The sequence below is a fragment of the Schistocerca gregaria genome, chromosome 5 (genome assembly GCF_023897955.1).
Source record: "Schistocerca gregaria isolate iqSchGreg1 chromosome 5, iqSchGreg1.2, whole genome shotgun sequence".
In the NCBI taxonomy this organism is placed as follows: Eukaryota; Metazoa; Arthropoda; class Insecta; order Orthoptera; family Acrididae; genus Schistocerca; species Schistocerca gregaria.
The window spans coordinates 262,004,863-262,149,041 of record NC_064924.1 but is presented as its reverse complement, the minus strand read 5'-3'; positions in this window follow the sequence as shown (position 1 = coordinate 262,149,041).

Here is a 144,179-nt window from a genome sequence, read left to right as displayed (position 1 = left end):
CCCCATCGTTCCCTAACCCGAGCTTGCGCTCCGTCTCTAATGACCTCGTTGTCGACGGTATGTTAAACACTAATCTCCTCCTCCTCCTCCATTCACTAATTCTTAGACCTATTTTAAATCTTCCTAGTCCACTGGGCCAAATAATTTGTCCACGATACTGAAGTTCGCTAATTCTTTCCACACTGGCGTGAAAAAGTCACAACACCAAAGAAATAATTAGTGTACAGTAATGAAATTTCTCGACAATTTCCCTAGGTATCATATTTAAGTGATCATAGGTTAATGTATGCACGAGATATGCCATTGCAAATGTAAAATTAATAGCCGGTGTTCAGAGGCCGAGCGGTTCTAGGCGCTTCAGTCTGGAGCAGCGCGACCGCTACAGTCACAGGTTCGAACCCTGCCTCGGGCATGGATGTGTTTGATGTCCTTAGGTTAGTTAGGTTTAAGTAGTTCTACGTTCTAGGGGACTGATGACCTCAGATATTAAGTCCCATAGTGCTCAGAGCCATTTGGGTGTACCTGTCAGAATGTTGAATGCAAGCATGCAAACGTGCTTGTGTAGTACAGGTGCCAGATATCAGTTTGTGGGATAGAGCTTCTGTTGTCTGTTGCGCTTGGTCAGACAATACAGGGACGGTTAATACTGTCGGTGGACAGTGCTGGCATTGCCGTCCAGCGATGGCCCATATGTATTCGACTGGTAACAGTTCCGGTGATTCAGCAGGCCACTCTGTAGAGCATGTTAGATTATAACATCTACATATACATTTATACTGCTCAAGCCACCCAACGGTGTGTGGCAGTGGGCTCTTTACGAGCCACTGTCATTAACTCCCTTTCCTGTTCCAGTCGCGCATGGTTCGCGGGAAGAAAGACTGCCGAAAAGCCTCCGTGCGCGCTCGAATCTCTCTAATTTTACATTCGTGATCTCCACGGGAGGTATAAGTAGGAAGAAGAAATATATTCGATACCTCATCCAGAATCGCACCCTCTAGAAACCTGGACAGCAAGCTACACCGCGATGCAGAGCGCCTCTATTGCAGAGTCTGCTACTTTGCTAAACATCTCCGTAACCCTATCACGCTTACGAAATAACCCTGTGACGAATCTCGGCGCTCTTCTTTTGATCTTCTCTATCTCCTCCGTCAACCCGACCTGGTACGGATCCCACACTGATGAGCAACACTCAAGTATAGGTCGAACGAGTGTTTTGTAAGCCACCTCCTTTGTTGATGGACTACATTTCCTAAGAAATCTCCCAATGAATCTCAACCTGGTACCCACCTTACCAACAATTAATTTTGTATGATCATTCCACTTCAAATCGTTCCGCACGCACATTCCCAGATATTTTACAGAAGTAACTGTTACCAATGTTTGTTCCGCTGTCATATAATCATACAATAAAGGATCATTCTTTCTATGTAGCATAACTGCGGAATGTGGGCGGACGTTATCCTATCGGGAATCACCCACTGGAAAGCTTTTTCGTCGATGGCAGCGCAGTAGGTCGAATTATAAGACTGACGTACAAGTTTGCAGTCAGTGTGCGTGGGTCAACCACCAGAGTGCTCCGGCTGTCATACAAAATCGCACCCCAGACCAGAACTCCGCGTGTGTTTCCAACGTGTCCAGCACGCGTACTCGTTGGGTCCAGGTCCCCAAGTGGCCTCCTTCTAACCAACATATCACAGGCACCGAGGCAGGACCAGGTTCCATCAGAAAATGTATCAGATCGCCACCCTGCCATCCAATGAGCTCCCGCTCGACACAACGCTGACGGTTTGAGTGTAGTGCGTTGTACGCTACAGGCCATCTGGCTCGGAGCTGGTTTTGAAGTAACACACCTGCAACAGTTCTTTGTGTCACTGTGGTGGCGACTGTTGCTCAGTTTTCTGCTGGAGATGTAGTGCAATGCGATCGTCTTTCCTCTCGGTAGCGTCGCGTGGTCGTCGAGAACCCGATCTTCTTGGGTTCAAATGGTTCAAATGGCTCTGAGCACTACAGGACTTAACATCTGAAGTCATCAGTCGCCTAGAACTTAGAACTACTTAAACCGAACTAACCTAAGGACATAACACACATCCATACCCGAGGCAGGATTCGAACCTGCGACAGTAGCGGTCGCGCGGATCCAGACTCAAGCGCCTAGAACCGCTCGGCCACAACGGCCGGCCGGTCTTCTTGGGACCTACATTCTCATGACTACCGCTGCCAGCAATCATGTGCAGTGACTACATTCCTTTCTGTGATATCCTAGAAGGAACATCCAGCTTTTCGTAACCGTGGTACACGACCTCGGAAGGTGTTGATATGGCGTCTTTGTCGCCTAAATGGCATTCTTGGCTAACTGCAACTCTCCGTGTCCAATCTCAAAGGCGACTAACACTCATGAGCGCAACATCGTGTATTTAAAGCAAATCTGATTTGCATCTCATAATGGCGCCACTAGAGCCGCTCTTACGCAACTGGCGCGTAATCTTAATAGACATCTTCTCTCTGATGTAGAAACATGCCTACAAAATTTCGTTTATGTTGCACAGCTTCTCCTTGGTTTGTAATTTTTTCAATCAGTGTATTTCATTTTTTAGTTTTTATATATTTTAGTACGTTTTTGATCTTTGACATGACATTGGTTTTCAGCCCAAATTATGCGACTAGTTGTATTTGGTTTTCTTTACTGAAGAATTATTTCAGTAATTGTTCCTGTCAGATTCTCCGAAAGTTTTACAAAGTCGCCTGCTGAAACTAGGCACTTAAATTACATTGTAAAATAATTGGATGAAATTATGAACTTTTGCTACAGATTCCAAATATTTAGTTTAAATAACAACATAGTTGAACAATAAAGATGATAAGTCATTCTTTCTTCTGATTTGTTGTTATTAACACCTCGACCACGGTCGACCGCTACGGTCGCAGGTTCGAATCCTGCCTCGGGCATGGATGTGTGTGATGTCCTTAGGTTCAAAAATGTTCAAATGTGTGTGAAATCTTATGGGACTTAACAGCTGAGGTCATCAGTCCCTTAGCTTACACACTACTTAATCTAAATTATCCTAAGGACAAACACACACACCCATGCCCGAGGGAGCACTCGAACCTCCGCCGGAATCTGCCGCACAGTCCCTGACTGCAGCGCCTGAGACCGCTCGGCTAATCCCGCACGGCGATGTCCTTAGGTTAGTTAGGTTTAAGTAGTTCTAAGTTGTAGGGGACTGATGAGCACTGCAGTGCTCAGAGCCATTTGAAGCACGCTGGACGAGCTCAGCTCGGTATCCTTATCGGCACTAGGCGTGTGCTCGAGCAGGGGTTCGAGTCGCCCTGTGGCCTGGCTGCGCTGGCTCGTCGAATCCGGTCTGCTTGGCCGCGTTGCGGCGTCTGCACGACGGAAAACGCTCGGGCGCGAAGTCAGGCACATTAATCGTGATCTGTTAAAGGTGTTTCGACGACTGTTTCAGCCGCAAGGGTGCTCTACCTAGTTTAAAAGTCTTCAACACATGTCGCTGATGTTATATTGTTTGAAACAACTATTTCGTTAGGCAAATGTGTACGTGTCAACGTGTGTTTCTCCTTCGACTTTTTGCGATGACGACACAGAGAGATTATTAAAGAAAAGTCATAACGAATGCTACAGCAACAATGTTTCGGGTAGTGATGGAATAGCGATGATGGCATCTAGTGATGAAGGAGACGCCAAGAGAGAGGTCATAATTGCTGGCAGTAATTCTGGTTCTACAAGATCGTGATACGCTAAGTGTAGTATAGATAGCAGTCCGCTTCCTTCCACTGGAGCTCCAGTGTAAATATTTCTTTTCGGGATCCTCTAAATCCACTTAATAATTACACCTTTCTTTGAAGACAGCTTGCAAAAAGGTTAATCAGTGAGACGAACAAATATGCTGAACACTTCATAAATGTTAATGCTGGCAAGTTCAACGCTTTTCCACAGATGGGTAGAGGCAATCCATTCTTTATTTGCCATGTTATTCTGCCAAGGGAGTATTCTGAAACCGGAGTTTTAAATGTATTATTCGTGGAAAGAAATTGCTGAAACTCCAATTTTCCGGAAAGTCGGAAAGCAGATTCAGTCTTCTCTTGAAGTTAATTTAATGATAACAGTATTTGTTCAAAAGACTGATATTTTCACTAAATTGTATAAATTAAGACCTGTCATTGATCATCTACAGAAATTTGAAGATACTTGTAGTTCTGAATGTGAATTAGTCCTTATTGAATCGCTGTTACTGTGGAAGGTGCGAATCTCTATTAAGCAATATACACCATGAAACTTGTTCGCCCAGAAACCAATTCATTTTGCTTGAGTGAACAAGCAGCGATTTATAATTTACGCTGTGAAAGACATTGTATTTCAGTCACAATATACGAGTAGTGTCATATGAAGTGGTTTTGTTTTTGCTTCACGCGTGTTTTAACGAGGGATATAACGTGTTTACCGACTGGTTTTATACTAGTTCCCACATGTTCCATTTTCTGGTTTATAACATCATTGACTGCATTCCAACTGTTATGATTAACACGAAAAAATGCTAACTGCTCTGAATGTCACGAAAGCCAATGCTAGGACTTTTTGTAAAGGTAAATTGATGGCAACGCGTGGGCGAGATGAGATAGACGTGTGCATCCTTCCCAGCTTCTACAGTCACGAGCTGCAGCAAACTGAGGAAAAAGAAAGGAAAGAAAAAACAGTGGAAACGAAACCTGACGTAATACTGAAATACAGTGACAGAACGGGTGGCAACTATATGACCAGTTATTCGCCCACAAGAAAACGCCTTTGATAATATTATATGAAACAACTCCGCCGTTTCATGGCTGTAGAAGCTCAGAATTCGTATCCTGAATTCGTATCTGCTGTACATGGAACTTTGTGGAAAATTCGGTAGACTTGACTCACAAATTAATCGCACTGGAAGTTTACTAGAAAAGATACCGTATAGATGTCAGTTCATTCTCTCAGCATAGAAAAGCTGGACGGCCTTACCAGGTACTAGCCGAAACACGGTTAATGCAACGACATTTCCCGAAACATATTGCATTTTCTGCGAATAAGCAGGCGCCGACACGAAAATACCATGTGTGCTGCTGGAAAAAGGAACAAACTGAAAAAAATTAATAAGAGAAACAGGCATGTATTTTGAAGAGTAGGACTTTGTTCAATACCATGCTTTGAATCGTACCATACAAAAACTAATTTGTAAGAAATTTGCTCAAGAAAACTGTATTTGCATTGGCTCCACCAATAAAATCCTTCACAAGGATATCAAAACAAATAAAAAATAATTTTATTTTTATAAAAACATTGTTACTGTAAAAAGCTTCGAAATATTATCTAATCACAGTCGGAACAATCACATTGTCTGAAAACCTCGCCCTACAGCACCAAGAGCAGCTAGTTCGCAGGAAAACTGTAAGCTAGGTAAGGCAGCAGTATGGGTAATATAAAACATAAAACTCGGGGCGTCAGCAGCACAGCAGCCGCCGACACTAGCGCACGACCGTCACTTGTCGGTCCAATGAACAGCACAGTTAAGGGGTTAACCTTCCTATTATTATTAATTTATGCACTCTAAAAATTGCAGCGTTAATGGTATCAAGAATCTAAGGATGAGTAGTTACCAGGTAAAACAAAATCATAAATGAAAAATAAATAAAACGTGGATTCAAGAAGTTAGGAAAGGTTTGGAAAGAAACAACATAAGTGAATAAGATGCAACAGAAAGAGAGATTTTCAAGAGGAAAGTCATAAAAATGGAAGGATTCCAATGCAGGAGAGAAAAGAAAACGGTGAAAATGGTCCGAGGAGAGAAAAAGGATACATAGTGAAAAGATGAAAGAATACTGGAGGAAAAAGAAAGAATAACAAAAAAGGAAGTATTTAAATTGGTGCGTGGTCTTTAGATCTCCCAAACGAAGAAAGAAAGAAGAAAACGTGCTTTTAAAAATCTTAGTATTTATCTGTGTCAACGGATTTATTTCCAATACGGGATAAAAACACAGCTTATTAACTTACGTATAGCAATGGCTTGAAACTATTCATAAATAACAAGCCAGTTTTAAAATAGATAGTGAAATCTGATGATTATTTCTTAAGTATGAACTTTAAATTAAAAATTATTGGTAAGGGAAACATATAAGACAAACATATTTTAATTTGTTGTTATATTTAAGTGTAATTAATTTGTGAAACGTATAAGACAAATTCACTTACATCGCTTGTTATATTTTTGTGTTTTTGGGGATCCGAACCTCAACCGCTAAGAATGGAGCCCTTATAGGATCAGTTTGTTGTTCTTCGTTCTGTCTGCCTGTCTGTCAACGGTTCAACACCATTTTTCTCAGGAAAGGTTGGACGTATCGAATTGGAACTTATGTGACATATTAGTATCTGTGGTCCCTTGGCGGTGTAAAAGAGTGAAGCTTCTAAATGAATGCAGTCAAACGTTGCAGCCATTTATCTCACATTTCTTGACATTCGAAAACTCACTCATCAAAACCTAAAGGGTTTCACTGTAAATATAAGGGACAAAATTGGTATATTATTAAATTTTAATTATACCACATGAAAAACAATTTTTTTTGTTCATTTGTTATCCGACTCTGTCCGTCTTTCTGGCAAGACACCTTTTTCTCAGGAACGAGCAGATGCATCAAGTTAAAATTTATACCACATACTATTATTGTCTATAGTCCCTTGGCGGAATAGCAGATTTTAGGTCCTAAGTCAATGCAATCAAAAGATATTGCCATTTATGTCACATATTTCGATATTGGCAATCTCACTCACCAAAACCGAAAGGGTACTTTCCTTTAACGTTTACTCATGAGATCTGATTGGAAGAAAGGTTGCGCAAAACCTATAACACTTTATTTTTTATTATATGACACGAAAAAAATATTTATTTTGCCATTTGTTATCAGACTTCAAACTTGAAATTAAAACGTTCTTGAAAGTCTTGGAATCCCTGGGACCGATATCTTGCCAGTATCAGTGTCGACAGCATATAAAAATCGTTGATATCCTTCATTACTGGAATGGATGAACTGGCAGTAAGTAATATTTCTACGGAACCTTCAGTGGACGAGTCCTACATGCACCTGATCAATTTTTAACATTAATTTTACAAATAGCGGAGATTACAGCAAGTCGTGTTGGAGGATGTCGGATTCTCCTGTCACTAGCACAAGGAGCTGTGATCGGTGATAATTATCTGACAATGGCAGCTGCCTGAACATGGAGATCACAGTAAAGTGTTAATGTGTGTTGTGTACCGACGAGACTTCCTCCAACATAAAATGGGTTTATGTGTATAAAATATTCATGTGTGAATCCTCTTGCAATGCATGTGAAACACTGTAAAAGGGGTTTGCAGTATATGTGTGAGACATGTCTATCTTAGTAGGCTATATCTTCTAGGAAACACACGTGTCAGAAAAACGTTTTCAGAATTCTTGCATTATTACCTGCTGGAAGTTAGAAAAACGGTATTGATTTAACCGGATGCAGCCGCTAGTCAGATTCATATTAGTGTATGAGATATATCAAAAATGTAGTTCGTAGTTCGGCAAATGTTACATCGAAATGTTGTCGTTTAATTCACGTTTAGCGTGAATAATAAGTTGCCAAAAGGCATAAAAGAACAAAAATGTTTTAACCAACCGGGAAAGGTATTAATCTGCAAACTTTCATTCGCTCAGAAACACACATTGTGTGTACATATATACGTTGCAACGATGGTGTGGTAAAGGAAATGCAGCATCTAAAACAAAAATTTACATCCAATGTTATAGTTATGGAAGACATTTAAGAGCTTAACACGCTCGTTAGTACGATAACTGCCAATTAAATTTCGAAGAACTCACAAAATGTTTTTAAAATCGCTGCAATTAATGCAATTAACAGACACCTGTCACCTCAACTCGCCAGTTGGGAGGCAGCTTCCTTCTCTGCAGCAAAACACCAAACAACAATGTTTAATTCGTGAGTTTCATCGAGCTTCTGACAAGAAGCAGCTTATTTTCATTTATTGTGTGTATTTTTGCTTAAATTCTTGAATTTCTGATGTTTGTATCATACGCACAGTGCCATGTTTTAATTATTGTTAGTGTATAGTTCTGATGTTTTTAGTATGGATAGGACTCTAATTGCTGGATTCAGATGTGAGCTGCTGCATTCAGCTGTAAGCTGAGTTGGTGACCCTTTGCTCACAGCTCCAGGTGGTGCTGCCTTCTGTCACGCAGCTTGAGGCCATTGCCAAAGGGCATCACTGTGGAGGGTCGAACGTGACAAACCAATAGATTTCCAACACGTCCCACGTATTCCCTGATCCCAGTCCATACTACGGCTGCCCCACTTACTGCCCTCACCATGGCTAGGTGGAAGGTCGCTTCAAGACGTGGAAGGCAGCAAAAGACATTCTGGGTATCCAATCGGCCTCCGCATTTCATCTGACAAATAGGTTAGAGGCACTATCTGAGCCTAACAAAGGTCCTAAGCCAGACGTATTCACTTGCCCTGTTTCGAGTAGGCACCCAATTTACATACCGGGAGGAGTCATTCCAGGTGTGGAATGAGAGCTTCTGGATGCCACAGAGAGCACAGCTGCAGGTGATGGCTCATGTTGGTGCTAATGTGTGTCGCTTCGGATTGGAAGGGAGTCTTACTGGTTTTGGTCTGCTTTATGAGTTACTAAAGACTGCCAGTCTTGCTAGTGACATGAAAGCAGAACTCATCATTAATAGAATCGTCGACAGGACACATTGTGGACTATTGGTACACAGCCAAGTGGAGGGTCTGAATCAGAGACAGATGATTCTGCGGTCGTGTAAACTGCACATTCCCCGACAAATAGATCGTCAAGGGTCCGCTACATACAACCGCGGGGCAGGGGGGGAGGGGGGGGGGGTTGTACACATGTAGTGGGAGCTGTATGAAATGAACATGGCTGTTTTTTACGCTGCAGGGCCTCGAGAACGTACTGAGAGGACTCCAGTCTCAGAGGGCACAGGACGAACATAGGAAGAGGGTAGTCATAGGATCAATCAGCATTGTAGTAGCAAACTGCCTTTGCTATATTGGGAACAATCAGCTTTCCAATCCATAATACAAATCATTGAAACTTAAATCGTTGTAGGTACGGAAAGCTGACTAAATCTGGTGATAAGGTCAGCCGAAATTTTCGCAAATGAAGTAACGGTGTTCAAAATCGATACCTTAAACGCAATTGGTAGCAGCGTTTTTTTTTTTTTTTTTTTTTTGCTGTTAGAAGTAATTTGTCCTGTAGGGCAACTGAAGTAGATACTTTCTGTGACTTAGTATAGGTAGAAATTATATTTTACACAATGAATGAGTAACTGGATCCTTTTACTTACCCCCGATTCAGATGTTTGCCGAACAGTTCAAGAAAACGGTAGTGCCATACCAAATAGGTTTTCTACAATTATAATTGTCGGTGATAAGTTGGCGAAAGTACGTGTTCAATGCCTATGGTGGGTATGAAACATCGTCCACAGATTGTACTAAATACTTTCTTTGGAAATTATTTCGAGCTGTTAATTCAGGAGCCCGCTCGAAGTAGAATTAGATACAGAAACATACATTTATAAGTAACCTTTTGTCTCATAAACAAGTCAGAAAACTGTTGAAAAATCAACGTAAAACGCTTGCCAAATTTAAAAGGACATAAAATCTCCGGGATTGGCGATGATTTTCTGAAGCGTGAAATTAAGCACGGACTTGAACGCGAGATGCTTTTAATAGTTTCCACAACGAACTCTTTCTTGAAATCTGGCAGGAAATCCAAAGAGATTCTTTGCGTATCTGAAACACAACCAGAACCTTCATTGCACGATATCAAACGTAATTGTACCGATGATAGTGCCACTAAAGCGAAGGTACTAAATACGGTATCCAAAATTCTTTCACCAAAGAAGACGAAGTGAATATTCCAGAACTCGAATCAGGAACGGCTTCAAACATGAGTGGCTTAGAAGGACAGATCCTTGGTGTAGCTAATCAGCTTAAAATAATTAATAAAGGCAAGTCTTCCAGTTCAATTAAACAATTAGCTGATGCAATACTTAGTAATCATGTACACTGAGATGACATGTCACTCGATACCTCCTACTATGGTATCGTACCTCTTTTTGTCCGTCTTAGTGCAGAAACTCGACGTGGCATGGACTTAACTAGTCGTTGGAAGTCCCCTGCAAAATATTGTCACGCTGCCTCTACATCTGTCCTTAATTGCGAAAGTGATGCCAGTGCAGGATGTTGTGTACGAACTGACCTGTCGATTATGTCCGAAAAATGATCGATGGGATTCATGACGGGCGACCTGGATAGCAATGTCGTTCGCTCGAATTGTGGAGAATGTTCTTCGAACTAATCGCGAACGATTGTGTCCGGTGACATGACATTATTGATTGGCAACATAAAGCCCATGAATGGATGCAGACGTCTCCAAGTAGCCGAACATAACCATTTCCAGTCAATGGTCGATTCAGTTGAACCAGAGGACACAGTCCATCCATGTAAACACAGCCGTCACCATTACGGAGCCACCACCAGCTTGCACAATGCCTTTCTGACAACTTGGGTCAATGGCTTCATGGTCTCTGTACCACACTCGAAGCCTACCACCAGATCATACCAACTGAAATCGGAACTCATGTGATCATACGACGGTTTCCCATTTGTCTAGGATCCAATAGATATGGTCACGAGACCAGGAGAGGCGCTGCAGGCGATGTCGTCCTGTTAGCAAAAGGCACTCGCGTAGGTAGTCTGCTGCCGTAGCTCATTAACGTCAAATTCCGCTACATTCTCCTAACGGATACGTTCGTCAGACGTCCCGCATTAATTTCTGCTGCTGTTTGTCTGTTAGGACTGATAACTCTACAGAAACGCCACTGCTCTTGGTTGTTAAATGAAAGCCGTCGGCCACTGCTTTCCCGTGGTGAAAGACAGTGCCTGAAATGTGGTATTTTCGGCACACTGTTGAGATTGTGAATCTCTGTATATTCAGTTCCCTATCGATTTACAATATAGAATATCCTATGCTCCAACTACCACCCTACGTTCAAAGTCTGTTAATTCGTGACGGAGTTGGCCGAAGTGGCCGATAGGCTCTAGGCGCTTCAGTCCGGAACCGTGCTGCTGCTACGGTCGCAGGTTCGAATCCTGCCTCGAGCATAGTTGTGTGTGCTGTCCTTAGGTTACTTAGGTTTAAGTAGTCCTAAGTTCCACGCGACTGATGACCTCAGACGTAAAGTCTCTTAGTGCTCAGAGCCATTTGAACCATTTCTGAATTCCTGAAGTGCGGCCATAATCACCCCCGAATTCTTTTCTCTTGAATCACCAGAGTACAAATGACAGCTTCGTCAATGCACTGTCCTTTAAACCTTGTGTACGCAATACTACTGTCGTCTGAGTATGTGGATTTGGTTATCCCTTGACTTTTGTCATTTCAGTGTACAACTGCTAGCTCAACGAACGATCCGTACCAAAAGACTGGAAATTTCCACAGCTCACACCGACACGCAAGAAATGAAATGGATGTAATCCAATATCACAGTCCCATATCACTGCCGTTGATTTGCAAGGCGATTTTGGAACGTATACTATGTTCCAACATTATGAAATACGCAGAGGAAAAAAATCTATTGACATGAGCACAGATTCAGAAAAAAACGTTCTTGTGAAACACGACTAACTCTTTATTCGCAGGAAGTAATTCGCAGGAAGTCGATAGGGGATGTCAAATTGATTCCATATTTCTACATTTCCAGAAGGCCTTTAACAGCGTTCCCCCTGATTTGTAATAAAATTGGCTGCGTATGGATTATCGCTTCATGGTCTTCTACGAGGCAGGTCAGACTATGCAGTAATCGACGGAAAATCATCGAGTGAAATATATGTGGTAAATGGAGATTCCCAAGGAAGTGTTACAGGGCACCTGCTATTCCTGTTCTATAAAAACGGTTCAGGAGACAATCTGCCCAGAAAACTGCAAAACGTTTGCAGATAATGCTGTCATTCGCTGTCTAATAATGATATCAGAAGATCGAAACCAATTGCAAAATGACTCAGACAAGATATCTGTATGGTGCGAAAAGCGTCAGTTTTCTTCGAAGAAGGAAAAGTGTAAGGTGATCCATATTAGCACCAAAAGAAATCAGTAAATTTCGACTACACGATAAATCACACGAATATAAAGGCTACCAATTTAATTAAATACCTAGGAGTTGCACTTGCTAACAGTTTAATCTGGAACGGTCATATAGACGTTCTGGGTAAAACAAACCACAGACCGCGATTTATTGGAAGAAAAGTTAGAAAATGCAACAGATCAATTGAAGAAACTGCCACACTGCTCTTGTCCACATCCTCTTCTGAAGTACTGCTCTGCAGTATGGGATCCTTAGAAGATAGGATTGACGGAACACATCGAAAAAGACCAAAGAAGGGCAGCTACTTTTGTATTATCGCGAAATAGGGGAGAGAGTCACGGCTATGATAAGCGAGTGAAGGTAGGAATCATTAAAACAAAGGCGTTTTTTCGATGTGTCGAGACATTTCCACGAAATGCTTCCTGATAAATGGGAGTAACATTCTGTAATCTTCGTGGTGATTTGTGTCCTTGTCTACATCTACATCTACATTTCGCAAGCCACCCAATGGTATGTGGCGGAGGGCAATTTACGTGCCACTTGCATTACCTCCCTTTCCTGTTCCAGTCACGTATGGTTCGCGGGAAGAAAGACTGCCGGAAAGCCTCCGTGCGCGCTCGAATCTCTCTAATTTTACATTCGTGATCTCCTCGGGAGGTATAAGTAGGGGGAAGCAATATATTCGATAGCTCATCCAGAAACGCACCCTCTCGAAACCTGGACAGCAAGCTACACCACGATGCAAAGCGCCTCTCTTGCAGAGTCTGCAACTTGAGTTTGCTAAACATCTCCGTAACGCTATCACGCTTACCAAATAACCTTGTGACGAAACGCGCCGCTCTTCTTTTGATCTTCTCTATCTCCTCTGTCAACCCGATCTGGTACGGATCCTACACTGATGAGCAGTACTCAAGTATAGATCGAACGAGTGTTTGGTAAGCCACCTCCTTTGTTGATGGACTACATTTTCTAAGTCTACCTGATCTCCTAATTATTTTCTCGTTTGTACCCGACTCTCAGAGTTGTTTTAATGAATCAGCTCTCGGTCGTAAATACAGCCGGAACAATTGTACCAAGGCACAGGTTGCGTTAAAAAAACAGTGCTCTTGGGGTTAGATATAGATTCCTTGATTGTAATTGCATTAGTTATAATTTGAACAACCTGTTGTACTAAGCTGTGCGTTGCTATCTTTGAAAGAGCGAGTCATTATTGGTGTATTTTTAACCGGATCTTGTGGTTTCACCGACTGGCTTCTCTTGTAATAAGTGTTCATACGTAACGTTTTAAAACATTCCTTCAGAGCGGCATTCATAACTGACAATCAGTTTAACTTTTGAAATATTAACAGCCAACTGTCACCAGGCCTTTAGTAAGAATAAGATTGTCGAAAAGGACGGGTTGGGATCCAGTCGCACCTTGTTTGTTAATTGAAATTAAGAGGTTGCTGTCTTTGAGGGGAGCCTTCTCATTGTCATAATTGTTTTCTAATCTGTTTAACCTTTAGGCACAAGTACGCATCTTAACCACGAACCTTTCGACTTACAGTTTCCAAATTACAAATTACGTCATGTGTTTGACTAATTGAAACACTCTTGTCATCAATATTGCTTATATAGTTTTCATGTGTTGCATAAGGGCATTATCAAGAGAAACTGTGTTCAGCTCGGTAGTAAGCACAGCTGTTTCACCCGATAACGGGCGGGCTGCAGATCCGGCCGCTTCTAATTATTGTCATGTTGTTCTTGTTTAGAGTTCCCTTCCAAAAGGTTATTCATTTTTCAAATTTGTTAATTTTGTAAAGAAAAAAACAAGTTTATGATTTCCTTAATTCCAGTAAATACCACATCTCACTATCACTGTTGTGACATTAGAAGACTTGAAAGCTGGGTATCACGCCAGAAATGGGTGTGATAGTTATAGAAGGCGAGATATTTTGACACACAAACAAACTAAAAACACACAGCAGACAAAAAAAAAGACACCTTCAGGGATAAAGTCATTTTATTCACAGATGAGGTTTCAGGTAGTTCACCATTGTAGGAGTATATTATAACAAATTCAGACTAAATGGAAACACATGTCACATCAGAGGATGCCTAAACATCAATTTACGTCCTCTTGGGGTAACGAGGCATGTACTCCTCCATGCAGGGGATCACAAAGATGCCGAATGGCATCCTGTGAGAAATTGTCCCATGCATCTTATGCCATTTGTTGCAATTTGGCAAAGGTTACCGCAGGCCCTGGACAATCAGTATGTTTTCTTTTCATGATGTCCCATACACGTTCAATTATGGAGAGACTTGGTGATCTTGCTGTCCAGGACTGTTGTTGAAAACCGCGAAGGACACGTTGTGTCAGAGCAGACGTATGTGGACGGGCACTGTTCTGCTGTAGCAACACATCGCCGTCGTGTTAGAGAAACGACCGCAGCTCGGGGATACGAGCCGGTGCAATGTGGCGGGGACCAGCTACTTTACCCTGCAGAAATAATAAATGTGATTGCGAGTTATGGCTGATGGCTCACCTACACTATGAAGCCTCGGGATGGGATCTGTGTGTCGTGGGCGAATGCACTCTGGAATAGGCAACTCACCACGTATACACCATTGACGTATACATCTACAACTACATGGATACTCTCGTAATCACAATTAAGTGTCTGTCAGATGGTTCATCGAAACACTTTCACAGTAATTCTGTACTAACCCATTCTCGAAATCGCGTGGAAAATACGAAAACCTATGTCTGTCTGTGGGAACTCTGATTTCACATATTTTATTATGATGATCGTTTCTTCGCTATGTAGGTCGGTGTCAACAAAATATTTTCGCATTCGGAGGAGAGAGTTAGTGATTGAAATTTCGTGAGAAGATTCTGCCGCAACGAAAACGCCTTTGTCTTAATGGCGTCTATCCTAAACTTCACTATAATACAAAACTTGCTCCTCTTCTTTGAACCTTCTCAATGTACTCCGTTAATCCTATCTGGTAAGAATCCCAGAGCGTGCAGGAGTACTCCAAAAGAGCACTGACAGGCTTAGTGCAGGGAGTCTCTTTAGTATATCTATTACATTTTCTAAGTGTTCTGCCAATAAAATGCAGTCCTTGGTTAGTCTCCCCACAACATATTTTTTGTGTTCTTTCTAATTTAAATTGTAATTCTAATTCCTAGGTATAATACTGATAATATTGATTTAGCATGTAATCGAAGTTTCACGGATTCCTTTCAGAACTCATGCGGATGACCTCGCATTTTCATTATATAGGGACAATTTCCAATTCTCGCACCATTCATATATCTTCTATAAATCGTTTTGCATCTGTTTTTATCTTGTGATGGCTTTACTAGACGATAAACGACAGCGTCATACAAAACAACCTAAGGACTGCTGAGATTGTCTCCTAAACTGTTTACATGGATAATGAACAGCTGAGGGCCTGTAACACTACCTTGCGGAACGCCAGAGATCAGTTTTGGTTTGCTCGTTGATATTCCGTCAATTACTACGAACTGTGACCTCTCTGGCTGGAAAGCATAAAACCAGTCACATAATTGAGAGGATATTCCATAAGCATGCAATGTCACTACATGCCGCTTGTGTGGTATAGTGTTAAAATCACGTTGGAAATGTAGAAATACAAGATCAGCCTGAAATCCCTTGTCAGTAGCACTCAACACTTTGTGTGTGAAGAGCTAGTTGCGTTTCACAAGAACAATGTTTTCCAAATCCATGTTGACTGTATGCCAATAGACCGTTCTCTTCGAGATAATTCAAAATGTTCGAACACAATGTATGTTCCAGAATCCTGTTTTGCATATCGACGTTAACGATATGAGCCTGTAATTTAGTGGATTACTCCTACTAACTTTCCTGAATATTGGTATGATCTGTGCAACTTTCCAGTCTTTGAGTACTGAACTCTCGTTGAGCGTGCAGTTGTATATAATTGTTAGGTATGGTGCTATTGCAACAGCATACTCTGAAAGGAACCTAATTGATACACAGTCTGGACCAGAAGACTTGCTCTTATTAAGTCATTTAAGTTGCTTCACTACTCCGAGGACAACTGCTAAGTTACTCATATTGGCAACCGTTCTTGATTCTAATTCTGGAGTATTTACTTCGTCTTCCTTGGTGAAGGATCTTCGAAAGATTGTATTTAGTAAATCTGCTTTCGTAGCATTGTCGTCGATAGTATTTCGATTGCTATCGCTCTAGCATACTTTAGATACGACCAAAATCTCATTGTATTTTCTGCCAGGCTTCAAGATAAAGTTTCGTAGTGGAAGCTATTCTAACCATTCAACATTAATGTCCGCACTAAATTTCGAGCTTTTGTAAAAGATCACCAATCTTGGAGATTTTGCGTCCGTTTGAATTTGACATGCCTTTCCGTTTTTCCCTTGTTCCTACAGCAGTGTTCCGACCCATTTCCTATACCAAGGGGGAAAAGCTCCGTCATTTGTTAATTTATTTCTTATAAATCTCTCAATGCAGTCGATAATATTTCTTTTAATTCAAGCCACATCTGATCTACACTTACGTTGATAATTTGGGAGGAGTGGAGATTATCTCTAAGGAACGCTTCAAGCGAATTTTTATCTGCTTTTCTTGAATAGGTGTATCTTTCGTTTATTTTGGGAGAAATTGGAGGGTTATATTCAATATTGCTATTACAACACTGTGTTCACTAATCCCTGTATCCGTTTTGATGTTCGTTATTAGCTCAGGCTTATTTGTTGCTAAGAGGTCAAGTGTGTTTTCACAACCGTTTACTATTCGCGTGGTCTCATAAACAAAATACCCGAAATAATTTTGAGAGATTCGTTTAGTAAAATTTCGGATGGTGTTTTATGTGTGTCTCCGGATATATCGAGGGTAAATTGAAGTTACCACCAAGTATAATGATATGAATCGGACACGTATTTGAAATTAAATTCAAGTGTTATGTTTACCTTTCTGCAATTGTCGTATCATATGAGTTGTGAGGTCGGTACAGGATCCAGTTACTATTTCATTCCGGATGCCAAGAATGACATCTGCCCATTCTAACTATCTTCATCAATTTCGCTACAAGAAAAACTACATCTAACAGCAACAAACCCGCCACCGCCAACTGTGTTAGCGTGTCCTTTCGGAACACGGTTAGGTTCTTCGCAAAAATGTTGGCTGAACCTATCCCCGGCTTTAGACAGCTTTCAGTGTCTTTAACGATTTCAACATCAGTGCTTTCAATTAGCGCTCGGATCTTTGGTATTTTTCCAACACAACTACGACAGTTTACAACTCTTATACCGATAGTTCCTGTATCTATGTTCTTCCTACATTCGAAATGCACCCTTTGAGACTGATGCCCTTCTTGTATTTCTCCGAGACCGTCTACCTAAAAGACCGCCAGTCCACGCCACACATCCTCTGCTACCCGTGTAGTCGCCTCCTGCGCATAGTGGACTCGGACTCGTGACCCATTCAGCAGAACCCGAAACACCACCATCCTATGGCGCAAGTCGAGGAATCTGCAGTCTCAACTGTCGCAGAACCGTCTCAACCTCTGAATCAGACCCTCCACTCGGCTCTTTCTTGTCACCGACGTAGCTGTGCTTGACAGTGTCGTGGAGTTGGTGGTAGCCTGGCCAGAACACATGTGATCCCAGTTCTGCTGCAAGCAGACGATCCCTATTTGTCCCTGATGACACAGAAACAGCAACAAATACCCTGAATTCGCCCTGTATGGTTCGTTTGATCAACTATGGTTCAAATGGCTCTGAGCACTATGGGACTCAACTGCTGTGGTCATTAGTCCCCTAGGACTTAGAACTACTTAAACCTAACTAACCTAAGGACATCACACACATCCATGCCCGAGGCAGGATTCGAACCTCCGACCGTAGCAGTCGCACGGTTCCGGACTGCGCGCCTAGAACCGCGAGACCACCGCGGCCGGCCGTTTGATCAACTCTCCCCACATAATGCGCTAATCATGTCCCAATTGGTCCTGTCGACTGTTCTGCAAATGGTGAGCTCTGCTTTCATGTCGCAAGCAAGACTGCCAGCCTTTGCCACTTCTGGTAGCCGCTTGAAACCAGAGAATATCTCTTCTGATCCAAAGTGACACACATTATTGGTACCGACGTGAGCCTCCAAGTACAGTTTCCTGTGCCCAGAAGGACCCATTCCACGTCTGGAAAGACTCCACCCGATATGCGCACGGAGTGCACATTGGTTTTCTTACCCTGATTGGCAGTCATGTCTCTCAGTGGCCCCATAATACGCCTAACATTGGAGCTGCCAACTGTCAATAATCCCATCCTCTGTGATGGCTCGGATCTTGCAGGCTGAGAGGTTTCCTTTCAAACAGGACAAGCGACTGCATCTGGCTGAGGGACAGTGTCAGCCACAGACAGCATCTGGAACCAGTTCGTCGGACTAACCGGGAAGGGCTTACGTGCGGCTCCCTAGGAAGTCTGTCGCAGCCCAGTTACGCCCCAAGGAGATCTCCCACTCGACCACGGATGAGCGGTCAACTTCAGTGCAAGCAGTAATTGGGGTGGTCAGCGGTGCGAGCCGATCGGAGGACTCAGACGTGTTGGACGTCCGTTGGAGCCACACGGCCTGCTCACAACAGTGTTACCTGTCCACTGCAGATTCAAAATGTGTAACCGAAGCCGTCACACGCTCGAGCTGAAATCAAAGTGTCCACCTCGGCTCGCATCCGCACAGAGTCATCACAGTCCCTATCCATACTAAAGTGCGCGGAAAACTACACCAGACAGACATAGGACAGTCGACACATGCTACCAAACTCTACTGTAGACACGGAGGAAAACGCAAGGACACGCATAGATTAAAAAACTGAACTACCAAAGTACTCAGGTGAGACTAAATAATTCTCTCCTGATTATGAATCTGTAATATGTTACAAAATCGATTTGCTTTCCGATGCAAAAGAAAACGCGAGAAGTATGTCTATTAAATATTGAATTAACACGCAGAAACTCAAGAAACTAAACTACTAAAGCACGCAAATGAAACTATAAAATTCGCTCCAGGTTAGAAACTCGTAAAATGTCACAAAATCGGTCACTACCCTGTGGCTGCCTGTGCCTCGGCCGACTGCTGTTGACTGATTTATATGCGTCCACTATTCGCTTGCGGACAGAACCTATTCTCATCACTAAATACAGAGGAGGCCATACCTTTCTCCAGTCAGCTCTCTCATGTCACCGGAACAACCGTGCTTGGCAGTGACGTGGAGTTGCTGGCCAGACCAGACCTGTTCCCAATCCTGCTGCAAACAGGCGATTCCTATTTGTCCCCAAAGACACAGCATGTGTAACATATGTCCTTGATTTCGCCTGCGTGATGTTCGTCAGACCAACGCTCCGCACATATTGCGCCAATCCCGTGCTGCGTCTGTAGTACTCAGACTCCCGTAACCTGGTCTGCAGGTGCCGGAAAGCTCCACAGACCACTGATAAAACGGCGACACACGATCACTATTAGTGCCTACCATGTGCAGCAGTCCGTTTATACGTCCATAAAGCTTCCCGCAGGGCAACAACGCGACCCATTCAAGTGGCTGAGGCTGTTCAACAGTGGGGCTGAGTTGAATCCTAGAACGAATTTTGCAAACATTGTTCACATCTAATCGCAGCACTGTTACTGCCTACAGAGTCATAACGAAGGGCGTGCAGATAGGTCTGCTTATCACCGATGACTATGACGAATTTCTAACTCTACATTCAGTATTCGCATATAAACCCTGGTGCCATTTAACCTTGTTCTTAAGTGTATTCCTTTCTTTACCGGCACTGTGTAAGGATCGAAAAATGCACAGCAACCGACCCCCGTTCTTCCGCAGCGAGGCCTAGTATTAAAAAATTGGATCATTGGTCCATCTCTGGCCACTGTATAAGCAATTATCGGGATTGGCACTGATTGATAGATTTGTTGGATGTCCTCCGTATTCTGTTCTATTGACCCGTTAGATCATCAAAATCCCGACTTGGTTGGAGGGCTCTGCCCATAATGTTCCAGAAGCGCTCAATTGGGGAGACATCCGGTCATCGAGGATCAGCTCTGGGTAGGAGACAGTTCTGCTCCAGTCAGTGAGATGCCAGGCCGTAGACGTGTCTACAGACGACCTGGGACAGCTTTGGGATGTCAAGCTGACTGCCGCCCGCCATACGGCTGAACAACCAGGAGTGATGGGCGGGGGTGCCTCTTCTTTTCTTAGTACGACCCCTTTGGTTGTCATCCGGGACACCCTTACAACGCAGCGGGACATCGATGATACTCTACGCCTCGTTTCGTTGCCCATGGGAAGCCATCCTGGGCTTACATTTCAGCAAGATAATGCCCGGCAGCACATGGCGTGAGTCCCGACTGTTTGTGCTCGTGCTCTCCCCCCCTATGTTTCCTATAAACTTCGCCGGATGTCTCCCCAATTAAAACGTTTAGAGAATTAAGGGTAGGGCCCTGTAAGCAATTCGGAATTTTGACGATCTGACTCGCCAATTGGACAAAATTTCGCGCTGTGTACCTCAGGAAGACATCAACAACTCTATTAGTCAATTCCAAGCCGAACAGTTGCTAGCACAAGAGCAAGAGATATTGTTTGTGAAACTATTTCTCTCGAACAATTCATCAAACTTTTTCTGAAATTCTACTTATTTTTTTGTCTGCACATGTACATGACATTTACCGATTTTCATCCCATTCGGATAATTCCTTCGAGGTCCGTCTTTTGTGTGTGTTAGCGTTTATTCCCTTAGAGAGCACCAGGGGCCAATAATACAAGGGGTTATGAGATGAAATAATCTCATAGATTGAGTTCTAGATAAAATGAATAACAGATTAAAATTCGTTGATAGGACAGTTGGGAAACGTAGTTTCTTGCTAAAGCGGTTTCTTATAAGCCAGTGTAATGACGATGTCTAATAATGGTCACGTGTTCATGATCGACACCAGAGGGCAATCGACATACACAAAGGACAGTGCCAATGGTCACAGTTTTACGAGAGGGCGTGACAGAAATGCTGAAAGTCTTACTGGAAGAAAGAGGTCTAATATTACCCGAAAAATTATTTAGAAAAATCCTAGTCCGGAATTCAGGACGAACATACCTTGAGCCTAGTACGTACCGTTCCCGTAGAAATTATGAGGATTAAGGTAACGAAAAATAACCCACCCTTCACGTGAGAACGGAATGAGAGCAACTCTTAACGCGCTTTAGAATAAAGCGCTCTTTTCGGCGTAATCTTTCATAGAGTGCAAACGTAGGATCCTTAAAAATGGCTTTAGGGAAACAAGGTAAGAAATATTTAGTGGGCAGTAGCAAATCAACCGTATACGAGCAAAGAAGGATCAAGACCATTCTAGACATGCCGAGCGCAACATTACCGACACAGCTATATGAAAAACTGATACCTCTGTACTATACTGATACCACTTTCTGATACCACTATACTATACTATAGTATACTGATACCACTTTAGCGCTTTAGAAAGCGCTATAATACGTTCATCCAGAAGCAGACTACCATCAAATGCGGTAGATATACTTGCGACTCTCGCTTGTGAGGTCAGAACGATATTTTATTCAATTACAGTGGTCTAACTTGCATTCAGCATTATGAGACGCATGGGCGATGAAGACCGGCCAACAGCCGTCAGCAGATGGGCAGCGAAGCCGCCGTTCCCACGAACCGCAGCAGCTGCGAGGCACCGTCGTCGCATATATCCCAAGCTGCTAAGGTCAAATTTGCATCGCGCGCTTGCGTAAATTATCAGTGTTTCTCTAAACTGCTCAGAGACAATCAGAGCCGATTAATGTTCGCAGATGCATGTACAAACAATCTTAGTTATGCTTACAGTTGTATGAAACTGTGGGACTATTTGTCCCGAAATTGCTCTCGTTTTCAGAGTTACAAAGGGTGCTATCATAGTCAAAGCTACGCAGCCATTTCATTGTCAGTTCCCCCATAATTACTACTGCCGCAACAATTTTATAAAATGAATATTATTTTTTGTGTAGACTGTTGCATTTTACAAGGGACTTGCTCAAGTCAGAAGCTTCCAGGTTTTCAGAGATTTACGAACTAGATCTATCGTCATACGTCCTAATACCTTTTATTTAGGAGCAACAGATGAATCTGGATACATACAATCCCTACTACTCTTTGTTTGCCTGCCGGCGTCGCCGAGCGGTTCTAAGCGCTTCAGTCTTGAACCGCGCGACCGCTACGGCCACAGGTTCGTATCCTGCCTCGGGCATGGATGTGTGTGATGTCCTTAGCTTAGTAAGGTTTAAGTAGTTCTAAGTTCTAGGCGACAGAAGTTAAGTCGCATAGTGCTCAGAGCCATTTGAACCACTGCAGCAGCATCTTGTAAACAAAATCGCAACTGTCATTTGCCTAAGTATCTGCCAAGACTCCCACCATAACAACCACCCACATAAGTGCTACTGTCCAACAAGCCCTCTCTTGAACATTGGCTGCTGCGTTTATTCTAGTTGCTACTGACGTCATTCCCGTGTTGTCAGACAACGCCTACATCAGAATTACGGTGTATGTAATAACACAGATTAATCATTAGGTAAATTTAAGTTACGTTAATAACACATTTCAAAGCTTTTAAATGTCATTTGAATCCATCACAGACTGCCACCTCTGCCTGCATGCTAACTGTGTTTTAATGTATGCTCTGAATCAGGTTGAAAGTGGTTAAAGGGTTAAAACATAGAAAAAAACAGCACTGGTAAAAAATGGTTCAAACGGCTCTGAGCATTATGGGACTCAACTGTTGAGGTCATAAGTCCCCTAGAACTTAGAAGTACTTAAATCTATCTAACCTAAGGACATCACACACATCCATGCCCGAGGCAGGATTCGAACCTGTGACCGTAGCAGTCGCGCAGTTCCTGACTGTAGCTCCTAGAACCGCTCGGCCACTCAGGGCGGTAGCACTAGTAGTATGACAAAAAATCTAACAGGAAGTTATAATGATGTAGAGTCATGCTCAGAAGTATCCGAACGACTTGGATTGCATTTTGCCTGATTCCCATGCAACCTACATAACGCATCTGTCTAGCAGGTCCTCTAATCGCTCCTTGGTACAATCGTTTGACTATTGAAAATGGTTCCAACAAGTCACCACTAGAAAACACTGATCTGCATCGCAATAGCTCAAGATGTAAAGTAATACCACGATACTACAAATATCAGGGAACACCTCATCACAGATAAGGCTGTCCTTAAGGCTTGCAAGCTCACATTTATGGCAATAAATGGCATAACTGAAATGTTAGCACTCTCACTCTTACGTCAGATAGGTAATGCACATAGTAAGTTCATCGTATTCATTATTTCCTCTTCAAAGTAACATACAATACTTGTTATTTAACACAAATCGTCATTAAAAATTTACGTTCTTCCCGAGCAGCTAGTTGAGAATATGTATGAACTTCAAATGACACGACGAACCGCCTCGTCTGCATATGGATTCAAACCTAGCTCATGCAAACTCAAGATTTGGTGACTGATGGAAATTAACGGTCATTCCTGACTAGGTATAAATAGAGTGATATACCTCGATTTTAGGCAGTATCACTTAACAAATATCAACTTTACATTACATAACGTAAACATTCCTACCCAGCATCTATTGTCCCTGATAACGAACTACGAGAGTTGTTAAATATTCTTTCTTCACAAGTAACTTACTTGAAATGCAGTGTGATAAAGCTTTGTGTTGGACAGGGATTCGAACCCAGAACCTAATCGCATTGTTATCGAAGCACAATCAACTTTGAAATATCGGGTTTTCTCGGCAGTAGCTAGATGTATTAAATAATATGACGAGACGAAACATTAATTCTTCCTTCCCATGACTCCAACCCAGCATGTACCACTGTTATATTATAGAGAAAGGGAACGTTAAGTATGGGTTTGTTACACCAGCAGCGACATGTGAGCATGTTTGAATTAGAAATAATATGATGAAGAGTTCCGTGCTGACTAGGAATCGAACCCCAAACATATCGTTATTGACCTCACACAAACAGACGTCAGCTCCCGAATTTTTCTCCACCAGCAACTCGGAATAACATCCTTGAACTTAGTGATCTCGCAAAAATAGTTCTGTGTCTCACTGGGAGTCAAAAACGTCAGATATCGTTAGTGTTGACAACAAATGAAAATGCATTAAAAATAAAACTTTTTATCCACCAGCAGATAGGTGTTCTCATGCTAGAGCTCGATAATACACAGTGAAAACCTTAGTGCTGGGCCAGGATTCCAACCCATTCATGCGCAATATGTGGAGATGTTGAGAAATCTGCAGTTTTGAACAAACAACAAGTTGTAGTCGAGCTGTATTGTCACGAATGGATCAAATTCACCGTTAAGCGCGGTCTGAGTTGCATTCCCAGTTCAGAACCAATTTTATCGACATACAGAAGCTCAAATAAAAGATGGAATAAGTGTCCTGTGGCCAAGCACAGGTTTTGTTTCGTCACTAGAAATAAATAACTAGTATAAGAAAGGTTACTGGTGATAGAGTATCTACATGTCGCCACTTCTTACTTTATTGTGGTTCCACCTAACGTCTACTTGGTGGAGAAGCAATGTCATGTTTAACGTGATTTTCAGACCACAATGTTATTATACCTTCTTCAGTTGGCGTAGCCAGAAGAGAATAGAGTCTGCCTCTCCCTATCAAAAAACATCGCCGGAAGTTGGAATCGAACCCAGACCATCATCATATAAAACTATCATCAGTCCAACAGACCACCAAGCCCTCTTCTCTACGACTCAATTCTCTATCATAACACCGTTGCGGCACACAAGGTGATAACTCTGACTCACATGCTCCCTGTAGTGGTTTGCAGGATGTTCAGTACATTCATTTACTTGGTTGACCGAATCGCCACGAACAAGCTGCCTTGGCTACCCAGTGCTTACATTCGACTCTATTTTGTAATCACCGAAATAAAATAACGTAACTGCCACCTACACAGAACTGCCAACAGTGTAGGATGCATAAATTTAAATAGGAAGTGTTCCTTTCCATTTGAGCTACTCTATTGTGCTGTTTGTTTGTTGAAACAGTAGTGCAGTGCAAAAGAAATGCTGTAACTCTCTGTCTCTCAGAAGTCTAGATCCGGCGATATGCATTATCTCACAGCACTGTGGAATGCGGAAGTTCTGGAGGAACTGTTGTTCACTTCGAGAGGTGCTGTAGCTACGTCACAGCTAGTAGTGTAACGGTAAGCGTCACGCACTGTTAAGACGTCGCGTGTTGTATTACATTATCTGTTACATTTTTTAAAACGCAGTTCTGTTGTCTGCTGAAGTTATCAATTTAATGGAACTTTGAACATAATTCTCTTCACTTCTCAACCCAAAATACCGCATGTGGAAAAAAGGCTGACTTCTGCGTCATTTTGTTCTTTTCAGGTTTAATAGATGGCCAGGCAGCAGATGCGTCTCGAAGCTTTTGTATTATGTATGGGGAGAGCGCATCGTGCCAAAATAGTCAGAAAAGTATTTTCTGCATTAGCTGTCGTCTGGTTGTGGCATTTTACTCTTCTTCAAACCTTGTTTGACAGTTTTAATTCAGAACACGTTTTCTACATGCATGTAATCAATAGACTGCATGTGCATTGTCAGACTGTAATAGATAACATCAGAGAATTCGCATACATCATTGATGATTAATTTTTCTCTCATGTTTAGTATTGTTTTAACAACACTAAAAGAAACCTTACCAAAACTGTGCTCTGTATTGTAAGAAATGAAATAAAACTACCCGCGATAACCCTACGATGACAGACTGTTTTAACAAAACTGAGATCTGTACACAAGCGTGCCTCTATCTGCATGAATTAGTAAAATACTACTCACTTAAGATTTCGATTGGGTCTGTGTTTAAATAGAATGCTGTGTCATATTCAACAGGTATGCAAATGTGGCATTTCATAAGTAAAGTTACGTATTCCTAGAAACCCAAATTTTGCTTGTCAGCAGCGGAAAGAGGCGTTACCTGTTGTGCATCATTGTAAGTTTTTCACCATTGCACTTTGAGCTGAAAGTATTTTCTTGCGATTTGCTAATCAATTTATTTCCTTCATATTTATCACCCTGGCATTTGAGTCGTACGTGAAGAACATTATTGAATTTCGTATCGTCGATGGTCGATTCTAAGTTCTTCAGAGATGCTGGTATTGTATAGCAGCTTGTCACTCAGAAAGCCGAGATCTACGGCCATTAACACAATTTACTGAGTCGAGCTGCCAAGAGGATTTGATGTGTAAAGGTTTTCTTCTGATTTTGTTACAGAATTATTTCTGGGAATTCGCAGCTCCATGAAATAATACGACTAAACAAGAGGGAAACATTACGAAAGCAATGAATACGCTGGTTAGTATACATTATTTGTATATATCTGAAGATGAAAAAGCGCAGATCTGCACAGTATCCGCATCTGCACGTGCATGTATTTCGACCTCGTGCTTTGATTGAAATTCATCAAACGCTTCAAAAGATTTTTCTAAAAGTATCGAAATTAAGACGAGCAGCGCCCTCGTATGATTTGTTGACGGAAGCCATCCCTCACGAAACCTTAACGTCACGATGAATAAGAGGTGGTAAATGGTAGGAAAGCGGGAGATAATTTAAAAAAAAAAAAAAGAAACCAACTGGTAAAGTGAATATAAGAAAAAGAATCAGTTTAACATTAGCTGGGTACTTTCAAGCAATTTGTACAGTGGTCGAAAGTGTCCGTTATTACTTAGAATTAAGTTTACGTTGAACAAGGGAGTTTTCAAATGAAGATATATGGTTCCTGAGACCTTTCCAAGTTTCAAACATCTATGATGTATGTTTACAGACGGAGCGACGAATGAAAATTTGTACCAATTACACGATTCGAACCCGGGTCTCCTTTTCACTAGTCGGACCTGCTGACCACTATAGCACCCTGGCACAGTGGTCAGCGCCTCTGCCTAGCGAACAGGAGACCTGTGTGCGGGTCCCCTCCTTGGTACAAATTTTCATTCGCCGCTTCAGTCTGCATACATACACCAAAGGTCCATTTGGACTAGAGAGGTTGTTCGCAATCGACCGCAGGTTTGTGAAAAGCACGGCGAGTTGAGTAGAATTATATCACTTGAGTAGAATTATATCACAATTCTGAAGACCACCACAGCCACAAAAATCGTACATCATTTCCCATTCATTTTAAATTTCGTATAGGTACCTTCTTCTACTCCATAGAAACATTTTTAATAAGAGTCTAGTAGCCTAGCTAGAAGGCAACTACAGGTTAAGTATCTTTAACTAGTCAGTGGGTCGTGGCAAAGACTAATATCTTCAGTTTTGTAAAGCCAGTGGCGCATTTCGTAATCTGTACTTGCCAAGTTTATAGCCATACAAACAAACTAACTCTAAACGTTAACCTGCAAACTGTCTCTTTTCACACAATTTCAGTATACATTCTACAGCTGGTCTATGGAAAATGGAATAAATAGGTGTCCGTGTACTTGCACATTTAAGAATTCATTTCATCTAATTCATTCCCATTTACTATCTACGATATACAATTGGATCAGAAACTTCTTTATCTGACGTTACAATTATTCTCTCTGCTGTTTCTTTCAGAGTCAGTTTCTTATTCATGTATGCTGTATCATACATCTCACTACTCAATCTGTTTCTCTGGTTTTTCTGCAAGGACGCTTTCCTCATCTCTTCTTTCTAGCACTTGTAGAACATAATAACAAACATGTAGACAGGAGCGTAAAGAAAATGTGATACTGAGGACACTGAAATGTAACTGTTAAATAATAAAATAGCTGTGGAAAGTATTCCTGCAATAATGTTAAGTGCTCTCTTATCATCTGCTATTTTAGAAGTCGTTGTTAAAATTATTGTAACCAATCAAATTACTGTTGTAGCTTACTCTAAGTGGAAAGTGAATAACACATTCCTGAAATTAATTAATTGTTTTAAATGTAGCTTTCGTACATACAACTGTTTAATGATTTTACATTATCTGTTGCACGTTTGGAATTTTGATAAATGTGTCACACTATTTCCACTATTTCACATATAATTAATATCTATTGCACACTGTATACATTTGTACCAAATTTAAAAAGCGGAGCATCAGCAATACGAATTCCACAGTTTTTTACTGTGTGATAACATAATGATTCGTGTGAAAATTTGACTACAGGATGAAATGTAATGGTCAGCTTACCTAGAACCGAGACATCTGTATCATTACGGCTTATCTTGAAACAGCAAAATTCTGGTTGCGGAAAAAGTCCTCTAACATTAAAGAAAATTTCATGTGTGTGTTAGAAGTCAACACTAACCATATGATTTATCATGTTCTACGATATTTTCTTTGTCCTGCTCCTGCTGTTTCTCTATTTTTTATTTTTCTTGATTTTATAAACGTCCTTGTCTGCAATTCATTTTGCGGTATAGTCCTGTGAAGATAAATACATTGTTTGTATTTTGAATGTAGGTCCCACGGAGAGTCTTATACATACTGTTGTTCGTTTTATCGTGACTCTCCTTCCCTTCAGCAACTTTGCAAAAGAGCTCTGCCTCGATCGAATGATGTTTCTCTACATCTGACAGCTGTCAAGTACGTTTCTTGCCACTTCACTTGTTACATGAGCGAGCTCACCCGTGTGCCCGCGCTGTAGACGGGTAGCTACATGAGCAGTAATATTCCTTGTCATTTTTCCACGAACTGTTATATATCAATGGACTAGAGAAATGACTCAATTGATGTTAACTATCTTATCTGTTAAATGCTACCAACAGAAAGTTACAAAATGTTCAAGGTACGGATTTATGCGAATGAAATAAAATGCTGCCGCAGAACTATCTTATTATTCAACAATTTACCAGTGTACGTAAGGAGATCGCTATTGTTTTATTGCTGTGGGAGTTATCGCCTTAGCAACTTGAGGAGAGGTGAACTTTGCGAGAGTTTCTCGGATCCGCAGCGCTCCTGGGTAACGACGTTATCCCTTAGAAGTTGGTCGTCGTCCGCCTGGAAATAAGCGACGGTCGTCCGGCGAATTTTACACACTGATCAACAAAGCTCCAATTTCAAATTTGCTGTCCGCATTCCACTTTAAGTGCAAGTATTCAGTTTCACTCAAGAGGGTAGAGTATAGTGCACAAAATTGTGCCCACGGTTTGCGTAATGATGGCACAGTGACGTATCTTCCAATTACAGTCTTCCAAACATAAAACTTGATATTGCATCACATCAAGTTATCTTCAATGTTAGGTATAATTTTTCCAGCACTCTAGATCTAATCAGGAGATACTGGGCATTTTACGTTCTTAGTTGAGTTATAATAGTGTTCAATGAGAGAATGGACAACCGTCAGCTGTGCATTGGAATGAGTGTATTGAAAATTTGTGCCGTACCGGGGCTCGAACCCGGATTTCCCACTTATCGCCAGCGGTCGCCTTACCTTATTGTTCTTCTTTTTTTTAATCTCATTTTGTTCGTTATTGGACGTTGTATTTGTTCTTGGCAGACATTCCCTGACACTTGTTCACGTTCATCGTTCATCCATTCATCAGATATTTTGTTACTGAGGGCAGCTATCCCTCTGGCCGAACATGCTGAGCTACATTGCCGGCAAACCATTCAGCTGTGCGTGCACGACTCAGTGTCAGACTCGAACTTCATATGTCGTCAACCATGTGTCTACATCCTGTACGCACCCATCGATTATGTATAATCCCGTACAGCGCAGACATTTTATTTGAAAGTCGCTTGCCTGGTATCGGCGGATACATACGTTGTTGCACTGCCTGGACTATTCCGAATTATGATGTCACGTTCCTTAGGACATGCACATATGTCCGAAGGAACATTGCATCATAATTCGGAATAAATTGTGACACTGCAATATCATATTGTTTTTAGTAGTTTTGTACACGAGTAGATCAAATTGCATTTCATATTTCTCCTGAAATTCTTGTGAATCTTACGGAATATTATGAACTGTGTAGAAACGCAGAGAATAAAGCAGGGATAGCCAAGAATTCGGCACATGGGCAAGGTTCCGGCTCGCGTGCCAACTCTTTCGCATGGCTGCACACTTCCACAAAGATATCTGAGTGTGAGGATGTGAAAAACGGGGAAACCGAGAACACTGCGCATTATTCTATTCACATTACATGTAACGGCAGGGAGATTCGAGCGCGCGGAGGCTTTCAGAAAGTCGTTCTTCCCGCGAAACATACGCGACTGGAACAGAAAAGGGAGGTAATGACAGTGGCACGTAAAGTGCCCTCCACCACACACCGTTAGGTGGCTTGTGGAGTATAAATGTAGATGTAGATGTAGATGTAAATGGCAATGCAATCGCACTGCACACGACCTGGCTTCATATTTATCGACAATAGATCAGAAACAAAAGAAGTTTTCATTACTATGTAATTATGTTTAGATTGTCGAAGACGTAATGTAATTTCCATCTGGTACACACAGCCGGCATTGTACAGATACAGATAATTTCACAGATTTTCCGCACCCATGTTGCCACGTAATTGTGAGTTATTTAGTTTCGTGATATACTTATCGAAATATTTCACCATGTTTGCAACCTCACTGTGGAAACATGAAAATAGTTCTGGAGGAAAACAACATAAACCTCCTTGACATTTTTAACGTATAATTATTTGTCCATTAAACGGGAATTACACTGCAGATCAATAAGTTCCACATGTACAGACACAAGAGGACATTCAATTCAAACGGAATCGGTTTCGAATATAGCGGCAGTCCCCTAAAGGTATTTGGAAAACTTTTCCCGTAATTCGTTCAACGTCACATCGAATTCTTCTATTCACATTACATGTAACGGCAGTGAGATTAGAGAAAAGGACGGTGTTTTTTGTCAGAATGGGTCTCTTCCACAATGTGATTTTCTTTTTAAACGCAATTCCATCAAATCAGAAATGTTTCTGACCTTGAAATGTCCTGAGTGGGCAGCGTGCAGTCAAGTCTACTTGCAATGCGAGGTCTCAGTCCATTCCGGATGTTCTAATTTTTACTCCTGCTCTTCTTTTTCCTTCATAAATTCAGCAATAGCTGATTTCAAATCGAAAGATCGCTCCAGACAAAGTGTACACACCCTTCGTTCAGTTCCATCGAAAACTGTTGCAACTGACAGTGGAATAATGACTTCAGAAATGACTCACTTCACTGCAGGCGTTGACGTGAGACTAACTTCAGTGCTGAGTTAGCATCAAGCATCCAGTACCATCTGTTTGATGTTCACAGTGGGTTAGGTTTTTGGCAAAGTCCGATGGAAGTGTACTCAAATGCGGAGCTGCCAGATACTCATTTCCTATACGGACATAGGAGATGACAGTGGCTGTCGCGCTCAGCGATAGCGATAGCGTCCCGAGAGGAGGACGTTTGAAGGAATTGGTCGTCATCTTGGGGAGCAGGAGCCTTTAAGCTTACTGCTCGAGATTGTGGGGGCGGCCAGAAGGAAGAGGACACCTCAGCTGACGGGGGACTTTATTCGTGCAGTTGACGACAATCCTAGTGTCAGCAAAGACAATTAGCTGCATCAAGTAATGTTGATCACGTAACTGGAGAACACTACATGAGACACTTCTGAATCCGTACCATGTACAGTGTATGCCTGAGTTCACTTCTGGAATGTTTCATTCAACAATGTGCCAAAAGGTGGCTCTGAGCACTATGGTACTTAACATCTATGGTCATCAATCCCCTAGAACTTAGAACTACTTAAACCTAACTAACCTAAGAACATCACACAACACCCAGCCATCACGAGGCAGAGAAAATCCCTGACACCGTCGGGAATCGAACCCGGGAACCCGGGCGTGGGAAGGGAGAACGCTACCGCACGACCACGAGATGCAGGCAACAATGTGTGAATCTTCACTTTAGAAGAGCTGTAGAAACTGAGCTCCGTCATGGAAATCAAGGGTATATCAGTTAAATTGACAAGTCTGTCACGAAACTTGTACTGCGCACCCATTCTCACACCTTTGCCCATTATTGTGGTGGATTTCAGTTGTTTATTTTCACAGGCCAAACATGTGGAATTTTGAAACCAGTATGCTGACCGCTTCCGAGTGGAAAAAACGACAGTACACACTCCAACTTCATTGGAGGGGATTAGATTGCAGAAGGTTAGCAGCAATGGTTTGACGAAGTAGCAAGTTGTTCCTCTTTCTTAAATCAATTTATTCTTCTTACATGCTGCACACTGCCCACGCAAGATGTTTCAAAGTGTATCAAAACCAACAGAGAAGTTCCCCAGCCTACAAAAAGCAGCGATACAAGGAAAGTAAGTTCTGAACGAATTAACAACACGGTGCAATAAAACATTGTTCGCAACGCTTATTGAAATATACAACGACAAAAGAATTCTTCATTCCATCACATCTCAGCACGAAGTATCTTTTCTCCATCGCCAAGCAACAAGTATCGTCCAATCGTTCCATCCTGTTGTAAGGCGTCAGGCAAATCCAACACCTTCCATGAAAACCCTGACATGATAAGCAAATCCAGTAGTATGTCATATAGCTGAGAATAAATCGTGACATTAAATTAACCAAAGTAATACGAGTAACGAGTGAGCAAATGGAATACCACAGATTAACACAAGAATGCCTAAATGGATGTCATACCTTCCCACCGTGAGACCGATGCAGTTCCGAGGGGAGAAACGAGAACAGAAGCCGAGAGCAGAACCGTGTTAAGCTAGAAGGCCCTACGATAAGGGACGGACTGGACACCCACGCCGCCAGCCTACCTATAAGACTACCACCCGCACGTTTTAGTGTGAGACTTTTTCGCGTCTCTGTTACGTCAAGGACCACCCCCCAGCCCATGTTAAAAGCTAGAGCCCTCCAGAAAAACAGTATAGATCTTACGATAACACAAAAAGGGCCACTATCACCCGCAAGTTTTAGCGTGGGCCTTTTCGCGTGTCTGTTACATTAGGACCACCCGCCAGCCCATGTTAAAAGATAGAGCCCTCCAGAAGAACAGTATAGATCTTACGATAACGCTAAACGGACCAAACGAGCTGCAGGTTTTCGCGTGAGACTTTTTCGCCTCTCTGTTACGCTGCAAACTTTAAAAAGATTGCCCCACCACGAGAAGTATAACGTTTCTCATTGGATAGACAGGATTTTTGTAGGCGGAGCTTAAGGTTAACACTGAGACCCTGATTGGTCACATGAAAACACAGCCAGATAGTTTTTTTAAACCAACTTCGGTAAATTGTTGTAAGGAGAAGTTAGGAGGGAGTTGCTTCCGAGATGGCGAGGTGAGCGGAGCTGTGCTGCCCGCCGTTCGCCTGACGCTGCCTAAACACCGACAAGGTAATTAACGTGCGCGATGCCGCATTTTTGAGCGCATAAGGCTTCACTCAGAACTGCAGAAGTCTCATCTGTTACACCCCCGTTTTGCGTAATACTAGTGTCGATGGTTAATTAAAACTCATGGTGTTCACATTGGCCACTTGAAGAACAGATCTGAAACGCGATGATTTTTCTTTTATATAGTTATTGAGAAGCCACATCAGTCACTGTAATTTACGACAAGTTAGATAAGTAATTAAAGATAATTGAGGGTCACTGTAGACCATTTTGATAGTTTTCTCTTTTGTAAAACTTAAATTAAACCTAGATTATAGATGTGATATGGCATAGGTCATCCTTCGATCCATTGTAGAACTTGGAAACCCATTCAGGGAATATTCGTTCACATTTTTGTTGAACGCAGTTGGTTTTTACCATCCTGTATTAAAACATCTCCTTTTATCAGTAGTGCAATTTATAAACAATGTTTTGTGAGTAGAACAAAATTCCCAATGGTAAACTTAACTGATTTTTCGACGTTATTTTACCAGCTAAATAAAAATAGGAAAGCCTTGAACCCTTTCCACTAAATTTAGTTAGTATTAAGATTCTTTCACAGGGAGTGCAGTGGAGCTGACGCTGAGATCATTAAGTATTTGGTTATATCATCGCTAGTCTCACTGAACTCTTCTGAATTCTACATGTCATGTGTGGTCTGGCGTCTCCTTACCAGCAACAGGTCCCAGGTTCAAACTAGTCACTTCCCTAAAAAACACGCTCAGAGCGTCGTTGCGCGAAAGTGGTAGGGAGACACGATATAGAACAAACAGACACCACCATGAATGTTTAGACTGTATGTTGCTCAACTACCACTGCCATCCAGACTGCCAGTGGCTATCGCTTTTGCTGCCTACGTCCCAGCTGCGTATTTTAAAACAACATAAAATTTACTATTTTCAATCCGATTGGCCGATCAACTGAAACACATGTTAGTTGGATGGTATACAGTGTATAAATATTCAGTTATTTCCCATACAATGTTAAATCAATAGCTTACAGCATCACTGTGCTACTCCTTACACTCCTAACAAACTGAACGGCAATAACTACTGATATAGGGTTTTATATGCTTTCTACCAACGGCCTTGCAGCAGTGGTAACAGCGGTTCCTGTCAGATTACCGAAGTTAAGCGCTGTCGGGCTGGGCTAACACTTGGATGGGTGACCATCCGGTGTGCTGAGCGCTGTTGGCAGGCGGGGTGCACTAAGCCCTTGTAAGGCAAATTGAGGAACTACTTGATTGAGAAGTAGCGGCTCCGGTCTCGGAAATTGACATACGACTGGGAGAGCGGTGTGCTGACCACATGCCCCTCCGTATCCGCATCTGCTGACGTCTGTGGCCTGAGGATGACACGGCGGCCGGTCGGTACCGCTGGGCCGCCTGGGCCTGTGGACGGAGTTTACGTTTTATATGCTCTCTACCTCTGATCATTTATTTCGTCTGTGTCATTCCTTAATTTAGAACTTTAGTTACATATTTACGAAAAAATTCTGCACTAGTCGTACTTTTACATAAATGGATGCAGTGTCCCGGGACAGGTTCACCATACAAAAATAGACTCAATGTGATCTATGTGGCGCAATCAGGACCTTAACGACAATGTGTACGTACTTTCCTTTTGTCACCCTTTAGTGTGGAGATGGGAGGGAGTAAATCTCCTTCCTTGGAGTGGATTAGTTTACAGAAGGTTGTTAGCAATGGTTTTACGAAGTAGCAAGTTATTCCTCTTTCTTTAATCAATTTATTCTTCTGACAAACACATTTGTTTATTGAGGCTTTGGACCAAAATCCCTTTTCATAATGTCAGATTCTCTTAGTAATTACTAGAAATGGTCTCTATCAGAGACGAGCGCTTGCACTGCCACGCGGTCTGCTAACTGCTGTCCACTTGGCCTAACTAATTAATCATGAGCACTTTGTTCACTAGACGTCAAGGGCCACTTGGCCCACCATATAAGAAACGAGTACCAAGCACTGACTTTTATTCACTGAAGTTCCTGTATTCTAACTCTTTGCGACAGAGACAAGCAGGCTCATTTCGGCACTGTTCCAGTGAATACTAGAAACGTTAGTTAGCTTCCACTCTCTGTGTGTCCACGAGAATTTACCACCGTCTTCACACAGATCAGGTATCTACTGCTCCATCAGGCGACGCTGTGGAGCGTCTTTGCTCTCTGGACGTTGGGTACTGAAGTAGACTACTGACTACTAGTCTATTGCTCTCCAACCTTTCCTTTCATTCTTAATTGATTCTCGATGCACATAGCCCTCTTTAGGATCTCCCTGCAACATTCCCTGATTAAGACAACTTACTTGAAAGTCGCTGAGAGGAGACGGGGCAATCCATTATCCCTAAAATTACAGAGCCAAGTAACAACACGGGCATGACGACTCAGTGAACATGTCAACCAACAGCTGTTCAAACGGCTTGCGGAGCGGGAAATCGGTGCACAGAGCAGAACAATTCCATTCGGTATTCTTCCACTACGCGTCGGACTTTTCCTCTTATTCCACTGACCTCAAGCCCCGGCGCCTTTGGCGAGGTGTTAAGCGTACTGCTTACTGGCGTATTTGACCTGCGTCTTACGTAGGAACCAATAGTGTCCAGCTGCTTCTGGAAGCGTTATCTTGTCCCGACATCTTGTTTATCTGCCACCTGCCACGTATTTGGGTCGGCTTGACTTGGAACCCTGCGCATTCTTCTCGTTATAATCTGACATGTAATTAAGATTATTGACATTTTCTAAGGTCTCAACAGCGGGTTAAATGTAACAGATTCCAATTTACGTATTCTGTGGTGAGTTTTCATGTGTTCTTTAGTGTACCTAAGCTGATTTTCAATTGCAATCGGGAATTACAAGGATCAGGAAAATGACAAGGAAGGACTAGGCCCCTTCAACTAACGTCATTCATCGTTGGATAACAACATTTATTTTAATATATTTTTAGGTACCAACAGGTACCTTTTGAAAAACAGTTGACGAAATTAAAGTTGATTTGACGAGACAAATATGAAGGAGTTGAAAATGGTGAATGAGACGGCCGTTGAATTACAATAATAATAATCTAAAACCAATTCGAGAAGTAAGATCTTAACCGTATTGAACATCTTAAAATTTTTAAATTAAACTGTTTTAAATAAAAATTATTGAAACAGTCAGATAAACTTATTCAAGACATTATTTGCAATAAACGTAGAACAAGGCTACAATAGGTATTATACATTACAGGGAAAACTTCTTATGTGCATCCAGGTAACCAAACGTTTCTTGGCCAACAACAAAATTTCATTTACAGTGCAAGTCAGATAACATAAGATACTAAGCTTGGGCACAGGTAGCCCGACTGCAAACAAACAGCAAGCCGTGCTTGAAAATCCTCGAGAGCCGAGCACACTGCCGCAAGAAAGCGAGACACAAGCGGCGAGGAGCCGCCGACACGAAACACTCTCCCAGCAACTTGCTAAGTGCTGTCAACAACAAGATACTTATGCGAGTAGATTATACTACAAGTTATGGTTTAACCACGATTTTACCTATGGAGCCTTTCCAGTAACTTGATACGCCCCAGGAAATAAGCTTCGCCAACGGAGAACTACAGAAAGTAAGCTGTAATTTCTTCCAACGAAGAATATAATAAACAACTTGCTAGGGTCTTAGCATTAACTGGAGCTCACATGATGCTTAAAAGGTCTGGAAAATAGTGATACCAGGGCCCACCAGCTTCTAAAACATCATGAAAACAAATATTGAAACTAAGAAACAGCTGGTTTTCTTGCATCAGAATTTTAAAACAATCATAAATTTTTAAAAGAAGCTAAACAAGGCAAAGGCCCCTAATGTAGATATGCGTAACAGCTCGGCACATTGAATAACCGTAAGTACATTACCCATGGGAAATCTTGAGAGAGAGAACGCAGGCCATCTGACTAAGACAACTTACTTCAAAGTCACTGAGAGCAGACAAGGCAATACACTATCCCTAAAATTACAGAGCCAAGTAACAAGACGTGCATGACGAATCAGTGAACATATCAACGAACATTTGTTCAAACGGCTTGCGCAGCGGGAAATCGGTGCACAGAGCAAAACAACTAGTTGCGCGCAACGTATGCAAACCAGACCTTCGCCTTGTGCTCTGTCCTGGCGAAGAAGAGAGAACGACGACCCAGGAAAAGACGTCGTCCGATCCTCACCGCGTGTTCGTTGTTACAAGTACGGCAGCTGCTCCCGGCTCCACCCTGTGAGAAAACTATCCGTCAGCTGCCTTACTCTTCGCAGGCCTCTCTCTAGCAGTCGCTTTTGAAGGCTAGGCGAGTCAGCGATAACCGCACAAGGGAGTAATGCGCTTCCTGGCGAGACGCCAGCTAAAAGTTGTCGATAGTAGGTAGGTGGGACCAGTCGCCGCGGCTCATGCATCTCATTGTTTGTAAGGTGGAACTAAAGATTAGCTGTTTTCTTGTCTCCAGTTTAGATTAGTACTTGTTCCATAGATCATCAATACGACACTTAGTAATGATGTGGAACGTGTCAGGTTAATAAAAGGTGTCTATACAAGATATTACATTGCACAAAATTTGACATGACACCAAATTTTTTTATTTTTTTATTTTTTTGTGCGGGTTGGGGAATTACCCACTTACTATATCCTAAAATATATTCCTAAATGAATATATATATTGTGAGGCTACAGTGAAGATTTCTAGCTCTTTAAATAAGTGTCTGCAGAATGATCTTGGATGAGCTCCAGCAATTATTCTTATTACACGTTTTTGTGCAATGAACACTCTTTTACTCAATGATGAGTTACCCCAGAATATGATGCCATACGAAAGCAGAGAATGAAAAAAGGCGTGGTAAGCTAATTTATTCAGATTTATATCGCCAAAATTTGCAATGACCCTAATGGCTTAAGTAGCTGAACTCAAACGTTTCCATTTCAACCACTCATTAATGGATACATCTAGAAATTTTGAATATTCTACCTTAGCTACGTATTTCTGATCGAAGTCTATATTTATTAATGGGGTCATTCCATTTACTGTGTGGAACTGTATATACTGTGTTTCGTCAAAGTTTAATGAGGGCCCATTTGCAGAGAAACATAATGATTTTCTGAAAAACATCGTTTACAATTTCACCAGTTAATTCTTGTCTGTCGGGTGTGATGGCTATACTTGTATCATCGGCAAAAAGTACCAGCTTTGCATCTTCACTATCACATCGGAAACAGTGGACCTAGGGATGTTTAGGAGTGTTTAAATCTCGCGTACAGATGTATGACACAAATGACACCCAACCACCTGACCACGTTCGAGTCCGTGAGTTCCGCGGAGCGCCGTATTCTGCTCTCTCACGATGTCTAATAACTGCTGAGGTCGCTGATATGGAGTACCTGGCAGTAGGTGGCAGAACAATGCACCTAATATGAAAACCGTATATTTTTCGGAGTGTCCTGACAATTTTGATCACATTGTGTAGGTTCGCGCCAACAGATCGAAATAATGGTTCAAATGGCTGTGAGCACTACGGGACTTAACATCTATGGTCATCAGTCCCCTAGAACTTAGAACTACTTAAACCTAACTAACCTAAGAACATCACACACATCCATGGCCGAGGCAAGATTCGAACCTGCGACCGTAGCAGTCATGCGGTTCCAGACTGAAGCGCCTAGAACCGCACGGCTGCAACGGCCGGCCCAACAGATCGCTCACACGTCATGGATAAGGCCTGACCTATTGTTCACACTGTTGCCAGAAAGTCCTACCTTCTGCTTGTCGCGCACGGCCTCGTGTTTCAGCCATCCATTGCTCACATGTATTCTAGTAGACCAGCGTCCTCCAGTTTCCAGCAATGGGGCATGGACATGCACAGAGCAGATATTAACAATAACTGGGCGCCAATTATGTCGCACATGCACGGCACAGGTATGAGTTGGTTCTGGTGCTTTTCTGGCAGTCGATTCCTGCCTGCATAAAATCTGGAGAAGATTCCCTGAGCTGCACATTTTAGTCATCTCCTACATCATGTTTTCACCCAAACTCGCCTTCAACCACACATGCTGTGAGAGAAATAGGGACCCACACCTATGCTGACCATGCTGGCACTTGTACGCACATCTTCAGACGTACCAGATGCTCAGAGGCCTGAGAAACTGTCGCCATGACTGTCCAGCCATTGACCAATCACCTCACATGGGAGAAAAAACAATCCAACGCAAACACAAGTCATATTGAATCTTTTAATGCAACACAAACATTCACTTCTGCCAGCGCTCTAATGACTAGTTCACTATTCAGCCATCCAGAAAGCACTGCCACTGAGACTTGCCCCCTTAGCTGCAGGCAGGAGCCTGTGATTTCTCGTCAGCTGCACGCCATGGACACTGCTTGACCAGCAGGTATGACATGGACATACAGTTCTAGCTGAATTTCCACCACGACATCGACTCCCCTGGTTAAGAGATCCACATTATCCAATCCAAAATTGGGATGTTATTGTGCCTACACATCGAATATCTTATACAAACGTAGATTTAAACATTTTATCTGAGCTACTTTCGAAGATGGAAGAAATCAAACCATTCACGAATTTTCATAACTCTAAAATATCGTTACTTATTTGGAAAATCCATTACAACAGTATGACATGTCTATATTTCCTCTAAGTATTTTCTCATAAAATCTGTCTTATCCTGTTACTTTCTGCATCATAGGACTAGAATATTAAACTCATTTTTTGCTTATGGCAGGTCAGCAAGTGTACGCTCTACTATAAGATCAAAACTACGTAACAGCTCATAAATTACGTAATACCTCTATCTATGTGTATGTGGGACATTGAAAATTCGTTAAAAGATCTCGCCACAAGGGAAACATGCCTGATTACTCCACCAACTAGCGAATCGTTACGTGGTACTCTAAGCCTTGCTTCCACCCACCTGGCAGCACATCATTCATATCAAATTGATTGACTAACACATTAAATTGATCACGAGATCCCCTTTGCATGGTGAGTTTTTCTTTTTTTTTCGGCAGTAGGATTACATTCGCCATTTAGCTCACAAAGGAATTACTATAGGAAAGGCGATGGCGACATTCTTTTTGAGGTATACTATTGAGAGTCGACATTTGAAGTTCACTGCAGAAGAATTCTATCGACACCAGAATACATTTCACATAAGGACCTCGAATATAAAATACGAGAAATTAATGCTCCTACAAAGATATATAGACAATCTTTCTTTCCCTCGCTCCATTTGTGAGTGGAATAGAAAAGAAAATGAATAGCAGTGGTACAGGATACCCTCTACCATGCACCGCACGATGACTTATGAAGTATGCATACAAATGTAGCTGCAAATCTACGCTTCCTTTTAAGATGTCACACCACACATTTATAGACACACAAAACTCAAAGAAAAATGTAGTCTCTTATTTATAGAGAAAACAAAAGATGAAGCTTCTGCTGCTGATTTTCTCGAGATAAAAAGCTTCGTATTAGCCTTTAATGGTAGACTGATGACGCATTCTAGAGAGAGGGACATGTTATGGCAGGTCATTTTCGCACATTCAACTATTTTCTTCCCTTTTCCTCTGTATCGTTTGTGTGGTATAACCTGTGTTTAACTCGTATACAATGTCGCGTTCTGGACACGACTTAAAGGGCTAACTACCTGCCGACGTTAACAGGAAACCCCCCTATACCACAGTAAGCAGAGGACTTCCAATACATGTGTGATGAATCATCCTGGCGAAACCAATGGAAAACCTATTTCGGCACTCTCCTCTATATGAATTAAAATATGTGCAAAGTACCCGATTTTCCTGCCACATAGCTGCTGTGGTTCTAAGTCAGCGACAGCGATTTTTAAGGTTCTGCAATGTCCGTGTAAACAGTTGCTTAGCAGTTATAGTGTGTGGGAGAGGCTGTGTTCTATTCACAGAGTTACTGCTGCATCGCAGGTAATTTCACATGTCAAACAACACAGCTATGCATTTGTCTATTTCCTCATAATATATTGTTGTTCCATGCATTGCTGATATGGGCATAACATAGTTTCCTAGGTAAAACTACATGTTTGATAACAAAAGTGATTGACGTAAAATGTTTCAAAATCCCTCTTCCTCGAGCTTCTTCATGCATAAACCTTACGTTTCTTCTTCTTCTTAACTGTCTCTTATATCACCACAACACTCTCAAACATGTCAGGCTCATATCTACTGTGCACCAGTAAGGAGTGCTAACCTCGTCAATACGCATGTATCTAGAAAGATTGTATGTAACTGCTTGGGTGACGTAAGTAAGATTGGTATGGAACAGTCTTTGCTGAACAGTAGCTACAGTATTAGAATGAGAATACTGGACTCTATCATTAGTGTTGGTGTAATGTGCAAGTTTGGAACTCTTTGTGAAAACAAGTTGTTGAAGTGTATTGATTACGTGGAACTCGTCTCATTCTATTCCTTCATGATATGTTGAACGTAGCTGGTATGGTGTTGTCCTATTTCTGGTCAGTTCCAAATTAAACTGGAGACAATGTTGCAGGGAGGGTTGGTTAAAGTCATAGGAACAGTTTTGAGATACATACATACCCCATATAGCGTTTTGCTGATGATCTGTAACTGATAAGTTCAACAAAGGGGTAGCGTGCTTCGAGATAGAGGGCAGATTGCTGCTTTGTTTATGACTCGTTTGTTGAGATGGTAAGTATCAAACGTGTTGATGACATCTTTCGATATCTTACTGCGAGAATACTTTGTTACTCCCATCCACATAAGGAGACATTACCAATTGTAATAAAAGCTTACCAGTTTTGTTAAGTGTTTTGGCTAAGGAACGTAGATTTGGCACCTTCTCTGTGCTGATGGCTATTTTCTATACTAACAAGTAGTATTCGAGTCAGGTAAGAGGTATCATGATATGCCCACATATATATGTTTCTCACGAAGTAGTGGTAGTGATAAAGAAATTGAGCAACAATGCTAGATCGATGCGATGAGATGTTTTGTTGATGTGACAGTCGTCGAGAGTCTTGGTTTGGACCTCACGTAATTGTGGAAAAATCTATGAAATTGTGGAAAGCCAGGTAAAATTACAAAAAATGATGTCAGATGCGTAATTTTTGATGAATACGCGACAAAAACGTGGAGGAATGAGGATACTTACACTCTCGCCAGGGTTATGAAAATCATTCCATTCCTCCATTGGTGGGATAGACAAGTTATAGTGCATACTGTCCATGCCCTTTGGGTTAACTCCTGTGGAGCACTCCTTGTTCATTGTAAACCATGAAAATGGAAAACACAGTGTCCAAAGATTTGGAGGTCAGGATGACAACCACTTAGGACACCAAAATAGCAATCATGTTCCTAGGTGCAATATCCAACACCAGTATGAGGAATTAATGCTCTTGGTACCTTCAAAAATAGAATGCTGAGATATATGTTACCACATCAATGTGAAAGATGGGATTAAATGTATAGGTCATCACCTTCACACAGCTGAATGCTCCACAACGCTGTGAACTCTCCCAATCTCCATATGTTGCGATGTCTTCCACGTTTATGTCAGTAAGAAACACCGCCTCTGTCTTCTATTTCAACCATCCTGGGTGTTGTGGGAGCAGCTTGCTTTACAAAATGCGATGTCCAGCTTTCTGCGAGAGCAAATGGAGCGAAACCTCTTAAGCTCAGTTTTCCATCTGATGGTGACCTCAAAGTCATGACAGAAAAACTAAATGTATAGCTGTGTACACAGCTGTACTCATACACTGCATCGATGTGTTAATAAACTGTATACTGCTCATGAAATAACACAAGAAACCTCTATTGTTATTGATAGTCAGTGGGATATGGTCTTCCTCCAAGACAGGTAACAAAACTCTACACTGGCACATGAGAGTGACTTTGATCACTGGCCACCTGCTACGATGGACGAATGCATATATATTTAATGGGATCACCACATATGGTCAGTGTCAACACATACACCGTATTTGCTTTCGATATATTGGAAGAGAGAGACGGGGTAAAAGCTTATTGAGTTCTCTACTAGGGTGATGTTAGTGAAGGTTTTATAGTTCGCAGTTCTACTTCTTTGGATGTTACAAACTATAATGAGGGGAGAGAGAGAATGATGTCTAGGAAGACTCTAACACCATTCAATTGTCTTGTTTCTAGTATAATAATCACAGGAATACGGTGAATGCGATTAGGACATGTACAAGGTGATATTTATAGACAGTAATTCGATATCAATGAACTGTAGTTACTATGCTTCTGATTTTGTTTATGCAGTCCACGAATACTTGGATGATTTTTATTTTCCTCCTGTACGTTAGTGTGCTATTTTTCTCGTTGTGATAGACCTCTTCTTAGTCAGTGATGGACCAGACAGTCTTCTGAGTAATGGAACAGTACTGTCAGAACGTGATGGACTTTAGAGAGAATCATCAGGGGATTGTGACTTGCCGGGGAATATCTCTTACTATCCTATCGAAATCAGTTGGGTTCAAATACTGTATATCGAAGACTGGGAGATTCGTGAGAATGCATGAGGTGAAACTATGACGAAAGGGGAGTTGACAGATGAGCTCTCTACCGTTTCTTCTAAGAGTTATGGGCAAACATATCACAACCTTTTACATAAGTTACGCAAAGTGACTGCAGAGAGAAAACCACTCTCAACCGATTACTCTGTCTACTTTGTATCATACTTTAACTCAAATCCATATCAATTTACAGGCAGACGAAAATATCCAAGGCAGCAGAAAACTTGCATGTATTCCTATTACCTCAGTAGACATACTGCAGAATGTTGTTAAAAATCAGGCAACAACTGTACTGTAAGATATTTGGTAGCTGACACCGCATGGTTGTGATTGATAAAGAGTACAGAGAAGCACATTGTTAATGCTGTTTGTTGGAGTTTAATACATTTAAACAGTCTTCCACAGGGTCAAACAGGCTATCTGGTCGGTAGTTGTATATTGCAGTCTGCCAGATGGTAATACAATGTTCGTAGCTAAATACACTTAATAAAAATCTATAACGCGGTGGAAATACTTCATATTCCTGCAGCGTTTTGGATATAAATATAGTCTTCAGTTTCATAACTGCATTGGTGCCAAGCCAGCGACAGAGGTTTGCAAGGTACTGCAAACTCTATGTATACAATTATTTGTCAGATGTTGTGTGGGGAAGAGGCCATGTTTTGTTCACACAGTTATTGCTGCATGGAATGTATTTTCACATGTCAAACAACACAGCTATGCATTTGTCAATTTCATAATAATATGTCGTTCCTTCATGCATTTTCCGTTGCTGGCGATAATTTATAAGGCCCTAGCAGGCATAGTGTAATTTCCGAAATGTAATCAGAAGTGAACAGTGGGAGCTTTGGACTTCCGCAAAGTGGTATAGTGAATGTACCATAAAGAATCTACTTTTTAGTCTTCGGTGTAGGAAGTACCACTTTCCTCATCTTAAAGTTTATCACCATAGTGAGTGAGTGACCAAACTTGTAGTGTGAGCGTATGTGAGATGTTAGAAATATATTTCCTACACTGGAGTATTAACAGCGTTGCATTCCACACAACTAGGACATTGGAAACCGCACTGCTTTAACACTATTGCATGTTTAAGTGCTAAATTTTGTGAGAGACATTTTTTATCGCTAGAATGTGAGGAATCGCGCTGCAAAGTCCGAGTGCGCAAATTTCACTTCACCCTGTGTATGGAAGACTGGATAATACAACATGTTAGAGATACTTTGATGAAATGGGAGTTGTCACTATCTGCACATTGATGTTTAATGTGAACAGACGTGCAGCTATCGCTACTCCGTCCTGGTGAATTCTTTGGGGTCAGTTTGTTTTTCAGCAGTTGTTTCATTACAATGATTTTTGTCAAATTCTAGTGCATGTACTGTATTATGACCTGTTGTTTACAAGTGGTTAAGTTTTGTAGGACAGTTTTGAGCATCCTCTGATGGCCGTATTTTGGACAATAGTCGTCTGTCTTCAGACCTCTAGGCCAACTTCTACATACCTGATCGGGAAAAGTGGAGGTGCTGGAAAGTGTTGCGCGAGTGGGTGCAGAAAGTTAGGGCGGCTGGGGACAGCTGTAGCGCAGTTTCGAGCATTTTGGACTAGAGCAGTTTCTCTTCATACTTAGAGGCGAACATATATACACGTGATCGGAAAAGCAGGGGCAGGAATGGCCGCAAAATGAAGGGTGTGGGTGGTGGAGTGTGGAGGAAACCGTAGGATAATCCAACAGCAGGTTAATACTGTCAACAAAATTAAAGTAAATAGATCGATACACTACCTTATCCTTCCACTGCAGCACAGGTTGAGTCTTTTCCCTGTCAATTTCCAGATAGGTAGGCCAGGAACCCAGGAGGGAAAAGCAGCTCTGAACTGGGGAGGAATGACAGAGATGTTCCTTTTTCCCAGATGGGCAGGTGCAGGAGGAGGGGGAGGGGGAGTGGTGGGGGTCATTCAGAGTGAGGGTTATGCCCAGGGGTCATAAATTAAACCTCAGGGGCTCATACATTAGCATAACAATGGGATAAGGGAGAAGGAGAGCGATAACTTACACCTTCATGTATGCAGCTCACACACACTAAATGCACCAGAATCTGCTAATGGTGTGTAGTAATGCCCTATTTTGTAGATGCTCTTTGGATTTCTCATAATAAGGAATGGACGTTATGTGAGAGGAGCAGTACTGTGCAAACAATACATCCACCACAACTAATAAAAAGCTGCAGCTAACATACAGTGAAGATTCAGTACCTCATGCAACAATGTTTAGGAAGTTCATGGACTTGAAAGAAGGCTGACTTATCTGTATGACGCAAGGCGCGCCTGGTGTTCCGGCTTCAGCTGTGACTGAAGTTGACATCAACACAGCTGCTGTGACTGTCCCTATAAATCGGCGGATAACATTACGTAAACTCACTGAGGTGCTGAGGGTTCCGCATGTCAGTGTCTTTACGAGTAAACGTGATCATCTCCATTTCTTTCTTTCTTTCTTTTGCTACTGCCCTTATCCTGCATGTGCCCACTGTCGGTAAGGTTAAGTACGGATTTGCCATGGTTAATTTTAAGGGGTGGCCGGATGCCCCTCCTGCCGCCACCTCATACCCCCCCGGGACGGAATGAGTCTACCCCGCTGTCTGCATCTAGTGTTAATCGTGAAATAATGTGAACGTCTTACAAATGTCTGCGAGTCGTGCAACTGAGGCGGGACGTGGGGACCAGCCCAGTATCCAACAAGTAGATGTGGAAAACCACCTAAAAACCACATCCAAGCTGGCCGGCACAGCAGCCATCGTCGTTAATCCATCAGGCGAATTCGATCCGGTGCCAGCGCGCCTATCCGAGTCCAGGAAGCAGCACGTTGCGCTCTCGGCTATCCTGGCGGATAAGAGTGATTATCTCCATTGTAACTGTATTTGCAACCGTTGGTTCCCACGTCGTTGACTGCTGAACAAAAGGCTGTGCCAATGGAAAGAAGGCATGAAAAGCTGCGTCCTTTTGCTGATGAAGGGGATGCATTGCGGGAATCGATTATCACCGATGATGAATCATGGGTGCACTATTACGATCCTGAAGGAAAACTAGGAAGCACAGTGTGGAAATCGCCACGTTCTCCAACACCAAAAAGTACGATAGCTGTTCCATGTGCAGGGAAAGTGATAGTGATCACATCTTTTGACTGTCATGAAATGATTTACCAATATGCAGCTCCCCTCACACTACTGTCACAGTGGCGACTACACGTCAATATTGACTACACTGAGCAGGCATTTTGTAAGGAAAAAACCATTACATGTCAGCTGCACCAACCTTATTGCCTCAGAATGGCCTGTACTTGTATTCGAGGACTGCCACAGACGCCTTAAATATGGATTCAAGTAGGAGGGCAGTACTTTGGAAAAGATTGTGTAAACATTGAAGTGGATAATAAATGTCTGTAGAAAAATCAGTATCAGTCTTTGTCGATCAGTCCTCGTATATTCAATGTTTTGTTCGGGGTTTTTACTATACCCACAGTGCTGACCTTTGCTGTTAATGCTGAAAATATGCCTCATCTACTTACATGTTTTCATAGTTACTTCTCAACACAAACGACAAATATACCGTTAAGTTGCACTCGGCTTTCCCATCCCAGGATATACAGTTACGTTTCTATATGAGCTACAAGGATTTTGCGCCGGCGAGTATCGAACCCTGGTCAGTGGCGCCGGGCCTTTCCATCACCACGGCGCAGCGCAGTAGCCACTCCGTGTAATTACATCAGCGGACGCGAGTGGGCAGTGGGCGCTCTGTAGGGCTGCCGCAACACCCGCTCCATCTGTACTTACACCGGGAGCGGTCCCGCCAAAAGGCCGCCGTAACCACAGCGCTGAGTGCTGATTTTGGCAGTCGCTGCCGAGCTCTCCCACTCTTACGACGGTATATCATTGATCGCTGGAGGAACGATGGACTTTCTGAGATTGACAAAAAAGCCCAGGTTATTTCTGCCTTCAAAAAACATTCATGTAGATACGCGCTGAATGATAGGCCTACATCTCTCACTTCAGTGTGCTGTAGAATTGTATTTTTCGAGAGCGAAAATCTCTTATACAGGAATCAAAATATGCTGCAAACACATCACACGAAACTCAGCTCCCTCCACATTTCCCTGGTCATAGGTCCCATAGTTGCTCTGAAATTATTTCAGATATTCAAAAACCTTCCTAGCAACTACAAAAAAAGTCCTCCATGTCTCTCTCTGCTTGTCTTCTCCCACCTTCCCCTGCATTTCAGCTCTACCTCTTCGACCCTTCTATATCTCATTGCCAACTTACGCTCTCTTCTCCTGCTTTGTAACCACTGTTCATTACCTTCATTGACTTTTGCCATCCCGCTGTCCCAAATTTGCTCTCCATTTAGAACATTAACTATTACATTAGTCCTTCACGTCACGTAAATAGTATATATATAGGGTGTTTCAAAAATGACCGGTATATTTGAAACTGCAATAAAAACTAAACGAGCAGCGATAGAAATACACCGTTTGTTGCAATATGCTTAGGACAACAGTACATTTTCAGGCGGACAAACTTTCGAAATTACAGTAGTTACAATTTTCAACAGCAGATGGCGCTGGAAGTGATGTGAAAGATATAGAAGACAACGAAGTCTGTGGGTGCGCCATTCTGTACGTCGTCTTTCTGCTGTAAGCGTGTGCTGTTCACAACGTGCAAGTGTGCTGTTGACAACATGGTTTATTCCTTAGAACAGAGGATTTTTCTGGTGTTGGAATTCCACCTCCTAGAACACAGTGTTGTTGCAACAAGACGAAGTTTTCAACGGAGGTTTAATGTAACCTAAAGACCGAAAAACGATACAATAAAGGATCTGTTTGAAAAATTTCATCGGACTGGGAACGTGACGGATGAACGTGCTGGAAAGGTAGGGCGACCGCGTACGGCAACCACAGAGGGCAACGCGCACGCAGCTAGTGCAGCAGGTGATCCAACAGCGGCCTCGGGTTTCCGTTCGCCGTGTTGCAGCTATGGTGCAAATGACGCCAACGTCCACGTATCGTCTCATGCGCCAGAGTTTACACCTCTATCCACACAAAATTCAAACGCGGCAACCCCTCAGCGCCACTACCATTGCTGCACGAGAGACATTCTCTAACGATATGGTGCACGACACTGCGAACACCTCGTGGTTTATGCAAGATGGTGCCCGGCCACATCGCACGGCCGACGTCTTTAATTTCCTGAATGAATATTTCAATGATGGTGTGATTGCTTTGGACTATCCGAAACATACAGGAGGCGGCGTGGATTGGCCTCCCTATTCGCCATACATGAACCCCTGTGACTTCTTTCTGTGGGGACACGTGAGAGACCAGGTGTTCCGCCAGAATACAGAAACAATTGAACAGCTGAAGCAGTACATCTCATCTGCATGTGAAGCCATTCCGCCAGACACGTTGTCAAAGGTTTCGGGTAATTTCATTCAGAGACTACGCCATATTATTGCTACGCATGGTGGATATGTGGAAAATATCGTACTATAGAGTTCCCCAGACCGGAGCGCCATCTGTTGTTGACAATTGTAACTACTGTAATTTCGAAAGTTTGTCTGCCTGAAAATGTACTGTTGTCCCAAGCATATTGCAACAAACGGTGTATTTCTATCGCTGCTCGTTTAGTTTGTATTGCCGGTCATTACCGGTCATTTTTGAAACACCCTATATATATATATATATATATATATATATATATATATATATATATATATATATATATAGGGTGAGTCACCCAATATTACCGCTGAATATATTTCGTAAACCACATCAAATACTGACGAATCGATTCCACAGACCGAACGTAAGGAGAGGGGCTAGTGTAATTGGTTAATACAAACCATAAAAAAATGCACGGAAGTATTTTTTCTAACACAAACCTACGGTTACTTTAAATGGAACCCCATTAGTTTTGTTAGCACATCTGAACATATAAACAAATACGTAATCAGTGCCGTTTGTTGCATTGTAAAATATTAATTACATCCAGAGATATTGTAACCTAAAGTTTACGCTTGAGTACCACTCGTCCACTGTTCGATCGTGTGTATCGGAGAGCACCGAATTACGTCGGGATCCAAAGAGAACGGTGATGGACCTTAGGTGCAGAAGACACTGGAACAGCACATTACGTCCACATGCTAACATCTTTTTATTGGTCTTTTTCACTGACGCACACGTACATTACCATGAGGGGTGAGGTACACGTACACATGTGGTTTCTGTTTTCAATTACGGAGTGGAATAGAGTGTGTCCCGACATGTCAGGCCAATTTATGTTCAATGTGGTGGCCATTATTTGCTGCACACAATTGCAATCTCTGGCGTAATGAATGTCGTACACGCCGCAGTACATCTGGTGTAATGTCGCTGTAGGCTGCCACAATACTTTGTTTCATATCCTCTGGGGTTGTAGACACATCACGGGACACATTCTCCTTTAACGTACCTCACAGAAAGAAGTCCAGAGGTGTAAGATCAGGAGAACGAGTTGGCCAATTTAAGCGCCCTCCACGTCCTATGAAACGCCCGTCGAACATCCTGTCAAGGGTCAGCCTAGTGTTAATAGCAGAATGTGCAGGTGCCCCCTCATGCTGATATCACATACGTCGTCGCGTTTCCTGTGGGACATTTTCGAGCAACGTTGGCAGGTCATTCTGTAGAAGCGCGATGTATGTTGCAGCTGTTTGGGCCCCTGCAATGAAGTGGGGACCAATGAGATGGTCGCCAATGATACCGCACCATACATTAACAGTCCACGGTCGCTATCGCTCTACCTGTCTGAACCAGCGAGGATTGTCCACCGAACAGTAATGCATGTTCCGTAGATTCACTAGAGTGAACAGATGAACATAGAAAGAGGGAAGAGGAGATGAGCTTAGATGGGAGAATATGAACAGAGCGAGGGGGAGGAATAGATGGACAGAGAGAGGAAGGAGACGCTGATGGACAGGGGGAGGGGTAGGATGAGACTGACAGAGAGAGTTGGGGAGGAGGGAATAGACTAACATATGAATGGAATAAATGCATATCCAGGCAACACCAGGTACTGGCTGGCTGGTTCAAATGGCTCTGAGCACTCTGAGCACTTAACATCTGAGTTCATCAGTCCCCTAGAACTACTTAAACTTAACTAACCTAAGGACATCACACACATCCATGCCCGAGGCAGGATTAAACCTGCGACCGTAGCGGTCGCGCTGTTCCAGACTGAAGCGCGTAGAACCGCACGGCCACACCGGCCGGACAACGGGTATTCATATAGTACTGAATAAATGCAGGACAACAAAAATAATAGGACATACAATAACTATGACAAACCACAGATTAAAAGAACTTTTTTTTCCAAATCAAAAATTTGTGATTAAGATGCGAACACAGTACGCAGAGAGACATATATACAAAGGAAACTAATCAAACACTAGTGTTGCTGCGTTTCGTTGTATTTCACGACAAAAAAGGGTGAGTGCGACAAAGAACTGGGAAACTTGTCCAAAATCTTCAATGCTTGGAAAAGGTACGAACAAACGCCCCTTCCAGATGTAAACGAATGTCAGATAAAAATGTTGTACGAGAACATAGCACCCCAATATCTTTAGCCAACGAACTGTTTTATATCTAGAACGGAAACGGATATTTTTAAAAATGTTTCATTTCATAATACAGTTTGAAATCAATAGAACGAAACGCTTCTGGAAATTTAAATACACATTTTTAGTAGTTGTAAAAAAGGATTTTAAATGCCCACGAGACATGGTTTATAAATAAACGGAAAACCCTATTATATTCAATTACATAAGACAATAAGTGATAAATCACTTTAAACTTGAAGAAGCATAACAAGTCTATGAGTATCCACCAGAACGACCTTAAGTGCAGCATGCAGAGGACACAATAACGGTGCGTTTCGTCATGGCTTCGTTTAGTAAGTGCAAGTGTGTTAGAGATAAACTCATCAAACTCTAGTGGCAGACGCTAAAAGAGACGCATCGAATATCAATGAAGTTTACTGTAACATTTACTATAGCGTAAGTTCTAGTTTAAGAAGTCATGAATGCAATACACTGAACAGAATGAAGTAGAGAAGAAAGCAAGACGGCTAGAAATCGACATCGCGGAAGATCAAATTAAGTTTCCATGAAAGGTAGCAACATGCGAAGGAATACCTACTCTACGACTTTTCGTGGAAAACAGACAGAAGAAAAGCAAATCTATCTTCATAGCATTTGTACGTCCAGAAATTTTTTTTGATAATGTTTGCTGGAATACACGCTTTTAAATTATGAAAGTGGGAGGGATAACATACAGGGAGCGAAATGTTTTCTACAACTTGTACAGCAACAACAATGCAGTTATAATACAAAAGGGAAGCAGTATCTGAGAGGGGACTGACAGATATTTGTAGCCAACCCGCGACTTCATTCAGTTGTTACATTGACCTAGAAGTAAAGGAAATCAAGGAGGAATTTTCAAATGTAATGAAAGTTCAGGGAGAAGAAATAAACTTTCAGTTCAGCTGATGATATTGAAATATGTTCAGAGACAACAAAGGACTTGAAAGAGCAGTTGAACGAAATGGATATTGTATTGGGAAGTGATTATAAGACCAATTGCAACTAAAACAAAACTTTCTGAAAACATTAAGTTCCCCACATTGTAATGGAACATAGGTGATCCAGACACTCATGCACCAGGAATACGAATCTACGTTTCCTAGAATCTCAATGAAGAAAGCAGAGAATTTGATAAAACAAACAACAGAAATTCTCATTTCTTTCTTGGTCGTGATGGAACCCTTTGAATTAGAACACCGCCACTATTGAGTAGAGTTCTTGTACATCACATCATGAAAATTCCACTTGTTCTTCCTAAGAACACGTGGTGTTATTTGGTCTCACAAAGTATGTCAGATGAGACTGTACATTGTAATAATTTAGGGCAAAAGAAGAGGGCACAATATTACCTCCGAGGAAGCTTTTGGGACAAGCTATTGTTGGTATTGGTAGAAAATGGGATGTACCTGACAGGTAGCTATTCCAAGAAAGCTTCACCAATATTACTTACTTAACCTCATGTTCAGATAACAGATCTCAAAATATAAATTGGCTATAAGCTTCGATGACAAACGGATCAGAGAGGACAGATGCAAGAATGACAACACAGCACAATTTCGCTACGTTTAGGAAATTTTCGTATGAAACTATGGACAAAAATATTTGTCTAAGTAAAACGTTAATTGTAGATGAACAAATTGTACCCTTCCGCGGCCTTTGCAGTTTAATTCAGGTAATTCCCAGTAAACTAGGGGATCATAATATTCTTGCTTTGCAAGTCTTTGACTTTATATGCCAGAGATGCTTTGATTTGTACTGGGAAAGTCCCTGACCTGCCAAAACAAATCAGTGTTGATCAATAGAGAGGAAAACCAGCCGAAGTTGTGAATAAATAAAAGTGGAATTCCCAACTTTGGCTACTTTTTCGTTGCACTAATTAACACAGGTTGCTGCCCTCCAATTAATCCGGTATGCTGTAAGTTAAAAATCAGTCGTTTCTACTCCACTAAAAAATTGAGAGAAATCAAAGCAAATATTAGAATTGTTCATTGTTTCAGGAGTGTTCCGATGTTTGAAGAATTATTGCAGAAAAAAAATTAAATCAGTGGGAACAGTGGGACACACAACACATACCATAAGAAACGACGGCTTTCAAGTCCAGATAAGTCTTACCCTTATCATCTGGTTTCAAACACGATTTAGCGTTGTTAAGTTACGTGATCAAAAATAACAAGGGCGTCAGGCTGCTAAGCTTTCTAGAGAACAGTGCCCCAACAAATGGAAAGAGTTAAAGAAAGACAGAAACAATTTTAGTCTAGAATAAAAGAAAATTTAAAGTAAATCAAGAACTTATTCTTTCGCCCAGAAGGCACATACATAGGAACAGAGAAGAAGCCAGTCTTTCGCCTTGCACACAAACGTAATGGACGTAGAATCCAGAAATGCCCTATGTATACTTTCACAGTAGCAGTAAAATAGATTCGAAAAAGAATTTTTCAGGGGAATTAGGACAAGAAGTGATGCGTCCTCACACGGAGAAGAGTCAACAACTCACACCTCCGAAACAGTTTGTGACAACTGACGGCGTCTTCTGGGGTTATTTGGCAACAGCCGAAGATTTCGGAAACTGGGAGACCATCTAAAAGGAAATGTTTTACCTTAAAAGGTGTGTCTAAATTTTCTTAGGAATTTTTGTTGTTTTGGATGTCTAGAAACGCGCATCCTAGGCGAGAAGCTGCGCTGCATAGATGATGTAGCGGTGATCTTTGCTCTGCGAAGATGCGCGCCAGATTTATCTGTAGATAGAAAGGAGAACAGAGAAGACAAACAGTTGAGCTTTGGTGTTAGATGTGAACGGTCGAGATTGGATTAGTAGCAGAAAGTAGCAAACCATGGAGATTTTTGGGAACTATATTGTGGATTAATGGAAGATTTATTGTGGAAGGAAACGAACTAATTTTTCTTTTGGTACGAATATATTCTTTGTGAGAAATGGATTACAGGTAATGATTAAGTTTGTTTTATTTGCGGCGGGCGTTTGATAGTGCAGCATTCTTGGTTCGTCAAAAGTCCACATCAGGATTCTATTTGGTACTTTTTTTCGGGCGACGAGGGGGGGGGACTCATCTATTATTGTGAGGGAAATGGGTTTAAGAATTAGATTTTGGAATTTTGTTTAAGCAAAGATTATACATGTGAAGTTTAATTTTTGTAATTCTTGGATTACAGTTACGTGATTTCAGAGAAAGCTTAGCTACTAATACAGTTTCATTAAATGTTATTAAATCAAATTATCTGATATTACCATTGAGTTCATTTAACCCAGAATCATTGCCCACATCCCAAGAGTCAATTAATTTTCAATTTATTTACAAACATTAACAAAGATCAAGAATCAGGATTGACTGCAATTTCTTAAATACGCATTGTACCTTTGTGTCTCTCAGTAACTCTGCAGCTCTGTTACCTTGACCCACTGCAGCTATGAGAGCAGTTTGCACGGAGTTACCCAGTGCGACCTAGGTATGCCAGATGGTGTAGAGAAAAGATTTCTTCTGAAATTTAATATCACAGGGACTAACTTTCGTAATCAATTTTTCATCAGAGTTCATAGTCACATTTTGTGATAGCAGTAAGTTTCAAATACGGCATGATTTTCTTGAAATTCTCGCAGCAAGATTCTCGAAGTTGAATATTCTCACCAATAGTTAGCATGGCACAAGTTATTAGCTGTAAGGTCTGGTATGTGCACCATTCAAAACACGAAGCCTAAGGTTCAGCATCTAATAGACAATCTAACATTAAACACGAAATCAAGATTTATTTCACTGAAATAGATTTAAACAAATAACTTCCAACAAGTGCTGTAGAATGCTGCAAATGCAGTAAAAATATTATATAAAATTTAGCATAATGATATTTGTAAACAGTGCTTCTTTAACGACCAAAACCTCACGTGAAACATCAGTTAAACTGGAAGTTGTTCTTCAGTCTCAAGAAATTTATAATGTAATTTATGACACTGTATTCCATATGATACTAACTACAAGCTACATTGCCATAATAAATACTTCCTTAGTCATTCTCGTTCACCAAAACAATCATAATTTGATATATTGTTTTAATGATAAAACTTATTTGTTCTATGACAGGGACTTATAGAAACCTTTCATGCATCCAAGGTTTACAATACAAGTTGGACTTAGTGTTAATGTGATCTAAGTTGTTCATTGCTATGAGTGTTCTGGAAAAATTATGAGTGCACTGACAACACCAAAAGGTATCGTATTCTCGCGACATAGTCCGAAAGTAACGCATTTGAATGAAAATATAGTATTATAAAACATATCCACACTGTGATCACCATTCTGTTATGCGCAGATTTGTATGGAAACACACTATTGTCGGATCAAAGCTAATATATTGATTAATGAACTAGTTTAAACCGGCACGCTTCGAGTATTTCAGTAAATAACAAATTAAGTAAGGAAGTATTTAAAATCCCGCCTATACAGTTTCCGACTACGTATTGACCTTTGTCCTCAACAGGGAGATAACAGTTGTTCACTATGCCACTAAAAAGCCTTGTAAGAACTCTTTCCTCATTTTCAAGGAGCGTGACTTGAACTAGCTTTTTAACTTAAAAAACATTTGTTATGTGTTCTGTGTGTTGCGTATTGTAGTGAGAGTAGCTCGAACTGATTCACTTCTTCCTCGCTACACAAATTATTCAGTTTACGCCGCGTTTAAGCTAGCAACATTTCAGGAAATATTGGAGCTCCTCCACAACGTAAATCACATAATTCTGTGTAAATAAAACAAAAGCACAAATAAATCATAATGTAGCTGTCAAATTAATTGACAATTCAATTTTGGTTTGGCAATTCGGGCTATATGCAGCCGATTGCTAACTTTCATAGCCAGATGGCTCTACAGAGTGCTCACAACAGTTATGATTACAGTTCAGCACGTTAAGTAATTTAGTAATCGTGCAGAATATCCAGCATTTTGATTTGTCTTATTTATGCTCTTGTACACAGTTAGTCGTCACAATAAGTTGATTATCAAAATGTAAATTCCACCGAAAATATTCAGAAGATTCACAGTTTAGCTTATGCCTTTGGCTAGGCACTTAATCATTAGGCTCATATGACTAAGAAATGATCTATCAAAGAACGGAAAGACAACGCCGATTAGCAGAAACGACTGGGCTCTAGTTACACACCAGTTCAGATGTGTTGTACTCTCAGACACTCAGACAAGCCAACATTTAAACCACACAAAAATGAATGCAGTTCTACGAAATACGCTTAAAAATTTAAAAATGTCTCAGCGTTCAAGACCACTCAATAAGTAGTCTTGAATGAACTGTGAAAGGAGCCCGAACAAGGGGGACTGAAGTACTAGCGCATGTATTAAAACTCTGATATACTGCATTGATAATGGCTACTAGCGAAATGTAAAGTTTCTTTAATAAAGCCTGAAAGGAAAGGACGACTGATTGCCGTTCTCCATCATTTTGAAAGCTACGTCATAGACGTTGAGTGCATTCGACATTCGTAATGGAAGGTAACTTAATAACAGCTAAAAAGTCTCTCGAAATGAATGTTGAAGGTACAATCCTTAACATCACCTGATGCCAAGTTTAGAAATACTTCCACTTTTAATGAATGAAAAGTAGGTTGAGGACGTCAGTTCATAAAGTCCAATTACGGACAATGGTTGGTAATTTCTCCAAATAATGATTGTGTTTACAGTTCTATTAGAGGTCCATCCTGCAGTAACCATCAGCAATGTTGAACTCACAGCTTTCAGTTATCCTCCATTCTTGCATAGTCATGATAATACATGAAAATGATTCGAGATCTTTCACACAAATGACTCATATTTGGCTGGACTGGCTCCTTGAAGAAATACTGAGAAACGGATTCTAGTTTCGACGCTAATTCCTAGAATACCATTGCCACTTTAAAAACGTCACTCGGTCAGCAATGGGTATAGAGCAACACACATCACCACACTGCAGAAAATATTGCTACTATAATGTCACAGATGCATAGTTCATCGCTAGGGGCCCATGAACGTTTTGCTGCTAGTGTAGTTCAGAGACTGTGTGCAAACTGCCTTGTACTAAACATTGTTTTAGAGATGTTGCTGAGAATGTCTCCCTGTTAGATTAATGTGCATCTGTTGTCTGGAGGGTGTGGCGCACAAGACACTGGCAGACACTCGAGAATAACTAGTTGCCCTCTTCGCTGAAACTACAGTCATTATTAGTGAAACATCTGGTCGTTCTGACTGTACTGGAATATTACTAGCACAGAGATGCATATTGTGAACTGGTGTAAATTGGTGTAATATTTAGTGAGGTTAGTACAGATCAGGGATGTGGATAGCTGGTTTGAAGATGAGTGTTAAAGGTGGATCAAAAATGGTAAACGGAAGCTTCTGCAGACATCCAGTCAGAGGTAGTATTGGGGGAACGTTTCAGAGGAAACGTGGAGAGGTTTGATGGTAAAGTTCTTGACCATGTTGTAGCATTGGGGTGGATGAGGTTTAAACTTACTTGCTGTAGACTGGGCGAATAAAGTCATTAGAGCGTGCGAAATTGTTATAATTGCCCTATCCGATAATTACCATGAGCAGTTAATGAAACCGACTTGGTGGAGGGGGGATGGATGGGGCAATAACGTAATGGATCTCGTTATAAACTGGCCCGAACTTTTCATTCAGTTTACGTATAGCAGGGAATCAGTCATTACAGACCGTTACAATGCCACTGACTGCATACTGAGGTGAGAAAAGTCATGGGATACCTCCCAGTACCCTGTCGACCACTTTTTCCCGGCATAGTGCCGCAACTCGGCCTTGCAGGGACTCAACGAGTCGTTGGAAGTTCCCTACAGAAATACTGAGCCATGATGCCTCTATAGCCGTCCATAACTGCGGAAGTGTTGCCGGTGCAGGTTTTTATGCATGAACTGACCTCTCGATTACGTCCGATAAGTGTTCGATGGGATTGATGTTGGGCAATGTGGTTGGAGAAATCACTCGCTAGTATCGTACAGAATGTTCTTCAAACCAATGGCGAATAACTGTGCCACGGTGACATGGCTCAATGTCATCCATAAAAATTCCATCGTTGTTTGGGAACAATAAGTTCATAAATAGCTTCATATGGTCTGCAAGTAGTCGGTTCATTTGGGCCAGAATACCTAGTCCGCTCCGTGTAAACACAGCCCACACCATTACGGACCCATCATCAGCTAGTATACGGCTTGTTGAGCACTTGGGTCCATGGATGCGTGGGATCCCGGACCATACCCTCACCTAATATCAGACCTGACCAGGCCACGGTTTTCCAGTCGTCTAGGGTCCAACCGTTATGGTGAAGAGCCCAGGAGAGGCGCTGGAGGCGATGTCGTGCTCTTAACAAAAGCACTCGCGTCTGTCACCTGCCGCCGCAGTCCATTAACGTCAAATTTCGACGCACTGCCCTAACGGATACGTTCGTCGCACGTCCAACATTGATTTCTGCTGTTACTTCGGCCAGTGTTTCTTGTCTGTTAGTACTGACAACTCTACGCAAATGGCGCTGTTCTCGTCATTAAGTGAAGCCCACTTCGTTGTCCGTGGTGAGACCTGATGCCTGAAACGTGGTTTTCTCGTCACAGTGGATCTCGAAAGGTTGAATTCCCTAACCGTTTCCGAAATGAAATGTCTCATGCACCTAGATTCAACTACCACTCCGCATCAAAGTTTGTTAATTCCCTTCGTGCGGCCATAATCACGTCGGAAACCTTTCCATACGAATAATTTGAATACAAATGAACCTCCGCCAATCCATTGAACTTTTGTAGCTTGTGTAGGCAATACTTCCGCCATCTGTATATGTGCATCCCATGGTTTTTGTCTACTCGGTGTCGGTGTCAATATTGCGTAGAAAGGTAGGGAGATACTTCTGCTTAGTAAGAGTGACAAGAAATAAACCTCATACCAGAGTAGTCGGCATTAAACAATCATCTCTGGCTCGGAAAATTCTAAGTATCATATAAACCGACAGCGATCAAGTGTTCTGTGCACTGCGCCCTAGGCAGATGTGTTCCGAGTAAAATTGAGGCGTGTCAGAATGGTGCTTCAAACGCAAAGACAGCTTGACTGCATATTTAAACGTACACAAAGCCTTGTAAACAAGCAAAAACTGAATGAATATGAACTTAGCGTTAGCAGAACACCGGCAATAGAAAACATAAACACAGAAGAGGAACATCCCAAGCCCCGCCGTCCAGAAAGTTGTACATCGATGAACGCTTGCATCATTCACGGCAACATCAACATCTACGGCGAAACCACCGAGAGTCTGACAATGTGCAGCCAGTTCCCCGAGAAGGTCTCAGCAAGAAGGTCGAAACGCCGAGACGGATGCTTCTGACGGGATTGATTTTGTGCTAAACTCAGGAACTTGTCACTTCATCAGTATGAGCCGCAGAAATACGATTTCCAATCATTTTCTCTACATAGTCGACTGACCAGCTTTCACATAAGAATATGTTTTAAAGTTAGAGAAATGAGTGGAAGAATTAGTTATAAACTAATTATCATGTATCTAGTTCGAAGTTATGAAAATTTTCATACCACTTGTGGGGAAAAAATGGAAACGAATTTTACTGCAAAATGAGTGCTTCCTAGTCACACACGGGAATGGACCCACGTACCACTGGTAGCCCAGTAGTCAGCCATCGCCGGCCTGTTGCCCTCGTACCTCAGCAGTGCATACATTCCGCGCGACTGGATCCTGAGCGACCTTTTGTGTCCGTTAAAAGCGTCCACTTTTCTCGTGAAAGGCAGAGATTTTTACTGCTTTTCTGAACTGTTACGCATTGTGCCACTGCAATTTCAGAACTCGATGTTAAGAAATGTTTGATATGACTGACATTTCTGGCAGCGAAATGATATCCTTATCAGGCTGATATTTATTTATCTGGCTCATAAGTAGATTTTTAAACTATTAAGAGTTTCCCAGCACTCCGTGGTGTGATAGTAGATTTGAAGTGCAATATTTTCTCTTAACGGGCGCTGCAGACACTAAATATACCAATACGAAGTAGGTGTGCTCCGAACCATAGAACCATATGTACTGTTACTAATAAATTTGTCGCATTGTTGACTAGCATTCATGAAACGTGACAATGAGAAATCTGATGATAACTTCAATAATGAATGCAACACTGAATTTTCAGGATTTTAATGCATATCATTTAGCAGCATGCCCATTAGGAAAAACGGTATTATGAGCATGAGATTTAGAAAACCTCAGAGAATGACATCGAATATACAGGTAGTGGGAATACACAGATAGTGGAAATACATGAATAGTATTCGCAGCTGCGAATAAGAACAACCATTAGCTGTGTAAAAGAACGACGACAATGAAAATTGCTGCCGAAGAGGGACTCGAACCCGGATTTCCCACGGTCGCCTTAACCGCTTTGGCTATCCGTGTACGAATCAGGACCATTTGTTGTCGTTTATGCTTCGCAACCTGTACTATTGCACATATTATGTAATTTCCGCAGGAGGAAGGACATTTTATTGGAAGTCGCTGCCTGGTACCGGCAGATAAATACGATATTTGAGTGCCTGTGTTGCTAAGAAGAACGATGGAGTGTTGCTTCGGACATGTGTGCACGTACGAAGGAAGACTGCATCGTTTTCTTAATAACACATTCTCTGCAATATGGTATCGATAGTGGAAATGATGTGCAGTGGATTATAAAAAGAGTTGCAGATACTCTTCAGGTACTTTTATTCATGTCTTTTGGACGGCCGAGTAAAATATTATTGCGTCCATTTGCTGTTAGGATGGATGCGTGGGCGGTAGTTCCGGGTAGTGCAGAATGTGGAACACGGAAAACTTAGTTTAACCATTTATTAATAAAGACGGTGCGACAATGCATTACGCGCGTCTGATAACCCGTCATCACTGTGTCGAGAGCGATACATGTTCGCAACAGGCCGGTCTCAGGCTGCTCTTCGTAGCCGGTGGCTGTGTAGACGCCACGGCGCGCAACTCAGATTGCATTTCCCGTCAGCATTCCGCGTGATAACGGCACATCGCTGCAACTCTGGCCCTGTCCGCTACGGCCATATAATTCTGCCGTTACACGTGATTGATATACAAGGGTCTGACATTTATTGATGAATAGGTAACTAACTAATATGCTAATAAATGAAAATGTTTTAATAAACGAAACGTTTCATATGAAAAGAGATTCTTGACCTATTCTGGTTTGCAGTTAAACTCTTCTGCAAATTATGGTTTATACGGCCGCTTTAGAAGACGCACAAGGGGCGCAACACTAGGTGGCAGGGACTCGACTAACGTCTGAAATATTACTGGAGGGAATTGACGCCATGAACCCCGCAGGGCTGCCCATATATCCCTAAGAGTCTGAGGTTTTGGACATCTCTTCTGAGCAGCAAGGCATCTCACAAATGTTCAATAATGGTCATATCTGGGGAGTGTGGTGGCCAGCGGAAGTGTTTAAACTCAGAAGTGTGTTCCTGGAGGCACTCTGTAACAATTCTGGACGTGTGGGCATTGCATTGTCCTGCTGGATTTGGCAAAGTTCGTCGGAATGCATAATCGACGTGAATGCATGCTGGTGACAGATGTACGTGTCACCTGTCAGAGTCGTCCCTAGGCGTTTCACGGGTCCCATATTGCTCCAACTGCACACGCCCCACACCATTACAGAGCCTCCACCAGCTTGAACAGTCCCTTACTGACACGCAGGGTCCATGGATTCATAAGGTTGTCTCAGTCCATCCCGTCGATATTTTGAAACGAGACTCGTCCGATCAGGCAACATGTTTCCAGTCACCGACAGTGCAGTACCCGTGTTGATGGGCCCAGGCGAGGCGTAAAGCTTTGTGTCGCACAGTGATCGAGGGCATGCGACTGGCCTTTCGGCTCCGAAAGCCCATATCGATGACGTTTCGTTGAATGGTTCACACACTGACACTTGTAGATGGCCCAGCACTGAAATCTGCACCAATTTGCGGAAGGGTTGGATTTCTGTTACGTTGAAAGATTCTCTTCAGTCGTCGTTGGTTCCGTTCTTACAGAATCTTTTTCCGGTCGCAGCGATGTCGGAGATTTGATGTTTTACCGGATTCTTAATTTTCACCGTACACTTGTGAAACGGTCTTAATGGAAAATCCCCGCTTCATCGCTACATCGGAAATGCTGTGTCCCATCTGTCGAGCGCTGACTATAACACCACTTAAATATTGATAACCTGCCATTGTAAAAGCACTAATCGATCTAACAAATGCGCCAGACACTTATTGTCTTACATAGGCTTTGCTGACAGCAGCACCGTATTCTGCCTGTTTACGTATCTCTGTATTTGAATACGCATGGCCATACCAGTTTCTTTGGTTCTTCAGTATATTTCACGAACGACCGAAAATGAAAGGATGGAACAGACATTGTCACCACCTGCTTGATAGTATGTTCGTCCATATTTTGAATACATTACGGCAGCGATTCTGTGTGATATTGGTTCCGCAAGTCTTTGGTTGGTCCCTGGAGGAATACGACACCATATGTCAGTCCACATTCACACTGTTCCCGTACAGATAGCTTATGAGCATCCCACATGTGTACCCATCGGGTTCAGAACGGATTAATTTGTCGATCAAGACATCAACGTAACTTCAGTATCAAGTTGCTCAAACTACTTAGCACGTTTTTGACCTTATGACAGCAACAGTTGTTTTGCCGGAAGATTATATCTAGAAAGCAAGAGTGTGGACAGCAATAATGTTCACTGTGCCGGCCGGAGTGGCCGAGCGGTTCTAGGCGCTACAGTCTGGAACCGCGCGACCGCTACGGTCGCAGGTTCGAATCCTGCCTCGAGCATGGATGTGTGTGCTGTCCTTAGGTTAGTTAGGTTTAAGTAGTTCTAAGTTCTAGGGGACTGATGACCTCCGCAGTTAAGTCCCGTAGTGCTCAGAGCCAGATGAACCATTCTTGAGCCAATGTTCACTGTCAATAATACCGGCCTCAACAGCCTGCGCCCGAGGCACAGTTCATATTTCGAACAGCCGTTAGTCCAGATGACGTCGCATCTGGACACCACATTAAAGTGATGTGACAATGAACTTGAGTCATCTGACACGTTTCTATTGATTCACAGTTCGATCCCGATGATCTAGTGCCCATTGCTGGCGAAACTGTTGATGTCGTTTGGTCAACATGATGTCGTCTGCTACAAACTCTCATGTTCAACAATGGGCACTGACAGCGTGCTAAGAAATACTTACGTCTACACGAACATCACGCTCTGTCATCCGATTTGACACTAATCGCAGCGTATCCGGCTTTACAGAGCGAGCAAGCCTCCGAACTCTACGTTCTTTGATGAGGCTTGGACGTCCGACGCTTTTCTACCTACTCTTGCTTTCACTGTCCTTCGACAACTTACCATAGAAGCTCACGAACAGCCGACCATCTTCCCCGTTTCCGAGGTGGTAGTTGGCAGATGCCAGACCATAATAATCTGGTAGTTAGCAAAGTCGCTTATGTCATTGTTCTCCCCCCTTGCGGTCCGTGCGTCGGTAGAATGATAGCCTATTCGTCGCTGCTTAGTGCATATGCATTGAGGCGTATCGCCGTATAACGATCCTGCCTTGGAGGCGGTCAAGTGGGAGATGTGTCTCAGAGCTGGATAGTGACAGATGGTGACGCGAGACTGGACGCGCACGTAGTTTATGTATCAGCCGATAGAGGACAGTATTGAATAGCTACTGTGACTTAGTTTCGATTGTGCCCACTAGAGTGCACTAAAGTAATAGAATGGTTTCATAAACTGTTTTAGTATTTTCATAAACTGTTATTACGTCTTTTTGTGTATGTAAAATGTTAAAAATGTGTTTTAGCAGGATGAATGACGAGTGAGTGTGGTTTAAGGTTAATATGACGATAATTTTATAACACGTTATGTAGTGGGATTTAGTGTGGGAACATTTCGAAGAAGGATGTGGACAAAGGGGATTTTTATAGAATAGATTTGTAAAGTAAGTTTATGGTATAAATAACTGTATGCATAAACAAAACTTCAGCATATTAGATAATTAAGTCAGTAAAAAGTGTAGTCGTTGGGTTTACTATTTTGCGATTGGTTACTGATGAAAAGAGCGGACTGACGCATGAGAATGTCGTTTTTGCTATTGGCTGTTGAGTAAACTGACCAGTGGTAGAGCAATATTCTTCTTGCGCCTTTCTCTGCTGGTAGAGAAGACTTAAGAGTATTCTAGAGAGGAGTCGGAGCCTAGCCATGAAACAGTTCAGACGTGTGTAGTAGTAGTTCCGATGGAAATGGTAAGTTGCCGTATCTAGCAGTGTTTCATACATCAAAAGTGTTGTAAAATGACGGCATAATTATTCCGATGGGAGTGTAGAAATTTCGGAATTTTTAAGTGAATTTTGTGACGAGAAAGGACATAGATTCCACGTGGCATATTGAGCAGGTCGGTGGCTAAAAACTGTGACTGCATTAGGTACCGACAGACTTAATATTTGGCGAGCATTTTCAATCAAAAACAATCAGTATTTTTGCAGCTATTACGTTTTCGGGAAATGCAACACCATAAACTTCCTTAACGTGGGTGAAAGGGATTGTGAGTGACTGTGTTAAGACTAGCACGGGCTTGGCAGTGATAATTGCTCACCTAAGTTTCAGAATATATTAATTAAGGACAAAATTTCCAACCTTTCATTTCGTGTGAAAACTTTCTCCCGAAACGAAGATTAGTGACTTTAATTGCAGCCTGGTTCACGTAGAAGTACAGTAGGTTTCGCTCGGGTTCCCTACTAATGATCTGCTGAGACAATGTCCACAGGTAGGTGCAGGTTCGTCGTAAAGAGACGGAAGGAACCTTGCCGCCGCAGCATTACTTATTGTGTCACGTGCCCCCAGTTCCACCAAGCGACATTCAGTCTCACAGTAGGCAGGGATCATAATGTTTTGGTTATTTAACGTATGCAGTGAAGATGACTTTTGTCTCTGTAACACCGTATTTTGAAGGCTTTAATAACTTCATCCCCCCTGATGTGTATCTTCGCAGCTGTAAAAAACTGTGCTGGAAATTTGACTACCAGTTAAATTTCTTCTGGTCATTTCATTTATATTTTTTGATGTTACCATCTGTGTGACATTGCAGAAAGTTCTTGAGTCTTGTGCAACTCATCTTACTATACTTTTCTCTCATCTTTATTTGCCGTCTATTAGATCGTAAATCTGTTCCGCATCAGAATATCTGCCAAGTTTTGACGTTTCACTGCGATAGCATGACTACAGCCCACACTGGGCCTCAGTGAGCAACTGTATTTCATAATTAGAAGGATAAAGCAGCATTGGTCGTATTTTTTTTTATTATCCGCAAAACCGATTTTCGGTCACTTAGTGACCATCCTAGTGCTGTAACATACAATTAAAATTGGTAGGCACTGGTATCAACAAGCTTAGAGCGATCACATAAACTTGTGATGGCTCTAAGCTCGTTGATACCAGTGCCTACCAATTTTAATTGTATGTTACAGCACTGGGATGGTCACTAAGTGACCGAAAATCGATTTTGCGGATAATAAAACAAAAAATACGTCCAATGCTGTTTCTCCTTTCAGTTATATCCATTATCTAGTCGTGGTGCACAGAACACTCCATGGAGTCGCCAATCAACTGTATTTTAATTATAAACACCCAGTAATTATGCGAAGAAGCAGATAGATGCTGTTGACGTCTTACATTTTAATCAAGCTGCAAAAGTACATTTATACATGGACAAGGGCTTCAAACCAATTTTGATTTTCAGCACTTACGGTTCATTTGTCATCTTGTCTTTCATTTTTGAGGATCTCAATATAGCCTCTACCTACCGATACCAGTAAGCACTTGAATGGGATCGCAACTGTGATAATAATAAATACAAATTTCCAGCAGCTGTTGAAACACTCTAAGGGCATTACGTCCCTTGTTATATACATTTATTTGCACGAAATTTAGATTATCCTCTTAAGGAATGCGTTGTTTGTCTGTACGTTTAAAAATTGATTTTAGAATCATTATCGAATACTTAACACCAATCGAATTTCATTTTATAACAGAAAAAGATATTAGTGTTAGTATAATTAATTCGGAATACAAATTAAGGCCGTCAATATTCTCTTCATGCGTGACCCAGTATTTGCGCAAAAACCGTATTTCAATATCTAGCAGCGCTGAAAGTCAGCTACGTCCGTACAACCCCTACAGTAATGTGCAGACGAGGGCTGCTTTGCATTTGCAGTGATTCTCCGCACTTGCGCTGCGATCCGTTAACGGATGCAGCGCAGGATAGCACGTTTTTGTGTTCGTACCTCTAAAAAAAAGTCGAGCTCAGGCACGCACAAAGGGGTAAAAATCGCGGTGCTTATTCACAGTGGACGTGGCGCTTCCGCGCCGATATTTTTGCCCCTCTGGGTCGCTGACCCGTGACACGCTCTCCCACCACCAGCTGTGAAGCCATGTACCTGCAGGGCGCGCTTTTCGCCGTCATGCTCATTATACCGCCCACGCCTCTAGCCTTAACAGAACCAACTGCTACATTAAAGTCTAAAGCACACGCTTTCGTAGCGTAGGCTGCTAACGTTATCATACACTGACGGAAAAAAATACCAAAAGTAATTATTGATGAAGAGTAATGAAATATGGAGAATACATTTGTGAAGGTAGCATATTTAAGTGATTAACGTTGCAAGATCTTCGGTTAACATAATCGTTAGAAAAACCATTGCAATATGAAATGCTGGGACACTAAAAACCGATGTAACCGCCAGAATGCTGAATGCAAGCACGCAAACGTGCATGGATTATGTAGTACGGGCTGGAGTTCCATCTATGTTGCTCTTGGTCGGTCATACAGAGATAGTTAATGTTGATTGTGGAGGCCGCTGGAGTTGAGGGATGGAGGTCCACGCCTGTTGCACTTGGTCTATTAATACATGCCCGTTTAATGCCCTTTGTGGAAGACGCTGGAGTTGCTGTCCGATTATGTCCCACATGTTCCCGATTGGAGACAGGTCTGGCGATCATGTCAACATTTCATAGAACATGTTGGGTTAAAATAGTGGTATGTGGATGAGCGTTATCCTGTTGGAAAACACTCCCTGGAATTCTGTTCATGGATGGCAGGACAGCAGGTCGAATCACCAGACGTACATATACATACGCAGTCAGGATGCATAGGATGCACGTGCTCCTATTCTGATACAACATCGCATCTCAGACCTATACGTAGGTCCAGTGTGTCTAGGCGACAGATAGGTTGGTTGCAGGCGCTCACCTGGTGTCTTCCTAACCATAACATGACCGTCACTGGCACCGACGCAAAGCCAGCTTTCATCTGAAAGAACCACAAACATCCACTCCGCCCTCCAATGAGCTCTCGCTTGACAGTCCGAAGCTCGTCGTCTCTTAGTCGCTTTCTCGCTTCCCGAGTACAGGGTCCCGGGTTCGATTCCCGGCGGGGTCAGAGATTTTCACCTGCTTCGAGATGACTGGGTGTTTGTGTTGCCCTCATCATTTCATCATCATTCGTGAAAGTGGGGAGATTGGACTGGGCAAAGGTTGAGAATTTGTACGGGCGCTGATAACCGCTCAGTTTTTTTTGTTGTTATTATTATTATTATTGATCGTTGTGTTTGGTCGTTCAAGTTCGGTGGTTGATCGTTCCACTCAAGTTTTTTTTTATTACAGAGGCCAACCGCCTCTCTGACCGAACACGCTGAGCTACAGTGCCGGCTTCTCAGTTTCGCGCCCCACAAACCAAACATCATCATCATCATCATCTTCATCTCTCGCTTGACACGAATGAAGTCGCAAATGGTGGTGGTAAGGATTCATTGAATGCACGCTACAGAGCGTCTGACACGCAGTTGTCCTTGAAGTAATCGGTTTGTACCGGTTCATTATGTGACTGTCGTGCTGATTTCTGCTCAAATTGCTACTGCAGTACGATGAGCAACAGCTATACGCCGAACAAGACGGTTCTCCCTCTCGGTAGCACAACGTGACCGTTCGGACATCGGTCTTCTGGCGACTGTATCTTCCCGTGATGACCACTGCCAAAAATCAACTACAGTGGCTACTTTCCTTCCAAGTCGTTCTGCAGTGCCACGGAAGGAACATCCAGACTCTCGTAGCCCTCTTTCTACTCAGTTAACTGTTGATTATGGCGTCTTTCTCGTCTCAAAGGCATTCTTGCACATCAACCCACTATGTCCACATTCAAGGGTACACTCACTAGCACTGCAGCGTTTATTTATAGCGAACTTGATTTTTCATCTTCATAGTGGCTCTATTAGCGGCATTCTTGTGCGGGTGGCGCGAAATTTGAAAAGACGCCATCTTCCAGGTGTGGAAATACCGCATACGAATTTTCGTTTATCTCGCACAGTTCCTTCTTGGTGTTGGGATCTATTTTTCTGTCGTTGTATAACTTGTGGTACTCATTACAAAATTGCTTTTGATGGTGTATGGGCGGCGACGACTTATATGCACGATTTCTGTAAACGCTCTTACATTATCTGAAACTGTCGAAATATTTTCGTCTGTTGGTCGTTAAACTGTCAGTCCCACAAAGTCTTACGAGGTGTGACGATAAAGTAATGAGACTGATGTGAAAAAAATGTTGCTTACTATTTTAGTCAAGTTTAGTGTTGTCTCCTTCAAAGTAGTTTCCTTCTGACTGCACACACTTTTTGCAGCGCTTCTGCCATTGATGGTAACATTTATGAAACTTATCTTACATAATATCCTCCAAGACCCTCATCACAGCATTTTGGACATCTTGTGTGTCCCTTGACTGCCATTTGACTCTTGGAAATAGAAAAAAGTCGCACAGAGCGATATTTGGTGAATAAGGTGACTGTGGTAGTACTGAAATTTGTTTTTAGGTTAAAAATTGCTGTACTGACAGAGCGGTATGGGATGGTGCATTACCGAGATGCAGATCTGCACTTATTACTAGACGAACCGCTTCTCGACTGATGTTCAGTTCTTCTGCAACTATTTTCACAGATAATTTTCAATCATATCATACAAGTTCACGCACCCTTGTCAAGCTGACATCCGTCCGTGAGGTTGATGGTCGTCCACTGCTGTCGTCATCTTCAACATTCATTCTGCTTTCACTAAACATTTTATGCCAACGAAAAACTTGAGCTGTTGACATAACCTCCTCTCCAAAAACCTTCTGAAGCTTTCTGTAAGTTGTTGTCACATTTTCACCCAATTTAACGTAAAAAGAAATGGCATACCATTGCACAATATTATGCAGTTCCATTTCCGTGACGAGAGACACAAACAACTCATGTCTGAGCAGTTGCATCGATGTGCCGCTTGGACCAGAAGCAGCTTATAGACCAAGGTCAAAGATGTTGTGCCTGCACAAGCCTGCTGGGTTGCCATGTCTTGCAAAGAAACTCAGTCTCATTACTTTATTGTCACACATCGTGTATAATTTTACCTACTGCGTATGTAAATTAAGTACTTATGACTAATTTGTGTTTGATTATGCTATAACAATCTACTCTATTGGTACTTAAAGTTTTACGTATTATCCCATAGCTGAGGAGCGCGTTAAAAGAAATTGAGTGATTTTACTAAGACTGGTAGAATTCAGGATGTTAAAAAAGTCTTTTTATGTAGTGACGAGTGATGAGAAAGTACGCTATTTCAAAGCAAACGACTTAAAACAGTACTGGTTAAAGATAATTAACTACTTAAATGGCAGCCACAGATCCTTGACGTGAAGAGTACCTGGGTGTCTCCCGCAGTGTTCTAAGAACTGTAGATGCCTACGCTCTTACACACACTGACCACATGATGTTACCAGCTTCTTAGCGTTTGACAAGAGTTTCTGGAAGTACGGAGTGTTGATGTTTCTTATTAGAAATAGGACACACATCGGTCATCTCATTATTGCAGCACTATCGGCTTCAGCATCTGTTGACATATAAGTATTGAAATTGATCAGTGAGTTTGTAATTTGGCTAACCGTTTAGAAAGCTTCTGGAATGCTTCACACGTGTTAGGAATACATCAACTTCCTGTGTTTATCCTTCAAAAAACAGTCCACCAGTATCCCGTATGGTGCCCATAGTGACCGACAAACACTTTCTTTCCAACTCCCCTCTCACGGAATACTGTACCTAGATGATCTAGAAAAATATGGGCTGTTGTTACACTGTGGCAATAATAAAAAATACTCAAATATAACCAAAAATGTTCAAATGTATGTGAAATATTATGGGACTTAACTGCTAAGGTCATCACACCCTAAGTGTCCAGTCTACTTAACCTAAATTATCCTAAGGAAAAACACGCACACCCATGCCCGAGGGAGGACTCGAACTTCCGCCAGGGCCAGCCGCACAGTCCATGGCTGCAGTGTCTGAGACCGCTCGGCTAATCCCGCACAGCAAAATATAATCGCTAGCACTAGTATTTCTGTAACTTTCTTCTGGCAGTGTCACATTTAGGCTTCTGGTAAGGCAAGCCATAAATTTAGGCTATGTGAAAACAGTTTCTCTTCCATGGGATAAAAATGTCTGTACTCGATCGCCAGGTGACTCCCGAAAGGAATCTGATATTTCTCGCGTTGGTACTAATGGCAGAAAAGAGAGATAAGTTGAGTATAGCATCTGTACTCTGTAATCTGTGCTTTCTTCAAAATACTAGTCGACTGGAGACCATACTGTTGTTCAGGTCCGGCCGCGCGACCGCTACGGTTGCAGGTTCGAATCCTGCCTCGGGCATGGATGTGTGTGATGTCCTTAGGTTAGTTAGGTTTAAGTAGTTCTACGTTCTAGGGGACTGATGACCTGAGATGTTAAGTCCCATAATGGTAAGAGCCATTTGAACAATTTTTTTTCAGGTGAACAAATGCAAGAGTAAAGGCCTTTTTACAACTGTTTCTCGATTATGCACTTGTAATTCATTATGCATTTACCTCTAAGACTCTGATTAAGACAGCATGAAAGACACTAGCAGAAGAAAACACTCAGAGGTAAAAAAAAACACGAAGGAATTTTAACCCTTGGAGACAGTATACCTGGACACCGCTCACTTCTGGTCAGACATTATCTTTTTACGTATAGTATGGTTATGCTGAAAATAAACTTTACTAGTCTTGTATTACACGTTTCCAATCCTACCACTTGCTATGCTCTAAAATCAAATTGGAGGTGCAATAATCATACACTATAGGCTTTTAATTGAAGACGTTATGTACTAACTGAAGGTACATACTATTGGTTTTTAGTTGTATTCTGGACAAATTCACGAAGTGGCTGCAGATGTGATCGTAGAGTGGGAATAATTGAAAGTAAAATATCATATAAATGCTGTAAGCTTAAAAAACCTTATGTTTTATTCACTCTTCAGGACTTTAGAACTCACACTCGATTGAGAAAGAGTCATAACCTTCTTTTATCTAGAAATTATCTCGTTGGTTCGGACTCCACACTGGAAGACTTCAAGTGATTATTATTTTCTCCCCGACACCGTCAGCCTCAGGTGAAACAGTGCTGTGCAGTAGTACAGTAACATCAGTTACTGATTGTCGTGTTTTTGGAACTGATTCATAATAGGCAGCAAATGAATCACTATGTTGCATACGAATTATGGGCATTCAGCTTTCATTAAGAAGGAAAGAAGGTGGGGTTTAACGTCCCGTCGACATCGAGCTGATTAGAGACGGGGCATAAGGTCTGACTGTGTCAAAGATTGGGAAGGAAATCGAACGTGCCTTTTCGAAGGAACAATCGCGGCATTTTCCAGGAATGATTTAGGGAAATCTCGGAACACCTAAATCTGGATGGCCGGACGCGGGTTTGAAATGTCTTTCTGCCGAATGCGAGTCGGTTGATGATGGTGCTGATGATGATTTTTTGTTTGTGGTGCGCTCAACTGCGCGGTCATTAGCGCCCGTACAAAGTCCCAAGTTTTACACAGTCCAATTTTTTTACAGAATCCAATCTAGCCACTATCACAAATGATGATGATGACGAAACGATTAGAGCAAGACAAGCACCCAGTCCCCGGGGAGAGAAAATCCCCAACTCGGCCGAGACCCAGACGCAGCAACGCTAGCCAGTAGACCACGAGCTGCGGACAGAGTCGGGTGAGCCACCTCGCTTGATCTTTCACGAAGTGAATTATATATATATATATATATATATATATATATATATATATATATATATATATATATATATATATATATATATATATGTGTGTGATTATAACAAGCGTAAAACACAGCTCATCCTTGCTCAACCGTGTGAGCAATTTCAAGCTTGGTTGCACCGCACCACATCCTATGCCCAACGGTCTATGTACTGGACAGTACTTGCTTCCTCCAACCACCATGCGCAAGAAAACATTGTTGGCATTAGGTCAAAATGCGCGGTAAGCAGCGACAAAGAGTGAGAGTATGAACTCAGTCCCACAGCCGGCGGTGCGAGATACGTGAAGCAGTCTAACCATACCACAATCACGTGGCATCATCCATAGGCTATGGAGTGGGCTAAACATGGCCACCCAGCAACAAGCCACTTACCTTCATGGTTCCAAGCTCTTGCCGATGACCTATGCTGAGAGTTTGGACTACGCTCGGTGTTTGGCTGAATTTCTGATTGAAGTACGACTAACTTCGCCTTTACACATGGACGTGCAGTATTTCAAGCTGGTCTTTGAGCAATCACAGCGAGCCGGATGTTTGTGTTGTGTACTGAACTCTCAGACTGTACAGAACTTGTAACTGGTGTTTCTTTTTTTTTTTTTTTTCAAATAAAGAGAATGATAGCAGCGTTCTAGTAGAACTGTTTTGAGAAATAACTAACAGGCAAATATGGCTAATTGCGAGCAAGATATCTCCATTTTGGAAATTTTCACTATTATGCTTCGGGTCACATCAGTGTTTTGTGTAACTAACGAACTGCATTCCTCTTCATTCAGATTTTACAGCGTGGTCCGTAGGTATCGTAGAGATTCGGTGGAGCGGCTTCGTCCGTTCCTCGATTAAAGTCCATTACGTTTCTCCACGTGGTGACAAGACAGGCAACCGAGTATGCGGAGCAGGCTAGAATCCATGCACGCCAAAGGGACTACATTTTCGGTGTTTGTGCTCGCATTCAGACACATTTGTTGGTTAAGATGTGTGTGCATAGCGAATAACGACAGCCTTGCGAAGTGCTCGCCAATACGTCCAACACACACGGATGCCTTTATACACAGTGCTTACAAAGTACCACACTGGACGAACTATTTGATATTAGACGTCTCTCAAGACGAGAAACAGCCTCTAACTTGCCTGCTGAGCTTAACTGCGTGTCGAGCGAGTATTTTAACATCCAGTCGCTCCCTAAAGCCACCAGCTTCCGTTAACATTAGTAAGGGTACTTTAGTGAGGATACTGAAAACGATCGACTTTTGAACCGTTATGCAAAAGCTAATTATGTCTCCAGTGCGATCAGAACCGTTAAAAACTCTTTCGTCTCCCAGTAAGAAGGTATAACACAACAATTACAGACCGCTACAGTCGCAGGTTCGAATCCTGCCTCGGTCATGGATGTGTGTGATGTCCTTAGGTTAGTTAGGTTTACGTAGTTCTAAGTTCTAGGGGACTGCTGACCTCAGAAGTTAAATCCCATAGTGCTCAGAGCCAGTTATAGAATCCCTAACAAACAGCCCTTTCTTATAAAAGAAGTAGGAAAATTAGTCACCCTGACAGTGACGGCAGCTACTGATGACAAAATTTAAACCTGTGATAATTTTATCAAAAGGAATGTAATGTGAATAATAGTATTTATCATGAAATAGAGACTGAATGAAAGAATATGATAGGATACGCAACAAAACATCAAAGAAAGAACTACAAGGTACTTAATAACGAAGGTTACAGTCCAGATCCTAAATTGGCCGCCGGCCGTTGGTGGCCGAGCGGTTCTAGGCACTTCAGTCTGGGACCGCGCGACCGCTACGGTCGTAGGTTCGAATCCTGCCTCGTGCATAGATGTGGGTGATGTCCTTAGGTTATTTAGGTTTACGTAGTTCTAAGTTCTAGGGGACTGATGAACTGAGATGTTAAGTCCCATAGTGCCCAGAGCCATTTTTTTGGTAAATTGGCCAAAGATAAGAATTTCCATAGAAGAGAGTTGTAACCGCATCGAAAAGGAAGTTCGATGTGACTACAATGTAACTCGGAAATGGTAATGTTAGCTTTAATTACTATCTAGTCGCTTTCTATTACTATTGCGCTACTAGATTGGTTTAAGCTAATCGAAAGTCGAACGTTTTGCGATATAGACTGAAGGATTATTCAGAAGTCATACTAGAGCAAAGTCATCTTTACCGTTAGCAAGATAATAGGATACAGAGCTTCGCGACGAAATTAAATCGTGTGAGATTTGTGATGCTGAATGAATAAGCACGAGTATTCAAGGACATTGAAAAAGAAAGATCGCCGACAGGAAAACAATTTTTGTCTTGAGTAGACAAACGCACACACGAAGAATGTACAATTGCGCCGAGGTAGCAGAAGTTGTCGTACGACAGGATTACTGATGCAAATGGAAGCAATTCCCTGAGTGAGAAATCGGTGTGCATGCTGAGCGTAGGGACAATTAATTTCAAGGAACAATAAAATTGGATTCAAACTTTAATTCTTTGTGTCGCCTACATAATTGAATAGACATTATCATGTGTATTAGTGACAGTTAATTGAATATTAGAATATTATGAAGTGAAAAGTGAATTCATGGTTATTTAACAGTGAACAGTCATCCATCTGTCCCAAGATTACGACGCATTCTGAACATTGCTTAAGTATATGTTATCTCTGGGATTACGTCGTGTAGTTATTGAACACGCGACGTAGCGACGTCTTGACGACTGAATTTAGCAACTTAACATCCGCGCAATTCCATAATGTGGCCACGACTTGGGTGATGAATTGAAGATTCAAGACTTTATATTATTAATATTCAACATCCATTATCTAACAGGACATAATAAAAAGAACTACAGTTAGCCAATTCACGCAAGCTGAAAAGTCTGTCGCGAACTCAAAACAAAAGAAAACTGGTGATCATCATTTAAGGTCAAGGGAGTCATCGAGTCATCGAGGCGTTTATCGTTGAAGAAGCAAGAGCGACTTACCCATTTTGACGCGCTGCTCTATCGAAATACTGACATTAATCACGAAAGACGATATCTGAAATATGACCAAACCACGCGTGGAGTTTGTGTTTTCTTAGTAGTTACAGGGTGGAGTTGTGAGGACTGACACCGTTCCACGTCATACCGACTGGGACAACCATCGCCCGAGAATCGTGTCACCTCTAAGGAGACGCCGACTCCACATTAAGGACACGAAATACAACGATAATTTTACGGTTTGAAAAGTACCCAAAATCTGAAATAAAATTTACACAGATTTCAAATCCACCATTTGTAAGTGTACGATGAAGCTGATGGTGTAAAAAGGCAACAGAATATTGAAAAATTCGTGCGGGGCGTAGGCAAGTTTGCTTATGTTGTTTTGGTAGTCAATTTCAGACTCTTTCCTGTGATGATAACCACAAGTATATTACACCCAACTGTTGATCTCGACGTGCCCTACACCGCTGTGGTACTATGTAAACCAGGGAAAGTCACGGTGTGAGAAACTTGCACGTGTGCAGAGTATGTGAACCGCATGCGGGCATAGGCCTGAGCTGTCTCGGCTTTGCTCGTTCGTTCTCGGAAGTGCCCGTTACAGCGCAACATTTCATTGAGTACTGTGGTGTGACATGTTGCTGTTGGCACAACTCTCTTCAGTATGGCAGAATCGTGGTGTCAGTGCTGTCTACCATCCGTTATTTGTCCGTGGTGTGAAATACTTTCATAGGTCCAGCGGCTGTTTCAAGAAAAAGTAACACACTAGGATCAGTCGCCAGAAGCTTTTAAAAATGAATTGGAATGGCAGAAAACAGGGATGAGAATTCTCTGTATGTATTATGAAGTCGCAGAAACGACTGGTACTGCAAATCTGCTATCAAACGACATTAGAATAACATAAAGATTTAGTTTATGATGAAAGAGCAAAAAATTAAAACGACCTCGTGGCATGGACCACGTGAAGAAATTTGTGGGACGGGTATTAACATTTCTGAATCCACGAGCACTAATCCACTGTCAGTTGCAATAGTTTTCAATGAAACTGAACTAAGAGTGTGGAAACTTATTGCAGCTAAATAAGTTGGTTAAGTCGAGGAGCATACCTGGAACTATTTTTCGATTTGAAACTCCCTATTGCTCAATTTATGAAGGAAAAAGGAGAGCAGGGACAAAAATTAGAACGTCCAGAATGAATTTCAGACCTCGTATTTTAAATGTACTTAGCTGCACACTGCCCGCTGTATGACATTGTTACATTTGAAACAACTTCTTTCCGTCATGATGGGGTTGATGGGTAGGCATTTTAGAACAAAATCGCAAAGTAGGAGGGTCACAGTTGGACAAACACAGTCCAGTTCCCTAAGTTCACTGGTGTTAAACAAAACATGAGGTTTGAGGAATTCATTGTGACCCTGAAAGAATTAGAAGATAGTTTCCTCAACGTTTCGGGGACACTGCGAATCAATGTTGCGTCTGTTTTCGAGATCGTTTGTTGTTACAATTGAAAGTTCAGATGGTTCAAATGGCTCTGAGCACTATGGGACTTAACTTCTGTGGTCATCAGTCCCCTAGAACTTAGAACTACTTAAACCTAACTAACCTAAGGAGATCACACACATCCATGCCCGAGGCAGGATTCGAACCTGCGACCATAGCGGTCACGCGGTTCCAGACTGAAGCGCCTAGAACCGCACGGTCATCAATGGAAAGTACCCCTGTGGATGTTTCGATGTCACTGATTGATCTGCGAGGTAATTCCGTTTCAGAGAGAAATCCTTTTAACTTTAAAAGTGTCCAGAACGACTGCGTTGCTTTCCTGATTTCGAGATTCTATATATTTTCCACATCTCCAAAACGAGGTTGCAAGCGAGCTATAATGTTTCGTCCAGTATATGTGTATGAAATATGATTTTTCGACTACGAAAGTAAATAAGTCACGGTTACGTGCCAATTAGAGTGCGAAAATCTCTGAAATTGTCTACGTCTGTCTGTAAGCCGACAGTATGTACTAGTTAAAAATGATATTATGTCTTCAGCACACCAAAAATAATGAAATAACACCTAAAATTTATTTTATTCTTATACAAGTTGTTGCAAATGGGAAATATAAAACCAAATTGTATTTACTGTGTCTACTTTGCTACTTAACTGCCGCGCGTCCCCAGTTTCGCTCTCTCACGCCTCCGCGCACTCAGACAGCGCGGGTGGCGGTGTGGGAAATGTGCCAGACAGGCTTAGAGCTACGGTACTCGTGCCAGGACACGGCTGGCCAGCCAATTCTTGCCCACCTCTGATGTAAATAGGTATTTCTTACGCTCCGTATATTAGCAACACCAGCTCTTTTCTTCTGCGCAAAATGCGACATAACTCGAGAATGGAAAGGATTATGCTTTAACGAAAGACATAGTTTTCTCGTGTAACTGTCTAATTTATATATACCGCGTGATCTTCTTTCCGAATGAGTTTCACGAATTGCATCCCAGATGGTCAAGTCCAAAATTGTTTCATTCTTAGTAACATAGTTTCTCATGAACTCCCACTCTACTATCTCGACTACTTACTTTAAATTTATGTTAATCCAACTGTTTTTAAAAGGATTGCCACCGTGAAGAATCGGGGACAGAATTTCCCCGACCCTTCGCCTCTTCGTTATGTTGAATAGAAAACCTGTACTGACTGTTACACAGTATTACCTACATCGAGATATGGTGCTGCTAACATTCTGCCAACTCACACATGTCTCCCATGTACCTCACAGGAAACAAAGAATATGATTTGAACTGGATCGAAATTATGAGACATTCACAGCCATGTTGTGCAACCTTGAAAGACTCTGAATAGTAGGAAACGAAACAGAGAAATGTGTAACATGAAACGAAATTCTCGAAGTTATCTGCTCGCAGACGGATAATTATTTATTTTATTTCTTATTTTCAATAAAGACACAAAATCTAAATATCGTGCGTAAATAAGATTCAGACTTTTCATTTATTGCGACATCCACTTCTGCCCCGAACCTAATCTAAGCCGATTTCAACTCAATCAGCATGAGAGAATTCATGTTTAAATGGGAGAATGGAACACGGGAGCTTAGCAATATTGTCAAAGAACAGGTTCGCCATACAACCCTCACCCATAAGAACGGTGTTAAGAATTACAGATTTGTGGACAATCCACATATAGTCAAATGAGTCGAGAATTCGAACACGTTACAGTCTATAGTTTTATCAAGTTTTTATTACGTCACTTCCTTGTCTGTCTCTATGTTCAGTACAAATTATGCAATTGATTTTAAACTAACTTTCTGATGAGCTAGTGACTTGAAATTTTAAGACTTGAAGTTTTACCGTATTAACTTCTTCCTTAATCTGGTGTGTGGCGGAGGTTACTCTGAGTAAATTGTAAACTCCTCCTTTCCTGGTTCCTGACACGAATCATTCGTGAGCTGAAAGGTTGCTGTTAACTCTCTGTGTAAGCTAGAATCTGTCACGAATCATTCGGGAGATGAAAGGTTGCTGTTAACTCTCTGTGTAAGCTAGAATCTCTCTAATTTTTACATTCTCAGTCTTTTCATGATACCTACATAGGAGGAGACGACATGCTGGTTGAGTCGGGAGGGGTGAAATAAAACTGAAATTTACCATATGTCTCTGTTTGGAATCGATTTAAAAATTTCACACTCGCTAGACTAAAAAGGGGAAAATAATTATTTGGATAAAAACGAATATTTAATATATTGCGTTTTTAAATGAGACTAATAGTATAAAATAATTTTACCTAGTCCCATACAGATTCCTAACCTCACACAGAGTCCTGAAAATTTGTAACTGTGAATCTTTAATATATACGAAAATACTTACTAAGATTTAAAACAGAAACGTGGGACCTATGCAACATATAATTCATGCATTATTAATACATCTCCTTACTATTACAACAGTTATTAACTGATGCATAAATAGCTCGTCTCCGACCTAATGCATGCCCTCGGCAATGAGACCATTGCTACTTAAGTATTTTTCTCCATCTAAATGAATCAAAATTCCTTTCATAGGAACAGGGGGGTCCCACTCCATTTCAGTAATTTGATTTAGAGCTCTATCATCCAAATTCAAAAGGACACCGTCTTCCGGTGTTGATTTTTGCTGATTTCAAAGTCCGGTGACTACCGTCTAATTTACGAAATGTAACACTGCTTTATCTCCCTGTCTTTCCATGTTAACACTACCATCTACCGTACGCGGACACTTTCATGTCAGAAACTCAGAGACCCGTTTGCGTACCTTTTGCAAGAGGTCCCTTGTTCGTTCGAACTGACCAAACAATGTTGCTTTCTCCATCCCGTGGTCTATCCTGCGATATGAAAACCGTTTTTTGTTGTCCTCTTGCAGCATGCTTAAGGTGTTGCAGTTCGCATTTACCACGGATTTTATTTTTTCTAATTCGTTGTATTCCTCATCTAGACCAGTAATTATAGTTGAAATTTCTGATTCTGGGGTTCTTATTTACAGAATATATCGGCAGTTACCTCTTCAACACTCTTAGTATCTACCCAATACCTGGTCGCGACCTCAGAATCCAGGCAATTTTACCTGTGTTAGAAAATTTAAATCTTGGGGAATATCGAACGTATAAATACAAAATTGACATTATTTTGTGCTAATTTTGTCTTCCTTAATATGCACCTATGAACAAAATTTTGTCTGGTATAACATGGACAACATTTTTACTAGACATAAATTTGTTTTCGTAAAATTAAAAACTTTGTATGTTCATATATGAAGAGTAAATAAGTTCATAAACACATAATGACCAGTGGCTAATACTGTATTTAAATACATTAGTATTTTCTAAGTGCATGTATACTCCATTTCCGTATGAAATATATTAAAACAGCGTTCCATAGACAACGCCATACAGCTCTGCTCCAACAGATTGCGTGTCACCTTGGGACATACTTTCCACTTCCTTTCTTTGATTTTCAAGAACGATCTTAATGTACTGGAGATGCATATTATTTGCTTGTGGGTGGTAAATGTTGCAGTAAATTTCTCTGTGTCAGCCAGCCTGCAGGTCCGCTTTGGCTATTTGGGGCTGCTGGGAAGACTGGCAATGAAATTAGTTGTAATGTTCTTGGTCTAAAGTGAACTGAGTAACTAAAAAGCATTCGATACCCCTAGTAAGAGCAAATGAAGAAACAGCTTCCGCCACCATTTTCCCGTTCCTTTCCTGAACACATTGTATTGTAGTTAGCTTCAAAGACACGTGTCGTCCACTTCATATAAAATATCTAGATCATCGACAATGTCGTCAAAATTCAGAAAATCGTCTGTTTCTTCATCAGGTACACGACCGCGCTTCATTTCTCTTACTCCGAATACCAATAATGTGCTGTATCCATTGGCGAAAACGATGACTCATAACGAAGGAAATACCGCTAAAACAAGAGGCACATTCACGCCATCTATCCATGCTAGTAATAAATAACTGTATAAACATCGTATATCGATAGTCAGAGGTGCTAAAACAACGCGCACCTGTTTTTAACCAACAAAATAGGCTGGCCTGTAGAATGCATTCTATCGCTTTCTTACGAGCTACATGAGCTCGTCAGTTGAAGATATAAAGTCTGAAAATGAGTACGTGATAATACATTTTGTCTCTTTATTTTACAAATCCGCCTTGACCGTGCAAAATTTTACACTTCACTACTACCGATTTCGGCTACTGCCATCTTTAGATCATAAAATATTCTGATGTAGTACCAACATCAAACTAAACATGTAGGTACGTAGTAAGCGCTTGTCATGTACCTGCATGTTTAGTTTGACGTTGACACTACATCAGAATGTTTTATGATACGAAGATGGCAGTAACCGAAACCGGTAATAGTGAAATGGAAAAGTTTGTGTGATCGAGACGGACCTGCAAAATAAAGTACGTCAGCTTGATGAATAATGTTTTCTAATGAAGTTCATTATTATTAAGTAACCGTATTTTCAACTTTCTGATTCAGTTCAGTTTTTACACTAGTAATCAGTTTTCATACCTGCATTCGAAATGTCTTTTTTTATGATATTAAATTTTTATATTAGTAATGCCACATCATTAATCTGACCCCAAAAGCAGATCCTTCTCGTCAGTGCTTTCCTCCGACATGACTGCTATTATAGCAGATAGATGAATGCCGTACATAGACTGACGGAAGAAAATCGCAGCACCAAAAAGTTGTGCGACATAGACGAAAGTCGGTAGGCGTGTTTTTACATATGAAAGATAATGTCTATTATAGTCGCATAACAGTAGTACTATTACAGCCACTTTGAGAATGCAAATCAAGTTTCGTTTAAATACACGCTGTAACGGTCGTGAATGTTAGTTAGCGTTCAGACTGATCATGCGAGTTGATGTTTAGTCAAGAATGCCTTTACGGCGACAAACCCGCCAGTATCAACACATCACTGAGTTTGGACGAGGTCGTGTTAAGGGGCTATGAGTAGCTGCATATTTCTTGTGTGATACTGCAGAGAGACTTGCAAGCCTTCTGTCAGCGGCGGTCACGGGAACGTACGGTCGCTGGAAGACCAGGCTCCAGATGGCCATGTGGCTCTACGGAATGATTGGAAAGACCATCGTGTTCGGCATGTGGCTCTAATGCATCGTTCTGCATCTGCAGTAGTAATCTGAGCAGCAATCGGCACCATAGTGACACAATGAACTGTTAATAATCGGTTATTTCAAGGACAACTCCGAGCCAGAAGCCCTGTAGCATGTATTCCGCTGACCTCATACCACCACTATTTGCGACTTTAGTGGTGTCGAGCTCATTGGAGAGGAGGATAGAGGTCTGTTGTGTTATCTGATGACAGCTGTTTCTGCCTCGGTGCCACTGATGGCGGTGTGTTGGTTAGGAGGAAACCAGTTGAGGGATGGAATCAGTCTGTCTGTGAAATAGACATACCGGACCTACACCGGCAGTTGTGGCTCAGGATGCGATTTCACATGACAGCAGGAGCGTTCTTGTTGTTATCCCAAGCACCCTGACTGGAAATGTGTACGCGAAACTGGTGACTCGACCTGTTGTGCTTCCACTCATGAACTGCACTCCAGAGGTGATTTCAAGCAGGACAACACCCGTCCATATGGCGCTGTTTTAACCCAAACTGGTCTGCAGAGAGCTGATACGTTGCCTTGGCCTATTAGATCACCCGAACCATCACCAATCGTGCACTTATGGGACATCGTCGGATGACGAGTAGCCAGCTGCGGTGGCCGTGCGGTTCTAGGCACTTCGTTCCGAAACCGCGTGACTGCTACAGTCGCAGGTTCGAATCCTGCCTCGGTCATAGTTGTGTGTGATGTCCTTAGGTTAGTTAGGTTTAAGTAGTTCTAAGTTCTAGGGGGCTGATGACCTCAGATGTTGAGAGCCATTTGAACCATTTTATGACGAGTAAATCGTCATTCACAAACATAATTAACTCTTCCGTATTGACCGACCAAGTGCAATGGGAAGGAACTTCATTCCACAAACTTACATCCGCCTCCTGTGCGGCAATATTGTATGCACGCTTGCGTGTTTGCACTCAGCGTCCTATGGGTTACACTGGTTATTAATGTACCAGCATTTCACGTTTGCAATATCTTACCTCACACTTACCTTATTCTGTGATCTTGCAACGTTAATCACTTAAAAGTGTTACCTAGACAGATGTATTACCTATATTTCATTAGTCTGTGTTGCGTTTTCTTTCCATCAGTGTATATATATTATACTTGTATGTGGTTACTAGAACCTATTAAACCCTCTCATTAAATACTGTTTAATTACTTCTTGTAACGCAACTTTTCACACTCAGCACGATTGACCTCAGTGAGAAAAGCGATGGGTTATGGCGAAGAATGTCACTTTCAGAGAATTTGCTTTGGCTGCCACCAACTGGCCCTGAAGTGTCGTCGACGGCGCCCGGCTGTCCCCACGGGAATACGAGGTCACGTAATAGCTGCCCCTGCCTGCCACCATCAAGAAGTGAAGTCTCACCATAGGTGGTGCCCAGCTGCCACCATTAGATTCTCATATTCAGCTGCCGCTGGATGGCACCAGCTGGAAGACAACGTCCGCCAAAGATGGCGTCCGGCTGTACATCGGAAAGCAAACGTCTCGTAGTCGTCGTCTGTGAAGATGCGGGACATTTCTCCACACCCTCTCCCAATCAGCTTTGTTAAGCGTCAGTTAGTGACTATCCCGTGTCTCTTTGTCTATGAAATTTTATGGGCGGCGCTCTGCGGTTTTGCGCTCACAGGCAGATGTTTTCGGTCGCCAAGCGCGTTGACACAGGCCGTGGTTCCGATGTATATTTGTAGCAGCCTTACGATCAACTAAATGCTTGATTTAACTTTTGTTGACCTAGTTCGGATTTTTGTGATCCAGATTGTAAGCTAAAAATATATTATTTTAAGCTTTCTGATAAGCAGTTAGCGGATTCTCTAGTCGAAAGATTATATTGAGCAAAAGTACTTTCAGTTTTCCTGGTAAAAATGTTAATTCACCGAAAATTGTCAGTGATAAAGCCTATCTCTGGATTGGGCAGTGCCCTAAATAATCTCCGGCTGTACGGTCTGATTTACATTAAACTATTAATAAACAATTATCCCCTAGAAACCACAATACTTATCAATCAACACGGTTTGATAATGATAATAATTAATCACTATACTCTTCTTCAATGAGAACTAGAACTAATGCTTTTCGCTTATTTGGATCTTTGTTACAGCGTAGTATTTACACACAAGTTCGTTACAGCTCTTGACAGTAAGATGTTGTAGCACACCGAGACATAATCGCTACACGTTGGTCGGATAATACAATGATTTTAATTTAGATTCCAGTTACAATATTTTCTGAAGTAATTCAATTCAGGACAAAGATCGATAACAGTCACCTAGAGAGCCTGTATACAGAAAATCGCTACAGTCACGGGTCGGATGATCTCCGTGCTGGTCGTCGGTTATTGCGTGGCAGTCGTCGGCTTATTACATGTAGCGACAGGACCAAGATGCTGTTTCCGCCGCATTGCTGCGCTCATCCTCGCGACATGAAACAAACAGCAACAAAGGTTTTTGTCAAAAAATTTTCATATAAACGCATTTTAATAAAGAAAATTCGAAATGTTGTAACTTTAGGAAGTCTGGTGTAAGTGCCACTAATTTCCGCTGCATTACAGCCCCTAGCAGAGTGACAAAAGCCTTGATAATCATTGCCCGGAATCCCACTTAAACATGTGTCTTTGCCAAACAAAGGAAATGATGTTGGTTTAGACTATACCACGACAGAGGCTCACGACGCAGCAAGTGATAACTCTAAACGGTACCTACACCAAAAATTTTGCCGTCATTCTTAAAAAATAAGAAATGAAATAAATCACTATACATCAGTGAACATATGGCTTCGAAAATTTCCTTCGAAGCAACAAAGTTTTCTGCTTCTTTTCTTACTGTCCATATTTTTCAAGGTTACGGAACAAGACCGTGGATGAGTACAATAATTTCTTCGTAATGTTTGGGATCTTCTGTATGATTAAAATTGCAGATCCATTTTTCTTTGTGTTACCAAAAACGTAGCGAGCAGTATATAAAAATGCACCAAAAACGTGACAAGGGCAGGATACGAACTACTGAATTTGGTGTGTATTGAGTAATCTTATATTAGGTCAGAGTTAATAAGAAAGCTTATATGAGTGCATGTTGCCTGTTCTTTTGGATATGTCCGAGGCAACAGGCACCGCACTGTGATACATGTTACGTAAGTTGAGGGGGGAGGGAGGAGGGAAGGAAAGGAGAGGAAAGAAACTGATGATATCAGCTGCATCAGAACTTTACGCGGATACATCCGAAAGAACCGACACCAAGCATTAATATAACTGATTCGCCTGAATTAGCATGAATTCACAACCTTCAGTGCGGATGCATAATATCGTTCAACCTCCTGTGGTATTCTAAAATTAGCGCTCATGAGGGAGATGCAGGGGACTGAGAACAGGTGGCGGTAGGTGCTTAACGCAAATGTGTAGTAAGCAGGACATCCTAGTTTCGAGTCCCCGTCTGGCATATTTTCAGTCATCGGCGACCGATACCACATAAACTCCCAATGCAGCTGATATTCCTACCCTTTCCTTTCCTTCCTGCCCCACCCCCCTCATAAATTTACATAATAAGAAAGTTTATCTTTCTAGAAAGACTCGGTGCTTTGAGCTATCATTCCAAATAATCGAATGTGTTTGTATTAGGTCACAATATACTCCCGTATGTTTACTATAAAGTATCATAACAAAATTCCAAATCTGGATCAGTTAAATGATGCTGTGAAAGTAGACACTTTATTGTCAACACTTTTAGTTTTGGGTATTAACATGTGGAAATTGAAAAATGGAGAGGAAGAAAGTTTACAACTCTCATTCCAAAGATTCGGAAATCCCCTTTCTCGAACACATGATGAATAAAATTAATGTTCGCTGTAACCGTTAACTCAAACTTTTATTTTTCTGTGAGTAAAGACAGAAAATTTGTTTCCACACCTTTCCACAATTCTCGGTAGGTTATTGTATTCATAATATGCCTAAATAGGAAATTATCATCTAGTACATGACAGGTAGCTCATATGCAAAAAAGACGCATCACGGAGGATTTATCCAAATAGTACAGAAATCATTATTCGAAACCTAGGAGAAGTTTGGGGCAGAAATCGGTAGATCAGATGCACATGAACATTCAAACAAATGACTACAATTTCAGTTAAATGGGATGTTTTATTCAAGAGAAAGAGTACACAAATTGAGCAAGTAACGCGTTGGTCCACTTCTGGTCCTTATGAAAGCAGTTATTTGGCTTTGCATTCATTGACTGCATGTTCTCCAGAGGGATATCGTCGCAAATTCTGTACAATTGGAGCGTTAGATCGTCAGATTACCGAGATAGTTGGAGGGCCCTGTACATAACGCTCCAAACGTTCTCCATTTGGGAGAGATCCGGTGACCTTTCTGGCCAAGGCAGGGTTTGGCTAGCTCGAAGGCATGCAGAAAAAACTTTCATTGTATGTAGGGGAGTATTATCTTGTTGAAATATAAGCCCGGGATGGGTTGCCATGAAGGGCAACAAAACGCGACACAGAGTATCATCAACGAACCGCTGCGCTGTGAGAGGACCGCGGATGACAACTAAAGATGTCCTGCATCAACACTCCAGATTCTCGAGCCGTATGACGGGACTACAGTCAGGATTGTATCCCACCGCTCTCCGACGCATCTACAGACACGGTCCGTAACTCGTGGTCTCGCGGTCGCGTTCTCGCTTCCATATCCCGGGGTCCCGCGTTCGATTCGCGGCGGGGTCAGGGATTTTCACCTGCCTCGAGATGACTGGGTGTTTGTGTTGTCCTCATCATTTCATCATCATTCATGTACGTGGCAAGATTGGATTGAGAAAAGGTTGGGAATTTGTACGGGCGCTGATGGCCGCGCAGTTGAGCGCTCCACAATCCAAACATCATCATCACATCCAGACACGTCTGCGGCCTGGAAACTCACTGGCTGGACTGGAATTGTCTTCAGTGACGAATCCCGCTCGACTTGAGCTCAATATCCAGCATGCGTGCATGTCCGAAGGAACAGTGCGTCGTTCTTCTTAAGAACACAGACCTGCAATACCATATTTCTGATTTTGTTACCCATACGGTACTCTAGAAACACTTGAGACTTAGCGTTATCTTGGAGGCACTATGTCTCGTTTCTGGCTATGCTCTGTAACAGAACGCATAACTTTGCAGTTCAATACGATGACCAGAACGAGGGATCTCACACATTCTGTCCCAGACTGTACATCACTATGAACGAGGCTGTGCTTGTCTATTCCCATATTCATTCGGTGTGACACTTCGTTCCGCGGTGGGTAGTGCACGAGGGTTATCCAGAAAGTAAATCTTCCACACAGCGAAATAAATGCGAACCAATCGCTGGTAAATCAAAGTGCACATGCACGATGTGTGCAGTACGACTAGCTTAAAGTAGGGGGTTTTGAGTCTTACTTCTTACAGTTGGGAGAGACAGCCGTTATATCTCTGAAAAGCCTTTCGAAAGCAGTAACGAGTTGTCCTTTTATACTGTCCATCTAAACTGATCAGCTTCTCTCTCTAGTGTATAGACTATGTATTAATGTCGTACAGAAACGCATTAAACAGAAATGGCAAGAGCCCTTTCCCGTAACTGAGTGTTGAAAACTTTGTGCACTGCAGTGCAACATAACACTTTCGAACGTATTGTATCTGATAGGCTAATTATTGTTCACAATTAAGCGTAATGGATCTAATTGTGGCCTGTGCTGTCACTGTTACGCATGATGCGACAAGCCACAGAAACTATTACCCCCTGCATATTATACACACAAAACCATGTAAAAATCAAAATGATTAAAGGTAAATTTATTTGAAACAATAACATATGAGCATTAAAAAGTAACAGCTGTCATTCCACATTTGCTGAACACCTTGTGGACAATAAACATAGCCCAACAGACATCAACACTCATTTGAAAATACTCAAATGCAGCAACACCCCCCACAAAAACTAATAATTGAAGAAAATTATCAAACACACAAAGCCATAGTTGAAGGAGGGCAAATAATAAATGAATACACAGATCTCTGCAATGGAACTCTGTTCTCTGCCCTCAAAGAATTATTAGATAATACCTACCTATAGAACTCCCTCCCCCCTCCCCCCCCCCCACGTACACTCAGACACATACATACACACACAAAACTAAAAGTAAATAAATATAGTAATAATAATAATGATAAATCCTCAAACCTCCTATCTCTCTCTCTCTCTCTCTCTCTCTCTCTCTCTCTCTCTCTCTCTCTCTCTCTCTCTCTTTCCCTCTCTCTCTCTCACACACCTCTGAGAAAATTAAAACAATCGCCAATGACATCTACAACTGTTCCACTGTTTGCCATCTTGTTTTCACACGTTCTACTGTTCCACTGTCCCCCATTTTGTTATTGCAGCTGCTAAACAATGACAGTGACAACTCAATACATAGAACTAGATAATGAAGAAGATGAAAAAAAAAACCATAAGTGAAACATAATATAAATAGATACACACACACACACACTCACTCACTCACTCACGCAACCTTTCACATGAATTATTAATCTCAGACATAGCCATAACAGTTTTCAAATCGTAATTTTTGCGTAAATCTTTTGCCTACATTAAGTTTCATATAGTTGCAGGTGACAAACTGTAAAGGAAAACAGTCACTGCAAAAACGTAATACAAAAGAAAAACCACACCATGTGGTAAGAAGGTATGAATACACAATTTTATGTGCGCTTCAGAAACCTGTAATTATTATTTAGAAACTAATATTTAGATGTATTTAAACACTCAAGAATATTCCTTATTTTTATCAGCCATAATAATAAAAAGCCCACTGATGTTGCTACAACTGCAATGAAACATGTCTGGGACAAAAATCAAAATTGCGTTTTGCTAAAGGAGAACCCCACACAAAAACACATGTTATTGTTGTAGCAAACACAGACAAAAGAGCTTGAACATTGAGATGATTATTTGAAACACTTTCGCGTAAACCAGATTTCAGTGTGCCCACTTTAGCGCAGGACTTGGCTAGAGAAGGGGTTAGTGTTCGATTACAATAGCGTTTATTTCACAATATACATACTGTACATTACAACACAAACATAACGGCATAAATATAAATGGTTGTCCGTGAATAAGATATCAACAATGTTTGCCCGGAAGTAGTTCTTTGGTAAGAACACACTATGATTAAGAAACAAGAAACTTCCTTTAATCAAATATAGTAAGTCCAACTCTGACGTAGCCCCTGTGGCACATGGGCGGGCGCCAACTAAAAACAACAGAACAGAAATCACACTATTCACAATTTTAGTCCGTAGTGGGTTATAATCTGGCGAAAATAATAACACAGCATAATAAATGAATAAAATCACAACTGAAACCACGACTGCAAGGGAGAAGGTTCACCAGTCACTCACTACCCGTTAACTCAGAAGATGTGGTGTCCGCGGTGGTCTCGCGGTTCTAGGCGCGCAGTCCGGAACCGTGCGACTGCTACGGTCGCAGGTTCAAATCCTGCCTCGGGCATGGATGTGTGTGATGTCCTTAGGTTAGTTAGGTTTAAGTAATTCTAAGTTCTAGGGGATTAATGACCACAGCAGTTGAGTCCCATAGTGCTCAGAGCCATTTGAACCATTTTTTTTTTTATGTGGTCTCCCAGACCACCCGAGAATTTTTACTTGTTAAATTCTTAACCCACAAAGTGTTACTGTCGGTTGCCTTAAGGCCTTCTTTGTTTGTTGTTGACCGTGTTGGAATTCCCTAGGCACCGAGTCGTGAAATACACACCTACTTCGTTCAGAACATTACAAAAAGTGTTCGCAGGAACGTGTCAGTTTTAATGATCCGAAGTTTAATAAAATTAGTCCTTGGATGGAGGATGATGTCAGTGATAGAGCTCAAGAAACAGAGAACGATTTGAAGGTCGATGCAGGGAATAATTTCTGCCGGAACGGTGCACCGGTACCTCCGAGGGACTTGTTTGGAACTAACTGGAACAAGTCCATAGTGGAAATTTAAAATACACTGCTGGCCATTACAATTGATACACCATGAAGATGCCGTGCTACAGACGGGAAATTTAACCGACTGGAAGAAGATGCTGTGATATGCAAATGATTAGCTTTTCACAACATTCACACAAGGTTGGCGCCGGTGACGACACCTACAACTTGCTGACATGAGGATAGTTTCCAACCGATTTCTCACACACAAACAGCAGTTGACCAGATTTTCCTGGTGAAACGTTGTTGTAAAGCCTCGTGTAAGGAGAAGAAATGCATGCCATCGCCTTTCCGACTTTGATAAATGTCTGATTGTGGCCTATCGCGATTGCGGTTTATCGTATCGCGACATTGCTGCTCCCGTTGGTCGAGATCCAATGACAGCTAGCAGAATATGGAACCGGTGGGTTCAAGAGGGTAATACGGAACGCGGTGTTGGATCCCAACGGCCTCTTATCACTAGCAGTCGAGATGACAGGCTTCTTATCCGCATGGCTGTAACGGATCGTGCAGCCTCATCTCAATCCCTGAGTCAACAGATGGGGACCTTTGCAAGACAACAAATATTTGCACCAACAGTTCGACGACGTTTGCAGCAGCATGGACTATTAGATCGGAGACCATGGCTGCTGTTACCCTTGAAGCTGCTTCACAGACAGGAACGCCTGCGATGGTGTACTCAACGACGAATCTGGGTGCACGAATGGCAAAACGTCATTCTTTCAGATGAATCCAGGTTCTGTTTACAGCATCATGATGCTTGCATCCGTGTTTAGCGACATCGCGGAGAACGCACATTGGAAGCGAGTATTCGTCATCGACATACTGGCGTATCACCCGGCGTGATGGTATGGGGTGATATTGGTTACACGTCTCCGTCATCTCTTGTTCGCATTGACGGCACTTTGATCAGTGGACGTTACATTTCAGATGTGTTACGACCCGTGGCTCTACCCTTCATTCGTTCCTTCGAAACCCTACATTTCAGTAGGATAATGCACCACTGCACGTTGCAGGTCCCCCCGGGCCTTTCTGGATACAGAAAATGTTCGACTGCTGCCCTGGCCAGCACATTCGCCAGATTTCTCACCAATTCAAAACGTCTGGTCAACGGTGGCCGAGCAACTGGCTCGTCACAATACGCCAGTCACTACTCTTGATGAACTGTTGTATCGTGTTGAAGCTGCATGGGTAGCTGTACCTGTACACGCCATCCAAGCTGTCTTTGACTCAATGCCCAGGCGTATCAAGGCCGTTATTACAGCCAAAGGTGGTTGTTCTGGGTACTGATTTATCAGGATCTGTGCACCCAAATTGCGTGAAAATGTAATCATATGTCAGTTCTAGTACAATATATTTGTCCAATGAATACCCGTTTATCATCTGCATTTCTTCTTGGTGCAGCAATTTTAATGGTCAGTAGTGTAGTAGATGTATATTAAATCGCAACGCACCTATTATTTGTTGCTGGGGTACAGCAAACTCGAGATAAGTTCACCGAGCTTCTGCTATGCAACTGTGTGAATGTTGTGGCTGGCAGCAGATGAAAACATGAGGTTATAGTCAATAAGGATACCGACATGTATCAAGCAAAAGTATGGTGCAAAGTGACACTACTGCGGGGACAGACGGTAGAACCTGTTTTTTTATATTAAAGCCAAACTTCAGAATAGTATTTTGTAAAAATATGAAATTTCATTGTAATATCATCAGAAGTCTTCCAAACTCGAAGCTCGTTCGTTTATGGTCGGTTTTGGTGGGAGGGGAAGAGAGAGGCGCTTGTATGGTTGAAGAGGTGTTTCTGGCACCTAAAAATTTAGAAGTTGAGCACAGGATCAAGGAATCCCTGGATGCGGCGGTCTTCAAAGACATTGAAGCACAATATACTGGCGTGACAAAAGCCATGGGATAGCAATATGCGCATACACAGATGCAGTAGTATAACGTACACAATGTGTAAAAAGGGCAGTGCATTGACGGAGCTATCATTTGCATAGAGGTGATTCATGTGAAAAGGTTTTCGTCGTGATTATGGCAGCACAACGTGAATTACGAGACTTTAAACGCGAAGTGATAGCTCAAGCTAGACATTCCATTTCGTAGATCGTTAGGGAATTGAATATTCCGAAACCCACAGTGTCAAGAGTGTGCCAAAAAACCAAATTTCAGGCACTACCTCTCACCACGGACAACACAGTGGCCGACGGCCTTCACTTAAAGGCAGCGTGTTGTCAGTGCGTAGAGTTGTCAGTGCTAACAGACAAGCAAAGCTGTCTCAACTTATCGCAGAAATCAATTTGGGACGTGCGACGAACGTATCCGTTAGAACAATGCGTCAAATTTTGGCGTTAATGGACGGTGGCAGTAGCCGATCGACACAAGTGCCTTTGCCAACAGCACGACATAGCCTGCAGCACCTTTCCTGCGCACGTGACAGCATCGATTAGATCCTAGACGGTTGGAAAAACGTGGCCTGGTCAGATGAGCCCTAACTCATTTAGTAAAAGCTGATTTTACGGTCGCAGTATAGCGAATACCCCACGAAGCCATGGGCCCTACTTTTCAACCAGGCTCTGAGCAAGCTGCAGAAATCTGCAATGAGTCCTGGCAAGATTTTACAGAATCGTATTATTCGTTAGATCTATGCACAATTATGGACTCTATAATTGCTGCCCAGATAATTAATTTTTAACACGGCTGAATTTTATGAAAAAATCCTCAAAGTAAGTTGTTTCTCCTCACATGGAAGGTAGAATTTAAAGTATCCACTTTACATGTAAACTGAGGTACGTATAGAGTATGTGTGTTAGTACAGAACTTATCAGTGGATGCAGCCAATGATCCTCTTAATAAGTAGTCACCATGTAAATATATATATATATATATATATATATATATATATATATATATATATATATATTTATATATATATCACTTCTTCGAAGATCCAATGAAATGCTTACTTAAAATCTAATGTGTTCTGAGGGGTGGTTAAAAAAATATTCCACCAGCGTGTACCAATTTTACAGACTTCCGTTTTGCACCCATCCAGTGCAATTTTCATGTGCAAGTTTAAATCCTCGTATATAGTTTTATGTGGAAATTTGCTTCTGTAGAGATATTGTAATGTTTCAGAACGTAACGTACAGTTCGTTTACGTGTACTACTTAAAAAATGAAAAAAATTAATTTTATGTATTAAAAGTTAAAAAGACTTTAGGCTTCTTTCAGTGTAATAAAATCAAAACAAAGAATATTTAAATTGCACATAAATAATTGCAAAAATAATTGTTACGTAATTTGAATTGAATTTTTCAAATGATGTACGCCTTGAAACATGGTTTCAACATTGGAAACCCAGAGACTGCACCTACTAAACTACTCTGCAAAATTCACGGACAAAATAGAGAAACCAAAATATGAACAGCTCGGTGGAAATCAACGAATGTGCGGGAGTATGTTGTCAGAGGTGCATAGGAAGTCTGACGTCACATGGCGTAAAGCGTGACTATAGCGGCAAGTTGGGCTGGCCCCGCAACACGAGGCATTTGAAGTAATTGGAAAAGTGATGTGACTACTCGGTAGCACACTGTTAAGAACTAACTGCCTCAGGTCATTGTCACTTAATATTTGTTTTCATTCCTCACAAAAATACAAACTTGCTGTGCATTGACTTAATCAGGCACTCTGACCAAGAAATAAATAAATGATAAGTAAAACAATTTAGATCAGATACTCTCTGTCCATGAAAACAGTTGATACATTATAAGTTCCACAGAAAGAATCACAATTACTGGAATCACTGTACGAGTTTATGACATGGATAATAAACCTTACGTTGTCATTCTCAAGACGTGCGACAAAGTCCATTCAGTCATACAGTGATAGAAGCATTGGGCACTAAAGACAGTCTACGTTCCACACTGGAATACCGATATTGGTGCACATAGTCTACGGGAGGCCAAGTCAAAGGAGACGAAGTTCGTTGGGTGATAGCTGTGTGCCCGTAGTGGCTGCAGTGTGGTGTCCGCTGCATTCGACTGCTACTGGAAAGGCCGGATGTAGATCCTTACGGTCGCTCTGCTTCGGAATTGCTTGCAGTGGCTCAGAAGACTGAATTGGTGGAGAGCAGCTGGGTGCCATCCGAGACACGCGACCGACGGGGTGATATCTGCTCGAAGTTTGGATGGTACATGATTAGCAGGGGCAGAGTATTGTTTCCGACTTTGGCGCTGTTGTTCGGAAAGTGCGCTCTACAGGTCTCGACGCTGGCACCGAATGTTTCCGTGATGGCAGATGGAGTTTCACATCAAAGTGGACTGGCGTGTTTTGGACACAGTCCAGCTTGTTATACGACCTGTGCGCCGTACTGTTTCCATTTGGGTCTGTCACTCGAGTGTCTGCTGTGAAACTGGATTCCGGCAACTTGCAGAACACGTCTGTAGTGCGAGTCCGCAGGGGAAGACCTTGAATACTTCAGAAAGACAGTAGGTGTCAGTCTGCCGCACTGTGGTGGTGTTTTTCATTGCAACATGGCCCAGAGACATCATTTGGATGACTTCGAATTTGGAAGAATCGTCAAGAAACTGGAAGAAAAATGAAGTGTGACGAGCGTGACTCAGAAGTCTGACATTCCTCACAGCATTGCTTTCTTCTTCTAAACACATTGCTTAAGATAAAGATAGAAAAAATATTTCATTTTTGGATTTTTGCAGTTGCACATACGTAATAATCAGCTATAATTATTTAATATTGTCAGTGTTACCCAATGTTGCCCTCACAGTATTGTTCATTAATGGATGCCTCATTAATGGATGCCTAGCATTAGTAACTTGTCCACTCACAGGCTACTGGAGTACATGTGTAGCTATGGGGTGCCAATCTTGGCCTCGCTTGCAACAAAAAATTATTGGAAGTTTCAAAATGCTTAATTGACCACTGCTCAAAAAACGTCTTGCTTGCAAAGATATTTCATACAAACATACACAGTTTATTTCCTTATTCTTATGATAAGCTAATTGTACATATTTATACATAAGAAACTTAATTATGTTAATTTGCAACAGAATAATTTCAAGCATTTTTCATTCTTACATAAGCAGCCAATAGGTGGCACCACAGATTTGTCCACCTGTCATATGCACTGTTCGTAAACGCCTTTTATTTTTTAATTTCATCAGGCTCCTGACGGGTTTGATGTGGCTCGCCACAAAGTTCTCTCCTGTGTGCCAACGTCTTCCGAGTAGCACTTGCAACCTACGACCTCAATCACTTGCTGGATGTAAGCCAATCTCTTTCTTCCTCTGCAGTTTTTGCCCTCTGCAGCTCCCTCTAGTACCATGGAAGTTCCTCCCGAATGTCTTAATAGATGTCCTATCATCCTGTACTTTCTCCTTTCCACCGTTTTCCACATGTTCCCCTACTCTCCGATACTGCGCAGAACCTCCTCATTACGTACCTTATCTCAAATTATTTGATTCTCTTCTGTTCTGGTTTCCCACAGCCCATGTTTCACATCCATACAATGCTGTGCTCCAAACATAAATTCTCAGAAGTTCCTTCCTTAACTCAAGGCCTATATTTGATATTAGTAGATTTATCTTGGCAAGGAATGCCCTTTCTGCTAATGCCAGTCAGCTTTTGACGTTTTCCTCGCTCCGTCCGTCATTGGTTATTTTGCTGCATAGGTAGCAGAATTCCTTACCTTCACCTACTTCGTGACCATCAGTCGTGATGTTAACTTTCTCATTTCTGCTACTTCTCATTACTTTCGTCTTTCTTCGATTTACTCTGAATCCGAATTCAGCACTCATTAGACAGTTCATTCCATTCGGTAGAACGTGTAGTTCTTTTTCACTTTCACTCAGTATAGCAGTTTCATCAGCGAATCGAATCCTTCATATTCTTTCACCTTGAATTTTGATGCCACTCCCGAATCTTTCTTTTACTTCCATCGTTGCTTTTTCGATGTTCAGATTGAGCAGTAGCAGCGAAAGACTACATATTTGTCTTACACCGTTTTTAACCTGAGCACTTCATTCTTGGTCGTCCAGTCTTATTGTTCCCTCTTGACACATGTACATATTTTATGTCATCCGTCTCTCCCTACAGCTTATCCCTATTTTTCTCAGAATTTCGAACACCTTGCATCATTGACAAATCCTACGAACGTGTCTTTATTTTCCTTTAGTCTTGCTTCCATTATCAACCGCAACGCACCGTCAGAATTGCTTCTCTAGTGCCTTTATCTTTCCTAAAACTGATGGTCATCTAAAGGCTTATAAAATTTTACATGAAACTTAGTGCTCCAACCAAATATTATGAGCAAGCCAATGCTGCACTGATGGTGAGGACAATTTTCCAAGTCCCAATGCTAGGAGTGCAGTGACGTCCTTATAGTTCTGGTGGTACAGCGCATTTGACGGGCGTCACTGACGAAAAGGATCATGGAGACAGTTTATCACATCACCTAAAAAATTTGAAGGACAATTCAGAACGAGAAGTGTGGGACGTTCAATGCAGATATTCTTACCTATGACTGTGATTTTCAATGTACGTCGGACCTCACCATTTTGGAAGGAGTTTCACTGCCAGTCTTGCGATACTGATTTTGTGTCTACAGATTTCCGTTTCTTCCAACACCTGAAAATATCCTGTCCGACCAATGTGCTTTTGGTGACTGAAAGGTGCTGTTGTCTGTAATTCACTGTTTTGAGTTCCATACAGCACACATCCATCACTCAACTATAAAACGAAAAGAGTACATGGTACACGAAGTGCATCGATTTCGTTGGTGAATGTACTGGAACGTACCTGAACGACTGCTATATTTGATCCGATAAATGTTTTCTGGTAACTTTGTGTAACCTGTGTTTGCTGATCTAGGAGTGCTCGTTTTTTATTGAAACCTAAGTATAACCGTCAGCTGCATTCATTTTTGTGCAACGGTAATAATCCATCTACAAAACTTCCCTTGCGAAATACTTTGAATGACGCAGGACCAGTTTAAGCAAGGTGGTCTGAGCGAAATATACCAACACAGCAGATTCCTCGTTGCCTTTCATGTTCGAAACGAGTGCTGTTTAGTGAAAGCAGTTTAATTTACGGACCCCTAAAGCCATTGTAGGCGCATGCGGTCTCGCGCAGCGCTCCGGAAAGTTGCTGGGAATATTAACCTTAGGTTTAATGAATGCCTTCACAAGGCAGGTGTGCACGGGAAGAGGTGAAATAAAATTATGTAAAGGAGGAATTTTTTTTTTAGTCTCTCGTCATGCAGACAACTATTGTGTCGCTGGGAGTACTGTATGAGATTTCCCGCCTTTATTTTTGGGCTATATGTTATGAGCTGTTCTGTAGCAGTAATTTGTAGTAAGCTGAGAGAAACTGAGTTTGAATAGCACACGATAGGTACGGTGAAAGTAATTAGATGTAGGACCAGCAAAGGCCGCCAGCGTCCACAAAAGAGCCCGGCGTACTAATTTAATTGCACCTCCGGATTAGTCTCACAATGAAGGGAAAGCGCACTCAAGACAAAACGAAAAACAAAATTAACGTGGAAGAGGTCGCGAATGGGCAGCAAATTAACTTCCAGTCAGGTTATTCTAAGACTTGATAGTTGACATAAAAAATTGAATATTTAAATCCTAACCTAAACTCCATTTGTGTAATATGGTTTGTTGCGATGAAAATATTACTTTTTTGCGGCATCGCAGCTTATCGATCTCGACAGCGGCTCAGAGACTTGCTTGCTGCCGAACAGATGCAATACTCTGTCGGCTCGGAGACAGAGCTGTACACTGAGGTTACAAAAGTCGTAGGATACCTCCCAACATCGTGTCGGAACTCCTTTGTCCGGAGTAACGCAGCAACACGACGTGATACGGTCGTTGGAAGTCCCCGGCAGATATATTGAGCCATACTGCCCCTACAGCCGTCCATAATTGTGAAAATGTTTCCGGTACAGGATTCTGTGCATAAACTGACCTATCGATCCTGCCCCATAAATATTCGATGGCATTCATGTCAGTGGTCTCAGCGGCCAAATTATTCACTCGAATTGTTCACAAAAACTCCATCATTGTTTGGGAACACGAAGTCCTTGAATGCCTGAGAAATGTCTCCAGGTAGCCGAACATATCCAGTTACACTCAACCATCGGCTCAATGAACCAGAGGACCCAGTCCGTTCCACGCAAACCCACATGCCACCACCAGCGTGCACAGTGCCTTGTTGCAAACTTGTATCTTTGGCGTCGTGGGGTCTGCGCCACACTCGAACCCTACCACCAGGCCACACCAACTAAATTCTGAAGTCGTCTGACTAGGCCGCGGATTTCCTGCCATCTATGATATGATCACGAGCCCAGGAAAGGCCCTGCAGGCAATGTCGTGCGGCTAGCAAAGGCGCAGGTTCGGACGTCTGCTGCCACAGCCCAATAGCACAAATTTAGGCGCTCTGTCCTCTGACGTGCGGTAATGTCGCGCAGTGTTACTTGTCTGTTAGTAGTGACAACTCCACGCAAATTCCGCTGCTCTCTGTGGTTAAATAGAGGTCGTCGAACACTGCGTTGTCCGTGGTGAGAGTTAATGCCGGGAATTGGTATTCTAGTCACATTCTTCACGCCGTGGATTTCGTAAAATTGAAGTCCCTAACAATTTCCGTAATGGAAAGTCCCAAACGTCTCGTTCTAACTACCATTCCGTGTTCAAAGTCTGTTAATTGCCATGTTGCAGCCATAATCACGTCGAAAACCTTTTCACACGAAACAGCTGAGTGCTAATGACGGCTCCGTCAATGCACTTTCTTTTATACCTCGTTTCCTCAATACAACCGCCATATGTATATGTGCATACCGCTATTATATTACTTTTCTCAGCTCAGTGTAAAAATGTGCAGGTTCGTAGCAACACGTATCTAAACATGGAACTGAACACTGCGCACTGTAAATTGAACAGTACGACGTCTCTGGTTCACCATGGACTTTTCGAAAGCAGTAATTCAGTCCTGCGTGTTTATGTATCTAGACAAATTTTGCTTTTAAAAAAGTTTCCTCTTCGCAGTGGTGTTTACTTCGCGAACTCATCGCCCGCGGACCATGAATCACTACGTGTCACTGCAGTGACCACGTTAACAGACTTTTGTATTTTGGTATCAGGTTAATTTCCTCCAATGGTAAGTGGTACACTGGGCAACACGTTTGTGCAGCGAAATCGATCAGCTGTAAGGTGTTCAGCTTCCTTTCAGTGCATGTCAATGAATTTAAGAGTGCAAAAGATCGTTTCCATGTGCAGTAGGTCTTCTTCTACACCTCTATCCGTCCGTCGGTTCTCAGAACAGGACTGATTTGGGGTGTCTCCCATCTTTATGCGTACAACACACCCCACAAGCATTAGTACCCTTTCAGCAACGATTCTGTAATTCGCCTCAAGCATAATTGGTGAATAACACTATGATTGTGTTCCGATTTTTCTGATATTATCAAAGTTTCACTTTCATGTATGGCCATCGGTAGGATGACAGACGATTGCAGCGGAAGGTTTGTGCACATACTTAGTCTATTTACCAAATGCCTTGCTTTCATTGCAACACAGCAGAAGCTTTTCCAGTTCCGGTGGTGATGTCTTCATCCACGTCCCCGTTATTACAGATAAGACTGCCGAGATATGAAAATCTGTCGAGATATTATACTACCTTCTGTTACACTATAATTTTAGCAAATACATTTCCATTTCTTAGGCACATTGTTTCATCACTATGTACATTTAGACGTAAATTCCATCCAGTTTGGCAGTCGTTAGTTGTATACTTTGTGGAATTTCTACGAGAACAACAATTTCATCAGCAAAAGCCAGATCCATAAACCTAATTTGCTCATTCAAACTTATGTCTATGTTAGACTTGCCCCTAGTTTTTCATATTACGAAATCTACGACTAATATAAAAAGGAATGTGGACAAGATGTAACCTGGTGTGATGCCTGTCAGAATACTAAAAAAGGGGATGTACCCATCTCCTGTTCTGGTACACCAATTTGAATCTAGATACATCTTTGAAGACATCAGTGCGATGTTCAAGAATTCCATACAGGCTTACAATGTTCCACAATGATTCTCAGTGTATAATGCGGTATGAGTTTTCAAATCAATGAAGCCTTGATACAGGTCTTTGAAGACATTGGTGCGATGTTCAAGAATTACATACAGGCTTACAACGTTCCACAATGATTCTCAGTGTATAATGTAGTATGCTTTTTCAAATCAATGAATCCTAGGAGCAGTGGCCACTTGAATTCTACGCAATGTTCTATTATGTTTCACAGAACAAATATTTGTTCGGAGCTGTTTCTCTCGTAATTGTCAATCGAGATTCTTGCACTTTTTTTTTAGGAGAACGAGGCAAAAGGCTTTGACAAGTACAGAGGCAGGAGCATGACACTAAAATTTTCGAATACATGAAAGGTAAAAAAGATGGTAATGAAACAAAATAGTCATTTCAGGCAAAAGAAACTGGGACCGAAGATGAAACGTATAAAACCGGTATGAGCAGGTATTCTGCAACACATGAAGTTACTCCGAAGCGAATTTGTGATGCCTGTCACCTGCCATTTGCTGATGCCCAGTATCAAGCTCTTCGAGGAGTCGAAAACTCTGCGTTTGAGAACTAAAACGAATCGAAAACATTTCGAGGAACCGAGAACTTCTACATCTACATCTACATTTATACTCCGCAAGCCACCCAACGGTGTGTTGCGGGGGGCACTTTACGTGCCACTGTCATTACGTCCCTTTCCTGGTTCGCGGGAAGAAGGACTGTCCGAAAGCCTCCGTGCGCGCTCTAATCTCTCTAATTTTACATTCGTGATCTCCTCGGGAGGAATAAGTAGGGGGAAGCAATATATTCGATACCTCATCCAGGAACGCACCCTCTCGAAATCTGGCGAGCAAGCTACACCGCGATGCAGAGCGCTTCTCTTGCAGAGTCTGCCGCTTGAGTTTGTTAAACATCTCCATAACGCTATCACGGTTTCCAAACAACCCTGTGACGAAACGCGCCGCTCTTCTTTGGATCTTCTCTATCTCCTCCGTCAACCCGATCTGGTACGGATCCCACACTGATGAGCAATACTCAAGTATAGTTCGAACGAGTGTTTTGTAAGCCACCTCCTTTGTTGATGGACTACATTTTCTAAGGACTCTCCCAATGAATCTTAACCTGGTACCCGCCTTACCAACAATTAATTTTATATGATCATTCCACTTCAAATAGTTCCGCACGCATACTCCCAGATATTTTACAGAAGTAACTGCTACCACTGTTCCGCTATCATATAATTATACAATAAAGGATCCTTCTTTCTATGTATTCGCAATACATTAGATTTGTCTATGTTAACGGTCAGTTGCCACTCCCTGCACCAAGTGCCTATCCGCTGCAGATCTTCCTGCATTTCTCTACAATTTTCTAATGCTGCAACTTCTCTGTATACCACAGCATCATCCACGAAACGCCGCATGGAACTTCCGACACTATCCACTAGGTCATTTATATATATTGTGAAAAGCACCCCAGAGGTTACTTTAACATCTGTAGACGTCTCTCCATTGATAACAACATGCTGTGTTCTGTTTGCTAAAAACTCTTCAATCCAGCCACACAGCTGGTCTGATATTCCGTAGGCTATTACTTTGTTTATCAGGCGACGGTGCGAAACTGTATAGAACGCCTTCGGAAGTCAAGAAAAATAGCATCTACCTGGGAGCCTGTATCTAATAATTTCTGGGTCTCATGAACGAATAAAGCGAGTTGGGTCTCACACGATCGCTGTTTCCGGAATACATGTTGATTCCTACAGAGCAGATTCTGGGTTTCCAAAAACGACATGATACTCGAGCAAAAAAGATGTTATAAAAATTCTACAATAGATCGACGTCAGAGATATAGGTCTATAGTTTTGCGCATCTGCTCGACGACCCTTCTTGAAGACTGGGACTACCTGTGCTGTTTTCCAATCATTTGGAACCTTCCGTTCCTCTAGAGACTTGCGGTACACGGCTGTTAGAAGGGGGGGCAAGTTCTTTCGCGTACTCTGTGTAGAATCGAATTGGTATCCCGTCAGGTCCAGTGGACTTAACTCTGTTGAGTGATTCCAGTTGCTTTTCTATTCCTTGGACACTTATTTCAATGTCAGCCATTTTTTTCGTTTGTGGGAGGATTTAGAGAAGGAACTGCAGTGCGGTGTTCCTCTGTGAAACAGCTTTGGAAAAAGGTGTTTAGTATTTCAGCTTTACTCGTGTCATCCTCTGTTTCAATGCCATCATCATCCCGGAGTGTCTGGATACGCTGTTTCGAGCCACTTACTGATTTTACGTAAGACTAGAACTTCCTAGGATTTTCTGTCAAGTCGGTACATAGAATTTTACTTTCGAATTCACTGAACGCTTCACGCATATCCCTCCTTACGCCAACTTTGACATCGTTTAGGTTCTGTTTGTCTGAGAGGTTTTGGCTGCGTTTAAACTTGGAGTGAAGCTCTCTTTGCTTTCGCAGTAGTTTCCTAACTTTGTTGTTGTACCACGGTGGGTTTTTCCCGTCCCTCACAGTTTTACTCGGCACGTACCTATCTAAAACGCATTTTACGATTGCCATGAACTTTTTCCATAAACACTCAACATTGGCAGTGTCGGAACAGAAATTTTCGTTTTGATCTGTTATGTAGTCTGAAATCTGCCTTCTATTACTCTTGCTAAACAGATAAACCTTCCTCCCTATTTTTATATTCCTATTAACTTCCATATTCAGGGATGCTGCAAAGGCCTTATGATCACTTATTCCCTGTTCTGCACATACAGAGTCGAAAAGTTCGGGTCTGTTTGTTATCAGTAGGTCCAAGATGTTATCTCCACGAGTCGGTTCTCTGTTTAATTGCTCGAGGTAACTTTTTACGAGCACATCCAACTTCTACGAGCATCGTATGCTTCGGTCATGCAGCCTGGTTTTAATCGTAGATATTGAGGTTCTCGATGTGTATCTAGCGTGCTTGCGTCCATAATGTGCATAATGTGGGTAATGATGTTATCTTCGTCTCGAAGGAAAGTGATTTACGTCAATTATGCAAAAACTAAATCCGTTTCTGCTGTTCATTATTTGGCTAACATGTCGCTCTGTATATAAAAATAAATAAAACAAATTCTTTTCTGGATTAGTGTGTTCATTTGCTGCACAATTTTCCTCGTGCCTTTTTAAAGAATTATTCAAAAAATGGTTCAAATAGCTCTGAGCACTATGGGACTTAACATCTTAGGTTATCAGTCTCCTAGAACTTAGAGCAAATTAAACCTAACAAACCTAAGGACATCACACACATCCATGCCCGAGGCAGGATTCGAACCTGCGACCGCAGCAGTCCCGCGGTTCCGGACTGCAGCGCCTAGAACCGCACGGCCACCGCGGCCGGCAATAATTATTCAGTAATAAATTAATATTAATGTTATTTTCATATTGAAAACTTAACCTACTTTTATTTGTACCGAAAGTAACCGTATTATTCTTCATACACTGTAAAAGAAGTTAAGGAAGTTATCACAATCCATTACAAGAATTAAAAAGCAAACAAAAATGAGGTAATAAAAGTAGAGAAATATGTGATGATGACCGACGTAGAGAGGCTATGAATGCAGTCAGGCAACACAAAGAAAAGCATTTCTGAAAAACAGAAGTTTTTAGAAGCGAATATCAATTCTAGTGTTAGAAAGTTTTTTCTTAAGGTATTTCTCTGGGGTGTAGTCATGAACAGAAATGCAACGCGGACAGGAAACAGTTCATGAAAGAGGAGAATAGAGGCTTTTGAAATGTGGTGCTGACGATTAAATGCACAGGTCGAATAACTGATGAGGAGGTACAGAATCTGAGGAAGAAAGAAATTTATGGTGCAACCTGACTAATAAAAGGGTGGGTAGATGCTTCTAACAAGTTTTGAAAACTGAAGACCAAAAGAACAACGGTAGACGTATTTCAGTAGGACTTATTTAGACACAGGATATATGAACATTCTGCAGTTTTGTACACTTTAGAATGACTGCCTGTGCTGCTTACATTTGCTTAAATGCTTTGTGTTAACGCTAGTTGACAATGAATGACAGTTTTTTTTTTGAAACCATGATGATATTTTTTGTAGATGTTATCATATAACGTATCTCGGGACGTAAGTAGGGGAATAGCACTTACAAGTATACGGTTTCATATTGCTTTATTCCCAAAACAACAAACATTAGACACGTTCATACTGTATTTGCTGTCGATTCCAAGATAGTTCAAACTGCAATTTTGGTACGGAATCTTCCAACAGTTTTAAGTTGTCAAAAAATTTCAGATGACTCCTCAGGGGGTAAAACCTGTCCCTCGAAACAGTGTCTGCAATTTTTGGCCACCCAGTTTCCCTCTCTCAGCAATTTCTTTGTCGTGCACCTAAAACAATGCTGACTCAGCAAAACTTGTCCATTCCTTCTAGTGCAAAATGAAATAGTTCTCCTGCTTTACTGACGTACCTAATATCTGCAGACAGAGACATATCCTCTAAGAGATGAAATAAGAAAGTATGTGCAAAATTGTTCTAACGGCTTCTTGAGTTCATCTTCGGCTGCTAAGTTGGGGGCAAAAACGTTAGACTGGAGGTTACTGGAAGCACCACTCGTCAGAAAACTAAAAGATATAAATACATTTTCTGATTAAACCGTCTGGTGGAAGAGAATAATTCTTTCAATAACGCTCCTATTCCTTCTTACATGTACACCTCCAAAACTATAGTCTTCCTCGAATTTAAGCTACAGGCAGAGTTTCCTCTTCTGATGCACTTTCTTCATTTCGATCTCTTTTCGTCAATGCGCCATATTCATCATCAGATTCATAAAACTCTGTCAGAGTCATCTCTATTAATAATTTTGACCGACTCAATGATCTCTTAAGCGAAGATGGTAATCAAGTGGAAAAATTATAAACTTACCTCAGCTAGCGTAGACAAATTCGTCATTGAATTCCAAAGTATCACATGTCATATCTAAATATTCAAAGTTTATAAATCCGTTATAACGTTACTTCATAGTGCACTGTCAACTTAAGGATGTTTGTACACTATTAACACAATATTAAAGCACGTGAAAACAAATGTAATCAGAATAGGATATGTCTTAACCTTTATTTCTCCGAAACGTACTGTGCAGCTGCAGAATCCGAAGTTTCCAATCGCTGCTGTCAGGTCTTGATGGTCGTCAGAACAATGAACGATGTCTATCGTCCGTGAAACCACGGGCCTGAAAATGCCGATCTGCGTAAACACCCGGAAAAAAAATTGAATGTGGAGGTTTCATATACGATAACTTGGGACTGAAGAGGATAAAGTATTTGTAATGGTGCTGATAATCGTGACATTGGGGTGCTGATAATCGTGACATTGGGCAACTTAAAAAAAGAAACAAAATTAAGTTGGAGATGTTCTTGTTCCAGAGACCGAGGGTCGCTGCCATCGTGAAATAGTTGGACACGTCGCATAAATGCGAAGGCAAAAAACTTCGTGCAAAGTGTAAGGTGTCAGGCAGATCCAACACCTTCCATGAAAACCCTGACATGATAAGCAAATCCAGTAGCATGTCACATAGCTCCGAATAAATCGTGACATTAAATTAACCTAAGTAATACGAGTAACGAGTGAGCAAATGGAATACCACAGACTAACTCAAGAATACCTAAATCCATGTCGTACCTTCCCACCGAGAGACCGACGCAGTTCCGAGGGGACAAACGAGAACAGAAGCCGAGAGCAGAACCGTGTTAAGCTAGAAGGCCCTACGATAAGGGACGGACTGGACACCCACGTCGGCAGCCTACCTCTAAGACTACCACCCGCACGTTTTAGCGTGAGACTTTTTTGCGTCTCTTTACGTCAAGAACCACCCCCCAGCCCACGTTAAAAGCTAGAGCCCTCCAGAAAAACAGTATAGATCTTACGATAACACAAAAAGGGCCACTACCACCCGTAAGTTTTCGCGTGAGACTTTTTCGCGTCTCAGATACGTCAAGGACCACCCCCCAGTCCATGTTAAAAGATAGAGCTCTCCAGAAGAACAGTATAGATCTTAAGATAACGCTAAAAGGACCACATCAGCTGCAGGTTTTAGCGTGAGACTTTTTAGCGTCTCTGTTACGTTGCAAACTTTAAAAACATTTCCCCACCACGAAAGGTATAACGTTTCTCATTGGATAGACAGAATCTTTGTAGGCGGAGCTTAAGGTTAATATTGAGACCCTGATTGGTTAGATAAAAACACAGCCAGACAGTTTTTTTTAAACCAACTTCGGTAAATTATTGTAAGGAGAAGTTAGGAGAGAGTTGCTTCCGAGATGGCGAGGTGAGCGGAGCTGTGCTGCCCGCCGCTGCCCTGACGCTGCCTAAACACCGACAAGGTAATGAACGCACGCGATGCCGCATTTTTGAGCGCGTAAGGCTTCACTCAGAACTGCAGAAGTCTCATCTGTTACACTCCCTTTTTGCGTAATACTAGTGTCGATCGTTAATTAAAACTCATGTTCACATTTGTCACTTGAAGAACAGATCTGAAACGCGATGATTTTTCTTTTATATAGTTATTGAGAAGCCACATCAGCCACTGTAATTTACGACAAGTTAGATAAGTTATTAAAGATAACTGAGGGTCACTGTAGACCATTTTGATAGTTTTCTCTTTTGTGAAACTTAAATTAAACCTAGATTATAGATGTGATATGGCATAGGTCATCCTTCGATGCATTGTAGAACTTGGAAACCCATTCAGGGAATATTCGTTCACATTTTTGTTGAACGCAGTTGGTTTTTACCATCCTGTATTAAAACATTTCCTTTTATCAATGGCGCAATTTAGAAACAATGTTTTGTGAGTAGAATAAAATTTCCAGTGGTAAACTTAACTGCTTTTTCGACGTTATTTTTCCAGCTAACTAAAAATAGGAAAGCCTGGAACCCCTTCCACTATATTTAGTTAGAATTAAGATTCTTTTACAGGGAGTGCAGTGGAGCTGACGCTGAGATCATTAAGTATTTGCTTATATCATCGCTAGTCTCACTGAACTCTTCTGAATTCTACATGTCATGTGTGGTCTGGCGTCTCCTTACCAGCAACAGGTCCCAGGTTCAAACTAGTTAATTCCCTAAAAAACACGCTCAGAGCGTCGTTGGGCGAAAGTGGTAGGGAGACACGATATAGAACAAACAGACACCACCATGAATGTTTAGAAAAGGACCAGCGTGAGCATAGAGCGCCCAATGTGCAAGATTTGAGGGATCACTACATTTTATCTTGGCCTGGTCAAGGGAGACGGGAGCATGGAGTACTTTGAGTCCTACCGCTACACCTACATGATTATTATGCAATTCTCACTGTCTGACAGAGGCATCATAGAACTATTCAGACTGTTTCTCTACAGCTCCACTGAGCGAGGTGGAGCAGTGGTTAGCACACTGGACTCGCATTCGTGAGGACGACGGTTCAATCCCGCGTCCTCATTTATGTTTTCCGTGATTTCCCTAAATCGTTCCCGGCTACTGCCGGTATGATTTCTTTGAAAGGAGACGGCCGACTTCCTCCCCCGTCCTTCCCTAATCCGATATCCGATGAGACCGATGACCTCGCTGTTTGGTCTTCTCCACCAAAAGCAACCCCCATGCCTCTCTACAGCTCCACTCTCCAATAATACGCGAGAAAAATGAATTCATTAATCTTTCGTGCGTACTCTGGTTCCGATTATTTTATCATAATAATAATATCTTACTATGTAAATTGAAATAAAATAATATTCTGGCGCGCGGTGGAGAAAGCTGAAGAATGAAATTTTCTGAAAACATATCGCTGCAATGGAAAAAAGCCTTTTATTTCAATTACTGCCACCAAAACTCGCTTATCACATAATGACACACACTCCGATACTTTGTAAAAATCCAAACGAGCGGTCCTTCTTTTCCGATTACCTCCGTTAATCCTGGCTTGTGAGGATCCCATACTACCTAGCATTACTCCACAAGGGGACGGACAAACGTAGTGCAGGTAGCCCGTTTGATAGATTTGTTATACATTGTAATGATTTTGCAAATAAAGCAAAGTCTTTCATTCTCCTTTCTCACAAGATTTTCTAAGCAGTGGTTCAAGTTTAAGTTGTTTGTAAATGTAGTGCCTAGGTATTTTATTGTATGGACAGTCTTTATGTTTGTGTGATTTATCGTGTAACCGAAATTTAACTGAATGTCTTTAGAACACATGTGGGGAAACATACACTTCCTGTTGTGCAACGTCAGTTTTCATTTTTCACACCTTGGAGTTATCTAAATAATTTTGTGATTAGTTTTGATCCAATGATAACTTTACAAAACGTTATACAACATAATCTGCAAACAGTCTAAGAGGGTTGCTGAGTTTCTATCCTAATTAGTTTGCATACGGCCTATTAAAAACAACAGAGAGCCTATAGCGCTTCCTTGGTGAATATTTATAACTTCCGATTTAGTAGAAGAGTTCCCATCAATATCAGACAGGAAATGACAAATACAGTCGCATAAGGAGGCAATTGAATTAGAAGCTGCTTGTAAGGAACAATACCAAAAGCTTTCTGGAAATCTAGCCATATGGAATCAACTTTAGATCCCCTGTCGATAGCACTCCATACTCTGTGGAAATATAAACCCCATTTTGTCGCACAAGGACCATAATTTTGTATACGTACAGGTTACGTGCCAACAGATCGTTTCTCTCGATGTATGTCATAATGTGGGAATACAAAGAAGGTGCAGTCTCTTTATGTACCACCGTGTCATGGGAATGTCGTTCGTACCTCGGCGCAGAGAACGAGGCATTTGTCAGAGTCTCAACTGTCATGAGGAACAGTGCATTGATGACTCGAATCGCCGACGACTGATTTATCTTCAATACGAGAAGACCCTACAAAGCTTAACATTTTACTTTTATATAGTTTTTTCGTTGCTAATCTTATAAAGGCAGACATACGACACAGTCCTCCTGAACAGCATTTTGGTCATCATAGCTGACTGCCATACAGAAGACATGGGCTCGATTCCCGGTACTGCCAAGGATTATTTCCTGGTGGGTGGACTGGAGCGAGGTGCTCTCATCCTCGTGATAACAAATGAGAAGTTACTTGATCGAGTAGTAGCGGCTCCAGGGCACGAAAACTGAACGACTGGGAGAGCGGTGTGCCGATTCCACGTCTGTCCACACCCCATCCAGTGATGAGAATGACACATGCCAGTGCCTGTCGACAGGTTTACTACCATACGGAGCACAGTACTTCCTATCACTCGCCATATTGTTTCTGGACCACAAAAACCTGGAAGCATCCTTGACATCCATTACAGACTACTGCCGTCATTGCTTCGCACTCCGTAGTGACTGGATGGTCCAAGCGTCAGCAAGCGGTCAGCACCTCGTATCTACAGAAACGACATTGCTGATGAGTGGTTTTGGAATTCGAGCTCATCCAGCAGTTCCTGCTTTTACAGTCCCCTTCGTGTTGTTTAGGTGCTGGCAGGATTTATACACTAATGGAAATGGAAAAAAGAAACACATTGACACCGGTGTGTCAGACCCACCATACTTGCTCCGGACACTGCGAGAGGGCTGTACAAGCAATGATCACATGCACGGTACAGCGGACACACCAGGAACCACGGTGTTGGCCGTCGAATGGCACTAGCTGCGCAGCATTTGTGCACCGCCGCCGTCAGTGTCAGCCAGTTTGCCGTGGCATACGGAGCTCCATCGCAGTCTCTAACACTGGTAGCATGCCGCGACAGCGTGGACGTGAACCGTATGTGCAGTTGACGGACTACGAGCGAGGGCGTATAGTGGGCATGCGGGAGGCCGGGTGGACGTACCGCCGAATTGCTCAACACGTGGGGCGTGAGGTCTCCACAGTACATCGATGTTGTCGCCAGTGGTCGGCGGAAGGTGCACGTGCCCGTCGACCTGGGACCGGACCGCAGCGACGGTACATCCAAACCGTCATCGAACCCATCGTTCTACCATTCCTAGACCGGCAAGGGAACTTGCTGTTCCAACAGGACAATGCACGTCCGCATGTATCCCGTGCCACCCAACGTGCTTTAGAAGGTGTAAGTCAACTACCCTGGCAAGCAAGATCTCCGGATCTGTCCCCCATTGAGCATGTTTGGGACTGGATGAAGCGTCGTCTCACGCGGTCTGCACGTCCAGCACGAACGCTGGTCCAACTGAGGCGCCAGGTGGAAATGGCATGGCAAGCCGTTCCACAGGACCACATCCAGCATCTCTACGATCGTCTCCATGGGAGAATAGCAGCCTGCATTGCTGCGAAAGGTGGATATACACTGTACTAGTACCGACATTGTGCATGCTCTGTTGCCTGTGTCTATGTGCCTGTGGTTCTGTCAGTGTGATCATGTGATGTATCTGACCCCAGGAATGTGTCAATAAAGTTTCCCCTTCCTGGGACAATGAATTCACGGTGTTCTTATTTCAATTTCCAGGAGTGTATATGTGACTTTCAGTTCTAGTGACTTCTGCAGCTGTCGTCCTCTTATCTGTTGTCACAATCGTCTTCAGTGATTGCCTGTCACCATTACTCAACACAAAATTTCGTCCAAGCTGTGACTTAACGGAAGACGATTTTCCGCTTTCCCTTCTACGCAGTATATACATTTCTGCTACCATGGTTGCGGAAGCACCCACAATTGGAGCAGCAATATTTTGCCCGCGTTCGGTTTCAGCTAGTTTCGACGTAATGCAATCATAACTACGTAGAAGTAAAGCTGTGAGGACGGGGCGTGAGTCGTGCTTGGGTAGCTCAGATAGTAGAGCACTTGCCCGCGAAAGGCAATGGTCCCGAGTTCTAGTCTCGGTCCGGTACACAGTTTTAATCTGCCAGGAAGTTTCATATCAGCGCACACTCCGCTGCAGAGTGAAAATCTCATTCTGTACACACAAGACTGTTCTGATCACGACAATGACTGTCTCTTGTTACGTATTCACAACTCTGCAAATATGCCGTTCGGTGTTAAATACAACAGCGCAACTTTCAGGCTTGGTTAGCATTTGTATTTTTATCAAGCATGCATTTCTTCCTGTATTCCAATATTTCTGTCCCACCCCCACATATAGCGATCAGTGCTATATGCGGAGAGCCGAGAAGCGAAAATGAATGGCTTTGCTTCACTGAGAAGACATCAAACGTCGTAGCTTTGGCGAACCCTTGACTTATGCCGAGCTGTATGTTCAAAAAACGTCTTTTTCATAGGCTACGGTCTCCTTCATCCACATTCCTCTGACGTGTGGACAGATGGCCAGTACGGTGTGGCGAATTTACAAGAGCATCGCGGAAGTATCCGAAGTGTGCCCATTAGTCGTCTTTCTTCGCATGTCGCCGGAAACGAGGCATATTTACCATTTTAGTATAGTGTACATAATGTAAATATCTGTAGTTTATTTGACGTTCTTGAGGACGGGGCGACTCGTTATTACATCTCCTTTGACATAATTGAAGATGCCTTCGCTCAGTGTACCCAAGCGTTGAAGGCTGCTGAGTTATGAGCTTGCGTGAGTGGAAGCTTGCAACCACTTGATTAGAGCTGACCTGATACAGTTGATGGCATAAAGGCTTTGTCAGTATTGTACCGGGTCATAATACAGAGAACTGTACAGGAGAAACCAACGTTTCGCCCATGGTTACAGTGGATTTTTTTCTGGGTCTTCTGGAAAGACCTAAAAGGGCGCCACTGTAACTGTTGGTTTCACCAATACAGGCTTAGATTATAACTGGCCGTGAATGGCTACGCTGCTATACTGATACAGCTGTTTTACTAGAAACCTCGGTCTGATCGATTGATGTTCCAGAGGTAGAACTGTGCTCAATGAGAACCAGAAGCGGCATTTGCATTTCTGTTGTTTGTTCGTCCCTGTCAATTAGCGTTGCTGGTTTCACCTCCAAGTTTCTCCCACATTGACACCAGTGGTTGTTGTGGTAGATCACGACAACGCGTACCTCTCCTCGCGTAAGTCTCTCGACGCAGAGACTGTTGCAGTATTACCACGTAGAACACTAGAAGCAGTGAGAATGTGTAACAAAACGGGTTAGTTGGCCTCTTTCTTAAAAGTAGAGTTTACCGTGTATATACGATTTGACCTAAGTTCTCTTAATGAAGAAATGATTTAAACATCCAAAGGAAAATAACCAATAAATTGCATTTAATTCATCGTTTGACTCCTATATGGGCCCCTACTCTTTCCCAAACGAAAAGCCACGAGGGGTAGTCGTGCGATCTAGGGCGCTTCGTCACGGTTCGCGCGGCTTCCCGCGTCGGAGGTTCGAGTCCTCCGTCTGGCATGGATGGTTGTGTTGTCCTTAGCGTAAGTTAATTTAAGTTAGATTAATTAGTGTGTAAGCTTAGAGACTAATGACGTCAGCAGTTTGGTCCCATAAGAATTTCCCACAAATCTCCAAAAGTTTCCAAACTCAAAACACTTCGCTGAATATGAAACAGAGAAATAAAAGTTTGGAAAAATATACTTCATGGAATTAAATTTGGTTACCCACTCAAATTGAGCAGGTTACTTTATAGCAAAGCATGATTCCAAACACCCAAAAAATTGTTCAAATGGCTCTGAGCACTATGGGACTTAACTTCTGAGGTCATCAGTCCCCTAGAACTTAGAACTAATTAAACCTAACTAACCTAAGGACAGCACACGCATCCATGTCCGAGGCAGGATTAGAATCTGCGACCGTAGCGGTCACGTGGTTCCAGACTGTAGCGCCTAGAACCGCTCGGCCACACAGGCCGGCAAACACAAAAGGTCAATAGGAAATGACCCATCATGCCTCATAAACATAAACATAAACAAGTGGCCAAACGTAAGTAACAACGAACGTGTTCATCATAGAGATCAAGTTTTTATTTACTTCGCTGGCAGCAACTCTAGGCCAATCAATTACATCATTTAAAATTTCGAAATAATTACTGTATCGAAAACTATAGTCTCACAATTTTGGAAACCAATTTAAATAATTGAGCACAGTTGTTTACATCCTTATAAAATTTTCCAGCAGTAGAGAGAGGGAAAAAGGACTGTCTATATACTCGCACGAGCCCTGATTTCCCTTATCTTGACTTCAGTCCCTTATGTGAGAAGTACGTGGGCTGTTCAATAAGTAATGGAACACATTTTTTTCTCAGACAATTAAAAAACGCAGAGTTTGTAGTAGGACCTCGAGGAATATCCCCGCTACAGCCGTTATAGTTTCATGAAGCTGCGACAGATGGCGGTGCTATAAGTAACCTCCAAAATGGCGTCTGTAACGGAGGTGCGTCCCAAGCAGAGAGCTGTCACTGAATTTCTTTTGAAGAAAAACCAGAGCGTAGTAGATAAACGAAGGCTCTTGCAGAATGTCTACAGAGATCTGGTAGTGAGCAAGAGCTAGGTAAGTCGTTGAGCGATGCGCCTGTCATCATCGCCACAAAGTCGCGCAAGCCCGTTCGACGACCAGCGTTCCGGCTGTGACTCCTGTAACGCTGGGACGTGCGGACAGTCTCATTTACTACAGTAAAGAATTTACATATTGAGAGGCCAATGCCCGAATAGCCAGACCAGTGAACAGAGGCCGACAAGAGGCCCGTGAACGTACACTACTTAATGCCTGAACCGCCCATTTCTGAGCCAAAAATATCCTTTGAGAATGGTAAGAGCTACCCCAAAATATAATACCATATGTCATAAGGGAATGAAAATAAGCAAAGAAGACCACTTTTCGTGTCAATATATCACTTACTTCAGATACCGTTCAAATAGTAAAAGTCCGCCCCGACAGTTGAGTGATCAGCGGGGCGGTCTGTCACGCCAAGGGGCCCAGGTTCGATTCCCTGCTGGGTCGGAGATTTTCTCCGCTCAGGGACCTGGTGTTGTGTTGTCCTTATTATTATTTCATCATCACCAGTGGAAGGCAACGGGAAACCACCACTGGAATCACTTCCCTAGCCGCTCATGCGATGGATCTCTCTGACGAGGCTTCCCACATGACCAGACCTGCCGTAAGGCAGGACACATAGTTAAATAGTAAAAATGATAACATTAAGTCTCTGAACAAGATTATGAATGTGGGCTTTCCACAACGTTTCCATATCTATCTGAACACCAAGAAATTTGAACTGTTGAGTTTCACTAATCATATGCCCATACTGTGAAATTAAAACGTCGAGTTTTTGTTGAATTGTTTCTAAGAAAACGTAAAAACTGTGTCTTACTGTGATTTAGTGTTAATTTATTTTCTACAAGCCATGAACGTATATCATGAAGTCCACTACTTGGAACAGATCCAGTGTTGCACACATCATCCTTTACTACGACGCTAGTGTCATCAACAAACAGAAAGTAAGAGGTAAACCAATTGTGAGCTACTCCCCGTATTTCATAATGGTCCAACTTCTGGAGTAATATTTTGTGATCAACACAATCAAACGCTTTGCATAAATCAAAAAAGATGCCTATCATTGGAAAAATTTTGTTTACTACATCCAGTACTTCACAGATAAAAGAGATTTTCAGTAGATAAACCAGTTCTAAGACCGAAATGTACACTTGACTGCAAACTATGTGAAATAATTTATGTTTATTTCTCTGTATCCTCACATACACAGCCTTCATTTACTTTAGCAAATACTGATGGCGTGGAAATAGGTCTAAAATTGTTTACATTATCTCTGTCTCCCTTTTTATAAAATGGCTTTAGTATCCGGAACTTTAATCGTTCAGGAAACTGACCATTCTTAAAGGAAAATTTACAAATACTGCTACGTTTGGTCCACCAGTTGAGGTACTCAAAGGTTTTTGCCCTCTGGCTTCCTTGCTGCCTAACAGAAAACCATAAAGAGCAACGAGGATCATCTGTTTGGCGTAATGAAGGATGCATTTCTCTGGAAGCAATAGGTGGCTGATGAGGAGGACACTGATGCAGTTAGTCGTTCGTTTCGACATAGATCTGTAGATTGGTGCCCTGCGTTCATACAGATCCTCCCAGTAAGCTGACATAAGGAGATTTGTAGCTGAAGTAGGAGGGGCTAACATGGTGCACTGGAATACTGAATAAAATCTACCCGCTTTCAGAAGAAAGTGTGTTACATTAGCTAATGTGTTTCTGGCATTGCAGTCTCTGGCAAAAGCTGGTTCTCTAAACTCGTTTGTTTATTGCTTTGCAGTCTCTCCCACAAGCTATTTCTCTACACTTTCTCAATAGTGTTTCGTCAAAAAACGTCGTCCTCCGTCGAGAGATTCCGTTTGAGTTCGTGTAGTGTTTCAGTAGCACTCGCGTGTTAATCGAATTTATTGGTAACCAATCCAGAAGCACACCTCTGAATTTCTTCGATGTCTTCCTTTAATCTGAATGGGTGGTGGATCCCAAACACTCTAACAGTACTGGTGAATACTTCCTACAAGTGTTATCTACGCCGTCTCCTTTACAAATCAGTTATGGCTCACAGTGGACAGTATTTTGTCACCATGAACATATCAATACAAGCACTCCAGCAGATAAACTAGAACGAAGTGCGTAAAGTACAGTCAGCGCCTCCGTCTCGCAAAGACAAAGAATTGTTTGAAACTCTTCCACAAAAAAAAAAAAATGAAGGGGTCTGCATCATGTCTTTGTATTGCCAAAGCTGTAATTTTTGGTGATTATACTATTTTTATGCGATAAAATGTGAGCTCTGAACTGTGTAGCCTTTCGTTGGCTTTTTATCAAGTAAAATTAAAATCAGAACTGCTTTTACTCATTACTGTCACAGAAATCATCAGATATGTTTCAGCAAGAGGTCTATTAAGCTGAAGAAAAACTTGATATGGACGATTGTTTTGGTGCTTTATCCATTGAAATTTTAGTTAAATAATTTGTTACGATTTTTTTCTTTTCACTGTGCAATATGCCAAAACACTCACCTTAAAAAAATGTTCAGTGTGGACAGGATTCTATACAGTTCGCAAGATATCGGGCGAGAAAAGAGCAAGTTGAATTCCCTGTTAACTTGTGGACATACGCTTGCTCTCTGTCGCAGCCTGTTCTTTTCATCATAATTGTTTGTTTAATTTCAGTACACAGTCCAGTTGCAATCAGAGTTTATTCGCTGTTCCCGTGCAGTTCGTATTCATATCGCACACGCTGTTTACTTGGTTGAAATGGCTCTGAGCACTATGGGATTTAACATCTGAGGTCATCAGTCCCCTAGAACTTAGAACTACTTCATCCTAACTTACCTAAGGACATCACACACATCCATGCCCGAGGCAGGATTCGATCCTGCGACCGTAGCGATCGCGCCGTTTCAGACTAAAGCGCCTAGAACCGCTTGGCCACCACGACAGGCCGATGGTCACTTACTTTGGAAAAATATTATAACTTAAATTCTTCCATATAGCTTTATTCAGACAAATTTTGTACCAAACGGGTAGCCGTAAATTTGTGAAGCAGGAGAGGAGCAGCGGCCAAGAGATGTTAAGCACTGTTTAAACTTATTTATTTTATTAAACAGCCAAAGAACGTTTATTCCAAATCTCAATTACCAACATTTATTGGATTCCAGGCAAAGCTTTCCTTCACTTACAAACCACGTAGTTTAAATTTATATTTACGCATAGACTTGCAATGAAATCAAATCACAATTTCAAAGCTTACATTCATTTTAAAATCTTTTTCTGTAAACTTCACAATATATATATATATATATATATATATATAAGAAAAACAAATATTTACTATAATGAACACTTTAAATCACTTGAAAGGCAATCAATTCAATGACCGGTAGCCAATTCCCTTTTACAGTAAGCGAACATAAAGCTTCGTTTACAAGGTGGATTAACTTTAGTTTGAGCGGTTGGCTAGTATCACTCATACATGCCACCTCTGTGGTTGTTAGTTTGGCCTTACATCAACACGTTATAGCAATAATTATACTACATTATAGTAATAAGTAAGAAGTACATTACAGTAATAATAGCTGCGTCAACACAACAACCATTAAACACTCTTAATAACCAAGTAATGTAAATAAAGTATATAACATCAGAGCCTGGTGTAATTAACTGATTCAAAGCCAAGACTTTTAATATATCCAAAAATGTTACCTAACCAGAGAAGGAACTAGACAAATTGACTACAAAACCGACTGACAAATTTCAATACCAAAAACAAACAAGGAATATCAATTACTTGGTAGAACTTAGAGCAAAAAATTTAAATTACCAAATAGTTACTTAAAAAGAAACAAACCAGACAAACTCAGCTGATAAATTTAAATATGAATAGACATCAGCTCAATTACTTGGCGCACTACACTGTTAAAATTTACGTAGAACTTTCTGTCGTGCTCCTACAAGGGCACTAGAACTAACTGTACGTCCGGTAACCAGTTTGGTGAACTTCACACAGGTTTGCTTTAGTACGAATGTTTAGAGCGGGCTGCTTACCAAATATAAAGCCTTTACGCCGTCCTTCCTCGCTAGTGTTAAAATACCATTTTCGCTTCCAGTAGCCACACCAATGGATCAATCTAAAGTTGATCTCGTTCGTACACTAGGACCAATAACGTATTCCACAAGCTATCTAAGGAGCGGTGCCTTCAATGGGAACTGCAATTTCTTTGCTGAAAGTGCGATCCACTCGTGGAACTGAGCAAAGTTACCACGCGGTGCTTCCAGACATAGTGAGAGTACGTATTCCACTCAGCTTGGCAGGACTCAACAGGCACATAAACAGCCCATCCACACAGAGCACCACACACAGTGGATCTCCATACAACTAGTTGCACTACATCTCCAACTCTTATCTCGCGAGGAACACTCATTCTACGATCGTTCTGCTTCTCTCTCTCTCTCTCACTCTCTCCCTCTCTCTCTCTCTCTCTCTCTCTCTCTCTCTCTCTCTCTCTCTCTCACTCACTCACTCACTCACTCACTTTCTCTGTCTCCCTCACTATCTGTTAATATCCGAGCTGCCATTTGATGCGAGATATCGAACCCTGATAAAAGCTGGAGTGTGCCACGGCTCATACTCATTGTTTTAACTACTTCTTAGCGCCTAGTTGTTACTAAATTCACCAAAACAGACTTTGTAGATTCCTTAAGCCCTAGATCGTCGACGCTCATCAAGCATCTGACCACAATCGCTATAAGCCTGTTAAATGTGACGATTAGTGTCACGCAAAAGGGGTCACCTTCTCACTGAATCGTGCGTACTGTAAAAAACTTCGCGTAACCACACAGGCACATCCGTTAGGATCGCATGACAGACACTAACTTACAAACTCTTCTTATTTGTACATTGACCTCCATAAAAAAATACTAATATTAGTAATGAAATGTCTTTAAAATAAAAAAAAATATGTGTGAACAGTTCAGGTCTGAGCAGTAATTTTTTCGTATATAATACTATAGTGCTTCCAGAATACGTAAATCTCAAGTTTATCACATGTACCAAGTGCCTGTGTTAGCTAAAACCACTTGCGTTCACCTCACACTGAATAAAGCATTTGGTGGTCGCGATGCATTCACGTTATAGCTGTTTTCCGTGTTGCCTTCCAAGGACGTTTGTACATGATCTGTAAATTTATGGACTGCCGCTGGCCGCTGGGTGCTCGGTGGGCCAGCCACGTTATCGCTCTCCGCCGTTTTTTTCATTTCCTTTTCGACCGTAGCTCTCGCATTCGCTCAGCAGTGGACTTTTTAGGCATTTTGGATTCCTTTTGACACGAGATTTCCTCTGACTTGCATTTTCTGTAATTCCTAGCTTATTTGCGGGTCGTATGAGATAACATTTTTCATTATGTTGTAATTATCTATTTAATACCGATATTCAGTTATATTCTGGCGAATATTTGTGAAGACTCGCTTTGCGTCCTACTAGTTGCCCGGAAGCTGTTCACAGCGACACGCAAATCACTTTCCTGCCTGAACAGATTTCCATGCTATACCAACAATATATAATTTTACGCAAAGATAATTCGCAACAATTACGTGCCTGTGCCGACATTTGTGCGATGACGCCACAGGCAAAACCAATACTGCGCACTAACACATACTCACGTGGTCTATCCGTCATCGGCTCAACTACTGTTTACGCATTGATAGTCTCATAGCTATTAGTGATACAAATTTGACGGCATTTTGTCACACATTTTAGATAAATAGTGTGGAAGTGGATCGACGTCCTCTCGCTGGGCAGTTAGGTGTGAATTGTATAGTAGTCATGTAGATTCAGATGTATATGTAAATATAGATATGCTTCATAAAAGAAGGTCAAGTAGGATATAAACGTTAAAGCGAGTATAACTACTGTGATAGAGTATGTAAGAGGAGATATCGTGTAGCGTTATCTAGACAATTATTGGTTCTCTTGCAATTCCTCCGGCATCAGGACATTGTTCATTTATAAGGCTGCATCGAGGCGGCTCGGTCAGGACCGCGCAGCGCCCCACTGCGAACGGAGGGAACGATCGAGACAGGATTCGGGATGCAGGAAGGCTGTGACGGAGTGAGCAGGTAGTTTACAGGCAAACTGGCGCGCATTTCACAGACTTACGATTGAGTGCAGATTTCACTCCGTGAAGTTTTAATATACAGGGTGTTTCAAAAATGACCGGTATATTTGAAACGGCAATACAAACTAAACGAGCAACGATAGAAATACACCGTTTGTTGCAATATGCTTGGGACAACAGTACATTTTCAGGCAGACAAACTTTCGAAATTACAGTACTTACAATTGTCAACAACAGATGGCGCTGCGGTCTAGGAAACTCTATAGTACGATATTTTCCACATATCCACCATGCGTAGAAATAATATGGCGTAGTCTCTGAATGAAATTACCCGAAACCTTTGACAACGTGTCTGGCGGAATGGCTTCACATGTAGATGAGATGTACTGCTTCAGCTGTTCAATTGTTTCTGGATTCTGGCGGTACACCTGGTCTTTCAAGTGTCCCCACAGAAAGAAGTCACAGGGGTTCATGTCTGGCGAATAGGGAGGCCAATCCACGCCGCCTCCTGTATGTTTCGGATAGCCCAAAGCAATCAAACGATCATCGAAATATTCATTCAGGAAATTAAAGACGTCGGCCTTGCGGTGTGGCCGGGCACCATCTTGCATAAACCACGAGGTGTTCGCAGTGTAGTCTAAGGCAGTTTGTACCGCCACAAATTCACGAAGAATGTCCAGATAGCGTGACGCAGTAATCGTTTCGGATCTGAAAAATGGGCCAATGATTCCTTTGGAAGAAATGGCGGCCCAGACCAGTACTTTTTGATTATGCAGGGACGATGGGACTGCAACATGGGGCTTTTCGGTTCCCCATATGCGCCAGTTCTGTTTATTGACGAAGCCGTCCAGGTAAAAATAAGCTTCGTCAGTAAACCAAATGCTGCCCACATGCATATCGCCGTCATCAATCCTGTGCACTATATCGTTAGGGAATGTCTCTCATGCAGCAATGGTAGCGGCGCTGAGGGGTTGCCGCGTTTGAATTTTGTATGGATAGAGGTGTAAACTCTGGCGCATGAGACGACACGTGGACGTTGGCGTCATTTGGACCGCAGCTGCAACACGGCGAACGGAAACCCGAGGCCGCTGTTGGATCACCTCCTGCACTAGCTGCGCGTTGCCCTCTGTGGTTGCCATACGCGGTCGCCCTACCTTTCCAGCACGTTCATCCGTCACGTTCCCAGTCCATTGAAATTTTTCAAACAGATCCTTTATTGTATCGCTTTTCGGTCCTTTGGTTACATTAAACCTCCGTTGAAAACTTCGTCTTGTTGCAACAACACTGTGTTCTAGGCGGTGGAATTCCAACACCAGAAAAATCCTCTGTTCTAAGGAATAAACCATGTTGTCCACAGCACACTTGCACGTTGTGAACAGCACACGCTTACAGCAGAAAGACGACGTACAGAATGACGCACCCACAGACCGCGTTGTCTTCTATATCTTTCACATCACTTGCAGCGCCATCTATTGTTGAAAATTGTAACTACTGTAATTTCGAAAGTTTGTCCGCCTGAAAATGTACTGTTGTCCCAAGCATATTGCAACAAACGTTGTATTTCTATCGCTGCTCGTTTAGTTTTTATTGCCGTTTCAAATATACTGGTCATTTTTGAAACACCCTGTATTTGCTCCAACAGCATGAAGTTGTGACGTTCTGTTTATGATTTTGACGAGAATTTCTGCAGCACTGACGAGGAAGTATTATTTTGTAAACTAAGTGATGTGGAAGTTAGTACATAAAAGGGCACAGCACTATAATATTGCCAGCTGTATGAAGTTCTGAAAACGACAGGAGCCAAACACTGTTATTTGAGGAGGTAGATCCATCTTCAACCGTTCAATCATTCTTCGGGTTTTGTGTGAGATGATGGTGTCTTGCGACATCCAGTAGGAGAAGCTGCAGAATCCACGCTTCAGACAGTTCTTGGAAAAGTATACAACACATCCAGTTCTAAGTAAATTATACATGGAGAAAGAACTATTTATCCTTGTGCTACAAGGATATACTCAAGAAAGTACCAGTTATTGTTGCTCACCAAAAGGTTTGAAACCACACATGCGGAAGGGGAATTAATTTGCAAATGTTGTTATTGGTGTTGCTCATAACGTGTGAAGCTCTCGAGAGATCAAACAACTCGACAGCTGCAATTTTGTCTAGCAAGTCTTTGAGGCTACTTGTATGAAGATGGTATCTCTTGTTTCGGACATGTCCGAAAGAACAGATACCATTTTCATATAGATAAGGCTAATATGCCAATGATCTCCTTCAGTGCGGATGCACTCACATTGCCCGAAAAAACAATGGTTCATATGGTTCTGAGCACTATGGGACTTAACTTCTGAGGTCATCAGTCACCTAGAACTTAGAACTACTTAAACCTAACTAACCTAAGGACATCACACACATCCCTGCCCGATGCAGGATTCGAACCTGCGACCGTAGCGTGTGGACAGTAAGTCGGGAATTTGGGCCTCACGTGGAGCGTGCCAGAGATAAGTCCCTGTGTCTTCGGTGGCTCAGACGGATAAAGCGTCTGCTGTATAAGCAGGATATCCCGGGTTCGAGTCCCGGTCGGGGCACACACAACCGTCCCCGCTGATACTTTTTTTCAACGCCTGTAAGCAGCTAAAGGTCTATATTTCATTGTAATTTCATTCTTTGAGGCTACTGTGGCCGGATGGTGTGAACAGATACAATGTTCCGCTGAAATTGACAGATGGGGGTTCATACATGGCTAAGGCAGCCAAAGGACTTCAGATTCTGTACTCCAGCAAGGTGTGCATCAACTTACCTTGCACATGCATGACTTAGAGCAGCAGAAGAAATGCGATCAAGTTATCTTGATGTGGACAAATTAATATCTTGTGGCAAGAAAATCCATGTGAAAGCTCCGCTTTGTTGCAGAATTCAAGGGACAAACACCTCCACTCTCCCGCCTCTGCCTCTTGTAACACGATGTGTTCTTGACTTAGTGCTCCGGAGTATTACAGTACTAGCTAAATGAAAATAAAGACTATCTTCTGCGAGCTTAATAGCGATGAATCAAGTGCTATCAGAACTGTCAAACACGTCGTTACAAATAACGCGCCTGGAAACTTGGTATAAATCAACGCCAACTTTTCAGTGATATCAAAAGCCACCACACGGCTTTAAGCTGCCGGTACTCAACTGTGTGATATTGTGGATATTGTGGAGAGCTCGTGGTCATGTCACTGATAAAGTAAACAACAAATCGCAAAGTCCTGCACAGTGAAATCTTGGATATTCTACAACGTCCGAAGTTAGTAACCCTCTTCCTGATGCCCGCACCATTTTCAGATAACGAAGCAAAGCTGGCCTACATTGATCTAGCCGCCTTCAGATACGCTCCTATGACATCCTGTGATGTGGAGAAGAACTTTTCCGAGTACAAAACTATCCTAAGAGCCAACCATATTTCTTTGAAAATGGATAACCTGAAATTGCACCTAGTGATCAACTGCAGCCCAGCAGAAACTGGAGATTGACAGTGCGCGTAAACTAATTTGGAACACTTTAAACAAGTGGTGTGCAGTAGGACAAACGTGGTTTTATTGTTAGGATAGGTGTCATTGTTTTCACTTAACTTAGTGTTCTTCTCAATCACAGGCGGACATTTGAAAAATAACTGCTGGTTAGTTTCAGATACTGTAAAAATGAAATACTGTACTTAAAATTTGTATTATATCATATATAAAAATATCTGTGTGTTTTAAATAAACTTGTATAGTTATGTTCTTATTTTTAAGGTCATTTGTGTAGGTTTAGACAGTTAATAGCTGCATATGTCTCTGTTTTTAGGTCATTACAATCCTGGTTGATGTATTGCGGAGCACGTTGGCACACGTCTATGCAGGGAAGCCGAATAGCACCTGTGGCGATGCTCCCCGCAATAGGGCACAGGTCGGGGGGACTGAGCAGCTGTCTTATTACAGTTAATGTTTACGCGGGATGAAATGAGCCCATTGATGCCTGCTGTAGTCTCTCGCTAACAAAAGGGAGAGGCATCCATTGGATGATCATGTTTATGTGTATGCTCACCTCCTTCATTTCACGTCTCAGATTCGATTTGCCTGCTTTGTAATTGTTCCAACCTTGGAAACGTAGGCCTTGAGCTGCAGTGCTGTATGAACGAAAGATTATTGAATATATCTTAATATCCTATTTTAACTCATTGTATAGCTAGCAGATAACATAAGCTGTTGTTTAGTTGGCTGGATGACTCATATTTGCTAATACTCATTCAGTATTTTTTGTACAATGGTTTGAACGTAGATAGCGGCCTACGTAGCTGTATATAGATCGCATAGGCGATGATGTTTTATATGTAGATACGTGGCAACGTTATGGCCTTCTACTCCAGGATAGCATTTGGTGTTACCCTGTTGCATAGTGGTACTAGGTATCTAGTGTGGTTAGTTCAACAGTGCTTTCAACTGTATGCTGCTGTATGTTGACCCAAGCTACAGTGGAGTAATAAAACGATTTATTAATGGAAGCCTCTAAGTATTCTTTTAATAATTATTTTGGCTTTTGCCGGATCTGTAGCATATCCTACGGTTTATTCAAGTTTCCATCCACTTAGCATAGCCTCTTTGTAGGTCGATATATGAAGACAGATGGTTGAGTACACTATCGTATTCCTAGGCATTAAGTTATTTATTAGTCTGTAACTTACATTAATTAATGCAATGAGTGAGCTTTCATAGGTTTGTGAGTCAGGGTGAAACGTCCCCTTCGAACAATTGTGTAAGACTGTGCTTAAACTGACACACAGTATCTTTTAGCGCAACGCAATCTGACTTTTAAAAATCCCTACGAAAGAATGGCCCTGACTAACATTAACCTATACGTTTCACAAATCACTTACCTCACAAAAATCTTGGTTACTCGAACTACTGCAATACAGCGAGCACCACTACTGCCAACTAAATAAAAAATTCAAACTACGGAAGGCACTAACTACTGATAGGCATAGTTAGCAAATGAAAGATTTTAATAGAGAACAAACAATGTATTTACCTTAATATCATCTAAAGTCATAATATATATATCAGTTCATGACATCAATTCTTACAAATTTCAAAACTCCGCCCTCTCTCTCCCCACGTCCACCACTGCTGGCGGCTCACCTCCAACTGCGCAACGCTACGCGCTGTTAACATCCAGCTGCCCAACACTACAATGGCGAGCATTACAACAATGCCAACCAGCCACTGACTGCACACAGCACAGCCAGTGATTTTTCATACAGAGCGCTATGTGGCGTTACCAATAAAAAAAAACCTAAACAGCCTACTTACAAGAGTTGCGTTTTCGTTTCTCATGTTCAGTATTCTTTGGCTACAGACGTCCATATACTCAAAGCAAGAAATGACTACAGTTATTTTTGACGGCTCTCGGTCGGTATCCTACTTAGTATTCATGTCCCTGATATGGGCTATCGCTTCACCTAAAAACTGTTTTGCTCCACTAAATATGATGCGTTGCACTATAGTAGCATAATTTTCAGGGTGGTTGCACTAGCGTCTGATATAGAGTTGAACACCACTATATTTAGATTTTAATAATTTACTAAAAACTTTTTAACATATAGTCGAACTTTTGTTTTTCTTTTGTAACTATAGTTCAGTTTATTATGCAACAAACGAATTAATGTTGACTAGCAGCACAATACCTTTAGAAAATTTTAAAGATATTTTAAAGTAGCGCAAGAAGTGCTACAAACTAGTGTCGAATTAATGCAACATTAACCCACAGAAGCACCAAATGGGAATATACCTTCTAACAGGCTATTACAAACATCTTGTGCCAGCTACACACAAAAGTTTTCCATTGAATTTTCAGTTACATAAAGCATGAAATGAGTGAAGCGTTGCCACGTCAGAATTAAAATAACTGTGTACATTGCAATTCTCCAAAACAACGGTCCCATAACATAACACATCGTACCCCCTAGGGCACCACAAGACTAACTATCAACAGCTAGTGCAAGAGATGAACCGACCACAAGCACAACCGGTATCGCTGCAGTGCACACATGCTATCAGTAAAAGTCAAATACGTAATTTAAGAGCAACCATGACTCTGAATATACAGACATAAAAGATCATGAAATGTTTATAAAATATCTCTGATGATTTCTTCATGACAGAACACTGTTACAGACCATATGCATCACTTTTAAGATACTTGTGTTGTATCATGACAAAACTGCAAGTACCTTCTTTTGAAAGCATAGCTAAGTAAGCGACAACATTTCTGCATTCCTGGCATGAAACACAAAATCGACGGATTGAATTAAACTTACGACAAACAAAATAAATGTTTGTAGCTCCCTACACAGTATGGATAGCTAACTGTATACTTTAAAATATAATATAAAAGTTTCTAGAGCTATTGTGCTGCCTAGTCAATATTAATTCGTTTGCTGCATAATAAACTGAAATGATTAATACTGACTGAAAAAAATTCAGTCCTGTCTTTATAGGTCATCAATGCGGATCGCTTTTCATTTAATTTATTTTTCCTGCCATGGCACTGTGTTGGTCGCTATTAACACAGAACAGGTCGGCAAGGTGTGTCTGTTGTGCGTAATGTCGGCTTTAACACCTATTTTTCATTCACACTCACATCTTATAATGCAATTAATGGTTTACATGGCTCCTTAAATGTAATATTCCAACGACGGCACGTCATTCAGACATGTCGGGTATTTAATGTTTGTTTCACCTTATCACTTGATAATGGTTATCAATCCAAATCGTGATAGTTCGATATAAATCAACAATAAAAATTTACAGGCATATGGTGGCAATCTCACTGGAAAACTTACTTCCCTACGAAAGAAAACACTAATTGTCAGTTAGTGTTTGCACTAGAGAAGGATAAATATTAATTTGGCATGACACATATTCATAATCAAGTCTGATTCCATCTTAATACCTGTGCGTAGCGAGCGTGGTATACTTTAGAAAAGAAAAGGGAATTTGGTAATCAGTCATAAATCCTAAATGTATTTTATATAGATGTAGATTTCAGATATTGAATATCTATCTTCAGTGCTGTCAAACTGTGTCACATAGAACAGTCAAGCTTGTAAAACCACACGTTACTATACGACTTTAACAAATACATACACAAGCTTGACAAGTCTATGTGACTCGGTTTAACCACACTGAAGAATGTTGCTCAGTAGCTGAGATCTAGATCAGCAATAAAATACTGATTGGATTTGCGCCTGATTGCTGAACTGCTTTTCCTTTTTTTGGCATATATTCGTTCAAGTAAAGATGAAGGTCAACAGCGAATCAACCTGTAATACTAGTAAACACAGTAATATGTTGTTTCATAATAATTAGTTGTTTTCAGAATATAGCTGTATCACACACAGGTTAGGCGAAAATGAGTTTACACATTGCCATAATCTTGAAAAATACAGCGAGTGAAACTAAGTGCAGAAAACAGAAGATATTCAGTACGGATGAGGTCTAGGAAACGTCTATGGAACTGCAGATTTATGAATTCTATTTGTTTGTACCTGGCAACGTCAGAAAATAACGCCCGGAGAGCCGGTAGCGCCAATGTTTCGCTCGGCTCCCGCGACGAACCGAAGCATCGCAATATGAAATTACACGCTCTGCGAGGCAATCTCATATGAAACATTGCTCGTAAATTTTAATTAAATCTGGGGTAGAGCTCTAAATTGAACATTGAAATCAAATAACAGTGGCACAGATGTGCGCCAACTGGGAGGGGACGGAAAAGCACAACAGGGCGCCTTCACAATTCCTTCGGGTGGATGTTCTTCTTTGATGCTACGCTAGTCTCTGGGTCCATTGGAGATGCCAGAGACGCTTTCTCCTTACAGGAAATTTCTCTGCTTACAATAGATGTGAACTAACTCAAAGCACTGTCTTTATTTTTCGCCATTCAACGAGAAATTTCAATGCTGCGGCTCTGAACTATGAATACAAGTGGTGCCCATCTAAGAATTTCTATGAATGGACTGACACTTAGCTGACGTGTCTTAAAGACGCATGTTTATAGAGAGGCATGAGGCTTCGAACGCAGTAAGCTCCTGTGTATCAACCGCCCCAAAGAAAACTTAACATTTCACTAAAAATTCCATATAGAATTGAAGTACAACCAGTCATAACAGGAATACATTATGCAATTACTATAAAAACTCCGGTTTAGCTCTTCTTTCATCTCACTAACGAACTTATTTTGTTCTCACCGGACGCCCTGGATATGTGCTGAACATGACGAATGTAAATGCACTTTGCACCCTACGTTCTTATCACAATCCGTTATTAGTATTAGTAGGTGATACATCTGCAGTAAGAGAGAAAGCGCTAACTACATAAGCAACAAATTGATACCATGTTTGATGTTGTTCCTCGACTGAAAACTGTGCACGTGGTATTATCCCGACCACTGTGCCACCATCTGTCAGAAAACTACGACCGTGAATTTCCTCCCGAGTTTTCAAAGGTTCAGGACAGCTTAGAATTTTATTAGGAAGCAATGAGGCGTGATCCAGCAGCAATAATTGATTTCAACATGCTGACTAGGGCATTTAGAGAAAAAATAAAGCAACTTGTAAATAATGCTTGGCATTATAGACTCAAAACCACAAACCAACGCTCTAATTGCGTCCGAAACGTTACTCGGAAAATCATGCGCAAAGCCAAACGTTATTCAACCAAAGACCTAATACCACTACTTCCTGAGGGGAGAAGTCGCAGGCATTGGCGAAAGGAAGTGAATCATTGTTTACTCCAAATATTACAGCCACTGATCCCTATCACGTCAGTACTGTTAATAACACTATCCACAGTAGACAACGACAACGAGTATGTCCATTTCACTAATCTGCAACAACTAACAAGATTCTGTCCTAATTAAAATCACTTAAATCCCATACTATTGATGGAATAGCTTCGTGACGACCAAATGCCCAATGATAATTGGTTGTCATACATCTAGTAATATTAAAGTTAAGCCATTTTCTCGTCAGTTGAACTTTGCCAAGGTAATTACTATACCCGAACATACCAAAGACCATAGGTATCCAAAAAATTACAGACCAATCTGTTTCTTGTCATCAATTTCGGAAGTAGATATAACGTATTGTACTTCTCCGAATCTTAAGTAATGACGAATCATTTATAAACCTATCAAGTACTAAGTTGGATTTTGTCAAAACCAATCAGCTCCACTGCATCTGCTAAGACACAAGTGGCCATAATGGTAATAAATCCAAGGCAGACATACACCTGGATATTTCTCAAGCCTTCACAGAGTGTCGTATAAATGTCTAGTGTATAAATTAATGAATTTAAATTCCCGTGATATACTGCAAGGTTAATTCATTCCTATCTCAAGGATTCTACTTTCAATGCCTTCATAGGCGGTACTGCTTCTGATACCCACCCTATAAGCCTCGGAGTATCACAAGACTTCCTTCAGCAACCGGCATTGTTTAATGTACGTTCTCCGATGTACCAGAATTATATTCTGTTAACAAAGCTTTGTTCGCTGTTGATACAGCGGTATTTTATATTGACAACAAATTGACGAATATTCATGACAAACTTCAACGAACTATGCTTTAAGAGGGTAGCAAAGCAGAACATTTATTTTCTGAAAGCATGTTGCTTTAATTCAGAATACAATATACATTATTATTCCCCACTCTTTTGTCTACTAAACCCTTATTTTTCAACATAATCCCTGTTCAGTGCGACGGCTTTATACCACCTTACTGGGACAACCAGTATGCCCGCATGGTATCACTCGATTTCGGAGCCAGCGTCATGCTGCATCAGTATCTTCTCCATCTCCATCTCCATCATGGACAAACAGATGGGAGTCGGAAGAAGCGAGATTACGGGTGTAGAGTGGATGACAGAACTATGAGCCCATGCATTGTCATGGAGCAGGAGAAGCTCGTTTGCACTTTTGTGGCAACGAAAACGCTGAAGTCATTTCTTCAGTTTATTGAGGGTTGCACAACAGACTTCAGAGTCGATCGTTGCAGCATGATGTAGGACAACAAACGGAATAGCCCCTTCAGAGTCCCCGAAGGTTTTCGCCTTGACTTTACCTACTGAGAGGGCGGCATGGAACGTTTCCTTCGGACGAAAGGTGGTGTAGCGCCACTTCATGGATTGCTGTTTTGTTTCCGGTTCGAAATGACGAAACCATGTTTCATCGCCTGAGACGATGCTCTGCAAGTAGTGCGCATCCAGTTCCGTGCAGGTGGCCCTTCGTTGCTCTTTATACGCGGAGGACACCAGCGGTCACATACTTTCGAGTCCCAATCGGTGGACGACTGTGTCAGCACTACCAAAATGGTCATCCAGTTCCGTAGCGAGATGTCTGATTCTGAACCCTCGATCTCCTCGAATGAGAGTTGAAGCAGGCTGTATAGGTTTTTTTAATGGTAACACCACGTAGCACTCTGTATGAAAACCACTGGCTGTGCTGTGTGCAGTCTGTGGCTAGTTTGCATTGTTGTCTGCCATTGTAGTCTTGGGCAGTTGACTGTCAACAGCGCGTAGCGTTGCGCAGTTGGAGGTGAGCCGCCAGCAGTGGTGGATGTGGGGAGAGAAATGGCGGAGTTTTGAAATTTGTAAGACTGGATATCATGAACTGCTATATACATTATGACTTTTGAACATTATTGATGTAAATATATTGTTTGTTCTCTTTCAAAATATTTCATTTGCTAACTATGCCTATCAGTAGTTAGTGCCTTCTGTAGTTTGAATCTTTTATTTAGCTGGCAGTAGTGGCGCTCGCTGTATTGCAGTAGTTCGAGTGACAAAGATTTTTGTGAGGTAAGTGATTTGTGAAAGGTGTAGGTTAATGTTAGTCAGGGCCAATCTTTTGTAGGGATTATTGAAAGTCATATTGCGTTGCGCTAAAATGTATTGTGTGTCAGTTTAAGCACAGTCTTGTACAATTTTTCTGAGGGGACGTTTCATATGTCGACCCTTAACCGAGGATACCGCACTGGAATCTTCTGATTTTTTCTTGTAGTTTGTGTAATTTGTATAGCTTTTGTTTATTGCTAGCACGTAATTGTAGAGAGAATCTTCTTTGTAGTTGCAGTCTTTCATTGTTGTACAGTAAAACAGTTGTGGCATGCATGTAGATTTGCACCAAGTATTTCGCAGCTGCGGTTGCAATTAACTAGATATTATTTTCAGCGCTATGTTAATGTGTTCTCTTATTTTTACTCTTCAAATTGTGCTTTTCTGTGTTATCGTGTGAAATATTGTAACAATAATGGCGTGTGAAAAACGTAATACTAGGCTCCAAAGTAAACTGACAATAATGACGACGAGTGTAGATTACCAGTACCACTGTGTAATGAATTAACAGACATTCAAAGTAGTAATTTGGTAACTGTGCGTAGGGAAATGGAGCGGGCGGCAAATAATGGTGTAGACAATGAAATAATTAGTGAACAAGGAAGCATTATCCATCTATCGGTCGGCAACAGCTCGCCTCAGGAATCGGGAATGACAGAACAGAATATTGCAAATACTGTAGACTCAGGTTTTGGGTTCTCACCGTTTTCTCAAATGAGTCAAGACACATTTTCCGCTTGTCAAAATGTGCAAATGTGTGTGCCGGTGCAAATTCACTGCCGAAAAGCACTGAGTAACATGTTTCAGACACCAGTGCATTCTTATTATAATTAATGCAACAAATGGGACAAAAGCTTCAAAAGTTAGACACAATTGATCAAAATCAGAGACAAACACAGCAAAAGCTTCAAAAGTCAGACACAATGGAACAAAATCTTTGGTAGTTAGACACCACGCTGGAACAAACACGTGAAGATTTAACTACTGATTTACAATAACATTAAAACGAAATGTCAAAAAGTCTGTAATGACGCAAAAAAAGAAATTTGTGAGCATTTTCAAGCTATTTTTTCGCGGCATGAAAATGCATTACAGAATCACGAAGCAGCCATAAAAGAACTGCAAACTATTGTTCATGAAAATCATGAGACCTTGCAAGCTAAAATTAACTCAGCTGCATCTACCGATTCGGTTATGCAACTTGCAAAAACTCATGAAAACTTAAAGGACACAGTAGATACTCTGAAAATTGGTTCAGAAAGACACACGGAGGAAATTAGTTCATTATCAGAGCAAGTAGTCGAACTTTTGGATCAGCTAAATAATTTATTTACAAAGGTAGATGATGATCTGAATGACACAAGACCTGTAGCCTTCACTGACACTGAAGAGTATCAACAAATTAGAAAATTCAAACAAAATCAAATCAATAAACAGTACAAAAGTTAAAATCCGGGAAGTACAAGATCAGTTGGCACAAGTAATACAAGAATGACATATTTCAGAGGACACTCGCGCTGCAGTACGGAAAGAGGGACATAGAAATACGGAACAACCACAAAATAATAACACAGAACACTTCGGAAATTATGAAAGAAATTGGCAAGGCGCTTTGAATTTTGAGATGGAACCGCCGAAACGATGCAACAATGACCGACATGCGACTCGCCGACATGATGATTTTGACTATAAAATGTTTATTACTACACGTAAATTCAAAACAGTTAAGAATTCCGGCAACGACATTCATCCACAAGCGTGGCTTCATCAATTCTCTCATTGTTTTCCTCCCAACTGGTCATTAGAGCACAGATTAGAATTTATGTGTGGCTATTTAGAGAATGAACCAGATGTAAGAATGCGATCGGTCATTCACGATTGCCACAGTGAAGGAGAATTTTATCATGCCTTACTCTGAGCATACTGGTCTCAAGCTACACAAGACCGAGTAAAACATAGCATCATAATGATGAAACATTTCGAACAATCTGAATTTTCCAGTCTTGTGAATTATTTTGAAGACATGTTGCACAAGAATCAGTACCTGTCAAACCCTTACAGCCCCTCAGAACTCATCCGCATTTGCTTAATCACATTGCCTGAACATTTACGGCATATTATTTTGGCAGGACGTTGCAAAGACGACACTGAAGCTTTTGAGGGACTCTTACAAGAATTAGAAATTGACACTGACATTCGCGGGAAGCGTAAACAGGAACACAACAATTACAGGTCACATCCGTCACGATTCCGCGATGAAAGAAATAATAACTGGACACCACAAGGCTATTCTTACAATGTAAATCGTGAGCAAAAACAGACACCACCCGTATGACAACCTCTGGCAGAGTAATAGTTACAGAGAAAGATCGCATTTCCTTAGTAATGAATATGACAGAGACAGTCAGAGAAACAGACAATATGGCAACCAGAACTATTATTATCACGGGAGACAGAATAACGTCAGACGTAACGGTCCACCGTGCAGTGATAATTCAGGGAGAAATTCTCCACCACGTGACCGACAAGAAAGGAACTATGGAATCTACCGACATGACGACAGACGATATGATCGTAACGACAGACCTGAATTGCATCAGAACTGGCGGGTATCAAACAGGATAGGGCCCTCTCGACAAGGTGAATTTGTAGAAGCTAGGTATCCAAATCCTAAAAACGCCGCGCACCAACAAAGAGACAGCAGACAATGACTCGCACCGCAGGCAGCCACGTGCGCCGGCTGGCTCAGAGAAAAATAATATACACACTAACCTTAAGGAAAATTTTAGCATTCCTTACCGACGTATACAACATTATAATTGCTTTGAAGTTGAAACTCTGCGCACTACGAAGAGTAAAGGATTACACCACATTTCACATGGAAGACCGTTTATTGAAAGATAATCTGTTTTTTTAAATTAGTCCTTGCCATAAAAGTTTTCACATCACGCTACTAGTACAATTTGTCACACTGAGAAACTGTTAACATGCAACAATGGTTTGAAGTTAACTATCCAGCCTAGAACCTAGAGAACATTTTTAAACATAAATTATGAATGCATTGTCATAGTGAACAGACGACACAGTGTTGTTATTTGTACATTCATGCTTGTTAGTTGTACGATTAAGTAACTACTATAAGGCTTACATACTTAGAACATATACAAGTACTGATAATGAGATTTTAATGCAACATTTTGGTTTACTTGAAAATACATTCTGGATTTGAAGCACTCTGTATGAGATACCAGATGACACACTGGTTAGTATATGTGACAGCTACACGATTTTATCACGACGCTACTAATGAGTGACAATTTACAATGTTGCTTTTGCGCTGTTTCTGTTTTATATCTGCACAATTTTTCTGAATTCTTCTGGAAAGTAAAACATGTTTCAGTAGTAACTTTTGTGGTATAGCTACAATGAGATAGCCTTTTCCGTAGCACAACAATACGTTACATTATAGTACTTTCTTGATCACGGTGAGGTACGTAATAACTACGATATCTATTCGCAAAGCATTTCACTTTCGTTTATGATGAGGTAAGTACATTGACTTCAGCAGAACTTTGCTTACAGAGGACGATGACTACGATACTTCCACAGAGTTATCTTACAGCAAGACGCACATTTAGCGCTACAGGACACGCATTTGAGTGATTAATTTTGTACTTAAACCATTTATTTTTCAAGATTTTTCAATTACAAAGAAAGTTTTCGGTGAGACATTTCATTCCATTGCTGTAATCTGTAACACCTGAGGGTATAATTACATTAATCCTCAGGGGGTACACGCTTACTTTGTGTACCATGTGTCTGGCAAACACAAGGAGCCCTAGCTAATATGGTATTTGCTTATACAACTTTACACATCGGTACCATGTTTCTCTAACACCTAAATCACACAGCTATCTGATCATTTAACTGAGACAGACAAACATTTATTTTACTATATCAGTGACAGATGTTTACGTAATTACACCGTTGGATAACTTCACACTTACGAAATTGTATTTTGTCTGTACTGTGTGAATCCTTCATATTTTTCAGAACCATTGTCATACTATGAGAGCTTTGAATGATGTATTTGGTATGATATCATGATTTTTAAAAGTACGTTTGAGGTAGATGACACTATTGTAATGAGCAGAGAATTTTTTTTTAGGTTTTAAAACATTCAGAAAGCTACGACGATTTTGATATTTGATTGATCTGTTATGGTGTTATTATTATGACGACGATGTGTATTATGCTGTTGAGGTATGTTTATGATCAATGAGATGATGCGATATGAGAACTCTGATTACGCTATGTATTTATAATGATGAAATATTGAAGACGTTTAGATGAATATGTATATGTGTAATAAGGAGTATTGGTTAGGGACTCTGACTTATGAAAAAGGATGTTGGAAACCAAGAATCGTACTTTAAGAGTTATAAAACGTATATAAATGCGTGAATGTATTACAATGCCGACGAAAATTTTTTGGACACTGTTATATTAATAGGATTTTGTTTCTACACATTTGTAACGCAAATTCTTGACCTGTGAAATTTTTTGTATGAGACTGTCACTGTAGTGCAAACTGCTGTCGTAAATATTTCGGTAAGAAAGCCAAGTGATTTTGACGTAATGCGTCGTTGACGCCCAGCTGTGCGTCGCAGGGAAAAAGCCATTAGTGTGTGCTTTTCAGAGGCACAGGTGGAGCAAAAAGGAGACCATTAACCTCGCTATTGACATTCCTTTGTAGAAGGCATCGCAAATACGACACGCTCATTACTTGGAAACATTTCGTACTTTCTGATATTACTGAAATGCCTAATGAAATGACGAGAAATAGTTTATGCTACACACCTGATCATGACTACTGTCTTTCTAGATGAGAGATTTTTTACTACTTATGAAATGCCACATGGCTATTGAATGATGTTCTTATGCTTTGCTTTGTGCATAGTTGCTTATTTCATTTGATATCTGTTTTCCAGCTGTGTTGCAGCATTGGTTTTATAAAATAAACTTAAATGCATTTGCTAATGTGAACACCTTCTGTCGACAGATCTAGTAAATAATTATTTTATGATCCACATTCATCAAGAAAGGAGCTCTTGGAATGGAAAGAACAATAAGAAGGGACTAATAACAGTAACTGCATATTTAACTGCATATATAATTTTCTTTTCAAGTACTTGGTAATTTTATTGTAGAATTAGTTTTTGTGGTGCACCACTTTAATTACTTAGACATTAAGATGTGAATAGACATTTCCCTTATCTGCATTATTGTCTTTAGTGTACTATTTTTACTGCTTGAGCTTTCTCATATTTAGGTATACGTTATTGCATTTGCTGCTGCTGTTTGCCAGGCATAGTGCTACTAAATGTCACTTTGCATTACTCTGTTGAGCCAGTTTTATTACTGATTTATTTTTCTTGTTTGCTGCTCATTGCCTTATATTAGTTTTAATATTGCTGCTTGCTTTGCCAATTGGAATTTTTTTGTCGTTACTGTTTGTGTTAATTGTTTTGTGCTGCTGCATTGCCTCGTCCCTTAGTTTAGCATCTGAGCTTAGTACATTTAAGTTAGCTTAAGAGGGAGTAGACTATATAAGAGAATGAGTTGCGATGCATTGCAAGAAATGCATTGAGAAGTTATACAAAAAAAGAACAGAAATCTGGTATAGGTAGGATTTTCTTGAAAAATAAATAATGAGGTAAGAAATATGTGAACATATACACTCCTGGAAATTGAAATAAGAACACCGTGAATTCATTGTCTCAGGAAGGGGAAACTTTATTGACACATTCCTGGGGTCAGATACATCGCATGATCACACTAACAGAACCACAGACACATAGACACAGGCAACAGAGCATGCACAATGTCGGTACTAGTACAGTGTATATCCACCTTTCGCAGCAATGCAGGCTGCTATTCTCCCATGCAGACGATCGTAGAGATGCTGGATGTAGTCCTGTGGAACGGCTTGCCATGCCATTTCCACCTGGCGCCTCAGTTATACCAGCGTTCGTGCTGGACGTGCAGACCGTGTGAGACGACGCTTCATCCAGTCCCAAACATGCTCAATGGGGGACAGATCCGGAGATCTTGCTGGCCAGGGTAGTTGACTTACACCTTCTAGAGCACGTTGGGTGGCACGGGATACATGTGTACGTGCATTGTCCTGTTGGAACAGCAAGTTGCCTTGCCGGTCTAGGAATGGTAGAACGATGGGTTCCATGACGGTTTGGATGTACCGTGCACTATTCAGTGTCCCCTCGACGATCACCAGAGGTGTACAGCCAGTGTAGGAGATCGCTCCCCACACCATGATGCCGGGTGTTGGCCCTGTGTGCCACGGTCGTATGCAGTCCTGATTGTGGCGCTCACCTGCACGGCGCCAAACACGCATACGACCATCATTGGCACCAAGGCAGAAGCGACTCTCATCACTGAAGACGACACGTCTCCATTCGTCCCTCCATTCACGCCTGTCGCGACACCACTGGAGGCGGGCTACACGATGTTGGGGCGTGAGCGGAAGACGGCGTAACGGTGTGCGGGACCGGAGCCCAGCTTCATGGAGACGGTTGCAAATGGTCCTCGCCGATACCCCAGGAGCAACAGTGTCCCTAATTTTCTGGGAAGTGGCGGTGCGGTCACCTACGGCACTGCGTAGGATCCTATGGTCTTGACGTGCATCCGTGCGTCTCTGCGGTCCGGTCCCAGGTCGACGGGCACGTGCACCTTCCGCCGACCACTGGCGACAACATCGATGTACTGTGGAGACCTCACGCCCCACGTGTTGAGCAATTCGGCGGTTCGTCCACCAGGCGTCCCGCATGCCCACTATATGCCCTCGCTCAAAGTCCGTCAACTGCACATACGGTTCACGTCCACGCTGTCGCGGCATGCTACCATTGTTAAAGACTGCGATGGAGCTCCTTATGCCACGGCAAACTGGCTGACACTGACGGCGGCGGTGCACAAATGCTGCGCAGCTAGCGCCATTCGACGGCCAACACCGCGGTTCCTGGTGTGTCCGCTGTGCCGTGCGTGTGATCATTGCTTGTACAGCCCTCTCGCAGTGTCCGGAGCAAGTATGGTGGGTCTGACACACCGGTGTCAACGTGTTCTTTTTTCCATTTCCAGGAGTGTAAATACAAAAAGCATTCTTGGATAGGATTCTTTTGGTGGAAACAAATGTTGAAATAAGACGAAAGATCTATGGAATGAAATTTTGGGTTGGCCTGCAGTACCAAATGGTACACTGAAAACAAACCCTGTCCTTATCTCCTGTATTATTCTGCTATGTGTTTATGCACCCTTGTGTATTTGTCTTTTTCCTGTCTATATGTGTTTAGCTAATAAGATTTATGTTGTAGAATTTTTCAAATACTATGTAATTTTCATTGTAAAGATGTTTAGACGTTATTTATTCTGTTCTGTTTTAATGCTCATGTGTGAAATTAATGTTTCACAAACTATTCTCATTATTTTATTTATTTACTTATGTCATAATTCCTGTAACACTGATGTATGTGTTTATTTCTATTCTTTTGTAAAGCCCGTATTAGTACAAAGGTTATCTGTATTGTTATGTTCTTTAATGATGTATTTTGTACCTTTGTTATTGTATTCTTATGTTATAAAATTGTAATTGACACCAGTTCATCAAATTAAATAACTTGAAGTTACATTTCACTGCACACGTTTCTGTTGGTCATAGTATATGGACAATATGTGAGAAATAGAGACTGATAGTGTTTGCACGTGTGTTAATAATTCAGCAATGGACTGGGTAACAGCATTGCTGGTTCTAAGGACATTTCAAACAAATTTTTTGTGAGTGGACAAATGGTGGTTTATGGATTTGCTATATTCTCCACAAGACTCTTAGATGGTGATTGTGCACCTGCACAGTCACAGCAAATGGCTGCTGGCCATCTTTACAAGGACTTCAGTGGGTCTGCACCTTTGATGACTCACCAATACCATTATTTCTACAAGGACTGCAGTAGGTCTGCTCTGTGATGACCTACCTACCAATATTCTTCAAAACTTCGACTGACTCTGCTGAGGGTTAGCTCTGTTGTGGCCCATTACCTGTCTGCATGTCAAGAGTCAGCACTGTCTTTCCGTTGGAAGGACAACACTACTTCTTCAAGACTACATGGAAATCTACTACTTCCGTGTGCATTCTCTTTTACTGCTCAGACTTTGAGAAAAACACTGCAATTTTACTGTGATGCACTATCAGGACTGTCTTTATGGACTGTGAGAAAATTGTAGCTTTTGACAAACACTGCATCGAGAAGTGTGTGTACGCATTTGATTTCTTTGTTATTGTAATTATGGAAAAAATTTTCAAATCTGTATTGGCCACTGCCCAAAACAATTTGTAAAATTTTTTGTGGGGAGCATGGGGCCTATGTAAGTAGGCTGTTTAGGTTTTTAAATGGTAACACCACGTAGCGCTCTGTATGAAAATCACTAGATGTGCTGTGTGCAGTCTGTGGCTAGTTTGCATTGTGGTCTGTCATTGTAGTCTTGGGCAGTTGGCTGTTAACAGCGCGTAGCGTTGCGCAATTGGAGGTGAGCCGCCAGCAGTGGTGGATGTGGGGAGAGAAATGGGGGAGTTTTGAAATTTGTAGAACTGGATGTCATGAACTGTTATATACATTATGACTTTTGAACACTATTGAGGTAAATATATTGTTTGTTCCCTATCAAAATATTTCATTTGCTAACTGTGCCTATCAGTAGTTAATGCCTTCATTAGTTTGAATCTTTTATTTAGCTGGCAGTAGTGGTGCTCGCTGTATTGCAGTAGTTTGAGTGACGAAGATTTTTGTGAGGTATGTGATTTGTGAAAGGTATAGGTTAATGTTAGTCAGGGCCATTCTTTTGTAGGGATTATTGAAAGTCAGATTGCGTTGCGCTAAAAAATATTGTGTGTCAGATTAAGCACAGTCATGTATAATTGTTCTAAGGGGACGTTTCAGAGTGTCCGCACGTTCCAAACATTGCAAGAGTCACAGCCGTGTGCGGCCGGCCGGCACGCAAAAGATCGGATAAGTTTGCACGACCTTGTTGCGATGATGACAGACGCCTCACCCAACGAGCCCACCGTGCTTTTGTTCACTGTCATGTCTCCGTAGACATTCTGCAGGCGCCTTCAATATCTCGGATGCTCTTGTTTTCTGTCAAAAGAGACTCTAGGACAGCTCTCTGTTTGGAACGCTCCTTCGTTAGCCACCACTTTTAAGGCTATGTAAAGTGCCGCCAGCTATCGGAACTTTACCAAACTGAAGCGACAATATTCCACGATGTCCCACAACAACTTTCACATATTGCAGCCTAAATTAAACTAGAAAAAAATTGTTGTATTACTTATTGAATGCCCCTAGTACTTGAGAAATGGTTTACAAAATGGCTCGTCAAATGTGAGCAAATATCAGGAAGCTTTATGATACAATAAAAACGCTTGAGTTGTTAGTTAGTTTGTTTGTTAGTTAATGAACGCATTCCTTGGACAGTATCCACCAAGTTTTTGGAGTTCACTTGGGCGTACGTCTTACAGTGAAGAAACATGTAGCAGACATAGCTATTACAGCAAACAATATGTTAGCTACTTTACATCCAGTAATAAACAGAAGGTCGTTTTTCAGTACCTTACAAAACGATAACAAAACCAGTAATGTTGTATGCCCGCCCTACCGGGGAAGTGCTGCGTCTGCACTTGCTAACAAACTTCAGTTTGTTCAAGATCTGATATTGCAATTAATAATAAGTGATCCATGGTACCTAATAAATTTAACAACCCACAGTGTACTAAAAATTAAAGATGTTTCAGAAGGGATTTGATCCTTATCTGAAAGCAAACTTCCTCACTCGGACAGCACACTAACACGTCAACTATCCAAATACATCCATGGTCAGGACAACTACAAACGTCCAAAGCTGGCTCGGTTACGACACCCGTCTCTCTTTCCTCGGTCAGTAGTCGCCTCTTGTCGGCCTCCCGATAAGACTTCAGTGCCACATAGACACTCCTGTGTAACAGAAACAGATTTCTAATGTTTGAATGAAATTTTCGCCACTTGACTGTACAAACTTCTCTGTTTTGTAGTATTGTCAGTACCAAGTACAAAACTGAAATTTTTTTTATACAAATGCATAGAAAGTGAGAAGGATCAAAAGTAACATCATTAGGCCATTCCAATGTCAGATTCAAAATTAGCGAAATAATGTAATTAGACTTTGTTAAGAGGAGGAGGAGGAGGTTAGTGTTTTACAACGAGGTCATTAGAGACGGAGCACAACTCGGATTCGAAAGAGTAGAGAAGGAAAGATATTGGAAATTTGTGGTAAGGACTATGGGACCAAACTGCTGAGGCCATCGGTCCCTAGGCTTAAACACTAAGTAGACTAACTTAAACTAACTTAAGCTAAGGACAACACACACACCCAAACCCGAGGGAGGACTCGAACCTCCGACGGGGGAGAACAGTGTCATCTGTGAATACGTATGTCAATACGTCTTTGGAAGACGAACATTGTGCGTGAGCTCAAGGTGTAGATAAAGTAGCACGAAAATACATCATCCCGAAAAGACTACCCCAAGTCATATGCTGGTTTAATGTGAAACGCCCATACATCCGCGCAGTGCAGAGCAATTTTAAACGTTACAGAAGACAATTATCTGCCCAATCTTATTATACAGTGGATCTATGTCTCATCCATAAACATGGTGCACCAAATTTCGAAAGTTTGCAATTAATATGTTATCGGTGTGTATTGTAGAAGAGATACAATGCATAAATTTTGCGGGGTGGAATGGGACCAGGAGTGAAACGTATAGGAACGATGGTATGGAGGTGGTAGTAAAGTTGTCAGTGAGACACAAGTACAACTATTGACATGGTATAATGGGACTGATGAGGGGGAAATGACATGGAATCTGGGATGAAATGGGTTGGGAAGGTACCAGATAAGTGATAGAAAAGAGGAATGGTTCAAAATTGGTTCAAGTGGCTCTGGGCACTATGGGACTTAACATCAGAGGTCATCAGTCTCCTACAACTTAGAACTACTTAAACCTAACTAACGTAAGGACATTACACAGATCCCTTGACCGAGGCAGGATTCGAATCTGCGACCGTAACAGTCGCGCGATTCCGGACTGAAACGCCACCGCGGCCGGGTAAAAGAGGAATGAAACCTAACGATTGGAATGGCACAATGATGTTAAATGTCGATCCATCTCACTTTCTACGCATTTGTAAAAAAATTTACAACGTTGTACTTGTTACTGTCTTAGGCCGATAGTAATATAAAGAAATTTGTGCAGTCAAACGGTGCAAATAACAAACATTATTACATGAGTGTGGCCCGAAAATATGAGACGAATATCAACAGATTTCTAAATTTTGTGCTAAATACGGCAAAGGTTTTTTTATAACTAGACCTATTGTATTTTCATAGTCTCAAGGAAAAGTGCTCTTTGTTAAACTGAGTGGAAAAATAAACGTAAAAATTTTATTTCACTATTTTTATTTTAATAATAGAACTGAATGGCAGTGATCACGGTTTTCCCACGGAGGACCTAGATTCAGTCATTGGCTCCAGCGACAGTTTCAGCTGTCGTAGCGGTCACTGAAAAGTCGTCTGAAAATATTTGCGGCAAACTGTGCGCCACACGAGATTTGATAGTTATTTACCTATGAACATTACAATACAATTTTTCTGATTACATACATAGACGGGACACAAGTAGTACTGGAAACAGGTCCGTGTCTAAATATACAGTAGAAGAAGTAAAAATGTTCAAGTCGTCATGGGTTCGCAAACGAGACTTTTGCGAGACAGCTGCGAATGCTTGATTACGAATCGCCACTATCTTCGGAATAAAATATCATCCTTCGTGGAACAAATGTACTTTATGTGAACATTTCGATTAAGTCACAATCGAATTAGGCCAAAATTTCATCCGTGACCTACGTTACTTTCTGTAAAGTTCGCGACTGTGGTCTATGCCTTGTGGGACACAACCATATTTGCAAAAGAGGAAATAAGATGAACAAAAACATAAACATCAGCAATGGCGGACGATGGCCCTAGTTCTGCCAACGGCATCGTCAACTAGGGCGGTGGATCGGACGGAGGTTCCGGGCACTCTCTTGCCTTTGGGGTGGGAAACTACCCCTAAAAGGCGAAGAATCACCAAGGACCAAGGGGATGAGGTTCCAGAAAGCAACGGAATTATTAAAGGTAGGTAATGTGTGTCCACAGGAAATATGACTTTTAATTGAAAAAGTGTCATGATGATATCTCCATTGTCAAAAGATCCCGGACTAGTCCCGGGAAAGGACTGCCAAGGGGTAGGTGACCAGGAGAAAAAGAATGAGTAATCACCGAAAGGATAACGTTCTACAAGTCGGGGAGTGGAGTGTGAGAAAGGGTGGGCAAGCTAGAAGATCCGAGAAGAGAAATGCAAAGCCGCAATCTAGATAAAGTGGAGGTGAGTTAAATCAAATGGAAAGAAGACAAGAGTAATATCAGTAGCAACAGAATAAGGTATAACGGGATTAAATTCATTATGAACATGTATGTAGGGCAGAGAGTCAGTTACTCTGAACAGTTCGGCGATATGGTTGTTCTCATCAGATCGATAGTAAACAGTAATCCAACAACGACCACCATTATTCAGGTCTACATGCCGACGAGGTAAGCAGAAAATGAAGAGATAGAGAAATTATACGAGGTTTTGGACGGGTAAATCAGTACGTAAAGAGAGATGGATATATAATACCCATGGGGGACAGGAATGCTGTTGTAGAGAAAGGAGTAGAAGAAAGGGTTACGCGAGAATATGGCCTTAGAACTAGAAAAAGGAGAGGAGGAAGACTAATTGCGTTCTTCAATA